The sequence below is a fragment of the Tenrec ecaudatus genome, chromosome 2, assembly GCF_050624435.1.
Source record: "Tenrec ecaudatus isolate mTenEca1 chromosome 2, mTenEca1.hap1, whole genome shotgun sequence".
NCBI classification, from domain to species: Eukaryota; Metazoa; Chordata; class Mammalia; order Afrosoricida; family Tenrecidae; genus Tenrec; species Tenrec ecaudatus.
In genome coordinates, this window is record NC_134531.1 from 158,735,393 (window position 1) to 158,879,571 (window position 144,179).

The 144,179-nt window shown below is 46.8% G+C and overlaps 2 protein-coding genes and 2 pseudogenes across 3 annotated transcripts; 2 read left to right on the top strand and 2 right to left on the bottom strand.

Annotated features, from left to right (window-relative positions):
* Positions 1–326: 326 nt before the first annotated feature.
* PDE6A (phosphodiesterase 6A) lies at positions 327–89,650 on the bottom strand. 2 transcript variants are annotated; one of them, XM_075543156.1, is made up of 22 exons: positions 89,177–89,650; positions 79,164–79,316; positions 78,077–78,166; positions 77,107–77,247; positions 66,756–66,830; positions 50,251–50,315; positions 45,368–45,434; positions 42,199–42,246; positions 34,544–34,693; positions 33,968–34,111; positions 31,641–31,706; positions 31,322–31,468; positions 28,029–28,136; positions 25,776–25,885; positions 23,995–24,082; positions 23,756–23,856; positions 22,985–23,092; positions 7,168–7,231; positions 6,850–6,924; positions 4,697–4,780; positions 1,260–1,407; positions 327–589 (listed from the first exon to the last, which is right to left on the bottom strand). In XM_075543156.1, exons 1-22 carry the CDS (start codon positions 89,648–89,650, stop codon positions 510–512), a joined length of 2,586 nt encoding a protein of 861 aa, XP_075399271.1. In that variant the 3' UTR covers positions 327–509. The 2 variants fall into 2 exon arrangements, with proteins under 2 accessions (XP_075399271.1, XP_075399272.1); XM_075543157.1 differs by lacking the exons at positions 78,077–78,166; positions 79,164–79,316.
* On the bottom strand, positions 64,287–64,770 carry LOC142441061 (troponin T, slow skeletal muscle pseudogene; annotated as a pseudogene).
* On the top strand, positions 67,144–71,081 carry LOC142438877 (large ribosomal subunit protein uL18-like; annotated as a pseudogene).
* Positions 89,651–101,595: 11,945 nt separating the features above from the next.
* Positions 101,596–139,128, top strand: SLC26A2 (solute carrier family 26 member 2). Its single transcript, XM_075541800.1, has 4 exons — positions 101,596–101,832; positions 111,263–111,482; positions 129,718–130,438; positions 132,139–139,128. Exons 2-4 carry the CDS (start codon positions 111,478–111,480, stop codon positions 133,654–133,656), a joined length of 2,244 nt encoding a protein of 747 aa, XP_075397915.1. The 5' UTR covers positions 101,596–101,832; positions 111,263–111,477; the 3' UTR covers positions 133,657–139,128.
* The last annotated feature ends 5,051 nt before the right edge of the window (positions 139,129–144,179 follow it).

Genomic DNA, 144,179 nt, shown 5'->3' on the forward strand with positions numbered 1-144,179 from the left:
AGGACCTGATGCAAAGGGCTTAAGTGGAGAGCAAATGCTTTGAGAATGATTAGGGCAAAGAATGTACAGATGTGCTTTACACAATTGATGTATGTATGGATTGTGATAAGAGTTGTATGAGTCCCTAATAAAACAATAAAAAAAAGAAACAGGAAAATCGTTAGCAAATGGTGCCTTGCTGCATCTGGGTGATGGGTTTGTAGAGGACTCCTACAATTCTCTACTTTGGGGAGTAATTGAAAAATGTTATAATAAACCGTTACATGGAAGTATAAGAACAAAAGCAATTCTACACAAGTAGGTGAATCTAGCACTCGTGAGCTGTTTAATGACTGTTTATGAACCCTTGTTCCCGCTCCACAAGAGTTCTCAAGGCTACAAAGTGTTTGAAAATGACCAAATGAGATGAAAGCTCAATTCTCTCCTGTTCAAATTCTTGGGTACTTTTACTTTCTCAAGGACGTGTGTGGTTTTCCTCCGGCTGGGGTAATCTCTTTCCAGGAAGGTGACTACTGGATGCAGCAGGACTTGGACGCTGGCGCACCCCCCTCGGGGCCCGGGCCTCCCCCAGCCTGGCTTCCTGTGGCCGCTGCAGTCAGACAGGAAAGAGAGCAGGTGAGAGGCCAGGCTTCCTCTCAGACCCGGTTTGCACGAAGGTACACCCTGGAGGGCTTTGGCAAGTGAGACTGCTTCTCGGCTTTGAGGGAAGGACCAGCATTTAGGGAGGATAAATGTGACACCAGCGTTTGGGCTGTTTCCTGTCTCGCTCATCTAGGGAGCCTGGAGTCTGATGCATGGAGACAGCCCCATCCCATCCAGAGGGCGGTTGGCATGTGGGACTGGTGAGGCCCAGCCTTGGTCTTTGATGAATGATCTCCATCTTTAAACACGGACAGGAGGCTGGGATAGGACTTCCAAACTCCTTCCAACCAAGAATTCTTCTGGTGTCCCCCCCCACTTTGCCCCTGACCTTTGTCCACAGCCGTTCTTCGAATCTGAGCCTGTCCTGTTCTGGGGGAGGCAGTCTGGGAATCCCTGCTGGGAGGCCCCGGGTACCTCTCTCAGCCCAGTCATGGAAGCCAGGTTCTGAACCCGTTGGCCATGACTCTGCTCTGCTCTGAGCTCATCTGGGATGATAGCAGGCCCCTGGAAAGCCATGATGGGGCTGCGAGTGTGAGGGAGGTCCTGAGGCCATGCTTTAGCCCCTCCTTGCCCTGTCTCCCCGTCCCCAGCCCCCCACCTTCCCCTTTTCCATGAACCTTGCTTGGCGGCCTGCTGTCTCTGCTTCTCCTCCTCCAGCACCTTCATCTTGGCATCGTACTCATCAGCAAGGGCCTTCCACTCTTGGCGGTTGTGAGTGATCCCGTCCAGCATGGGGGTGATCTCCTCATGGAAACGGGAGAATTCCTAGAAGAGAGAGGGAGTCTGTGTGCTGAGAGGCCAGCCGGCCCCTGGGGCTGTGCTGACGCAGGGGTGCAATAGCGGAGTTGGGGCTGCCCAGCGCCAGCGTGCGCAGCCTGGGAGGGAGCAAATGTCCCGCCGCTGCCCTGTGCAAGCTGACCCTGTAGGGTCTCCAGTCAATAGGGTTACATGTCGCTCCTGCTTCAAACCCTCTGCCCTTCAGATGAAAGTCGAGCCCTCCACAGCCTCACAGTCGGGCCGCTCGGAAGCCATTCCCCCTGGTGGACTCCTTCACGCCCCTCTTCTCCCTTTAGGCCTCCGCTCAAACATCATGTCTTCAAGAAAGTGTTTCTGACCTGGTTAGAAGTTTGGACAGTTTGGAGGATGAGGACAAACAGATAGTGGCCCGGCCTACACACTGTCTGGGGCAGCAGACGACTGGGTAAACATTTGCTGAGTGGAAGGAGATGTTGTGAAGATGATTCTTAAGGGCTCTTCCAACCCAAAGAGGCTCTGGTGGAACATCGTGGTTCAGCATTCTGCTGTCAACCTCCAGGTTGGGGGCTCAAACCCAGCAGGGGAAACCTGTCGATCTGCTTCTACAAAGGTGGCGGCCGAGGCAAAGCTGTTGGGCAGTTCCACTATACAGCGACATAGGTTTTCACCTGGGGGTCCCAGCAACAACTCCCAGCTCAGTGCGACCTAGCATCTAAGTAAGAGTGGATGAAGCCCTTTGTCTCCCTCAGTCCTCAATGACGACTGTAAGATGGGGAAGCAAGATCGATCGCTAGTGCACCCCTCGGGGAGCAAATGCAGACTCAGACGATGGAGGCACTTGGCCTGAGGGCAGAACGGGACATCTGGGGCCTGTCCCCAGTGGCGACACTACAGGGGTGACATCCAGGGCAACAACTCCCAGTGTCGCCTCTACCCCCACCCACCCGAGCCCCCTGCTGCAGCAGTCCTGATAGAATCCTTCGTCATGTTTATTATCCACTGATATGGAACACTATGTGGTAAATACAGGTTTAAATTGCTTAAACGTAAGACAGGACGTTCCCGGATTATGATTTACAGACAATTCCTATCAGCTCTTGAGTGCAGGGCTTTGAACCCATTCTGTCATGACTGAGGAAGTGAGACAGAAACAGACCTGGATTGTCCCAGTCTGGGTGACTTGTCACTGGAGCGAAGCCCGGAGAGCTTGTAAGTCAAAGCCCTTCAGGGGGAGGCCCCGCAGGGCCCCGGGGAGGTCTTGCAGGAGAGGGAGGCTCCTGAAGAGACTGAATGATTGGCAGGGTTGGGAGGGTTTTGGGGGGGTATTTTCTGTTTTATTGAATGGGAAACACCCCTTCACAGCTGCAAGGTCTGTCCCATCATTGAATGGGGTGATGCAGTTTTAGCCTGCCTCAATACTGTGCATAGTTGTCCTCTCTTTAAAAGCTCAATTGGACAAACCCCCATCTTCTGACACTGAAGTCAGAATCAGTAAGAACCATTGGTTCCTGTTCTAACGTACCTTCCATTTTTGTTCAGTTAGGCAATATTATTTGTGTTCTCCATTAAATGTGTGTTTTTTGTTTTGTTTTTAATCATTTTATTGGGAGCTCATACAACTCTTATCACAATCCATCCATCCATGTGTCAAGCACATTTGCACATTTGTTGCCATCATCATTCTCAAAGCATGTGCTTTCCACTTGAACCCTTGTTATCAGATCCTCATTATTTCCCTCTCCCTCCCCCTACCTTCAGAGTTTAAAGACTAAGTTAGGAAATCTTGTTCATAACCCAGGACTGCCTGTACTTCTAAGATGCTATGAATACTAATACTCATTTTATAGGGATCAAAATTGTTGTGCAAGGCCGTCTACATCAAATGCCAGTGTCATTAGCTACATTCTTAGCAACTAAGTGGAATCTTTTTTTTTCTGACTTTCCTTTTCATTTGATTACTTTATTCTCAAAACCTTCTTGATTCAGGTCCTCAAATACTACCTAAAACAATAGTGTCGCGAAGCACCAGAAATCTTGACAAAACCAGCGACTACACAAACACCAGCAGCGATGAAAACCACACATGCAGATGAAGCCACGTGAGTCCCGCGTCATTGTAACTGGGTCACGCGAGGGTCGATGCTAAGTGTCAACTTGGCGAAGCCGTGATTGTCCTCCACTGGGTGGTCTGATGTAATGTCCTCTGCTTTGTGTGTTGTAAATGCCAACTCTGCTGATCTGGCAGGATTAGTGTGGAGTGTATCTGAGTCACACCCTAGCTCTGATGGAAGGGGAGGGGCCTTGGCGAAGTGGTCTTTTCTCAATACTTACAAGAGGGCTTTCAAAGCTTCCTGGGAAATTCCATTATCCTTTAATTACATTTTTTTCTCTAACGTTCTCGTTCTCGCGGGGCTCTCCCTGACGCTGGACCCTGTATCTGGCTTGCCATCGCCCGGCCTCTGGTTCTGGAGGCTTGGACTGGCAGCCCGTAGACTGGCCGGGTGTAGCTGGGATTTGCTAGTTTCTGCGGCCCCACAGGCAGAACCAGGACATTCAGAGTTCTCTGGCAAGCTGCTAGCCTGGTTTGGCTTCTGCCTTGAAATCAAGACAACTGTGACTGGGCTGTGGGTTGACGCTCATCAAGTGCTCAGGCCTCTCTGTCGCTTAGTACTGTTGTTGATGGTGGTGTGTCCATCCGTCAGCTCCTCTGCCTCTGCCCAGTTAGCCAGCATTAAATCACAGAGGCACGTTCCCTAGTGCTCTGGAACACCCCATTTCTCTTTCTGAGCGGAAGAGTGGCTCTCCCCCACCCACATAGAGGACACTGGCGTTCAGGAGTCCTGTCCCGGCTGAGTCTGGTCACCCTAGCCCAGTCATTTCTCATCCCGGACATCTGTGTCCGCATGGGTCGCAGGGCCAAAATAAGAATTTTAAATGGGGGCTGGGAGGGGGGCACAGATGAGCAAGAGTTCTCAGAAGAACCCTATGATGATTTGACGATGATTTGCTTTGGTGTATGTGTTTCCACCAGCCGGGGAAGTTGGAGAGCGCGTGTCTGCAAAGTTCCTTCTGCCCATCTTAGCCACTCGGCTGTGCCAAGCTCCAAGATCTGGGCTGGAGATAGAGTCACGCGAGACCCCTGGGAGCTGTCATGGGGCTCAAATGCCATCAGAGATGAGAAGTGCTCGGAAAAGCGTCACCGACTGCTCACTTGCCAGGTCTCATCACAGCTCACGCTGTTTGGGAAGGCCGGGCTGACCAGTGCCTCATTGTTGGGTCGGAGGGGAGGAGGGCTTACCTTGTAGACAAAGGTGCAAACAAAGTCAATGAAGCCGACCTGCAGCTTGGGGAGCTCGTCAGCCTTGTTTCTGTCCATCATGGGCTGTCGTGGGGGAGAAAGGGTTAAACGTACCGGGCACCTCCTGACATGATGCCATAGGAGGACCCCGATCTTCCTAGGAAGATTTCTTGCTAAAAAAGCAAGCCAACCCTACGCTCATCAGAGCTGCAGAACTGGCTGGCAGTTTGTAGGAGCTCCGGGGGCTAGAGGAACACGCAGAGCACACCGCAGAGGGACACGTAGAATGCCACCACAGGGGCAGTCCGCCAAACCCAGCATGTGGGAAGTCGACGTAAGTCACAACTAGGTGACATACGAGTCCTCCCCTGCCCCAAAGAAAACACAGGGGAGAGAATTGTTACCAATTGGAGGAGACTTCCGGAGCACAAGGAGGCATGGGGCCGCTACTGCAGGGTTGGTGGTTCAAACCCACAACCTGCTTCCCAGGAAGAAAGATGAGGCTTTCTGCTCCCATAAAGATAGATGCACAGCCTTAGAAACCTGAGCGGGCAGCTCCATTCTGCCTGCAGGGTCGCTGTGAGCCCGAACTGATAAGCAATGGGTTTGCTTTGGGCCACATAGCAACTCAACAACAGGTATTTGTGGTCCTTGATTGGGCTGGATCCTGATTTGAATGAACCAGCTCAATGATTTCTCTTACTCAATGAGGGGAAATGACCAGACACAGGGTATTACTAACTGATAATAGTTTGTATGATTACGATTCATTTTGTGAGTGTGATGGTGGGATTGTGGCTGTCCACGCGTGAGCTAGTGTGGTTTATACTCCATCCCGTAGAGATAAGCACTAAATTATTTAGGAGAGAAATGGCCTTTATAGGACCCTATTTACAGCGTGTGTTTACAAGGCTGCCGTCAAAAGCGGAGGACAGAGATGCCCTGGGGAGAACATGGAAATCACGAATAACAAACAGCTGCTCATACTTGAATCTGGCTGCCGAGTGGGTGGAGTTCATGATATGTTTCCTTTTTTTTTAAAGTTTTAAAAAGATAGAAAGCCAGGCAAGTACTTACTGTTCATGGTCCTGGCACTGACCTGCTCCTCCTCCTCCCAGTGTCCATCAACCCCACCGTAGCTTTGTGTGTGGCTGCCGCTGAATCCTTAGCACACTTTGACATGTGACCCTGCCCCTACGTTTACAGTGCTGCCCCCGCAACACCGCTTCCTTTGCCCCCTCTCCCACTTCCCCGTCACCTGTCACCCGGGGAAGGTGGCTGACTAGCCCGGTCCAGTGAACATTCACTGGGAGCAGGGGGGCAGCTTCACAAGGAGGGGAGGGGGCTCCAGGGCAGCCGGAAGGAAAAGGCTGGCTGTGCTCCAGTGCCTGCTTCGTGTGCTCGGGAAAAGAAGACACCATGGAGCAAAGAGCAGAACATCGCAGCCGAGGGCTTTCAGCTTGAGAAATGCCAGTAAGGACCCAAGGAAACCTGATCACCTGCGGGGCGGGGGGTGCTGACCATGACACTGAACACACACACAGTTGCCAGGAGAGCAAGCGCATTAGTCTCCGAAGGACAGCCAGGCTGCTCCGCAGAAGCAAGGATGGCTGATTTCACCCCACTGGTTTGGACGTGTTCTGGGGAAAGACCAGTCCCTGGGGAAGGATGCTGTGCTGGGTGAAGCAGAGGGGCATCCAAAAGACCCAAAGAGACCTTTGACCAGGGGGACGGCCACATGGCTGCCACTGGGCTCACACACAGCAATGGCCGTGAGGATGGCAGGGCTGGGCGTGTCACTCAATGGCACTTAATCCCGGTCACCTCCGCTTGCAGTGAGCTGGGGACATATGCATTAGGGCAGGTCCTCAAACGTTCGAAAGGCTTATTCAAACACACGTGGCGGAGCTCCCCGACTTTCTAAAGACTGGACCCAAGGGGCCTGTGACTTTGCATCTCTCAGCAAGTTCCCAAGGGATAAGGTTAATGGGGGTCCCAAGGCCATATTTTGAGAACCACTGTGTGTGGGAAGGATCACCTCTATGGTAAGTACGGTCGCACTTCTCTCCATTGGGGGGTTGTGCCTCGCCATCAGGCCCAGGCCACACTCTGTGTCAGGTGGGGGTCACGCATGCCTCCCCTGTCGTACTCACAATGGGGTTCTGCTGCAGAACTGTGCGCTCCAAGTCACCTTGCTCCCAGAATTCAGCAGCAACCAACAGAGCTACCTGCAACCGACAGAATCCCACAGTCTAAGCTCCAGCCCCCAGCCTGCTGGGCTCCTTCCGACCCCAGCAAAAAGAGAAACCACCCTCGCCTGGTCACCTCACCATGAGTGAGATCCGAAAATGAGCCCCCTGGCTTTGCAGAGGAAGATGGAGAATGGTAGATGGGCTTTGGTCTGGGCGGAAATGGTCCAAGTCTCATTTCTTGATGTCATCGGCATCAGGGTCCCTCCTCCCAGTCCTTACCTTGCTCTGCACCTCCCAGGGCTTGGTGATGGCTGAGAGATCACAGGCGGTCATCATCATGGCCCTGGGTGCAGAAGACACCTTCCATCGGTCTAGAGCCACTTAAGGTTGCATGCAGCGGTTAAGTCATCCCCACCCCTGCCTAGTCAATGACCTCTTTCCATGTGGAAGAGAGGAGTCACTTTCCCATTCCACCTGAGAGCTGGACTTTGAAGCCAGACAGATGTTTAAAAATGGCTTCCAGATTTAAACTTTCTGACTTACTAGAGTTAAGGTTTGTTTCCTGGACAGTGTACATCTATCTGTCTGCTGCGGAGGCTTGCACGATGCTATGAGCTTCCAGATTAAGACAGACTAGGAAAAGAGGTCCAGTTGATGTTCTTGCAGAAATCAGTCTGCACAGGAATAGGGGGCTTTGTTGTCCCTGTGTCCCTGTGCACAGGGCCGTCGCCATTACTCAGGAGCCGACTTGGGGGCATCTAACAATGACAGCAACAAGGGTACTTTCTTCATGGACTGGGGGTGGGCATTAAACAAGATTGGCTGTATAAAAATCTTGGTATCTCGCCTGCCCATCGTATGCGCATAATAAATATTGGCAAGTATCGTGACCATGTGTTGGGTGTTAACTCTGCCCCAGGCATCTGATAAATTTAGAGACACTGTAGGAACACCAAGTTCATTTCCATCTCCTCCCACCCTCTGAGTCCCCTCTGCCCTTCATAGTGAAGAACAATGCTTCTCAACTTTTGCTTACTAGCATTTGCCTCTAAGAAGTTTTTTGGTTAGGGCATTTCCGCCCTAGCCCCTCCCTCTGAAATTTTACTTCCACGGATATACTGTATGTCTCCCCGTGTGGCCACTTTTGAAGGGCCGCAGACACGGTAACAGCTCAAAACTGCCACCTTTTGGTGCTTCAATGCTATTGAGAAATCATGGGGGGAGGGCAGATAGGCAGGGGAGGGCAGGAGTTCGGCCTTGGCCTTGTTTCAGGACTTAGCAGAAGGGAGTGGGAGAGGGCAGAAAGGATCAGAGCCTTTCTCAGAGGGCTGTCACATTGCTAAGAAGATAAGATAGGAATTAGTACACGGGTGGAACCCATATTAAACAGAAAGGGAGGAGCCAGGGGCAGGTCATGGGTAGAACTTGAGAAGGCTTTTCAGACACTGGGCGTAACAGCAGGCCTGGGGTCGGGAATCCAGGGCCAGGTGGGCTGAGTGTTAATTCCAAGCTGGGAAGTAGAGATGGCCTCCAACAAGCAGGGAACCGTCCTGAAGTTAGAGCCCGGCCATGACCTTGCCGAGCTCAGCCACAGGACAGGGGGTTGGCAGCAGTGTGGGATAGAGCCTGAGTGAGCGGGGAGGGGACACTGTTCTCCAGGCTTGTCCTGCAGCAGTCCTGTGAGCTGGGAGAGGTGGGTGAGCCTAGAAGAACTGGGCAGATTCAATGCCAGGTTCGCTCTTTCTGGAGTCACAGAAGCTGGTCTGGGAAGAAGCCAAATCTTTCATCAAGCCAACCCTTAAAAGTCATGTACTTTAAGTCACGAAGCTGTCACTGGTGTCTCTGTCTGACAGAGGACTTTGAAACACGTGGCCCATGGGTTACCGCCAATGAAGAAGTATGAGAGATATTTCAAGCTCACTGCCAGAGGCATTAAGTACATAAACGCAAACTCTGCAAACAAAAGTCCTCCCTTCCATGGCACCTGCCAGAGCTCACTGTTTGCACCACAGGGTTGGCTCCCGGGAGATCCTGGATGTGAGATGCACTCCCAGCCCAGCCTCGGCACAAAACACGGGGATGTTTTATAGACATGCCTGGGATGGGAAGGGACAGGAAAGGAGAGCCCTGGGTGTCAGAAAAGCAAAGTCCCCAAACCTTGTGCCTTTAATATCTAAATGCCCGTCCACGTCAGTACCTTTCCCTTTCTGTGCAGTGGCCCCCAGGGTCATGCTGGGTGCTGGAGATCTAGAGAGGTCCTCAGGAAGCACATAGTTATTCAAGGAACCTAGTAAAAGCAACCAACCAAGAAGTCCTCATACGGCGCTAAATGAGATGACAGAAAAATGATCCAAGGTGGAACCAATATATATGTCGAGAGGAACCAGCTATCATGGGACGCATCAGAGAGGGGACAGTGCAACAGGGCCTTGAGGGATGCATAGGAGGTCTCCAAGAAGAACAGGAAAGAGTAGAGTGAGGAGAGTACACGGGGAAGTACACCCAATTGCCACAGGGCAAGGGGCTGTCCAGGAAGTGAATGGCAGAAATGACCCTCCATTCTTGTACAGAATTACAGGTGTGCACGTGTGCACGTGCGCTGTGCCAGATGTTGTGCAGGAGCTGCATTCACATGGTCCTTGCTCTCCGAGAGCTTGCAGACAGACACACGCAGGCATCACAGTGTCAGCACAGTGTCAGCACATCACAGTGTCAGCACACGCAGGCATCACAGTGAGAACATGCCCATGAGTGGAGGTCTTTGGGAAGGGTAGCCACTAGCTGGCAAAGAAGGGGGTGGAGGCACACAGTGTGAAGGCCTCAGGGAAGAAAGCCGGGCACATACCATGTGCAGGTGGTGGTCAGGGGCTCGGTGAGCGCCTGCGGGAAAGGGGCGACCAGGCCAACTATGCATAGTGTGTGTGTGTGTGTGTGTGTGTGTGTGTGTGTGTGAAAGAGAGAGAGAGAGAGAGAGAGAGAATTTGTTATCAGGACAATGGCTTATCAGGCTGTGAAAGCTGGCAAGTCCAAGTCCAGGCAGGCTCTAAGTTACAGCAACCCAATCCTGACAGGACGTATAAGACCCAGACCCTTCAGGAATGAAGGTCTGGGTCACCCCACCAAAAAAAACCACAGCCAGCTGAGGTGCTTGCTGAAGGAAAAGGTAATACAGAATGGGTGGTAGAAGAAGGTAGTTCTACCTATCAGTTACGACCACATGATCAATTGCAAAAGCGAGGTCTGTGATTATCAGTTTATTTTCTTTATATGTGCTTATTGAACATCTTTCCTTTGTTCAGGTATGGTATATCAGATACAATTGGACTCAGTGTGTTTTCATTTATTTGTATGATAGATGTTTGATGTTGAGTATAAGTGTGATTTCACTAATATCCAGAGATTATATATGACTAAAGAATTGTGTACAGGTGACAAGTTGGTAAGGGGTGGATTATGATTGATAGGTTTATTGTGCCAACCTGGCCAATAAACACATGCGTGGTTAATAAAATTGCAGTTTATTTGAAGGGCAAAGAGATAAATGGCTCAGTGAGCCTTGCTTTTCTGTCTCTTGCTTTCTGATGATCAGACTAGTGTGCGGCTGCCTTAGCTAGTTCTCTGCCTCAACTTGTGAGCTACGCTACTTGTGGGACACCCAACCCGTGGACTGTGTTGCTGTAGTTTGAGGTTCCTTCAAGACCTGCTTCGCCATGCTACTGGAGTCTACATCGCTTGAGCTGGGGACTGTCGGACCCTGTCATCTGGCTGACTGTTGGTGACCCACCCTGCTGTTTGCTGCCTGTGGCCGGACTGCCTGTATTACTCTACAGAAGACTCAGCTGTCTGCTTCCTTGACTTGCACCCAGCAGCCCACATGAGTTGAAGAACTGCCAGTGTATTAGCTGTCGCATGGAAATTGTTTAACTGAGCCATTTGTACTGCTCTGCGGACTATGTCTTATGTTGTATCTATCTATCTATGTATCTATCTATCTAATCATAAGTGTCCTGGTTTTGTTTATCTAGAGAACCATGTCTAACACTCCCTACTTTAATGTACCCCCTTATTCTGTTTAAACAACTGCCTCTTAGTCTACGTACAGGTTCTGCATGCACATAATTCAATGGTCTGGAATTTCCACTCTGCAATATTATCCACGATTTGGTACGCTCCACCCAGCTAAACGCCAGCAACGCACAGACAAATATCTTTCTGTTATTCTGTACTTTCAGGCAAAAGCCGTCTGAGAGCAATGGCATCCTTCCTTTCACGTTCTCTGACGAATCCAGCTTCATCCTCTGGCAAGTTCCTGTGGAGGCCCTGCTGCAGCCATTGGACAATTATCTTCAGTACCATTTCACGTGTACTGTTTTTATTATAACCTCCACATGCTGTCAGATCACCCTTCTTTAGAATGGGCGTAAATAGCTTGGTTGAACTATTAAAGAATATTTCCTTGCTTTGCGCTCTTTTAAAGAATTTTCTATGTGGGACCAAACTGACAACAGCAGCTGGCAATCTTAGATCGGCAGTGACTTCGTGTGACTGGGGTGGGGGGGCACGCAATTTGGGCAAGGAGACTGGGAATGGCTGCATCCCTCGGAGGTGGAGTCCATGCCACTGGCGTGTATTCGTAGAAACTGCGGAGTCGGTGTCTGTGCTAATCTGTGCATTCTTAAGCACAGCAACCAAACCAAAGCAACGCTTTAAAAGTAAAAAGAGGAGGGGGTGGAGCTTGATGGGAGAGCTATAGAAAATTCCACAAGAGACTTTTTCATCAGTCAGCGCTGAGCCCTTGCTGGCTATGCAGAAGGCACACGACTTGCTGCTTGAAGCTTTGCCCTGTGAATGTGTAGAACTGAGCTCAGCTTAGGAGCTGGGTCAGATGAAGTTCTGACTTCAGGGGTAAAGAGGAGTTGCACGTCGGCAATAGCAGTTATTCCTACACACCATGTTCCCCTCAGGTTATCGGAATGATCACACACCTTCATCATCATCCAGGTGAGTAGAACTAGGCTGACTCATCTCCAAGGCAAATATCTCTCCCTCAGCTCCACGGTGAAGCTCAGGGTCACTTCCTCTAGACCAGTGGTTCTCCACCTTCCTAATGCTGTGACCCTTTCATACAGTTCCTCATGTGGTGGTGACCCCCAACCATAAAATTACTTCAGAACTGCAATTTTGCTAGTGCTAAGAATCGGGCAACCCCTGTGAATGGGTCGCTCAGCACCCAAAGGGGTCATGACCCCGAGGTTGAGAACCCCCTGCTAGACCCTTGGTGAGCCCTGGAAGCATTCAGGCCATCCCACAGTGCAGTACTTTCATGAAACTCACTCAGACCTCCATGGCGTTACACCTGCCCTGGGCTGGTGGCGGTGGTGTGTGTGTGTGTGTGTGTGTGTGTGTGTGTGTGTGTGTGTGTGTGTGTGTTGCTTTGTCTCTCTGGGTCTCACTCTGCTCATTTGTAAAACACTACAACAGGGCTTGGCAGTCTGTTTCAGTAAAGGGCCCAATAGTAGATCGTTTATGTTTTATGGACCGCCCGGTCTCTATCAAAACCAGCCAACTCTGCGGATGTGCTGGGAAAGCCCCCAGAGACGATGCATAAGGAGGCCTGTGTTCCCTTCGGCCGGGGACCCAGGGCCCGTGTTGTTTGTGGAGGCCCAGGAAAATGCCTCCACTTAAAATTTTTATCTCAGAAAATTAAAAAAGTATATCATCGTGAATTCTGCCCACGCAGTCATAAAAATATAATTCTTTATATGTGTCCGAAGGAAGGAGCCCGGAACATGAGCGTGTCTGCAGACCTTAGCTGTCTCATAAAGGCATACAGCTTGAACCGCGGACCATGAAACTTGCATGCCATATCGTCTCCACGTCATAAAACAGTATTCTGTCTCTTGTTCCCAACCAGTTAGAAATGCAGTAACTATGTCTAGCTCGTGGGTAGTGAGCACAACCCCAGAGTCCCTGTTGCTAGGTGCCTTCCAGTAACCTCTGACTCAGATGAGCCTGTGCCCAACAGAGTGACGTACTGCCGCCCCGCACCCGCCTCACCATTGCTGTTAATGTTGCAACCTGTCGCTGCCGTCACGGTGCCAAGCCATCTCCTTCAGGGTCTTCCTCGAGCACGGTGGCCTTTCCCAGTCACTTCTCTCTCCTGATCACACGTCCAAAGAGCTAAGACAAAGCCTCACCATCCTTCAGGGTGTAATTGTTTATCCTTCGGGCCACCATGACAGTTTCAGTCCTCTTTCCCACACCGTGATCCAAATGGATCTGCTCTTCTACAGGCTTCCTTAGGCCTTGCCCAACTTTGCGCCGCAGATGGCGGTGATTGAAAACAACGTGATTTGGGCCAGGCGCACTTTAGCCCTCAAAGTGGCATCTTTTGATTTTCACCCTTCAGTGAGGCTTTGCCAGTGGGATGCAGCCTTCCATTTATTGGCTGCCGCTTCCCGGGCGACGGGTGGTTGCCATCAGAGTTGCAGTGAGGTGCCCTGGCGTTGGCCCCGACCTCAAGCAACCCTGGCTACAGCAGAACAGAGCGCCCCCGGCCTGCGCCCGCCTCACCCCTACTGTCTGAGCCCGGGGCTGCAGCCACCGTGTAAGTCTCCCTCGCAGAGGGCCTCCCGCCTTGTCAGGGCCCCTCTACTTTGCCAAGCGTGATAACCTTTTTCTGGGACTGGTCTCTCCTGATCACATGTCCAAGCACATGAGACACATCGTGCCATCCTTGCTTCTGAGGAGCATTCTGGCTGTCCCTCTTCCAAGACAGGTGGGTTTGTTGCTTTGGCAGTCTGTGGTACTTTCCACGGCCTTCGCCAGCACCCTCATCCAAATGAATGCCTCAGTTCTTCTTTGGTTTGCCTTCGTCGGTGTTCAACTTTCACGATATTTGAAGGAATTGAAAACACCCTGGCTTGGACCAGGCACAGCTTAGTCCTCAGAGTGACAGCCCTGTTTTCAGCACTTGAAAGAGGTCGTGCGCAGCAGATTCACCAAATGCAAGGTACCATCGGCTCTCTCGACTGCTGCTTCCATGAGCATTCATCGTGGATCCAAGCAAGATGAAATTCTCGACTTTGGTCTTTTCTTCCTTTATCATGATCTCGTCTATTTGTCCGGTCGTGAGGAGTTGGATTTTCGTTACACTGAGTTGCTGGCCACACTGCGAAGGCTGCAGTCTTTGATCTTTATCACCGACTACAGTAAGTCCTCCAAGCAAGGTGGTGCCATCTGCTTATCACAGACTGTTAACGCCCCTTAGTCCAATCCTGATGCCAACCTCTCCAGCTTCTCCCGTTTCGTGCAGACTGAATAGATATGGCTCTGAGAATTTCCATGCCCTTCGAGGCATGATTCGGCTGGACTGTCAGGAGGACAATGGACAGTTAAGGGAAAACATAAAGGATTTGCTGAGGAGTGGCAAGTCACTCTCTGTCTGGAGTTACTTTAACCTCTTGGTCCAAGAGAAACAAGAAAGGGTGATGTAGGAGTTTAGTGACTGTCCATTGGCTTTGGCTGTACTGCGGGGTTAGAGGTGGACCTCAGACCAGGGGAAGCTCACAGACATAAAAACAAGAGCATGAAGGCACCTAAATGGAAGCAACTAGCGCCACCCGCAGGGGCAACAGCGCGCGGCACTGTGCACAGCCCAGTGCGGCCTTCAGAACGGCCCATCACGGGGTTCACAGAGAGGCAGGCAGGCAAGTGCCACCTGGCTGGCTCCACCTCGTGGCAACCTTATGAACGACGGGTGAATGAAAGGATGCTCAGTTTTGTATCCTCCTTACAATCGACCGTTGCTGAGGCCGCTGAGCCAAAGTCTCTCTCCAAAGGTTCCCTTCGCCCTCACTGACCTGCCACTCCATCAAGTGCGATGTCTTCCCAGGGTTCATTGCCCTGCTGACATCCTTAAACCAATCCTTAAGGACGACATTCTTACACCACTGAGTCGGACAATAAATACTCTGTCGTGATCCATGGATTTCCATTAGCTCATTTTATTTTTTGGAATTCGATGAGCAAGCCTTTCTTCCTACCCTGTCTTGGTCGGAAAGCTCTGCTGAAGCCTCTTCTCCACAGCGATCCTGCGGATATTTGAGAGAGCAGTGGCTTAGCTTCTTGGACCGCAAGTGGTCCTCACGGGGCAGACAAGGACACTGGGGTCCAGAGGCAAAGTAACCTGCCCTAAATCACACCGCCAGTGAGCAAGAGAGTCAGGACTTGAGCCCAGGCGGTGTGGCACCGGAGCACAGTCATGCTACAGCTAATCAGACGTGAAGCCGCTCTGGTCACCTCATTCATGGCTCCAAGGTCCCTTCACAGCGGTGGCTCTCAGCTCAGGGTATTTTTCCCTAGGGGTGACTGGAGGCATTTTGTTGTCATGACTGGGAGAGGGATTGCACCTGGCCCTCAGTGGGGAGATGGCTCAAAATGTCAATAGCACTTAGGCTGCAAAACCCTGACTGCTACTCTCAAACATTTTTTATGGAATTCTTTCAAAATTGCTTACCTGCTCTTGCCGTTTGAGTTGGCATCTTAAATATTTCATCATAAGCTTAAATTTTTGCAAAGGATCTAATTTCTAGCATATTTTAAATGCCAAGCTTTGATAATAATATCATTACATCCTTTTCAAATAAAAAAAATCTAAAGAGCATAACAACTATTTTAACACGAACACACTCTTCTGTGTGTGTATGATATAAAAAGTAAAAAGGGTCACAGATTTTATTAAAAGTATGTAAATGTAGAAGTCTGTAAATGCATTGTCTGATATGTTTAGACAGCACAGAGTACCAATTTTATTGATAGATATTGAAGTATTCCAACTCAAGTTCACAAATCACACTTTGCCACAGCCTTGGTTAAACCTGAACTAGTTGCAAATTCAGTTGTGCTAGAGTGCTGATCTGAGGAGCCCTGGTGACATAGCTGCGAGTTGGGCTGCGATCACAAGATAGCAGATCAAAAGCAGCAGCCTCTCTGCAGAATAAAGATGGGACAGTTTCCATAAAGAGTGACAGTCAGAACCCCACAGGGGTCGTCCTACCCTCTCCTATAGCATTGAGATGAGACGCCATCAACTCCATTGGCAGGGAGTTTGGGGTTGTGTTTTGAGAATCCCGATCTAAGCATGGTTGTTGTTAGGTGCCATTGAGTCGACTCCGACCTATAGTGACCTTATGCACAACCGAAAGAAACACTGCACGTTCCTAGGACATCTTCACAATGGTTCCCAAGCCCGAGCCTGTGTTTGCAGCCCCTGGGTCAAGCCATCTCTCTGACGGCCTTCCTCTTTGTCTCCACTCCTCCACTTTACCAAAAACGATGGCCTTCTCCGGGGGCTGAGCCCTCCTGACAATGTATCCAAAGTATGTAAGATGAAGTCTTGCCATCCTTGCTTCTAAGAGCACTCTTGCCTTACTTCTTCCGACAGAGATCGGTTTGTCTTTCAGCCGTCCATGGTACTGTGAATATTCCTCTCTAGCCCCACAGTTCAAATGCACCGATTTCCAATATCCTGCAATCCCCGTTCTTTGCAATGCTAGTTTGTTATGATCCACTCGGTCGAATGCCTCAGCATAGTCAGTAAGACACAGTAAACATTATTCTGGTGTTCCCTGCTTTGAGTCAAGATCCATCTGACACCAGCAATGATACCCCTGTTCCATGTCCTCTTCTGAATCCGGCCTGAACTTCTGGCAGTTCCCTGTCAGTGTGCTGTGGCAATTTCCCTTGTGTGTTGTATCAGTGATACGGTCCTATAGCTTGAGCACTCGGTTGGGTCACCTTTCTTTGGCCTGGGCCAAAATATGGATCCCTACAGTGGCCAGGCAGCTTGCCTTCCATAGATGAGTGAGTGGGTGAGTGAGTGAGTGAGTGAATGAGTGGATTAGTGAGTGAGAGAGTGCAAGTGAATGCGTGGGTTAGTGAGTGAGTGAGTGGGTTAGTGAGGGAGTGAGTGAGTGAATGAGTGGGTTAGTGAGTGAGAGAGTGAGAGTGAATGCGTGGGTTAGTGAGTGAGTGAGTGGGTTAGTGAGGGAGTGAGGGAGTGGGTTACTGGGTGAGTGAGTGAGTGAGTGAGTGAGTGCCTCCAGGGCTTCTTCAGCTTTCTGGCACATTTCAGTGGGTAGCCGTCAATTCCCGGAGGCTTATTGATGACTAATGCTGGCATGGTGAGAGGTGGCATATTTGCTCCCGATAGTCACGTGCTTGGTAAGCCCTTGACTCATTTCCCCATGGCGATACGGCGATACTCACCGGAACCCTGGTGGCGTAGTAGTGACATGTTGCGCTGCTAACCTCAAGATCAGGAGCCCCTTTGTCCTCTTTAGTAGGTTTCTGCTCCCTGAAGGAGGTACAGTCTTGAGAACCCAGGGTGGGGGCAGTTCTAACGTGTCCGATAGGTTTGTGTCCAGTGGGTTTGTTTTTGCTGTTTTATATGCTCTTAGACAGAGGCCAAACTCATCTTTCAGAGTGTGGTACTTTACATCCTTCCCTTTCTCAGTGGAGCCCCTGGATCATGTGTCAGACTACTCACTAAAATGTTGGTGGTTCAAGCCCACCCAGAGGCACCTGGAGGAAAGGCTTCAATCCATTCCAGAGACTCAGCCACTGAAAACCCTGTGGAGGGCAGCTCAGCTCTGACATGCCTGGGGTCGCCGTAAATTTGTATTTCCACACAACTTCCGCCATAGAATTTTATTCTAATGTATGCCCTAATATAATATATAAAAGAACACCTAAAATAAACCAAAAATCAAACTCACTGCCATCAAGTTTAGTCCATTTTTAAAATTCTTCCAAGTTAGCAATATTTTGGTCATTATTCTGAATGACTTATCAGCTAACGATTCAAATAGATTCTCCTTCCATGTTGTTGAAAGCAAATATTGTACTCATTTACTTTCTCAGTGTTGAGGAAGAATGCTACAATTTGACTTTTGACTAAGATTTCTCACGAGACTTTTAATTATGCCTGCTACACTTCTTATGGACCACATCTGGATTAACTCAATATGCTCAGAACAGGGTAGGGAAATTAAAACACTATAAAGGTTAATATTGGTTCCAGGGTTACAATTTTGATGAAAGGCTTTGTTTTTGTTAATCTAGTGGCACATTTTAACTATGTTTTCATCAAAGACTTGAAGCTTTGGCTTAAACGCACTTGCTTTCTGGAAACATTTGCATGTAACATAATTGGAAGTGTCAGTCTGTCACTGTCACTGAAAACAGCTAAATCCGACTTCACTGTTGTCACAAAGAATCTGACTTTATTTCTCAAGTCACCTAACGAGTGTGTGGCTGTCATAGGGATGGCAGCCGCCCGATCGCTCACATCTCATTCTAAGAGAGGCAGAGCTAGACGGGCAGGTCGGGAAGTGGATGGATGGGTGGATTAGACAGAGAGATTCAAAGATATACAGGTAGAAGCATGGACGAAACTGGGTCTGCCACCTTCATTGTCTGAAATGTGGCCCTCAGAAGTCGTACTTGCTCTGAAGAAAGCAAGGTTATATAATAAAAACTGCCTTGGCTCCTTTTGCCTCTGTTTCCAATGCCTTGTTTTACATATGTATGCATGATGTATATGCAAACATGCGTGAGTATATGTTATGTAGGCTAGCGTAGGGCTGAAGAATATCCATTAACGCAAGCCCAGATAGCCAAGCCACGGAAACAAAGGAGTGGCGCACTGCACATGCTCAGAGGTTCAGGTTTCCCGCTGGTAGGCGTGGGTGGGCGCTGAACCTGGATTGGCCCACCTAGGCCAGGTGAATTCAATTCAGCCAATGGGGTTGATCAGGGGTCGTCCACCACGCCTCCCCGTGGAATCCTTGAAAAGGCAGGAGCCCAGAGTCGAGCAACGACCTTTTTTTTGCATGACGCTGGGCAGCTTCCGCCAGGCTGCATGGTCGGGAGGAGTCCTATGGGTGCCGTGTCAACCTGAAACTTCTTCTAACGCTCATAAAACTCACTTGGATCACAAACCCAGGTTCGGCATGAATTCTTTCTCGCGCGGAGCCAAGGACCGAGGTACAGATCCAGCTCCAGAGAGATCTAACATATATAGACATCAACAATAACAGTATAATTCTTATATGGGACAATGAGCATTAAATAAGGGAAATGAAGAATCGATCCATTTGAATCACGATGCTGGTGAAGTATTCGAACTATCACGGACTGCCAAGGCAGAAATAGGTCTGCCTTCAAAATGTATAGCCTGACTCTTAAGAAGCAAAGTTGGCAAGACTCATCTCACATGCTTTGCACATGTTAACAGGAGAGACCAGTCTCTATGTAAGGAAAATCCTAATAGGGAATTTTAACCTTCGGAAAAGAAGCCCAATGCACGGCTTCCCCCCATGGACTTCCTCATTCCCAGAATGCACCCATCCCATGACCCCCTTCCTCTTTTACTTTTACCTTGTCGGCACTAGAAATCCCTGCCTATTCCGCTCTGTGACCTTGTCCCCTTCTGCGAAATTGCTCGTGAAGCTAAAAGTAAATTGCTTTCTTTTTAAAGGAAATATGATAGTACATTGAATGAAGGGACAATAGATTTTTTGGGGGGGACAATAGTTTTTTTTTAACTCATTGATGGGTATTTAAACTGTTTTCGATCGTGTGTGTGTGTGTGTGTGTGTGTGTGTGTGATTTCAAATAATGCTGTGATCTACTTGGCAAACATATAGGAAAATGCCTAGGAAATAAATCGGGCGTGAGATTGCTAGGTCAAAGGCATTTACCATTCTGATCAGCATTGCCAAATTGCCCGCCATAAGAGCAGTGTGTGCAAAACTCACTTAGCAAATTCTCTGTGAGAAGTGGTATTTTGACATTATAGCTTCAGGCAAAGTCACATTCACCAACTTACTCGACATAATATTTTCAAAGGGCACTCATGCTTATATAAACCCCAAAGAGTTTACTTTCTTGATGCCATGGGAGAAGTTGAGATAGCATTTGTGAAGACTCTTGTTTTTAAATAAACAGAATCTCCCTATTTTGAAGCAGTTTCACTTTAGTTTGCACTAAAGTGGTGTTACTCTGCTACTTCTTTAAGTGAACTTTTAAGGAAGACAATACAAACCCCAATAAAGTTGTGAATTGTTAAAGAAAATTATGCAAAAAAGAAAAAATACGTTGCACAATAAACCTCCAGCATATAGTGTGCAGTGCACAAATTACATCAAAAGGTTACTTATTACTTACATATACTTGCTTTATTAGTCAATGTATTTTACTGTTGGTGAAACAGTTTTTGGTTATCAGGAGTCCCCATGGAATTTTTCCTAATGTATCAAAATTAATGAGAAAAGTTTTTTGAAAAGTGCAAGATTTATACTCACACTCTCACAATGTTATCAGGAGAGACCAGCCCCTGGAGAAGGACTTCATGCTTAGTACAGTAGAGGGGCAGTGAACAAGGAAATAGCCTATTTCCCCTCACTCTGCCCAATACTCTGGGATCATTCTTTATAATTCTCTCATGTTTATCCCCTGCCCCCCTCCCCGCTCATCCCTTTTTTTTCTTGTAAAATTCTTGCTAGAGCTGGAATTTATTCGAGTGTAAAGAGTGAGAGGGATCTGATTTTATGGCCACCCCCTTTTCCAAAGCCATGATATCTTTCTCCCCTGGGGTAAGGTCTCCATCTAGTACATGATGGTCCAGCTGTGTGTCCTGCCGGCCTGACTGCCTACGTATGCCCAGGACCCAGCTGCCTATTTTTTTCTCTCCTGTTTCAGGATTTGGGGAGTATTCATTTTTTAAAATCACTTTATGGGGACACTTGCAGCACTTATAACTAGCGGTTCTCAACCTGTGGGTCAAGACCCCATTTGGTGATCGAACGACCCTTTCACAGGGGTCGCCTGATTCATCACAGTAGCAAAATGGCAGTGATGAAGTAGCAAGGAAAATAATTTTATGGTTGAGGGGGGGGTCACCACAATATGAACTGTATTAAGGGTCGCAGCATTAGGAAGGTTGAGAACCACTGCTTATAACAAACCATACATCAATTATATCAAGCATATTTGTACATATGTTGCCATCATCATTTTCTAAACATTTACTTTCTTTTTGAGCCCTTGGTATCAGCTCCTCTCTTTTCCTTGCTTCCCCAACCCTCCCACCCTTATGCACCCTTGATAAATGATAAATGATAATTATTATCAGATCTCACACTGACCGCTGTCTCCCTTTAACCATGTCTCTGTTGTCCATCCTCCTGGAGGGGAGGGGGTAGAGTATTCTTACAGACTTATTTCTCATGAGCATTTTGTAATGGGCCTCCTAATTCCCAAGAGAGTAGATCTTTTTCTTGGAATCATCTTCAATAAATAATCATTTAGGGAGACAATATGATTTCCCAACATTAAGTCCTCTTATCCAAGAATAGGAGCCTGGTGCTCTGTGGGTTAAGGGGTTGGGCTGCGGACTGCAAGGCTGGAAGTTCAAACCCACAGGAAAAGGGAGGCCGTCTGCTCCCGTAAAGAGTGACAGTATATAGGAAGTCGTGTACAGGGTTGCTATGAACTGGAATCAATTCCATGCAGTGGCGCTTGGATCCGAGAACACTTCTGATTATTCAAAGCTTGTGCCTCTCCCTTGTTCAGTGGGAGGCGACCGCACATCTCTGCAGGACCAGGGACCTCTGTGGGGTCCTAGTTGCGTACTTGCGGGGCTGTTTGCCCCGCTTCCCCTGGTCTTTCTCAAGCCCATCCGGGCAGCCACTCCTTTTTTATTGCAACTGGGTCTCAGTCCGGCTTTCAGTGTTTGAAAATGCTTCCAAGCTCTGCATACGGCTCTCCGAGGCTCCTTCCTCCCAAGCGGGGAGTCGAGCCCTTCTTTGCGTTCTGTTCTCGATCTGGAAGCTCCGCTGAAACCTGCTCACCCTGGGTGACCCTGCCGGCATTGGAAATACCACTGACACAGCTCCCTGCGTCACAGCCACACACGAGCAGCACAATGGGCAGCCAAGTGGTGGACACTGACAAAGGAAGGCCGACGTTGGCTTTTAGCCATTGAACGTACCATGGACGGCTAATAGGACAAACCAACTTGTGTTGGAAGAAGAAAGGCCCAAGTGCTCCTTAGAGGCAAGGATGGTGAGACTGTGTCTTAGCTACATTGGACATACTGTCAGGAGAGACCAGTCCCTGCAGAAGGACATCGTGTTTGGTAAAGAGGAAGGTCCCCAGAGGAGAGGGATTGACACACTGGCTGCATCAGTGGGCTCCGGCATAGGGACCACTGTGAGGACGGCCCAGCATGGGGCAGTGTTTGGTTTGTTGTGCATGGGGTCACTGTGGGTCGATGTGGACTGGACGGCACCTAACAACAACAACAACCACAATGTACTCAGGTCGCACCTGCACAGAGCATCGGAGGGCAAAGGAGAGAGGCATTCCTTGGGAACTGGTGACGTCTTGTCTCCCTCTAGGTCCTGCTGCCATCACCCTCAATGCCCCAGACTTATCACACAGGAGCCTGGGTAGCCATTGGGATTTCACCCCATCATCCATTGGCGTGAGTTGTGGAGGCACATTAGGAAAGGTGAAGGAATATGCTCACCAGAGAATGTAGCATTTGAGTCTCCTCACCAGCCCCCACGCTGGCAGAAAGAACTGCATTTGACATAAACTATGTAGGTAACTAATTTGTGAATGGCATGGCCGCACTGTGGGGCGCTGGCAAATGTGTGGGACAATTGAAGAATCAAACCTGTGAGAGTATACTTTGAGTGATGTACTTATCATGAAAATCACAATTGATAGGATGTTTCAGTAAAAAAAAACTGAGTTATATAACTGTCATGAAAATTCTGGTTTATGACAAAACTATTTCAAACATTATTCTTTTTATACAGATAAATAAAACAATGCTATATATCTTTATTTTTTCATGCTAACATAAAGATTAAACATATGTCACAATTTCTACAATTCTGTTCTGACTTAACTTCATTTTTCATTGATCAAAGACCTAGAGACTGGAACGTGTCCCAGGCTCAGTTGATGTAGCATCTTATCTTATCACCCGGGCTTAAAGGCCTTGGGTTCAACCTCGACTCACATGACAATTTCCTTCCGTGTCTGTTCCAGCATCATGTACTGAGTCCACTCCTGCTCCGTCTCGTAGGTCTTGGATTGGTCCACGATCTTCTGGAACATGGTCCTCTTCCTACAGCACACAGCAGGGGTCAGAGGGTGCCCGTCTTGGAATAAGGCAGCCTCTGAGCCTTCTACTGTGGGCCATTTCAGATGGAGGCCAAAATGACCAGTGGCAAGAGAATTTACAAAGCCTGGTTAACAAAGTCAAGGCTGTGTTCCAACTCTGCCAGTGGCGGGCTGTCGGACTTTGGTAACTCTATGGACTTCCATTTCCCTATCTGTAAAATGCCGGCAGCAAGATCTGCATCACAGGGCTCTGGGGAGAGGTAACATGTACATCACACACATGTAAAAAAGAGTCTACGCTGGTGCGGGCCACCGAACCTTCCTGGTTCACGGAGACCCTACCTGACAGAGTAGGACTGTCCCAGAGGGCTTCCTAGGCCGTGAATGTTACCGGAAAGAGCTCTGGGGTGGCCATGGGTAAGCGTTGGGCTGCTAACGGCAAGGTCAGCAGTTCAAACGCACAGTCATGCTATGGGGAAAGAGAAGGCTTTCCATTCCCACAGACATTTACAGCCTTGGAGATACTGATAGGCTGGCTAGGGGTCAGAACCGATGCCCCGGCAGTGTTCTGGGATCCCTACTGGGGCAGAGCGCAGGCCCTTTCCCCCAGGAGAAACGCGTTCACTGCTATTTGATGGTGACTACCGACAGGAGAGGAAATACCCACTTGAAATAGAGGGCGAGGTCCGTGGCTATGATGGCGATGTCCATCATATGGATGGCATGCTCATGCTGCCTGCGGTTGAGGTTTTGGAAGATGTTCAGGTTCTAAAGAGAGACCCAGAGGAGAGGTGTGCCAAGGGATCCTGCCAATAAAGCTGCCCACCTCCTGAGAGTCACCCCAGAGGGCAGCACCGGCTCCCGGGGGGACCCACCCCGCGGTCAGCGCAGCCAGCCCCATCCTACCTCGTCTCGCAGTAAGGTCTTGCCAAACTCCAAGTGGTGCCTTTCCAAAATGGAGGAGCCGTGGAGCTTGGCCAGTGGGTTCTGGGATCTGCAAGGGAAGGGAAAGAGACCGGCATGGGACGGTCAAGGTGGGATGAGAGGCCTCACCCTGTCCTGCACCGCCCAGCTTGATAGGCAGAGACACTGCCAGGCCAGTCCTGGAGTGGAAACATGGGGACTGGACATCAGCATGGCCTACTTTTCTTCTTTAGCTCTCTTCCCAAGCCACTCTGAGCCTGTTACGGGTCAGGCTCCCTGTGGAGCAGCTGTTGAAGTGTGGACTCTCACCTCAAGAAAAAGGCGCACACACACACACACACACACACACACACACACACACACCCCTACACAGTGCCACATGCACTTGAGAGGTTAAGGGATTCCCTGAAGTCGCCAGCCCTCCCCCCCACCCACACACAGACCTTGTCACTGGGGGCACGTATGAAAGGTCCCCGTATGAAGGCCAATCCTTCCTGAGTCCCACACACGGCATGCTTATTCATGTAGTTATTCAGTAAAGATCAGTTGAGTGCCTACTATATGCCAAGCAGTAGGCTTCCCATTTGGACTCCCACCAGGTGAAATTCAAACACGGTGGTTCATTGTGCCTCAGAGGACCATGGGAGATTAGCGAGGACTCAGAGAAGCATGCGTCCCAGTGCTGGTTAACCATTTACAGGCTGCGACTCCTGCACAGAGCCTCAGTCTCCTCATCCGTCATGTGTGGACAGCATGAGTACCTGCTCTTCCCAGGCCACAGAGTGGTCATGTGGGTTCAACAAGACCATGGTTCGAGGGCTGGGCCTCGGAGGCCAACAGGAGGGCAATTCTGAGAGGACAGGGGCTGTGAGCTGCTCACCGCAACGCCGCCTTTGCTTGGCATAGGATTGGCATAGGATATATATTAGGGGTCACACAAATACACGCTATCTGAATGAACTTTGATCAATTACTAATATCTTGGCCAAGTAGTCAAGCAAGTAGGGCAAGAAGGAGGAAAGACTGAAGTTATATTAGTTAATTGGTGCTCCTATACCAAGTACAAACGCATAATGACGTAAACCAACATCAATTTATCATGCTAAAGCTCTGGAGCTCAGAAGTCTAACCCGGACGCATTCCTTCTGGAGGTTCTAGGGGAAATCCACTCTCTACCCTTGTCCAGCTCCTAGCGGTTGCCCAGAGGACGTCGTGCTTGGTAAAGGTGGAGGGGCAGTGAAACAGGTAAAGACTCAATGAGATGGATTGGCACGGTGGCTGCACCAGTGGGCGCAACATAGGAGCGAAGGTGGGGACGGTGGCGGAGCGGGCAGTGCTTAGGGCTGCTGAGAGATGGAAACTACTTGATGGCCTCTCACAACAGCAGAGGTGGCCTGCATCCCCTGGCTACTCAGAGCACCCTCAAAGGCAGCAGCACAGCATCTTCCTCCTCGCTGACCGGCCACTCTCCTCGTAGAAGGACCCTGTGACTACGCTCAGGCCACCCAGCCAACCCAGGCTCACGAATGCACTCCTGGCTGCTCACAGCCCTCCGAGTGTCAAGCACGTCCTCCAGCAGTCAGGCGGGGGCATCTCGGAGACGCGGGGTTCTCTTTCCCAGGAGCTGGCCTGGAGCCCGAGCGCAGGAGGGAGTGGGAGGCTGTGGACAGTTCCACTCTCCCTGGGCCAGCAGGGTCTGACCGGAGGCCTTTCGGAGCTGGGTGGTGAGTCCCTGGGTGGGGCGGGGGTAAGGGCTGGCTCACTTCATCTGGTAGAGGTTGTTGGTGCCTCTGTGATCGATGTCATGGCAGAAGGCAGCGGTGACCATGGCCAAGGCCTCCAGGTCTGTGAAGTATCGCTTCAGCTTTCCTGTCTAGAAAGAGGAGCAGAGGGGCACGCCCCTCCTTTTTGTGAGTGGAGGCTGGAAGCAGGGCCAAGAGGACAGGGGAAGGGGGAGGGCCCGGAGCTTAGAAACCTGGATCTGATCTTGGATCTACTCCTGGATCCAGAGTGTCTAGAGCAGAGGGCTTCTTGACCTTCCGAATGTTGCGACCCTTTAATACAGTTCCTCATGTGGTGACCTCCCAACCATAAATTTAGTTTCATTGCTACTTCATAACTGTCATTTTGCTACTGTTATAAATTGGGGGACCCCTGTGAAAGGGTTGTTCGACTCCCAAAGGGGCACGACCCACAGGTTGAGAACCTCTGGTCTAAAGGTTCACCCGAGGCTGAGAGGGTTGCCAGGATGTAGGACATTCAGGGCTAACCCTGGGGCGGCCCCCCACTGAACGTATACCGCGATCGCCCTCCTCCCGAGAGACCTTCGCCCACCCCAACCCGCTGTGGGTGGCAGTATCCCAGTCTCCACACTGCGGGAGCAGATTTCTCCGAACCTTGCCCGCTGTCAGGATCAGAGAGGTCTGTAAGCGTGGCAAGGCTGGGAAAGCAAACTTACCAACCTGGTTAACCGGTTTAAGCTCAGCCAGAGGAAACATTGACTAGGACTTCTTCAAATTACTTAACTCTTCTCTTCCCTCGTGGTTGGAGGCAAGGGGCAAGGAGAGGCTAACCTTCATAAATCAGAGGAATCCCAACAGGCCCTTGTTCTGTGCTGGCCAGGCCAAAATTCCTGACTCAGAGCCTGAATCCTACTTTGACCTGCTCATTCCAGCCTGGAAGGGGAAGGAATAGCCAGGAGGATCCTGAACAAGGGCAGGGATTTGTGTCATCGTCTGGAGGGTGAAATACCTCTAAGTCAGTGGTTCTCAACCTGTGGGTCACGACCCTTTGGGGGTTGAACGACCCTTTCACAGGGGTTGCCCGATTCATGACAGTAGCAAAATGACAGTTATGAAGTAGCAACGAAAATAACTTTATGGTTGGGGGTCACCACAACATGAGGAGCTATATTAAAGTGTCACGGCATGAGGAAGGTTGAGAACCACTGCTCTAAGCGAACAATAAAGGCTCCCAGTTCCTCTGAGCCAAAAATACTGGCACCGATACCATATTTTAAGGCAAAAATGCCCACATTATAAGATTTTTGCAAACCACCCCACCCCTGCCTCTATGAGTTTCCTGTGCATGCGAGGCATGTTGTATGTGTGTGAGAGCTATTTACTGGACATTCTACTAAAAAAATGATACATCAAGTTATGTCCCTCCCAAGGCAAGCATTGTGCACTGTTTGTAATGCACACTAATATTTCAGAAACACCCTTCCTTTCCCACAATAGAGAGCAGGATACATTTAAATAAAGTATGGTAATCTTTAAATAACAGGATACCACGCACCATTAAAACCTATCATGGGCCAATGTGGTTGACAGGTTTTCCAATGAAAAATGGCATATTGTAGTTCTGTTCCACTGGTTAGATGATTCTAGTATCATTCTCTTGGTTAGAATCAAAAGGAGCTGTGAGGTATGTTTGTGTGCCTCCATGTTTGTATGTCTCCATGCTCCCGGGGAAAAATGGAAGGCGCTATCCCAGGGGACCGGGTGGGCGATACTCCGCAGGCGTCGCTGGTCTTTGCAGTCTCTGACTGCCAGAAGAACACATCAATCTGCAACGCTAGAAGGGCAGTCAGAATGCCCCTGGGAGGTGAGGCTGGTGAGTCTCATGTGCCCGGGCATGTCGTCAGGAGGGCTGCCCCTGGCAAAGGATGCCATGCTGGGTAAAGTCGAGGGGCAGTGCAAACGTGGAAGCCCCTCGATGTGATGGACTGGCCCGGGGGCTGCAGCAATGGGCCCAGCACTAGGGCAGTGGTGAGGTTGGCCCACGAACGGGCACTTCCTTCTGTTGCACACCGGGTCCCTATGCGCCAGAACCGACCCACCAGCCCCCAACAGAAACAACTAACTCTTTGGGGTGTCATTGGAAGAAGCAAACAACCAAAAGGGGACCCCTGCTGCCTGCCTCTGCCCCGTGGTGCCTGCCCTTGCAGGGTCCCCTGGCTCGGTGGGAGCCCCAGACCCTGCACCCTGCCGCGTGCCCCGAGGCCCCTGCAGTACCACCAGCAAGGAGAACATGGTCTGGCCCACGTTGAAGCCGTGCCGCCAGTTGTGGTAGGTGATCCTGCGGTAGCCCTTGCTCAGCGAGTACATGAACCGCACCAGGGCCTGCGAACACAACACATGGGCATGAGACCCGGAGGGAGCGCAGCCACACCCTCCGGAGGGGGCAGGGAGTGGGAGCGTCGGTGGGGGGGGAGGGGCCGGGGTCGGAATGGGGCCAGCGGTACAGGAATGGATGCAATAATGCTATGCGAGCTCTTGGACCACGCTGAGTGACGCACCGGTGACGCACTCCGCTGATAACGGAAAGGTGCGTCGTTTGGACCTACTTGGCCACTCTGGGGGAGAGACACCTGGCTAGATGGCCAGGAAAAAAAAATCCCAGAAAGAAACCAAACTCACTGCCATAGAGTTGGTTCCGACTCATAGCGACCCTACCGAACAGGGTAGAACTGCCCCTGTGAGTTTCGGAGACTGTAATTCTTTCTGGAGTAGAAAGCCTCATCTGTCTCCCAAGGAGCAGCTGCTGGTTTCAAACTGCTGACCTTGTGGTTAGCCCAACAATGTAACCCCAGACGCCAACCTTATGGCTATGGGTCCCAACACCTAACCTACAAACAGCTCCTCTGTTTGCCTCTAGGTCACTTGTTACACTGTGTCTGTCAGGGCCTTCTGAGCTCAGTCCCTCAGCACCCAAGACAAGATGCCCATTGCTCTGAGCACTGGCCCTGAGATACCCTGTTCACAGAAATGATTCATGTAATCAACATGACTGATGGTTTCATTCCACAAAGCTGAGGATATATATATGTTTTAACCCACTTCTCCACTCACTTATGACTATATAAGTATATACATTTTAAAGATTACAACCTAGAAAACCCTATGGGTCGGTTCTACCCTGTCCCATGGAGCCACGGTGAGTTGAAACTCGACTGAAGAGCACACCTAACAAGGGCAGCATGTACTGTGCCAACAGGCATGGCTATGAAACAAGGTGGATGGGGTTACTCCACCTATGCCATCGCTGAGCCTTATCAGCCACTTCCAGACCACGTCCCCAGAACTGGTGTCCTGGAGAAGCAACCAGTCCTTCAAGCAGGGCAGGTGGGGACCAAAGTCTTCCTTGATTCAGAGGTTCCCAAACTTAAGTGTGCATCCGAATCACCTGCAGGGCTAGTGGAGCTGGGTGTGCAGGTGAGGGGAGAGAAAGAGGATTTGCATTGCTAATCAGGCCTCAGGTGGTGCTGAGGCAGCTGTCTTGGGCAATGCTAAGAGGGCCACTGTTTTAACCAGACAAGTCTGGTCAATCCTGCATACCCCACCCCCACCCCCAGATTCACAGAACCACCTTAGTAAGGAATGCTTACAGGGAGTATGTAGTTTAAATTGGGTGAACCCATTTCTTCCCCTTTGTATTAACTGCATTAAAAACAAAACCCACCTCCTGCCATCCGGTCGATTGGGACTCATGGTCACCCTGAACCGCGTTTCTGAGCCTGTAAATCTTTACAGACACAGAGAGCCTCCTCTTTCTCCCTTGGAGCAGCTAGTAGGTTGGAACCACCAGCCTTGCAGTCAAGCAGGCCAGCACCTAGCCCACTGCTCCTCTGGCCTAAGCCTCTATTCTAAGATCAATATTATTGGGGTTAAAGGAAGTATTAAGATTAAAAGGATAGTTGGTTTTGGTAAGAAGAAAAATGTATAAGAAAAAGTAAATATTCATATTATTTTTAATCATTTTCTTATGGGCTCATACATACATCAATGTATGTACATTTGTACATTCATTGGCCTCATCACTCTCAAAACATTTGCTCTCCACCTAAACCCCTGGCATCAACTCCTCATCATATTACTTTTTATATGATAAGTTGAAGGGAATATAATAAGGGAAGATGTGTAAATTAGGCATAGATAGAAAAATCAATTAAATAAAGCCAGGGTTGCTATTAAAAATGGTATAATACTTAGGATCAATAATAGGGTAGTGATACCAGGGAGTAGGGGAGAGTAGGGGGAGAAAGGGGGATCTGATCACAATGATCAAATATGACCCACCCCCATATCCCCCAAGGGGACGAACAACAGAGACAGCAGTCAGTGTAAGACATGAAAAATAATAATTTATAAAATATCAAGGGTTCATGAGGGAGAGTAGGTAGGGGAGGGAAGTGAAAAAATGAGCAGATACCAAGGGCTCATGTAGAAAGAAAATGTTTTGAAAATATTGATGGCAACATATGTACAAATGTGCTTAACACAATGGATGGATGTATAGATTGTGATAAAAGCTGTATGAGCCCCGAATAAAATGATTGAATAAAAAAAGAACTCTGAGGTCAATGAATGTACAAATGTGCTTTACACAATTGATGTATGTATGGATTGTGATAAGAGTTGTATGAGCCCCTAATAAAATGATAAAAAAAAAGAAAGGAAGAAAATGTTTTGGAAATGACGATGGCAACATATGTACAAATGTGCTTGATACAATTGATGTATGGATTTTTAGTTGTAAGAGTCCCCAATAAAAAATGATCTATTAAAATTTTTTAAATAATTTTTAAAAAGAAAGAATGGCATAATAATGCTGGCATTTTCATTTATCTCTTGAATAAGTCATTTGAGTAGAAAACCTGAGAGGTAGTAAGTCTCCTAGTTCTAAGTATAATTATTATTAGTGGTCTTTTGCTCATGTTACGGATAGGGAAGAGGTTGTGGTAGATATATTATTAATAAGAAGAAAAATCAGATAATGTATGTATAATATAAAACAGTAAGTTTGGGCATATAAGGGATTCATTATCAATAACAATTGCTTCTACTCATCCCATATGAGCAATGGTGCATAAGCTGAGATTTTTTATAGTTCAGTTTGATTTAGGCCTCCCAAACCCCCAATTACGATGGATAAGATTGCTGAAATTATCATAATATCATGATTGAGGGGAAATTTTGATCTAAAGTTGAGAGGAGGGCTCATTTTTGTCAAGTTAGTAGAATTAAACCCGATGTTAAACGAGTCCCTTGTGAGACTCTAGGTCGCTTGCTTCCACTGCATCCGTTCATTCAGGACCTTCAGAGCTCAGCCCCTCAGCACCGTGACAGGACACCCATTGTCCCAAGACCGCCCCGTCCACAGAAATGATTCACATAATCAATAGGACAGACGCTTTCGACCCTCGACGCTGAGGACATGTCCTTTTGAAGGTAACTCAGGGATCCTGCTTTTTAAAAATCCAGAACGACAGAGGAAAGTAAACACTGTTTATTTCTTTGGCGCTCACCTCCTGCGGAATGTGGAACTTATCCACGACTTTCAGCTCATAGTACATCTGGATCCCACACTTCACCAGCTCCAGCTCCGAGAGGGGCAAGTCGCTGAAGTGGAACCTGTTGATTTCGTATTTCTCTGCATCTGGCAGCTCTCCTTGCTGTGAAGGGACAGTCGGGACAGTGGATGTGCAGTGTCCCGAGGTCTCTCGCCTGCCCACCCCGCCCTGGCCCTGCACCGGGTCTGCTGAGAGGGCCTGGGCAGAGGGAGACAGACCTGGTGGACAGAGGGTCAGGCACACCCTGTGGCTGTTACATGGAGGGTCCGCTCACCAGGATCTCAGACAGCTCCTCTTCCTCACAGTCCCACGGCTCCTTCCCGTACACCTCTCTGGTTTTCTGCCAGGGTGCAAAATAGCAGAGAGAGAGAAGAAGAAACGACCTCTATGTATCTGTGACTGCGTCGAAGGCCCAGCCGTGTCTCCACTTCTCCACTCCCATTTCCTTCCTGCCTCGGAGGTGCTCGCACCAGAAAGGGCACCTCCGACAGGCTGCCATTCAGCACTCCTTGACAGGGAACTCAAGATCCTGGGCGTGGAGCACGGGGCTTGAGACTCGCCTCCAAATGCAAGCTCCTCACTTACTGGTATTTTTAGCTAAAGCCTCTGAGCCTCAATTTCTTCCTCTGTGGGCAGCGGTCATAAAAGTACTTTAACTGGTGGATTAAAAGCAGATTGTGCAAGGTAATTTATTAAAGATGTTGCCAACTAGATTAAATGACGTGTCTGAGCCAGTCAGCACGGTGCTTAGCACATAGCGAGCGAAGATGAAATTGCCCTGCTGTGGGCAGTTTTATGGTTACGATCACTGCGTGGGAGTCAGCAGGCACAGGCACGGCCCTAGCGCTTGCTCGCACTTCCTCTGTTACCTGGGCACGCTCCTTCTCTTCCGGATCCAATGTTCCCTTCTGGGAGGGTGGAATCTAGGTCCAGTGACCTGTTTCTGATTTCTTATCTCGGAACAAGGTAGAAATCCTTCCCCTGCCCACTGGGCTGTGTAAGCATCTGACAAGATCAGAAGTGTGAAATCGCCTTGTAAACTGCAAAGGCGCTGACCCTATATGAGGGCCCCTACTAAGATCTAACTCCTTCTCCACTTCACAGACCCTGAAAGTCCTCTCCGGTCTGATTGGATCTTTAAGGAAGCTGCCTCACTCACAGGAGGGAGAACCTGAGAAAGTGACTATTGCCCATTGGTCTGTCACATAAAACTTCCTCTTACAATAAGGACTGTGGGCAGACTGACTCCACTCCCAGCACCAAGTCAGACCTGAGCAGAGTAAGAAATGGAATTCCCAGAGCTGTCAGGCCAATGTCTGGCCCTGCGACTGGAGTGACCTTTCAAGGGACAACTGCTCCCCAAGCCATGCAGAGTAGCCATTATGTACCACTGTCTAGCACTCATCCATCTGTCCACCCATGCATCCATCCATGCATCCACCCACCCATGCACGCATCTACCCATGCGTCCATCTGTCCACCCATGCATCCATGCATCCATGCATGCACCCATCCATCCATGCATCCATGCATGCAAGCATCCATCCACCCACCCATGCACGCATCTACCCATGCATCCATCTGTCCACCCACCCATCCATGCATCCATGCATCTACCCATCTATCCATGCCTCTATCCATCTGTGTTAGTCCAGGTAGACTTGAGAAACAAATCCATAGAAACTCATGTGTATAAGAGAGAATTTTATATAAAAGATAATTTGTACATTAAGAAAGTATATCAACCTAGTCCAGTCCAAGCCCATAAGTCTAATATTAACCCATATGTCTGATACCAATCTATAAAGTCTGCTTTAGACTCACAAAACACATGCAATTACACAGAATGCAGGATGATCACAGGCTAGTGGGTAGAAAGACTTTGGATCCAGCGGCATTGTAAGAATCTTAGCTCTGGCAGGGGTCTCTTCGTGGCAGTTTAGGGCGCTATCATAGTTCCATGGGTCTTGTCAGCTGCAATGTGTCCCAGGGAGTGAGACTTGTCAGTAGAGCGTCTCCAAGGGTCAAGAAAGATATAATGTGTCTTCTGCCTCCAAGGAAGGAATATCGGAGTTCCCAGAATTCTCAGGAGAAGGCCATACCCCCACAGAGGCCTCATTGGTTATATCTTAATTTGCAGACCAGACTCCACCCCTCCACTCATAATCCTCTCAATTGACACCAGATTATGTAACTACCACACCATCCATGCATCCACCCATCCATCCAGCTACCCATACATCCACCCAACCACCCATGCACCCATGCACCCATCCATCCATCCATCCATCCATCCATCCATCCATCTCTGCATGCATGCATGCACCCATCCATCCACCCATCCACCCATGCACCCATCCATCCATCCATCCATCCATCCATCCATCTCTGCATGCATGCATTCACCCATGTATCCACCCATCCACCCCTCCATCTCGCTTGGATTGAGGATCTTCAGCATCCCTGTGCTGGGCAGGAGCAACATAACAGTGAGAAAATCCCATCCCTGCCCTCATGGAGCTTCAAATCTCGACTTCATTTATCCACACTTCCAAGGCACAGTCTTTACCAGAGTAAAAACCGAAAGAGAAAAGTCCTCACCAGGATTTTCTGGATTTCTTCATTGTCACACTTCACATGATATTTCACCATGTCCTGGAAAATGTCCTTCCTGTTCTCAAGTTTGCTCATGGACTCATAGGTGTCAGGATTGAGGACAGACCAGCCCAAGAACTGAGCCAACGACTGAAAGTAAAGAGAGGAAGTAAGACGTGAACGCAGACGAGTCAGCGCTGGTCCCGGCTCCGTAAGAAAGGGCCACGTTCTCTACGCCTGTTTTCTCATACATCAAAGGGGCTTAATAAGCCACGTGCTGATCGCCTTGCAGAGTTAAAATAATGGATGTAAACACACTTTAAAAAAATCATAAACTAGCACCCACACACACAGAGTGTCCTTATGAGTAATAACGTCACAAAAGGGGAAGGTAGAATTCCCTGGAGGCACCCAGCAGTGCAGAACTGAGAGGGCAAACATGGACTATGAGGCTGAGGAAGGGTAGCTCAGTCAGGTGAGCGTCCACCACCCATCCATGCACTCGGTCAACAGCACAGCAGGACCCCCCACGAAGCTCTTGCCTCTGGATGCAATAGCCCACCCCTCCCTCGTGCACCAAACCTCCATGAGGGTCTCATCCATTTCATCAAAGGGCTTCCCATCCTTGCGATTGTAAAATGTGGCCACGCCGACAATTTCTTCCTTCTTATTCACAATCGGCATAGAAAGGACGTTCTTTATCCTCCACCCCGACTCGTCCAGCGGCTCTTTCTACAAGAGAAGAGACAGGTGAGACTTCTCGGGTTCCAGGCTGCAGAGGCAGCTGTGTTGAGTGCCACACTGTTGTGATCCTGGCAGCAGCCTGCTGGTTGAGAGGAAGTGGCGAGGGGAGAGAGCATGTCGGATTTTGCATGGTTTTGATCACTAACCTACTGTCATGAGAGCGGAGTTCCCAGAATATAGCCTATCTGTTGTCTAAACAGTGTACGGGGCACAATGGGAGTGAGGTGGGTTATGGTGAGGAGCCCACACAGGGAGAGAGTGTTTCCCTTTCAGATAGAAGCACTAACCTCAGGGAACTGGCTTCTTAAAGGGTGATGTTGGTGTCTTAGACTTTTCAGTCAATCAACTAGCTACTAACCTGCACCTTTTGCTTCCTGGGCTGACTTCCTGTGTTACTTTCAGCATGTCACTTCCTCTCCTTGGGCCTCGATTTTATAATCTAGCGACAGAAATGGAAAGGAGCGCTGGTGGCCCGGCGGTTAAGCACTGAAATGCCCTCGGTTTAACCCCACCAGCTGCTCCACTGGAGAAAGCAGTCTCAGTCAGCATCTGGGTAGATGAAAAGCCTGGGAGCCCTGACCGGGTAGTTCTCCTGTCCTGTGAGCACAGGTCTCCGGGGACAGATCAGGAAGCCCACGGAAACGTTCTTGGTCGATTACCAGAAGCCCTGGTTGAGCCGTCCCCATCTCTTTGAGGTTCACGGCCTTCCTTTATAAAGTGGGGACAACTGGACTCGAACATTTCTAGGCTTTTCCACATTGCTTTACCAAACATCTACATTGTGTCAGAAGTAGAACTAGAAGCTGGGAAATCAAGGCAAATAAGGTACGGAATGCCTTTGGGGTGCTCCTACTCTTGGGGTAGGGGCCCTGGGGAGAGGGTGAAGAAGCCATTCCACTGTCATGTGGGGAGTTCTAGAGGAGACTTCTCTTTTGAAAAAAAATCATTTTATTGGGGGCTCGTACAACTCTCATCACAATCCATACATACATCCATTGTATCAAGCACATTTGTACTTTTGTTGCCAACATCATTCTCAAAACATTTTCTTTCTACTTGAACCCTTGGTATGAGCTCCTCATTTTTTCCTCTCCCTTCCCCACCTTCCCTCCCTCACAAACCCTTGATAATTTATAAATTATTATTATTTTGTTATGTCTTACACTGTTCAATGTCTCCCTTCAACCACTTTTCTGTTGTCTGTCTCCCAGGGAGGGGATTACATGTAGATCATTGTGATAGATTCCTCCTTTCTCCACCACCTTCCCCTCCTGGTATGACTACTCTCATTATTGGTCCTGAGGGGTTTATCTTAGGTCTTGGATTCCCTGTGTTTCCAGCTCTTATCTGTACTCATGTGCATACTCTGGTCTAGCCTGATTTGTAAGGTAGAATTGGGATCATGATAGTGGTGTGGGGGAGGAAGCATTAGGAAACTAGAGGAAAGTTGTATGTTTCATCGGTGCTATACTGCACCCTGACTGACTCATGTCTTCCTTGTGGTCCTTCTGAAAGGGGATGTCCAGTTGCCTACAGATGAGCTTTGGGTCTTCACTCCACACTCCCCCTCATTCACAATGATAGGATTTTTGGTTTTTTGGATGTCTGCTACCTGATCCTATTGACCCTCATAATCACAGTCTGGTGTGCTTCTCCCATGTGGGCTTTGTTGCTTCCCAGATATATGGCTGCTTATTTATCTTCAAGCCTTTAAGATCCCAGATGCTATATATTTTGATAGCCAGGCACCATTAGCTTTCTGCACTACATTTGCTTATGCACCCACTTTGTCTTTTGCGATTGTGTCGGGAAGCTGAGCATCATGGAATGCCAGTTTAATAGAAAAAAATGTTCTCGTATTGAGGGAGTACTTGAGTGGAGGCCCAATGTCCATCTGCTGCCTTAAAACTAGCCCTATAAATACATTCATATAGATCTGTTTTCCCATCGTCATATATAAATATAGTTACATATGTACACGCCTGTATTTAGACCTCTATAAATGCCCTTTGCCTCCTAGTTCTTCCCTCTGTTTCCTTTTACTTAAGGAGACTTCTCTTTATGGTGCAGTGGGACTAGAGGAAGGACGCTGGAATAAGTGAGTCCTCCAGTCCTAGCGTTCTAGAGGCAAATTCCTTTGCATAACCTGGCGTGTTTGACTTAGGTCAGCAGCTCTAGAATCTTCTGCCACTCTTGCCTCCATCTTTCACTCAGATGTGTTGTCTCAGTCTAGTTCCTTTCAATAAGCCATCTCTTTCCTGCAGTCTTCTCCCTCTCTTGGCCGCTCAAACATCTTTTCCCCAGAGACACATTCCTTGATTCCTCTCATATCCAGTCAGGACTTCCCCCCACCCCACCCCCCCACCCCTAGGGAGCTCCTCTGCTGGCCCTCTGCTCCTTTCCTGTTAAATGCTCTCTCTTGTGGGCCTCTCCCCTATGAACATGAATGAACTGTGGTCTACCTTGGGAGCCTCCAAATCTAGCACCGTGCTTGGTCCCGAGGAAGCTTCTCTCAGTGTATAAAGGTGGGAACATCCGGCCCAAGGGCCATGTTGCTATTGTTAGTTTCTGTTGAGTTGGTTCCAACTCATAATGACTGCACAACCGAACAAAACAGCGCCAAGTCCTGCACCGTCCGTCCTCACAATTGTCCTTGTGTTTGAGCCCGTTGTTGCAGCCCGTGTCCGTCCATCTCGACAGTGCCTTTCTCTTTTTCCCTGCCTCTCCACTTTACCAAACATGACTGGTACTATTCTATGCTGACAAGATGTCCAAAGTATGTGAGACAGTCTCACCATCCTTGCCTCTAAGGAGCGCTCTGGCTGGACTTTGTCCACGGCAGATTTGTTTGTTCTTTGGGCAGTCCTTGGTACTCTTAATATTCTCACCAACAAAATACAAATGCACTGATTTTTCTTCAGTCTTTCTTATTCAATGTCCAACCTGCACATGCATATGAGGTGATTGAAAATACCATGACTTCGCTCAGGTGCACCTTAGTCCTCAGAGTAACATCCTTGCTTATCAACACTTGAAAGAGGTCTAGTGCAGCAGATTGACCCAATGCAATGCGGTCTGACCTCTCTACTGCTGCTTCCATGAGCATTGCATATGGACCTGAGGAAAATAAAATCCTTGACAAATTCCATCTTTTCTTCATTTATCATGATGTTACCTATTGGCCCTGATAGGAACCTTGTTAGTGCAGTGGTTACGTGTTGGGCTGCTAACTGCAAGGTCAGCAGCTCAAAACCCCCAGCTCCCCCGCAGGAGAAAGAAGAGGCTTTCTACTCTTGTGAAGAGTTACAGTCTTAGTAACAGAACGAATGGCTCCTTGAAGGTATGACAAAGGAGGTTGAGGCAGGGACTGGGGAGCTCATAACGAGGAGCACAAGAATGAAGAAAACATTCTAAACTGATTGTGGTGACGCTTGTACAATTCTTCCTGATGTGACTGAACTACTGAATTGCATAATAATGAGAATTGAGGCAGACGAGCAAAAGAAATTCCATTTTTTGGTTTGTTTGTCTTTGTTGCCGCCGGTATTTTTGTTTGTTTGTTTGTTTTATTTTCTTAATAATTTTATTAGGGGCTCATACAACTCTTATCACAATCCATACATATATCGATTGTGTAAAGCACATTTGTACATTCATTGCCCTCATAATTCTCAAAACATTTGCTCTCCACTTAAGCCCCTGGCATCAGCTCCTTATTTTCCCCCTCCCTCCCTACTCCCCCTCTCTCATGAACCCTTGATAATTTATAAATTATTATTTTGTCATATCTTGCCCTCTCCGACATCTCCCTTCACCCACTTTTCTGTTTTCCGTCCCCCAGGGAAGAGGTCACATATAGATCCTTGTAATCGGTTCCCTGTTTTCCATCCCACCCTCCCTCTACCCTTCCAGTATCACCACTCACACCACTGGTCCTGAAGGGATCATCCACCCTGGATTCCCTGTATTTCCAGTTCCTATCTGTACCAGTGTACATCCTCTGGTCTAGCCAGACTTGCAAGGTAGAATTGGGATCGTGATTGTGGGGTCGGGGGTGGGGGAGGAAGCATTTAGTAACTCAAGGAAAGTTGTATTTTTCATCGTTGCTGCATCAAACCCTGACTGGCTTATCTCCTCCTTGAGACCCTTCTGTAAGGGGATGTCCAGTGGCCTACAGATGGGCTTTGGGTCTCCACTCCGCATTCCTTCCCTCATTCACTATGGTAAGATTTTTGTTCTTATGATGCCTGATACCTGATCTCTTCAACACCTGATACCTGATCTCTTCAACACCTCGTGATCACACAAGCTGGTGTGCTTCTTCCATGTGGGCTTTGTTGCTTCTGAGCTAGATGGCCACTTGTTTACTTTCAACCCTTTAAGACCCCAGACACTATATCTTTTGATAGCTGGGCACCATCAGCTTTCTTCACCACATTTGCTTATGCACCCATTTTTCTTGAGCGATTGTATCATGGAGGTGAGCACACAATGATATGATTTTTTGTTCTTTGATGCCTAATAACTGAACTGATCCCTTCAGCACCTTGTGATCACGTAGGCTGGTATGCTTCTCCCATGTGGGCTTTGTTGCTTCTGAGCTCGATGGCCGCTTGTTTACCTTTAAGCCTCTAAGACCCCAGATGCTATATCTTTTGATAGTCGGGCACCATCAGCTTTCTTCACCACATTTGCTTATTTACCCCCTTTGTCTTCAACAGTTGTGTCGGGAAGGTGAGCATAATAGAATACCAATTTAATAGAAGAAAGTATTCTTACATTGAGGGAGTACTTGAGTGGAGGCCCAATGTCCTTCTGCTACCTTAATACTAAACCTATAAATATATGCACATAGATCTATTTCCCCGTCCTCATATATAAATGTTTTTGCATTTGTACATGCCTTTATCTAGACGTTTATAAATGCCCTTTGCCTCCCAGCTCTTTCCTCTATTTCCTTTGACTTCCCTCCTGTCCCACTATCATGCTCAGTCCATACCTGGGTTTCAGCAATTCCTCTTGGTTACATTACCCTTGATCATGCCCTACCAGGCCTCCCACACCCTCCTCACCACCAATTTGGATCACTTGTTGTTCCCTTGTCCCTGGGTTTGTTAACACCACTTCCTTTCCTCCCACCTCCCCCTCTCCCATGTCCCCCCAGGAACTGTCGTTCTCATTGTTTTCTCCTCCAGACTGTACATCTAGCCTATCTTATTTAGACAGACCTGCGGATAGAAACATGCACAAAAACAAGACAGAGCAAAACCAAGCAACAATATACAACAAAACAACAACAAACCACTGACAAAAAAAACCCACACACACAAGAAAGAAAAACTTGTAGTTAGTTCAAGGATTATTTGTTGGCCTTTAGGAGTGTTTTCCAGTTCAGTCTGTTGGGGCACCACGCCCTGGCCCCAAAGTCCACCTTCAGCATTCTCTGGGAACCTCACTGCTCCATTCCCTTGCTGTTCTGTTGCACCCCCTTAGTGTTTTGCCTCGGTGTGGCGGGATCCGATCAGGTGCAATTCCCACACTGTGTCTCCGGTGTGGTCCCCTTTAGGGCTATGGTCAGTGAGGGGCGCCATGTCTCATAGTGGGGGTGGCCATGTGGTCCTCTCTGTGGACTGGCTGCTCTATTTGGGGTCATTGTCCTCAAGACCTGGTGGGCCAGGATGTGCTCCACTCTCTCCTCCTCCCCCTTCATCTGCTCCCATGTGCTCCGATCAGATATGTCCCCCTCCCGGAGCTGCAGATTCAATGCTGTCCTTTGAAATAAATTCTTCTGGGGGGGGAAACTCCATTTTTGTAAGCTGCTAAGTAACTTGCCTGTTCTCTCCCATCTCAGAAAGTTGACTGCTAGCTGACCTGCCCGTTCTCGGGAAAGTCTCGGCTGGTGAGTAATTTTGGAATGGACTCCCATGTTCCCAGGTTCCGGACACTACAATTAGTTGTGACTATTCTTCAACGTATCGTTTGTTCTGATCAATATTGTTCCCTTGGATGTTGTGATCTGCATGGTGTAGTTAATCTTGTCATGATCACCAGGATGTTACAGTATAATTTTGTAATTGTAATCAGGATGTTATAATTTTGTGATTGTAATCAGGATGTTATAATCACTTTTGGTATTGTTTCTTTTATGAAAAGAAATGTACCTTGTAATGCATGCTTACTCTTCTTGAAGTTACAATTAATCCATTAATTTTACTTTCTGTTCTGTTCATGCTTGCTTGAACCCTAGACAGGTGATAAATGAGTTTTTTGTCCTTAAAGATGAACTGAAATGTGAACTTGGGACTGCAATCAAAGAATTGCTTTTAGATTCTAGCAGTCTGATTATAACCGAATAAAGACTCATCTAAATTATCAAGACATTATAGTGGCTGTCATTTATTCAAACCCGCAACAAATTATATGTCAATACAACATTTTAAAAAACAGTTGAAACCTACAGGCAATTCTAGCCTGTCCCGCAGAGTCGCTATGAGTTGGAGTGAGCTGGATGACAGTGAGTTTGAGGGCTTTTTGAAGTCATGTAAAACTGCAAGTCCTCCAGATCAGCCAAGCACATGTCTCACTAGGGCAAAGCCTTTCCAGCCGTTATTCTCAACCCTCACGGCCATCCAGGCAAGGCTGACTCATAGCGGCCTCTGGGTGTCCCCTGTGTTGACAGGGTCGAAAGTCCAGTCTTTCTCCTGCAGGGCTGCTGGTGACTTCAAACTTCGGACCACGTGTCACCCCCACACCACCAGAGCTCCTGACCACGTGTCACCCCCACACCACCAGAGGTTCTGGTAGCCATGACCTTGGGGGAGTTCATTAAACACTTGACCAGTGTGCTCCACGGATGGTGTTATAAATATCCAAATGATACTTGGCAGTAACAGGGTTCCCCACATCTGAGTAAAAATGAAATCTAATGGAATTTTAAGCAATGTCTCATGAAAATTCTAAAGAGCTAGAAATCATATCTCCTCTAGGAGAATCAGGAAAGATTTCGTGGAGGTGGTGGCAGGTGAGCTTATCATTAGGTGAGCTTGTCATTAAGGGGCTGAGAAGACCCTGGCGGGAGGTGATGCCTGGGGAGAGGACAGCTCGCACACTGAGACTGAGAAAGGGGGCGGGAAGTCAAAGCTGGATAAACCAGTTGCCATTAAATCCACTCCCCCGCCCTGCCCCCCCTCCCCCGTTGCCCTGTGTGTTTAGAGTAAGGTTGTGATGGTTGGTTTGTCAGAGCTTTCTTGCAAGGTTTCTCTGGTGAACCTGAACCTCCAACCTTTGAGTTAGCCGCCGGCTCAGTAATAATGTGTTCCAATCAGGGACCCCGAGACCATGGAGCCTTGTGTCCTACTTTAACCGGCACGTTGCTCCTGTTTTCACTTGGGCTGACTATTTTTCTGTAAGTGGTCAGGTTCTAATGTCCTCTAATAGCTATTGTGGGTGAAAAGTAGTCATGTCACCAGGCGAACAATTAGAAAGGGACTTACCTGGAAGGCAAAGAAGTCCTCAGCAGGCGCGTTCATGATGTTGCAGATCTGAAAGGCAAGAAGGGAGAAGGATGCTGGGATTTGCCCCCAGAGCTCACCCCGGGAGGCAGCTCGAGGCAGCTCGGCTGTTCTCTGAGGCGCAGTGTCCCTGCCAGGGGCAATCTCATTGCTTTCATCAGATATATTGTTCACAGAGGCCATCAGGCAGATAAAGAACACTTTAAGAACATTACTTCTGGCCATTTGCTTCCTTTGCAAGTGTTCCCTATCTCTGAGAAAGTTAAGGTTATGTTTGGTCATGATTATTAGCTGTACAGCTAATCCCATTTTGTTGCGTTGTCTCTAGCTTGTCATTTGGGTTGTGTCTAATTAACAGTATAGATATGATTATGTAGATATTATGTTGTAGATATTAATAATGCTACCTTATTAATATATAATTCTATTCTAAACGTTTTGAATCGGTTACATGTGGGATTTGCTTGTTTTAGCAAGATGGGGTTACTTCCTTGGCGCATAAACCCTGAGGAGAATAAGAAGTTCAAGGCTTGTAGTTCTGGTTATGAATCATCTGATTCCCTTTTGTAAAACTGGACCATGGAAGGTACTAATCTGATGCTGCCATAGGGCCGCGGGGTCCGGCGGTGGGGGCTGCGCACGGCGCAAGGGCATCCAGCTGAGGAGCAGCCGAAACCCAGCCCGCACTCTGTGGGGCCCTGCTGTTGACCTTTCGCCACTCCTCCATCCAGCAAGGGCACCCTTCTTTACTACGCACACTGCCTTCATTCAGGCTCACAGAGGCCCTGACTGCCCTGTGGTCTCTGGTCTCAGAGGATGAGTTGTCCTCCTCCTGGTGGAGGAGTGCCCAGCAGCCCCGACACACCCCGTCGCCTGGCCTTGCTTCCAACAAGCTTCAGGGTTGCCAGCTCAGACATCTCCTTTCACCTCTCCGAGGGCCCTTTCCCTTCCGTCTCTCCCATCCTTAAAAAGGAAACTTCCCTTGTCCCCGCGTGGTCCCCATAGTAACCACCCCAGCTTCCTCCTCTCCTCTGTGCTCTGTCCCTGCTCCTGACTCATCCACCCAACATCAGACAACACCATGGTGTTTGCTTTCATCCCACCACCTAATTGGCTCTTGGGAGGGCCACCATCAGCCTCCTGGTGGCTAAACCCAGTGAGGGCCGGGAGGGCAGTCTGTACCTTATCAATCAATCAATCAATCAATCGATCATGCTGTTGCATTTGGTTCTCTCCCTTTGGGCAGAAACTTTCTACTTCCTTGGTTTCCATGGCACTGCCTTCTCCTGGTGTTCCACATGCCTCCAACACTCCTGATTCTCCACCACACATGCCCCTCCTCCTCACGAGCTTGACATGCGAGCATCCTCCAGTGCATATTCTACCGACACTCCATTTCTCACGCCGCCCCCCTGTGATTTCACACACACTCACGATCCGTTGGCCCTCATATTGTCCTAAGCTCCGTCTCCCATCACCTCTCTCCCCACAGCACTAACTGCCAGACATGTGCTCTTGTAAAAGCTTCCAAACTCATCTGGCCTGGAACTGACCTTGTCATCTTACGTCCGAACCTGATGCCACACGATCCCTCCAGCCTGAGATTAGGCTGGCCTCTTCCTCCCGCTCATCTCTGCTTACCATCAATCACAACGTCCTTTCAGTGGTTCTCAAACCTGAGCCCTGGTCCTCCTCTCTAAACACATTTGTTAAAGGTGTCATGAGCACTAATCGAGTGAATGTACTTGGTGCCTCCCCCCTCCTGCACTAGAGCTTGCCCATCTGTGTAAGCACTCAGTGGCAATCACAGTAGTGGGTTGTGTGTGTGTGTGTGTGTATAATTTGCTGCTTTGGCTTTGTTGAGATGCACATCAACCTGAAAACCTGGTAGCAGTGAGTTTGTTTGGGGAGAGTAGATATATGGCACATCAGGGAACTCTGGTGGCACAGTGGTTATGAGTTGGATCGCTAAGTACGTGGTCAGCAGTTCAAAGCCACCAGCTGATCCACAGAAGAAAGATGGAGCTTTCTACTCCCATAAAGAGTTTTAGTCTTGGAAATGCAGAGGGGCAGCTCACCCTGACTGAGAGGATCAGTGTAGGTCAGAATTGACTCGATGGCCGTGGTTTTGGTGGTGGAGGTGTGTCTGTATTTTAAAAATATGGCCTATTGAGAGAAAGATGGGGCTTTCTACTCCTGTAAAGAGTTAGTCTCGGAAACCCACGGGGCAGAGCCACCACAGGGTCACTGTGACTCAGCATTGGCTCGATGGCAGTGAGTTGCTTGTATGGCATGTAGGACTCCTAGTCAATACAGTCAGTCAGGTGAACATTGCACTGCGAGCCCAAGGTCAGCAATTCAAACCATGAATTAGTCCTTGGGGGAAGACAAGGCTATCTCCTCCTGTACAGATTCACAGCTTCAGAAACACAGTAAGGACACTACAAATCCATCAGTGGAAATGGGTGTGGTTTTAGGGGAGGGGCCACATGTCCTATGAAGGCCCTGGGTAAGACTCAGGTGCTAAACAAAAGGTTGGTGGGTTGTTGTTGTTGTTATTGTTTTTAGCATTAAAAGAATCATTTTATTGGGGGCTTGTAAAACTCTCATCACAATCCATACATACATCTGTGTGTCAAGCACATTTGTACATTTGTTGCCATCATCATTCTCAAAACATTTGCTTTCTACTTGAGCCCTTGGTATCAGCTCCTCATTTTTTCCCCTCTCCCTGCTTTCCCCTCCCCCAGGAACCCTTGATAATTCATAAATTATTATTATTTTGTCATATCTTACACCGCCAATGTCTCCCCTCACCCACTTTTCCATTGTCCATCCCCCAGGGAGAAGATTATATGTAGATCCTTGTTCCCCCTTTCCACCCCACCCTCCCTCCACCCTTCCTGTATCGTCACTCTCACCACTGGTCCTGAGGGGTTCATCTGTCCTGGATTCCCTGTGTTTCTGGTTCTTATCTGTACCAGTGTACATGCTCTGGTCTAGCCAGATTTGTAAGGTAGGATTGGGATCATGATAGTGGGGGTGTGTGTGGGAAGAAGCATTTAAGAACTAGAGGAAAGTTGTATGTTCCATCGTTGCTACACTGCAGCCTGACTGGCTCATCCCCTCCCCGCGACCCTGTATGACTTACCAAGCCATTTTGGGCAACGTAGGTGGGGAGACCGCTCACTAAAGCCCAATGATCAGGGGGTGGATTCCTGTAAAAGTCACAGACACATGGTGATATTATTGTTGTAAAAACACCACAGATAGCACTTTTTACATATGTAATTTAGTGATATCAGTGGTTATAATCGTACACCCAACACCAGTAAACCCTGCCACATTTTCCATCACACATGATGTCTTTTGTTGCAAGTACCGTTGGATTAGAACTCGAGTCTGGGTCAGGAGACAAGGAGGGACAGGAAAGAAGGACCCACGGAAATGGTAACCACACAGGGAGGAGGGCGGATAGACCGTGGGGTGGAAATCATTGTCACAAAATAAAACGTATATGAATTGCTGAGGGGAAGGTCACTTTGCTCTGTCCACTTTCCATCCAAAGCACAATGTAAAAATGACAACAAGCACCAACTTGAGTCTGGCTCGTTGCCTTCTCCCTGCTCTGGAGATGCCCACCCCCAACTCACACTCACTACGTTGGACTGAGTTCCAAGTCTTGGCCACAATTGGAGCGTCCTGATTGGGACACTGACGGAAGAACGATGGACGCCTTCTCCTGCTGCCCCTGAACAGGACTATCAAGGGGGCAGTACTCACTCAGCAAGCCATTACTGGCTGCCGAGCAAAAGCTCATGCCACCCCTTCTCCCGTGAAGTACACAGGTTAGGCCTAGGTAGGGAGTCAGGAGGCTCATTTCTAGTGCCCTGCTCTCCTGCACTAAAGATACACTGTACACGTATGCGCCTCACAACAATGTAACTACTTCTCTATTATTGCCTTTAACTTGTTTATTGTTCCTTTTCCAGGAACATCCCCAAGTTCCCGGATATCCCTGTTTTTAACTGTCATGAGTTGCTGAATGTGATCCAAGCTCAGCATTACTTCCTTCAAGAATTAACTCATCTTTCTGGGTTTACGACGCTGAACAAGCCTCCCTGTGTTCATCCAAAACCTCTGGATGCATGTTTTCACCCAAGAAGTCACGGATTTCAACAAGAGACCCATTCTCCTGAACAATGACATTGAAGGGAAGTGAGCATCTGCAGACCCCATGTTTTATGGGGAACCCAGTGTAATGCCCTGGGTCATGCTCCGTTGGTCCTACTGCACACCGCAAACATGGGGACAATGGCGAGGTTGACACAGGACCAGGCAGCTCATCATGCTCTTGTACACAGTGTCGAAGTGAGCCAGAACTGACTGCCTGGACTGCCCCTCACAACATTGTGAGCAGCACGCACCGGAGTCACGTGCTGAGAAAAAGAAATCGCGATCGATGCATCTGTGATGCAATGCGTTTGCACCACAAACACACTTTGACCTTTCTCATTCCAACAGAACTCTTAAAATGCAGATGTAGATTTGTAAATTCTGTTTCAGAAAGGTAAAACAAAGGAGGGGAACTCTCTTAGAATCATTGAAATATAACAGATTTCTTCCTCATGCAGTGGAGCAATTTCAACCACGTGTCGGGAATGTGTAGCTGGCTCATATTTAAGCTAGCTATTCCTACACCAGCCTCAAACCACTGCAGCTGGGTTGATTCTGACTGACAGAGAACGCACAGGACAGAGTGGGGAGGCTGCTGGGTCTTCAGAGGCGGCAGGTCTGTAGGGAGCAGACGGCCACGGCTACAGGCCTTTCCGCTCACAGGCCACCCACCACTTCACCCTCGGAGCCACCAGGGTTCCTCCAGGTCTGATCTCTTTGGATTTATCTATCACCTTCATGGACCTCTGAAAGGACAAACCGACCTGTCTTGGAAGAAGTGTGGCCAGAGTGCTCCTAATTAGAAACAAGGAGGGCAAGCCTTTGTCTTACATACTTTGGACGTGCTGTCGGGAGAGACCGATTCCTGGAGAAGGACATCATGTCCTTGGTAAAGTGGAGGGGAAGCAACAAAGGGGAGGGCCCTCGACAAGATGGATGGACACAGCGGCTGCAACAATGGGCTCAGACATAGGAAGGCCGTGTCTCATTCTGTTGTGCATAGTGTCGCTGTGGATCGGCGTTGACCCGACGGCACCCAACAATAAGAATTTCACTTTAATGTGTGTTTTCTATTTTCCCACTTGCTCTATGTTCTTTGCCCCCCCCCCCACTTTGGTTTGACTAGCAAGCACCCTGGTGGCCTAGTGAGTTGGGCTGGGAACCACAAGGCCATCAGTTGGAAACCATCAGCTGCTGCATGGAAGGAAAGATGAGGCTTTTGACTCCTATAAGGAATGATAGTCTCAGAAACCCACAGAGGCCATTCTACCCTGTTCTATTAGGATGGCGACTCCATGGCGGTGAGAGTTGAATTTGCTTTGACTAGAAATCTGATAGCCTAGTGCGTTACTTGTCGGACTGCTACCCGCAAGGCAAGCAGTTCAAACCCACCAGCTGCTTTACTGGAGAAAACGGAGGCTGTCTGCTCCCATTCAGATTTACAGCCTTGGAAACCCCCGGGAGCAGTTCTACTCTGTGCTGTCCGGTTGCTCCCAGCTGGGATTGACTTGATGGCAGTGGGTGTGGTTAGGCCTCTCTTTTGGGCAAAGAGCAGGATTGCACTCCGTGTCCACTTGACGTTAAGGATGACTGTACCTGGCGTCACCTGGAGAGGGCCATTGTACGAGTCACTCTGTATCCTCCATGTCCTCGCATCTCTTTGTCAAGGTTAGTCGACCTTGCCGTGTTCGAAATGGTGACTGTTCTCTCAGCCTTGGCTCTCACCTTTCTATCAGTAATCAACACATTGTAACTACCCCGTTGGATGGTTGAAATAAATCTTTGCTAGGTATACCACAAAGGTCAACGTACTCGTTCCACAACATTGCCTATCCTATCCTGACTAATTCAAGTATTCATGCCCGAAGCAGGACATTTCCATGCACACACACACAAACTAAGAGGTGGCATTGTTGCTAAATGAAATAAAAATGGATTTGAGTGGTTGACATCAGCAGTCGGGGGTTTGCCTCTAGTGAAATGGAAGCCTAGCTTCTCTGTAAATCAGGCCTCCTTCCCTGGCCAGTGGGCGCCCTGGTGGCATCGTGGTTACACGATGGGCTGGACTCTGAAGGGTCTGCAGTTCGAAACTGCCAGGTGCTCCACGGGAGAAAGACGGAGCTTTCTACTTTGACAAAGCAGTTCTACCCTGTGCGACAGGGTGGCGGCATTGACTGGATGGTAGTGAGTTTGGTTTTTTGGTTCACTGGCCAGTCCGATTCTAACCTCACTCCCAATCTTGCTGACCAATGAACACCAACTGCAATAGGAAATTGTAGAAGCCAGTCAGAAATAAGCTTCGCTTCTGCCTCTGTCTGGCTAAGCCAATCCCTGCGGATACTGCGGGGAGTGCTGCTCCACATGGGTGTCATGATGCTACCCGATGGCCCATCTTCTTCTCCAATAAACCTCCCCACACAGATTTAGTCTCATAGACGTTAGGATTGGTTCTTGGGCTAGTTTGGGGGTTGTGTGGGGAGCAGCAAGGTGCATGTTATCAGAAGTGTGATGCTTGGGGAGCAGGGGTGGAACTTGAGACACAGGTGAGATGTAGCAAACTTGCAGCTCTAGACATGAATCTAGAAAACAGAATGTCTGCATCAGACAAGGTTAAACAAGATAGAGGAGGAGGAGGAGAGGAGGAGGGGGAGGGGGAGAGGAGGAGGGGGAGGGGGAGAGGAGGAGGGGGAGGAGGAGAGAAGGAGGAGAGGAGGGGGAGGGGAGAGGAGAAGGAGGGGGGAGGGGGAGGGGAGGGGAGAGGAATAGAAGGGGGAGGGGAGGGGGAGGGGGAGAGGAGGAGGAGGGGGAGGAGGAGGGGGAGAGGAGGAGGAGGGGGAGGGGGAGAGGAGGAGGAGGGGAGGAGGAGGGGGAGGAGGAGGGGGAGGAAGGGGAGGAGGAGGGGGAGGAGGAGGAGAAAGAGGTGAGTTTAGAAAACAGCCCATCCTCAAGCAAGCAGGAATGAAAGGAAATAGAGAACCCAGAAATCCAGGAACATGGGGGACTTCTTATCCCTAACCAGTCAAAGATAAGCCTGAGCGGTGGGTGGTTTATCTGGGTGACAGCGGGTCATGGCAATCCAGCTTGGTGATCAGGAGTACGTATGTCAACTTGACCCGTCACTCCCACTGCCTAAGGATGAAGGCAGCACACAGTCAGTCACATTTGATCTGCTCAGTTGGACAGAATGGATCAGGGCAGAGACCAAGGTCTGCCACCAGGGTTGGAAATGCTGACAGTGTCTCAGGACCAGAGCTGCGGGTGTGGATCTTGGCACACAGAAAATTCAGCAGTTGAGAAGCCGATGCAAAGTTTGAGAAATGTTCTCCTGACAAACGGAACAGCCTAGACTAAAAAGGTTTGTCACCTTGAGCCTCGCCTGCCTGTAGACAGATTCAGGATTCTTTGTTTTCCTCCTCCTTGGTGACACCCGAAGAGGCCTCAGCTTATAAGCCGGCCGGGCCGGGGGGCTGCGATGCTCTCTTGGCCAGTTTCCTGTCTTTCTGTCAAGCCCCTGCAGGGGCTGCAGCTGCACAGCAAGTTGAAAGCACCGATAGGACCCTATAGTTCCGCTGACAGCACGGACCCCTATAGACTCTCATTCTGCAGCCGGGAAAGAGGTGCATGACTGACACAAATCAGCCGGGGTGGGGGTGGTTGCCATCCAGCTGGTTCCAACACATGCCAATGCTGTGTGTTACACAGTAGAACTGGGCGCCTCAGGTTTCCACAGCTGTGACCTTTGGGAAGCAGAGTGCCAGGCCTTGCTTCTGAGGTACCTCTGGGTGGGTTTAAAGGGTCCACCTTTGGGTTAGTAGACAAGCACTTTAAAGTTTCTACGTGCTTTGAAATGACACTTACGGAATGACTTTGATGTCTTCTTTGCCGTGTAGAATGTAGTCAATGACCTTGTAAAAGTTGATTTCCTAGACGAGAGAGAGAGAGAGAGAGAGTAAGAGCCAGAGGCAGACACTTAGCAGGAGAGAGTCCATGAACCAGGCCTAGCCTGGAACATCTGCTGAGGTTTTCAGAGAGCACCAAGCCTGACTGAGCTCTCTCTCAGCTTTGCTGAGTCTCAAGGCTCAGTTTCCCCTCACTGGGGTGCTCTCACAGTGGCTGGGACTGGAAAGACGGGTGGTCTTCCAAGGGCCAGTGGAGTTGGGGTGCAGGAGAAAGAGACAGAGACTTAAAGACTGGGGAGATAGTGAGGAGTAAAGGCGGTTCCCTTCCATTTAAATGGTCCTGGTCAGCCCTGTCGCCCACCAGCTAGGGCTCCTGTCCATGGTTTGAACCCTCACCGCTCAGTCTCCTTAGCCAGCCTCTACACTACCTCCCTACACCCCTGAGTGTCTCAGTCTCTCTCTCTCTCTCTCTCTCTCTCTCTCTCTCTCTCTCTCTCTCTCTCTCTCTCTCTCTCACACACACACACACACACACACACACACACACACACACACACACACGCCGCCGCCGATTCCAGCTCATGGAGACTCCATGCATGGAAGAGTACAACTGTTCTCGGTGGGTTTGCCAATAGCTTGTATCTCCTGGAAGCAGATAGCCAGCCCTTCCTTCTAAAATCTCTCTTGTGTAGGTTTGAACTGCCAACCTTTCTCAGTTAGAAGTTGAGCACTTAACCATTTGAGTCACCCAGGGCCTCCCTTCTCTTCAAGTCGCCCCTTTCATCATTTTACTCCCGAGCATTCGTTTGGACAATGGCAGGGGAGCTCCTTTGCCCCAGTTCTCCAGGGAAATCCCCAAGACCTCACTAGATCCTCTGAACAGCCAAATGCAATGGGCTGGTTAGCAACCTTTTTAAAACGGGGACTAGGACAGAGAGAAAGGACGGACTCGTGACAGCAAGACAGTAATCCAGGGTCAGGGCCCAGGTCCTTGACTCCCATCCCAGGCCCTTCTGCTGTCACCTGGGCTGACAGCTTAAAACTCTGTTCACTGTCAGTGCCATCGGCCTAATGCAGGCCTGCTGAAGTCTGGGCCTCAGGTTGGCACCACTTTGCAAACTATTTGTTACGGGTGCATCAAGGTAACAGGCAAAAACACAAATTCACAAACAGAAATTAAGAGTCAGGGTTTAGATACACTTACAACAATTACAGTGACTTTGAACTGAATAATAATTTTCTGAAATGAGACTTGGCTTTTCTAGTTTATGTATATAGTGGTAAACACATAGGTAGCAAAACATGTCCTTTCTACAATCTTAAGATGCACAGCCAGCGACATCAATTATGTTCATTATGTTGTTGGAACTCAGGGAGACTCCATATGTGCCGAGTTGTAAGACATACATACCTAAAAATATTTTTTTATTTTTTAATTTTATTTTTAATCATCTAAGTAATCATGGATTTGTTCTCATCTTTAAAACCCCAAAGGGGTAGCAGTGTATTTTAAATCAAGTCCGTGTATATATTATTAAGCCACTAGCAATCTATTTTCTAGTAATAGTTTGAAAAGTAGTAATAGAATAAATTACAATGTTTAAGAATCTGTCCCTTTACTACAGAGGCTGTGAGGCGCGTGGCCCTGGGGTTTAAAGCTGATGCTGGGACCCCCCACCCCAAGAACCTGACTCAGAACTTGCACAAAGAGGAAGTCCCTGATTCCACCAAGCCTGTCTGAGAGCCCTTTGGTTGACAGAGGGTGGTGGCTGTCAAACTCATGAGAAGCGGCTCCGCTCCCCACAGCCCAGCACTGGCAGCTGCAGCAGCCCGACCCCTCCACGCTGGCTCCCCAGTAGGCAGAGGCAGGAGCTGTCCCCATGGCGTAGGCTGCCCAGGGAGTAGTGAGCTACCCAGAGTAGGAAGTATCCTTGCGGAAGACCAGCTGAATCCTGCAGCAGGATGAGATGGAGCTGACACTTGACGTAGTGGGTACAAAGGCTGTGTTCCAGCCTCAGTTCCACTACTTGTCCTCTCTGGGATTGAGTGTGTTTGTTGTTGTTTGAGTAGCAGAACCACATTCTTTAAGACCCCAGTCACTATCTCTTTTGATAGCCGGGCACCATCAGCTTTCTTCACCACATTTACTTGTTCACCCACTTTGGCTCCAGCCGTTGTGTCGGGAGAGTGAGCATCATAGAGTTCCAATTTAATAAAAGAAGGTATTCATGCATTGAGGGAGTGTTTGAGTAGAGGCCCAAGGTCCTTCCGCCACCTTAATACTTAACCTATAAATATAGACACATAGATCTATTTCCCCATCCTCCTATATGTATTTGCATGTACATGTCTTTGTCTAGACCTCCATGAATGCCCTTTGACTCCTAGCTCTTTCCTCCATCTCCCTTGACTTTCCTCCTGCCCTACTACCATGCTTCATCGCCCCCTGGGCTAGAGTATACCTCTTCTCTAAGCAACCTTACCCTTGATCATTTCCCAGCAGGCCTGCCACTCCCCCTTCTCTACCATTTGGGGTCCCATGTTTTTCCCTTGTCCCTGGGTTTGTTAACACCACTCCCTTACCCCCCCTACCCCCCCACCCCAAGTTCCCCCGGAACTGTCGGTCCCGTTGTTTGTCCTCCAGATAGTTCCTCCAGAACCACATTCTATCAAGCAGATGAAATGTTCCTGATGTTAGGTGCTCCCTAGCTGTGTAGATTCACGGCGACCCTGCAGCCAACAGAATGAAGCACTGCCCAGCCCGGTGCCGGCCGTTTCTGTGTCCGAGCCATCTGGCTGCAGCCAACAGAATGAAGCACTGCCCAGCCCGGTGCCGGCCACGGCCGTTTCTGTGTCCGAGCCATCTGGCTGCAGCCAACAGAATGAAGCACTGCCCAGCCCGGTGCCGGCCACGGCCGTTTCTGTGTCCGAGCCATCTGGCTGCAGCCACGAGGAGCTTCCTCTTTTTCCACGAGCTTCCACTCGACCGTCATGATGTCCTCTCCCACGCACCAGCCTTCCGGACCCACGTCTACGGCGCACGAGACAGAACCTCTCCATCTGACGAGCCCAGAGAAGCGTTTGTTTGATGGCATATTCACGATTCCGAGTCAGCGCTGGAATGCAAACGCATCAGTTCCTCTGCAGGCCTCCTTCGCCAGTGCCAGCTCTCACATGCATGTGAGGCCGCTGAAAGGCTGTGGCTTGGGGCAGGTGGACGCTGGTCCTTTAAAGCAACATCTTTGCCTTGAAACACTTTTAAAACTCACTTTCAAAAGCAACTCACTTGCAGGGAGTCAGTTCTGACCCCTGGCAGCCTTTTAGGACAGACAGAACTGCTCCTTTTGGGTTTCCAAGGAAGACTTAACAGCTTTCTGAGAGCAGACAGCCTCGCCTTTCCCCAGAGGAGCGAGCGGCGGGTTCGAAGTGAGACCCATCGCAGCACGCCTTGAAGAGGGGTCGGCGTGCAGCAGATTGCCCCAACGCAGCAGGTCCTGCACCACCTGCACCGCGGCTTCCACGCGCAGAGTGCAGAGCCGAGAAAAAGAGACTCACCAACAATGTTGGCCTTTTCTTCGTGCATCACGGCGTCATTGCTCATTGATGTGGTTGTGAGGGGTGTTGCTTTCTGTAGGCTGCGGTGTAATCCGTACTGAAGGCTTCAGTCCTTGACCTTCACCAAGGCGTTCCAGAATACCAGAAATACGAGAACCGTGTAAGGAGCCGCCCTGAGCAGGGAGCAACACCAACTGATCAGGAGCCACTGGGGAAACTTGCACGTGGAGGGGCAGGCCTGAGACTCTGGCAGCGGGCAGGGCCGGGGTTGGTCGGCCTTACTTTTGGTTATTCCAACGTACATGGCCTTCGAGGGAGGAATCTTTACTTCCTGCCGGCGGCTCCAAGGCTACTCTGCCTGACCAAACAGAGGCAAATGCACGCGGATTCAAATGGACCACCTGTCCTGCACCGACACCCCCCATCCCCCGCCCGTGACCATCAATTAATGACGACTGTCTGCTTCAGATCTGCTCCAGAGACACGCCCTTGGGAGTTCATTCTAAGATTGGTCCTACTTTGGAGGCGAGAACCCCTGGAAAATAAGCAACCCCCCGCAAAAGGTCATGTTTCTTAGGTTTGGCTGCAGAATGAGTTGACTGCTGGGGTAAAGTGACCAGAGAACGAGTCTGGTGATTTCCAGGCAAGTTTGCCATCAGATTTGTTTTGTATTCAGCCCAGTGAGAGGGACAGGCGTGTGGAGAAACGTACATGACTCTTTAGACGTACTCACACACACAAAAAAAACTGTTTATGTCCCATGGTGTTGAATATGTTTGGGCTTAAAAGTGGTTCTACTTTTTCCGTGTCCCCTTGTTCTAGCGCCTGCTTTGTGTACGCTTCTGTTTTGTGTCCAGTTGAAGGCCAAGGCTGACGTTTTTCAGAGCACAGCCTAAGAGCCTCGGTTCTTTTTCTCTTTCAAGAAAAACTGCTCCTCGCAGTTTTTAATTGTGTTCATTGTTACCGTAAGAAGCTTTGATATAAAATTGAATGGAGAAAAGATGAATTGTTTGTTTCGGTTTTGTTTAACAAAACCTTAAGAAAAGAAAAGAAACTCACTCAGATTTAGTTGGGAGACAATTGGGTGCACGTTTGTTAAATTATCTGGAGTACTTCATTCTAACTGAGCTTTTTTTATTCATAGCAACCTTGAAAGCAAATTATTTCCAAGTAACTGAGTAGCTATGTTACAGAATGTGTTTCATCTAAATAAAGGGGTGATTTTTACAGTAAGACAAGTAGTTCCAGAACTGGAAGGAAAATCAAAAACCCAAGATAAGAAAAAGGAAGAACATTACATGGATTTAGAAGATTGAAGGTGGTCACAGTGATTCACCAATGTCAGAGGAAAGCTGACTAAAAGGTTGAATGCATGCCACCAAGAGTAGAATAAGATGTGTGTGTTGGGGTCAAAGAGTCAGTGTGTTCATTTTTAAAAGATATGGGACAATAAAGATGCAAAGACAAAGGATACTGAAACATTTTTTAAAGGTTGTTATTTGATATGATCAAAGTTCTTGTTTGTTTTCAACTAAAAGTTTAATAGATTGGTTCATTTTTTCAAATCTTTAAAATGTTCATGTAAAATAACATATAAAACAAGGATGGAGTTGCTCACTGTTTGATTACTGGGATATTGATGTCTCTTCATTCTCTATTTAGCTCAGTTCTTGTGCCCCAGAGGGAGAAAGACAAGTCTTTCTACTCCCTCCCACAGAGTTACAGTCTTGGAAAACCACAGGGACAGTTCAACCTTGTCCTATAGGGTCATCATGAGTCAAAAATGACGTCATGAGTGGGTTTGGAGTTTTTGAGTTTTTTATATCCCATCTACTGGCTAGTAAAAAAGGAGTAATACGAGATTGGTCCTTTGAAGCATCCAATACAGGAGTGATGGACTGTGATCATGAAGGAAGACTGTGAATTGGATGCTGCTAGCTACCCAAAGGGAACACGCAACAGTAATCAAGGTGGACGGAGTCTTCTCCTGTTTGGGTCCCAAGTGTTGACGGGTGTAGAGGTCAGATACAGGCTAGCCTAGATGGCACCACCCAAAAAGCCCTGGTGGCGAGAAGCACCCTGTGAGCTATTCCGGGTGCTGGGATACCCCCTAGATCCTTGGGCCCGTGGCATCCCTCACTAAGGAAACAGCCAATCCACAAAGCGCACAGTCACCCGTGCAAGAAAGCCATATACTCAAAGGTCCAGGGCCCATCCCTGAGGCTTCCTCGCACTTCCCCAGGCGGTCCTTCCCAGCAAACTTCAATGGCTATGCAGTCTCTAGACTGACCGTCTGGAGAGGCACAGCAGCCAGTGGGTGGATTAAGGGCTGCCCAGATGGTCCTGCTTCATGAATTCAGCCCTATGGTCTTGTGCACGGAGAGCTGGGCAGTATACCAAGGACTGCCCTGATGGTCAGCAGGAGGGATAAAACAGGACTGGCTTGTGGGGAGTGGGTTTACAAAAAGACATCTAGGCTTGGGACAAAGGGCATAGGCGTTACTGTGTTTCCTCTACTGGCCCACAGCCCATTCACTCCACTGAGAAATGTCCAGTTGGGCATTTCTCGTCTTGGTATATTTCTTGCAGCAAATCTGCAATGAGCAGCAGGCCCCTGCCGAGCAGTTGGTGGAGTAGCTCCATCGAGGGGCATAAAGAGCAGCGGACCAATTCGGACCCTGCCTGCCACCACATGGTCCTGGTACTGCCCCTCCATAAGTTTCCCCATGAATCAAGGCCATGTCCGTCAGAGTCACTGCCGGTCGTTGTCAGGCTCTGGGCGCCTAGTCATTAGGAAAGACTGTCCCTGCTGAGTGTCTCCTTGCAACTTGCGAGTCATCGATTATGCAGACATGGGCTGTGTGCATCATAACAAATTGCGTAACCTATCAAGCAGAGCTGCCCCGATGCAAACAGCAGTCTTCTCACTCCCTTCCTCTGCTTTCTCCTCCTCTGTTTGCCTCTGGCCAAGGCAGCATGTGGAACTCAAGGGCTCTAAGGGAGGGTGGTCAGAAAGGAAAGGCGCCAGCCCCGATGATCCTAAAGTTCCTCCCCGTGACAATTCCAGTTCAGTTCTTAGCACTAGCTCTCAAACCCGGAATGCACACACCCTTTGGCCACTTAGTTCTACATAGATGGACTCCTAGATGTAAGGAAACACAGTTTGCCCCCCCCCCCCACACACACACACTTTGGCCAATTTATTCTTCATAGACTCTCGAATGTGGGTAAAAGGCCCGATTTCTAGACCCTTTTTAAAAGTCTGGAGAGAGTTTAACATCCGTCATTAGGAAAGGGTTAAACAAATCGAGTGTCTACATGAAGTGGTGACTTTGCATGGCTCTGCAGTGAGACTGCCCTGAATGGCCCGGCTGAGAAAGCTGTCAGGGGAAGGCAAGGCACAAAAAAGAGTCACCGTGTTTGTCAAGGGTGGCGGCGATGGAGTATGTGTACGCATTCCCACACACGCACGGACACCGTTGTGTGGAATTTTATTTTGGAAGATCAAGAGGATGAATCTGTCATGTGTAAACCTGTTCCATTTACTGCAAGGCAATCAGGGCAAGGCATGCAAGTCGGACCTCAGCACGCTCGTCCAGCACTGAAGAGTCCAAGGAACAATTACAATGTTAGGGCAGAGGCTGGAGTCCAAATCTCTAGATCTCAGGCTCTGCCCTTTGGTGAAAGTTCTCGGGAGGAAGCCTTCTTCAGAGCTCGGGTCTGAAGTAGGCAGCATTGGACAGAATCTCAGTTCTTCCCCGCCACCCCCCCCATTCTCCCTGTGAGTGAGCAAAAACACCAAGTGGATACGTGAACTTCTCACTTTGGCTCCACGTGGCATCAAAGACCAGTATTGTTAGGGCTGTCCTTCAGAGCCAGAGACCTGCTGAATGATGCAACTTTTCAAGGGCAGAGATAAGAAAGGTTTAGATATTGTTACATTTCTCCCCACCCCCTCCTCATGTCACCACATACCAGGTCAAAGTGAACTTAGAAGTTGTTTCCAGGCTTTATAAACCTCACATCCTTCTAGGTCTATGTTGAAATTTTTTTGAATAGCTTCCTAGTGACTTAGCGTTTCCTGGCTTATAGTGAATATTAGAGAGCTTCATCCACAAGGTAGCTAGATTTCTAGTGATCAGTTCTTATGATGAGTGCTTATGCATCCATTGGTTGGGAGCATCAGGACGACTTATATCTGATGGAATCTGAGATCACTATAGAAACATACAGAGCACGTGCACATATATATCCAAGTACATGCACACATGCTTACACATAGGTATTTGGGTGTACATAAACGTTCCTGGAGAGATGGATGGCTCACCGTAGCTGCCTGACCGGGGCTGGCCGGGAATGAGAAGGACAGAGAGAGAAAAGGCTTGCTCCATGTGACATACCTTTTTAGACAGTGCCAGCTGCTTCTCTCTGTGCTCACCTGGCACTCTGTAGATCACTTTGAGTAAATTTGGTGCAAACCCTTTTTAAATCATGGGGTCGTATTGCATAATCAGTTCTAGAAAGCAGGATGGCCACCTTATTTGATGGGCCTTTGGCAGAGCTAAATTTCTGCCCCGCAAGGGCAGGAGGCAGAAAGCTAGGGAACTTCTCAGCCTTTGCCTTAGGACCTTTGGGCTTGGGCCTGCATGGCCTCTACTCTCCTCGGCCTGCTCCCTGCTCCCAGGGCCCTTACCAGGCTGCCCTGTCCAGGGTTCTCTGCAAGACTCTTTTTACAACAAGGTTCGAAATGGACAGTTTTGGAAACTCACTTCCACGGAAAGCAACAATGAGACTAGTGTGCTTTAGGGAAACGGGGCTGTTTCCACACACTGACACTCAGCCAAGTTGCCTTCAAGGCCATATTTGTGGTAGAATTCACCCATGTCCGAAAAGTAAAAAGAGCCATCAGTGTGAGCGCTGTTCTTCCCTCGACCTCAGGGACTGCGGCCGTTAGCGTGAGGATCCCTGGAATAGCCCCAAACACAGCTGTGGTAAAACCAATGTACTTGGAAATATTCTCCTTTAAATGAAGTGCCAGTCTTTTCCTCAAGATGCTAATGAATAGGTGTAACTTTATCATAATTCATACAGACACACAGCCTTTTATTTTTTTAAAGAAGGTAAAGTGAGGTGTGGTGAATACTGCAGGGCCTTTGGATCCCAAATTTGGGGAGATTAATTCATTAGAATCTAGGTAAAAGTTGTATTTCTAATGAGAATGTGGAAGATGACGTGTGAATGTGTAAAGCAAGGTTCTCCAGGGAAGCAACACCAATGTTGCATATATGCTTTTGTTTAAAGAGAGAAATGTGTGTGTGTGTGTGTGTGTATAGCTATATAGATATATACACTTTTGTCTAAAGAGAGAAATGTATAGCAAGAAAATGGTTTATATCATTGTAGAAGCAGGTAAGTCCAGTCTGGGTCCAGTCGATGGTTCAGATACTAAGCTGGTGGTTTCACATGACTCATGTAGTTAAGGGGACTGACAAACCAGGAAGCAGGAAGGCCACCAGCTGCTGGGAACTGCAGAGTCAAATGAATTCAAAGTCCGCAAGTCAGATGGTATATCAGCTGGCAGGCCACTGAAAGGCCCCCAGGACCAGCAGGCAATCTGCAGGCCAGTGGCTCAAGCCCAAAGAACTAGAGGTCAACAAACCAGACACAAGATCCAGACAAAACTCTCCACAACACCGAGTAGACCACGCCCAAGGAAACACAGAGCTGCGACCTTAGTAAGAGGTGGCACTCCACCCTAAAGTCCCCACATCTTCTCAGCCGCTCACATCATGAAAGTGATTAAATCCCATCATGAAAGTGATTACATCAAGTTACATCACATTGTGGGGGAGGTCTCAACTGCCCAGTTATTGAGAAATCTTGCCCAGTCAAGCTGACACACACACTAACTCTCATATTGAGGATTTGGTAGAAGGCAAAGGGGAAAGTTAAAGAGTATAATTATCATGATAGTTGTGAAAGAAAAGAAGGCCTTAGGCTTCTAATTTATGTAAACAACTTAACCTCTCTGAACCCAAATGGTCTCATCTGTAGATGAGAGATAATGATGATTGTTGACTCGGTGTCTCCAGGCGAGTGAGAAGACCGTCCCGCTAAGGCAGTGGTTCTCAACCTGTGGGTTGCAACCCCTTTGGGGGTCGAACGACCCTTTCACAAGGGTTGCCAGATTCATAACAGTAGCAAAATTGCAGTTATGAAGTAGCAACGGGAATAATGTTATGGTTGGGGGTCACACAACATGAGGAACTGTATGAAAGGGGGGCGGCATGAGGAAGGTTGAGAACCACTGCCCTAAGGTTTTCCAGACTGCCGTCTTTCTGGGAGCACTTTGCCAGCCTTTCTCCTGCAGGGCCCCTGGGGGTGCATTGGGGGTGAGGTTCAAGCCACCAGTCAGGGAGTCAGCAGAGGGGCATTTCACCATGGCACAATCAGGGATCCTAACGTGAGGACCCCCCCTTCCATAAGCTTGTTGAAGAATTAAAGACCACCATCGATCGAGGCAGATGGCCTGCAGATGTTGCAGCTGTTCAATTATGCCTCGTAGAGACCCTGTGTGCAACAGAATGAAATCTCACCCCGCCCTGCACTGTCCTCGCAGTTGATCTTAAGTTTGACCCCCTTGATCTAGCCACTGTTTAATCCCTCTTGCTGAAGGTCTTCGTTTTCGCCGCCCCACTACTTTTCCAAGCAGGATGTCCTTCTCCACGGACAACATGCCCAAAGTAAGTGAGTTAAAGTCTCCTCATCCTGGCCTCTAAGCAGCATTCTGGCTGGACTCTTCCCAACACAGCTGTGTTGGTTCTTTTGGCAGTCCATGTGCTTCCTGTATTCTTCACCAGCACCACAATTCAAATGCATCAACTTTCTATTTTCTTGTTTAAAAATCATTTTATTGGGGGCTCGTACAATTCTTATCACTATCCATACATACATCCATTGTGTCATTCTCAAAATATTTGCCTTCTACTTGAGTCCTTAATTTTGACTGCTCATTTTCCCCCTCCCTCCCCACTACTCCCTACCTCATGAACCCTTCATCATTCATAAATTATTATTATTTTGTCATATGTTACACTGTCCGACGTCTCCCCCACCTTCTTCTCTGCTGTCCATCCCCCAGGGAGGAGGCAATACGTAGATTCTTGTCATCAGTTCCCCTTTTCTATCCTACACTCCCTCCATCCTCCAGGCATCACCACTCTCACCACTGGTCCTGAAGGAGTCATCTGTCCTGGATTCCCTGTGTTTCCAGTTGCTCTTTGTACCAGTGTACATCCTCTGGTCTAGCCAGATTTGTAAGGTAGAATTGGGATCATGATAGTGGGGGGGGAGGGAGTATTTAAAAACTAGAGGAAAGTTATATGTTTCATCGTTGCTACCCTTCACTCTGACTGTTTCATCTCCTCCGCACAACCCTTCATTAAGGGAGTGTCCGGTTGGTTACCAATGGGCTTTGAGTCTCCACTCTGCACTCACCCTCATTTACAATGATATGGTTTTTTTGTTCCTTGATGCTTGATACCTGATCCCTTTGATAGCTCGTAGTCACAAAGGCTGGTGCATTTCTTTTATGTAGGCTTGTTGCTTCTGAACTAGATGGCCACTTGTTTATCTTTGAGCCTCCAAGACCCCAGACGCTATATCTTTTGATATTCGGGCTCCATCAGTTTTCTTCACCACATTTGCTTAAACACACGTTTGTCTTCATTGATTGTATCAGGAAGGTAGGAACCCACTGATGTGATTTTTAGTTCTTTGATGTCTGATAACTGGTCCCTTCTACACCTCGTGGTCAGACAGGCTGGTGTGCTTCTTCCATGTGGGCTTTGATGCTTCTCAGCTAGATGGCTGCTTGTTTATCTTCAAGCCTTTAAGACCCCAGACGCTATCTTTTGATAGCTGGGCACCATTAGCTTTCTTCACCACATTTGCTCAAATTTCTATTTTCAAAGGCATCACATTTCTATTCTTTTTCTGTCTTCTCCATTCAATGTCCAACTTTCACATGCATGTGGAGCAAATATAAAGACCACGGCTTGGGTCAAGCTCACCTAAGTCCTTAGAGTGACCTCCCTACTGTTCAACACTTGAAAGAAGTCTTGTGCAGCAGATTTACCCAATGCAATGTGTCACTTGATCTTTTGGCTGCTGCTTCCATGAATATTGATTGTGGATTCAAGCAAGACAAAATCCTTGACAACTTCAATAGTTTCTCTGTTTATCATGTTGCTACCCGCTGGTCCAGTTGTGAGGACCTTGCTCTTCTTTACATTGAGCTGTCATCCACACTGAAGGCTGTAATCCTTCATCTTCATCAGCAAGTGCATCAAGCCCTCTCACTTTAAGCAAGCAGGTTATGTCATCTGAATATCGCAGGTGGTTAATACACCTTCCTCCAATCCTGATGCCACATTCTTCTTCATATAACCCATCTTCTCTGATTATTTGCTCAGCACACAGATTGAATCAGTATGATGAGAGGATACAACCCTGTCACTCACCTTTCCCGATTTTTAACCACGTAGCATGTCCTTGTACCGTTCACACAACTGCCTCTTGATCCATGTACAGGTTCCGAATGAGCACAACTAGGTGTCCTGGAATCCCATTCATCTCAAGGCTATTCATAGTTTGTTATGATCCACACCGTCCAATGTTTTTTTATAGTCAATAAAACACAAGCAAACATCTTTCTGATATTCTCTGCTTCCAACCAAGATCCATCTGACATCAGCAATGATATCTCTTGTTTCATGTGCTCTTCTGAATCTGGCCTGAACTTCTGGCAGCTCTCTGTCAATATGCTGCTACACTGATATTGGAAGATATTCAGCAACATTTTGCTTGCATGTGATACCAATGATATTGTTCTATAATTGAGCCTTCGGTTGGGTCACATTTCTTTGGAATAGGTACAAATATGGATCTCTTCCAGTCAGTTGGTCAAGTAACTACCCTACGAATTTCCTGGCATAGATGAGTAAGTGCTTCATCAGCTTGTTGGAACATTCCACCTGGTATTCTATCAATTCCTGGAGCCTTGTTTTTGGCTAATGCTTTCAAAGAGCAGCTTAAACTTCTTCCTTCAGTCCCACTGGCCCTTGCTCATAGGCTGCCTCTTGAAATGGAAAAGCTTGACTAGTTCTTTCTCGGTGCAGTGACTCTGTGTATTCTTTCCATTTTTTAATGCTTCCTGATCATTCAATATTTTGCCATAGAGTCTGTGAATATTGCAACTCAATATCGCAACTTGATTTTTTCTTCAGTTCTTACAGTTTTAGATATGCTGAGCTTGTTTTTTGTTGTTGTTTTCTAACCTGAGGTTTTTGCACATTTCATTATAATATTGTGCTCTGTCTTCTCAAGTTTCCCTTTTGAAATCTTCTATGTAGTTGTTTGACTTCACCATTTCTTCCATTTGTCTTAGTTACTCTACGATTAAGAGCAAGTTTCAGGGTCTCTTCTGACATTCAACTGATTTTTTCTCATTTTCCTGCATTTTTAATGACCTTTTCCTTTCTTTGGGTGTGATGCTCTTGATGCCCTCCCACAGCCCTTCAGGTCTTCTGTCAGTAGTGTTCAATGAAGCAAATCTGCTCTGGAGATGTTCTCAAAATTCGTGTGGGGTCCACTCACGGTTGTATTTTGGCTCTTGTGGTCTTGTTAGAATTTTCTTCAGTTTCAACCTGAACTTAAATATGAGTAATTGATAGGCTGTTCCACACCCAGTCCCTGGCCTCTTTTTAGCTGCTGATATTGGGCTCTCCAGGGTCTCTTTCCACAGATGTAGTCCGTTTAATTTCTGTGGTTTCCATCTGGAGACGTCCACAAGTACAGTAGTCACCTTTTGGGATGTTAAACAAAGAAGAAATCCTTGGTCTTGCAAAATTCTATCATGCAACCTCCAGCAGCAGGTAAAGAGATTCAATCCAGCTAGCTCTTCTTATATGAGAGTAAGTTTGTAAAAAGTATTGGTACCAGGCTTTCAGCACGTGGGCGCACACACACGCAGTGTGTTGCAAACCAAATGGGTCACAACATGCCTAGCTAGCTCTTCTTATATGAGAGTAAGTTTGTAAAAAGTATTGGTACCAGGCTTTCAGCACGTGGGCGCACACACACGCAGTGTGTTGCAAACCAAATGGGTCACAACATGCCTCTGTGGTCAGGGAGTGGCTGCAGACAAGTGTTTCATAATTCTCTTGTTTTATTCCACTCAGGGAGCCTGCAAAGACACAAAGGACCAATCCAAGCACTGGTTTCCAGGGAGATTAGCCAGGCTAGTGAGATGCACACAGTGAAATCTGCTCAGAAGGGTAAGATGATTTCTTTGGAGTAAGGGTAATCTTGATAGGGCACAGCATGATCATTGGGGGCTTTTTTTTTTTTTAAGGACTCCGAGGTGCCTGCAAAGGGCACGTTTATTTTGAGCTACAGAGAGGACAGTCGTTCAGCTGGCTCCTGGACGTTGGTTGAGGGGGGTGGGTGTGGGCGTCCAAGCTGTCCTCATTTCCAGCGGCCTCCCACGCGGCCCTTCCCTGTCCCCTTCTGGAACTTCTGGGCGTGGCTAATGCGGTTGTACAGCACGTTGATCTCATATTTCTGCTGCTTCATCTTCTCCATCAGGTCGAACTTCTCAGACTCCAGCTGGTGGATCCAGTTGGAGAGCTCATGGGCCTTGTCCCGGAGCTGGTCTTCGCCCATGTAGTCGATGTCCAGAGGCTTCTTCTGCTCTGACAGGATCCGCTGCTTCGTCTCCCGCCCTGTCTGGCGCTTACCCCGCTTTTGTTCCGCCTTGACCAGGTAACCCCCAAAGTGGGCCCCCATATTGGACAGAACCTTCTTCTTTTTAGCATCATCCTCAGCTCGCTTCTTGGCTTCTTCTTCCTCCTTGCACATCTTCTCCTCCTGTGCTTGTTTCTTTTCTATCCCTCCAGCTTCAAATGACCAATGGTGAACTTTATGGTGTGACCTTGTCTCTGGGTCTCTGGGTCCCTTCCATAAGCTATGAGTGAGTGACTGTGTCACAGGGTCACAGAGGGTGATGGGTGATGGAAGGGGCCATTGGGGGCTTTTTTATGACGAAATTTGAAGAATAGGTCAGGAAATTTACACCAATAAATGATTTCCCTCTTCCTCATTCTCCCCCTCCTCTTCCTTCTCCTCCTCCTCCTCCTCCTTCTCATTCTCCCCCTCCTCCTCCTCCCCTCCTGTGTGGCTTTGTCTCTGTCTGCCTTTGTCATGCTGTTCAATTTCTCTTGATTCCTATCTCTCACTGCTTCCCATTCTCTTTGCAAACCATCTCAGGATTTTCTTTCCTTCTTCCCATGTTTTCCCTTTATTTTAGACTTACATGGCAAGAGTCCCTGAGTGCCTCAGAGCATTGTTGGAGGTTTGAAGAGACCTAGCGCTACATCAGAAAAAAGGTCTGTCAGTCTGCTTTCAGAAGGTCACAATATTGAAAACCCACTGGAGCAATTCTACTCGGCAAGACCCGGAGCCACCAGACATCTGTATCCTGCATGCCAGTCACTCAGCCAACAAGTTTTACAGGAACGCCCTTGGGGAGCGATGAAGAGCAAAACAAAGTCTTTGTCCTCCAGAGACGTTTCTCTAGGTCCATAAACACTAAACTATAGCCTTCCAACAACAAAAAAAGAAATGATTTCCCATCGTGGTGTTGGAGAAGCAGCCGCTCAGTTTTCAAGGCTAGCAAAGCCGTCTTATTGGGTTTCATTGGCAAACCTCACGCCAAGCGACTCATAACTCATAAAAGAAGTCAAAGGAACACGATTGGAGTGCCGGGAGGGGGCCAGCGCCGCTGCTTTGACTTGGTGCGAATGAAAAGGGCCAAGAGTTCTTCCAGGAGGTTAGAGGGCGGGAACACTGCTTTTGGAAGGGCGGCACCGGACCAACTGGAGCAAGCTGGCTCCAAAACCACAGTGCCTTCTTCTCAGAGGAGACGCCAAGAAGCTCACACTCTAGGCCGGGCTACAGTGACCCTAACGCTGAATCGGAATTGTGGCGGCTGCCGGCCCACGCGCGGTTCCATGTGCGGGTGTTAGCGCTGAGCAGCGCACCACGTCCTCTGCCACCCGCTCCTCCGCCCGTTTCATGGTAGACCACACCATCGCCTGCTTTGCAGGGTTTGAACAACAAGGCATACAATTTAACGCCTGAGAATGATAACACCAGCAAATTACGTGTTGCAACACTGTGTGCACACCAACCACTGTCTGACGGTAAGTGCCGTTTCTCAAACACAAACAGGTCACCTTAAATTAGAGACTGCCTGCATTCGTCATAGATTCAAATCAGGTCACAAAAGTAAAAGCAAAACAATAATTTTAAAGTCGGTGCAGCCAACCAAGTCTGCTGTATCGAGGGGCTGCTGCCCCACCCCCACCATGCCCACTGCCACCCCCTACCCCCACTGCCACCCCCACCCCCTTACCCCCACTACCATCCCTACCCCCCCACCCTCACTACCACCACCACCACCACCACCACCACCACCACCACCACCACCACCTCCACCACCACCATGCTTGCACTGGCGAGAGCACACTGTGCCTACGATTCTTTCCAGCGCCGACTGTGAGATCGCAAGGTCTCCTGGGTGAATTCTTGGGCTTGCCCTCCCTGGGGCTCTTTTCTTGTATGCGGGAGGAGCATCATAATTCCTGCCTGGTGGACCCACACCAGGTGCCTCCAGCGACACCTCAAAACCCTGCCAACGACAGGACGTACCTCAGCAGAGACGCCCGGCCAGAGAAGGTAAGCACTTTCATAATTACAAAAAAGAAAAGCCCATCGGCAGGGTCTACGGCTCCACCAGTTTGTATTTCAATGAGCATCCACGCACACTGAAAAGGCGGAGAGACCTACCCTTCCATCCGGGGTCTTGGGTCCAGAGTAGGGTGGCACTTCACCCATCAGGACGGGCCACACGTCGAAAAATTCCTAGGAGGGCGAAAAGCAATCATTACATGTTTTGAAAATAACTCAAGAAAAAGAGACTAGGCAGTTGCCAATACACGGAGTCTAACAGAGCACGAGCTCCCTGTAACCTAAGGTTGGAAGGACTGCAGAACTCAGGGACATTCGAGCGTGTTAGTCAGTCCTGCCTTGAAACCAAGGCTGGGCAATACCTGTGCCTGTGTAACCAAGGGCCAAGCACACGGGTGCTGAATGAGGGCGCGCCCTAGTGCTGTGGGCGCAAGGGTAGAGGGGTCTCTACACCTGGGAAACAGACCTCAGGGTGGAGTACGTACGCATGGGGTCAAGAATGAACCGGAAATGGTGAGAATTTGCAAACAACCCCCGCGTCCAACAAGAGGGAACTTATTAAACCAGTGTCGGCACATCTATTAATCATGATGTCCCGGATGTGCACGTGCTGGTTGAAAAGGTGTTCACGATTTGTTCATGAGTGGATCGGCGAGATGGCAAAAGCATAGAAGGCCAGTGTTTAAATGGAAAATGCACCAAAAAGAAGTCACAACAAAACATTAACAACTGCTTTGCTCCTGATGCTTGGAATGAGACTGTATTTCGTGATGTTTCCATAATAGATGTTTTCATTTCTGTTTTTGTTATCAGGGAAAACAGCAAGCTTTTCCTGAATAAGAAAGGAAACAAAAATACTGCCCAGTTTGGGCAGAGGCTCCATATCTCTGGGGAGCACTGGGGAGGAGTGGAGAAGTGGAGCACAGGGCACTCAGAGGGTCCGGAAACTCTTCTGCCTAAAATCGTAGGGTGAACACGTGACAAAACCCCTAGGACAGTACCCCCCAAAGGGTGAACCCGAAGGCAGAGCATAGACTTTACGGAATCAAAATGTATCAATTGTGGTTCACGGGCTGCAACAAACACAGTGATGCCTCCGATGTTGAGGGGCTCTAAGTTCTAACTTGCCACCACTTGGAACAGAAAGTTGCAAAATAAATCTGCTCAGTGTTTGTAACTTTGTTCGGTCGTCAACTGAAAATCCGGTGCACGATGCAGAGTGAGCCACGCACCGCACCTCTGCCCGGACACAAAGGCTGACGCTGCAGGTTTAGCGCCGCGTTCTCAGACCACCTGTAGTGTTGTGAGCGCGTTGAAACGATCATCATCGTGCTGGTGTCAGTGCGTGCTTTGTGTACATGGAACATCGTAATCATGGTGCCAAAGCTAACGAGGCCGGCAGTAAAGCCAAGAAGGAAATCGTGGGAACCACAACAGAGTTAAAGAAAGGACTCATTGCAAAATTCGAATCAGGTCACTGCTTGTCTGATTTGGCAGCTGAATACAACATGGCTTAAGTCGACATTAGCAACATTTGGTGGGGACGGGGGTGTGATTAAATGGGCTAATGTAGTGAAAATTAATTTATAAGTGTAATTGTGGGGCCCCAGAGCCAATTATTTGGTTTTCCATGATTTCTTATGAGAAAATGCGTTCAGATCTCAAACGTTCGGTGTTCCAACAGGAATTTGGAATTAACTGACTTTGGCAACAAGAAGCCATGTTTGGGGGAAGGGAGTGTATGGGAACGATCTGTATTTTCTGCACAATTTTTCTGTAAGCTCAAACAGCAACGAGGTGCACAGTCACGTGCTTGGGAGTAAGCGCAGATGGAGACAACACAAGAGACCCTTCTCTATAGCTGCGCCGATGATTTCCCTGCCGTGTCTTTGCTGCAAAACTTGTGTTGGGCAGAGCCTGGGCCTGGCAGAGGACTCAGTCCCTGGATGCCACCTGGGGGTGTTAATATTGAAGGCCAGTGATCAGCAGAGCCGGGTTGCTGTGGGTGATACCCAAGCTCCTCCTTGCGCCTGCTTCCCTCTTATTTACCTGCTTCCCTCTTAAGTAAGCAGCTCGCTTACTTGGATGTTACCAGAAGACCAGCAGGAGAGATTCACACGAAATCCAGACTGTGCTCCTCACGGCTGATTGAGATCAGTAAGAGAATCAGGTGGGGTGAAGGGGCTCCCTGGGGGCCTGCCTGGCTGCACCGCGTGCTAAGCCAAGATGAACAGGCATGCTTCCTGCCGGGAGGATCTGACTGTCTCACGAAGGAGACAATCACGGACTCAAGGAGCCAGAGACAGGCAAGGAAAGTTCCAAACAGGGAGGGGCTGTAGCTTCTGCCGCCAAGCACACAGCGAACGTGAAGCCTGTCCTAGGAAAAGCAGGGGATGAGGCAGGGTTGGGCAGAGAGGGGACCTACTTGGGGCAGTCGTTCCTTCCTTCCTTCACAATGTCATTGAGACGTAATCCACCTACCACCAAACTCCCCCACTGACAGTGTAGGAGTCGATGCCTCTGAATGCCATTACCTCAGGGAAGCACTTAGGTAAGCAGCCTCGTCCAAGTCCAATTACAAGTTGTTTAATCTTCTGGGGATGACTAAATCAGCATTTGCTTGCTTAAATTCGGCTTTCCCTTGGGCAAGAGAAGTGCGCAGGAGGAGAGAGTTGAATTCTACAGCATAAGCCGCCTGCGCTGGTGGCCAAAGAGGGGTAACGTGAAATGAAGTCTTTTGAGATCAGCCACCCAGAAATTCTCATGATTAAAAAGCAATCATTCATTTCGATGAATGCATTCACGTGCTACTTCCTGAAGGAGTAGCAAGTGGCTTATTACTGCGCCAAACAATATGTGACTAAATTGCTAAGATTCAAGAGATTTCAAAAACCATACGAATGGTTGCATTAGAATCAGAGGCTCCTTAAAAATTAGCCTATGTCCAAATGGCACCAGTCATTTAATGAACGACTTTGAAGGCCCAAAATCAGAATGAGAGACTTATATGCATTCAGAAATCTGACATATGTTAAAATGGGATATCAAAGTTAGCGCATTTCAAATCAGTGGAGACGTGTTTGACCGGTGTTTAAATGGAGAACTGTGGGGGCTGGGAGGGGGGATACATTTCCCTCCTGCCTCAGACAGTATACTGACTCAGAAAAAGGTGGAAGGGATGTACAGCCACTGTATGAAGACAATTGGTTGGCATTCAACCATTTCAAGAGGGAGCCTGTGATCCTAATTGATTATCCTAATTGATGATCCTAATTGATGGTCCTAATTGATGATCCTAATTGACGGTCCTAATTGATGATCCTAATTGATGGTACTGAAAGAAGAAGTCCAAGCTGCACTGAAGGCGCTAGTGAAAAACAAGGTTCTGCTTCCTTGCCGCCCCTCCCCACCCTCACCCCCACCCCCCAGGAGAACCACCAGCCCTGCAGGTCTGTGGCGAGCCATGACCATGACTGCTACTCTCTGTTCCACAGGATGGGGTTTGTTAATGTTTTTCCAGAACACAGCCTACTTCAAGTGAAATTTAGAAGATGACGAGAGAGCAAAACTGATTATTATGCTCAGAAATTATATTCTATTTTTATAATATGCTTGTAAATAAGCATATTATTATATGCTTGGTAATCCAAGATAAAAAAATAAGTACAACACACCCAAATACAGCATGACAGTTCATGTAACCCACAGTGATATCATCTGCCAGATTGCTCATGCCCAAATAGAAAGGGATATGATTGTCCTTGTGGCTTATGCTCACGAACTTCCCAAGTATGCTGTGACAGTGGGCCTGACCAATGATACTGCAGCGTTACCACCCTGGCCTGCTGCTGGCCCGCAGGCTTCTGAATAGGTTTGGCATGGACAAGAGCTCTGAAGGGCAAGTGGCGGTAACCGGACATGAATACAACATGGAAAGCATTGCTGGTTAACCTGGTGCCTTCACCTGCTATCTGGATGCCGGCCTTGCCAGGACTCCCACTGGAAATAAGGTGTTTGGGGCTCTGGAGGGGCCTGTGGATGGAGGCTTGCCTATCCCTCATAGAACCAAGCCGTTCCAGGTGATGATTCAGAAAGCGAGGAATTCGATGCAGTAGTACATTGGAAAGACATCCTGGGTCAGAACCTTACAGTCTACAGTCATTACCAAATGGAAGAGGATGAAGGTGCTCACAAAAACAATTTTCTCAATTCATAAAAAAGAGCGTAACTCCTGACATGATGGGGGAGATGTATAAGAAAGCACAAGCTACTATACAAGAGAATCCAGTTTATGAGAAGCCTAAGAAAGATTTCAAAAAGAAGAGGTGGAATCACCTCAAAATGTCTCTTTCCTAGAAGAAAGATCAGGTAGCTCAGAAGAAGGCAAGCTTCCTCAAAGTTCGGGAATGGGCTGTGGAGAGGTAAACCAAACCATAATTTCCATGGAGAGTTCACACAGAAGGACAATAAACTAAGCAAAAAGAAAGCAATAAACTAAGCAAAGAAGGACAATAAACTAAGCAAAAAGGAAAAGAGAAACAAGGCTCCTAACTAGACAAAGTATCGATTAAAATGCTTCAACAAGCAGGTGAAGTACTGGAAGCACTCACTCATCTCTGCCAAAAAATTTGGAAGACCAACAAACCTGGTCAACCAACGTTGCCCCATTCTGAAGAAAGGCAACACAACAGAATGTAGAAATGATCAAACAGTATCACTAATATCACATGCAAATAAAGCTTTGTTGGACATTATTCAAAAGTGGTTTCAGCAGTATATTAACCCGGGGGGCTGTCAGAAAAGGAAGGCAGATTCAGAAGGGGATGTGGCACAGGGATATCACTGCTGATGTCAGATGGACCTTGGCTAAAAGCAGACACTGCCAGAAAGATGTTTGCTGGTGTTTGGTTGACTATGCGAAGACATCGAGTGTGTGGCTCATAACAAGTGTTGTTGTTGTTGTTGTTAGGTGCTATCAAGGGCTCCCCCTCGCAGTAGCCCTGCGTGCAATAGAACAAAGCATGGCCCAGTCCTGCGCCAAGCTCACCCTGTTCTTACGTTGGAGCCCATCGGTGCAGCCACTGTGTCAGTCTACCTGGTTGAGGTGCTCCCTCTTTCGTGCTGCCCCTCCACTTGACCACGCTTGATGTCCTTTCTCGAGGGACTAGTTCATCCTGAAAACACGCCCGGAGTATGTGAGGTGAAGCTCATCATCCTTGCCGCTAAGGAGCATGCTGGCTGTACTTTTTCCAAGACAGAGTTGTTGGTTCTTTGCAGTCCATGGCACTTTCAAAAGTCTTTGCCAGCATCACAATTCACATGCATCAATGCTTCTCCTGGCTTCCTTATTCGATGTAAAATTTTCATATGCGTTGAAAATATCATGGCTTGAGTCAGGTGGATCTTAATCCTCAGAGTAACCTCCTTGCTTTTCAACACTTTAAAGAAGCCTTGAGCTGCAGATTTACCCAATGCAATGTGTCTTTTGATCTCTTGACTGCTGCTGCCATGAGCCTTGATTGTGGATCCAAGCAAGAAAAACTCCTGGACAATTTCAATCTTTTCTCCATTTATCATATTATTTATTTATCCAGTTGTTACCTACTGATCGAGTTGTGAGGATTTTGGTCTTCTTCACATTGAGTGGTAATCCACACTGAAGGCTGCAATCTTTGATCTTCATCAGCAGGTGCTTCAAGTCCTCCTCATTTCAGCAAGCAGAGTTGTGTCACTGGCATTTCTCAGGTGGTTCGTAAGCCTTCCTCCAATCCGGATGCCACATTCTTCTTCATATAGCCCATCTTCTCTGATGATTTTCTCAGCATGCAGATTAAATAATATCGTAAAAGAATTCAACCCTGATACACGTCTTTCCTGATTTTAAGCCACGTAGTGTTCCCTTTTTCTGTTTGTGCAACTACATTTTAATGGGTGTCCAGGTTCTGCATGAGCATTACTAGGTATTCTGGAATCCCTGTTCTTCTCAAGTCTATCCATAGTTTGTTATGATCCGCATAGTCTAATGTCTTGACATAGTCAATAAAACACAAATAATCATCTTTCTGGTATTTTCTACTTTCCGCCAAGATCCATCTGCTGTCACCAATGATATCCCTTGTTCCATGTCCTCTTGTGGGTGCTGGCAGAACCTCTGGCAGCTTCCTGTCAGTATACTGCTGCAAGCATTGTTGGATGATCTTCAGAAACTTTTGCCTGCATGTGATACCAATGATAACGTCCTCTACTCGGTTGCGTCACCTTTCTTTGGGATGGGTATAATAAATATGGATCTCGTCCAATCAGTTAGCCAAGTAGCTATCTTCCAAATTTCTCATGATAGGCGAGTAAGTGCTTCCGGTGCGTCATCAGGTTTTGGGGACATTTCAATTCATTCCTGGAGCCTCATTTTTGACTAATACTTTCAGTGCAGCTTGAATTTCTTCCTTGAGTACCATTGGTTCTGGCTCATATAATACCTCCTGAAATGACGGAATGTTGACTAATTCCTTTTGGTACAATGACTGCATATTCTCTCCAAATAATACTACCCAAACTATGGATAACGTTAAAAAATGGAAACTCCAAAACACCTGTCACGCGGAACCTTTACATAGACCGAGAGGCAGTAGTTTGAATAGTGCAAACACTGCATGGTTTAAACTCAGAAAAGGTGTGAATCAGGGTCATATTCTCTTACTCTACTTATTCAATCTTTATGCTGAGCAAACATAAAAGCAGCTGGGCTATATAAAGAAGAATGTGGTATCAGGGTTGCAAGAAGCCTCATTGGCAGTCTGTAGTATGCAGATGACACAAATTTGTTGCTTAGAGTGGGAAGGGCATGAAGCCCTTGCTGATGAAAATTAAAAATTGCAGCCTCCAGTATGGATTACAACTCAATGTAAAAAAAACAACAAAAGTCACAACTGGACCAGTAGGTAACATTTACGATAAATGAAGAAAAGATGGAAGTTGTCAAGGATTTTGTCTTGCTTGGATCCAATATTACTAAATGCGCTCTATAAATTCAGTCCAATTCTGATCTTAATCCCAGAACAATTCTTAAAAGAAATGGAGAAACTAATCATCAACTTCATATGGAAAGGAAAGAAACCCAAGATAAACAAAACCCTACTGAAAAACAAAAACAAAGTAGGAGGCTCCCAATTCCCTGATTTCAAAACCTACAAAACACTATGACAAGAAACCAAAATAGATAATCAGATATGGAAGAGTATACCATGCTCGTGGATAGGAAGACTTAGTATGTGAAAATGTCAATAGTATCTTTAGAGTTCCATGGATATGATGCAAACCTGATCCAGATTCCAACATTATTCTTTAAAGAGATGGGAAAACGAATCACCAATTTTATATGGAAAGGAAGGATATCCCAGATAAGCAAATCATTGCTAAAGAAGAACAAATCAGGAGGTTTCTTATTTCCTGATCTTAGTACCTACCACACAGCCATGATAGTCAAAGCAGCCTGGTACTGGCACACCAATAGATATACACATCATGGAATATAATTGAGAACCGAAGTAAATCCAGACAGTTGATCTTTGGCAAAGGGCCAGAACACTTGAAATAGGGAGGAGATAGTCTCTTTAACAAATGGTGCCGGCAAAACTGGATATCCATTTGCAGAAAAATGAAGTAACCAGACCAATATCTCATACCACATATAAAAATAAACTCAAGATGGATCAAAGATCTAAATATAAAACTTAGAATGATAAAGATCATTAATAAAGAAATAATGGTAAACTAAGGGGTCCTAAATATACTACAAAACATACGTGATAAATATACTACCAAACATAATGAAAACTCACAACCAGCAGAAGACAAAATAGATGACTCATGACAAACAAACCAACGAACACATGGAATGCCAGCAAGCTAATTCCTACTCAAAGCAACCCTACAGAGAGAACTTCCCCGGTGGGTTTCCAAGACTGTAAGTCTTTTCAGGAGTAGAAGCTCCGTCTTTCTCCAGCTGAGTAACTGGCAGTTTCAAACTTCTGACCTTGAGGTTAGCAGCCCAACTCAGAAACAATAAACTTAGACACTTATGTGCACCAAAAGACTTCAAAAAAAAAAGTGTGAAAACAGAACCCACAATCTGGAAGAGAGATGTTTGGCAATCACTCTTAGAACACAGGACCAATCTCCGAAAACTTAGCACCTCCATGAGAAAAAGACAATAGCCCATTCTAAGAATGGGCAGAAAGCATCACCAGGCACTTCATCAAAGAAGACTTTCATGCAGCCACCAAATGTGAAGAGGTGCTTACAGGCACTAGCCATTCAAGAGGTGCATCTCAAAACAACAACCAGGTAGCATCTGTCTCCAGCGTTAAAGCCAAGGTCAAACACAGAAAACCACAAATTCGGGCAAAGGTGTAGAGAGACTGGAACACTCACACACTGCAGGGGGTTTGTAAAATAGTGTAGCAGGATGGTGCCTCCTAAAAGAGCTGAGCCTGGAAATGCCATCTGACATAACCACAGGGTCCCAGTTCACTGTCCCTCAGACCGTTGGAGGGCCATACTATAGTTTAAAAAAAACTATGAACAGGATGTGCTCAAGTCCCCTGCACCCCACGCCAGGACCCTCTGCTGAGAAGACTCCTTGGACATCTCCCAAGTCCCCCCCCCCCACAGCCCTTCACAAAAGCCACCCCTCTTGAGTGGCGCCCCCATCCCATGTACCCCCACCTGCGTTCCGTTTGACCAGCACAGAGATATTAAATGTCCTCTAGTCACCGGGGGGGGGGGGGGGGGAAATCTCTGAACAAATTCCTATGCACACTGGACGAGTTGGCTGCTAAGCAGGACAGGCAGTGGCGGCAAAAACACCTGGCAGGATGGATAAATGTCCTCGGCGGGGCATGGGGCCCGCGGGCCGTAGTTTGAGGACGCCTGCCCTAGAGCAGTAAGAGCCATGACATAGATCGCTCTATGCACACTGTGTTCACTGCTCCACTGAAGCCTGGACACCATAGGTGACCTTGCTGGTGTTTGAAATACTAGTGACATGATTTCCAGCGTCACAACCACCTGCCGGCCACCACAGTATGACAAACTTACCGACCAGTAGCCCACAAGACCTCTTTACGGGTTCAGTGTGACTGACCCAAGCCATGCCATTTGTAGTTGCCTCATGAGCACGTGAGAGCTGGACAATGCGTAAGAGAGAGGACAGGAGAACTGGGCGTTTGATGATGGTGTTGGTAAGGGGTATTGAAAGTCAAGGGGCCTCCAGGCAAACAAACAACACTGTCTTGGGAGAAATACAGCCAGAATACTTCTTAGAAGTGTGAAAGAGGAGAGTTTGTCTCACATACTGGGGATATGTTATCGGGAGAGACTAGCCCCTGGAAAGGACATCATGCTTGGTAAAGTGGAATCCAGTCGTGGCAAAAAGGAAGACCGTCAGTGAGACAGACGGACATCTCGGCCTCAACAGTGGGCTCAAACGTAATATTGATTGTGAGGATGGTGCCGGCCTGGGCAATACATCCTGTGCTGGACACAGGGTCGCTGTGTTGGAACTGACTCAATGGCATGCAATAACAGCAACAACAACCACTGTGTATACATCACAGCCAAAACGACGATTAAAAAGACCAAAAATACGACAGCGAAAGATGGAAACAGCCAAAATGTGGATCAATGGATTAAAAAAACATGGGTACGTTCACCCAATGGAATACTATGCAGTCTATGAAACACCTCACCAAATGGATGAACCTGGAGAGCACTGTGCTGAGAAAGACTGGGAGATTACAAAAGGACAAAGAACACAGGAAACCACTCTTAGACAGAGTGCATAGCGGGTTTCCTCACTAAAAGAAATATGTGCCTAGACACGCGGTTATCAGGTCTGGCAGGGAAAGGGAGAGAGGGGAAAAAGAAAACAAAGATTGTCGTTGTTGCTAGGCATTATCTGTTGCTGGCGTATGGCGCAGTTCTGCGCTGCTATCCAGGGTCTCCGGCGACTATGGTTCAAAGCCAGCAGCACACAACAGCAGGGACACACAGGCCTTCCCTCATTTAGCCCTCGGTTGTGTTCCCCTTTAAAGAATGTTGCTCTTCCCTAGAGAGCCAAAGCCCCAGTGCCTCGGTCACAGAGTCTGTTCTGACTCACAACAACTCTCTACCTGCTGGTACATCTTGACTAGAGCAGACAACCTCATTTATCTCCTGCGGAGTGGCCGGTGGATTTGAACTTCTAATCTTGTGGACCGCAGTCCAATGCTTATCTGACAAGGCCACCAAGGCGTCTTTCCCGTTCCAGGAAGACCGATACTGTATAAACATTTCCAAACAGCCAGCCAAACTCTCCCAGCCTCTTCTGTGCAAGGAAATGGGTGGCAGGAGCCTGGGCCCCACTCAGAGTACACACACGTCTTCCTTGGAAATGCTCGTTGTGTTTTCTCACCTTCTGCTTGGTCATGTCTAGGAGACCCACGGAGTATCTGTCACAGTTGAGGAAAGCGCGGACTGTGTACAGGGCTTTGTGAAATTGTCGCTCGATGTCTGTAAGCTCTTCAAAAACCTTGCTCCCGGACCACAGCAATATCTGAAGAAATTTTAAAAAGGAAACGAAAAAGTTGTTGAAACACACCAAGCCAGTTAGCTAGAGATTACTAACAATAATGTCATAATGTTCTCTAGCGTTTATCTCATTTAATTCTCACAGTAACCCAGGGAGATAGGATAATGGTTCCTTTTTTAATATATATACACAAGTATTTCTTTTTCTTAATTAAATTCATTTATTGGGGGTTCTTACAGCTCTTGTCACAATCCATACACTCACCAATTGTGTCCAGCACATTTGTACATATGTTGAATGATTCCCATCTTATAGACAGAGTAACGGAGGTTCTGAGAGGCAAAGTGATTTCCTTATATCGGGTTCAATTCTTTTCTTTCCTTTTTTATATTGTGGATCACTTATAAAATAATAATATCAATGTAAACTACATGCCAATAAAACTGTTGGGAGAAAATTCTGAATACATTTATTATAATTACTGAATAATAATAATATCAGATATTGATCACAAATGCCTCCATACAGTATCTCACTTAGTCTTGACTATAATTTTTGAGGATGGCACCATAATCACAATTCATTTTCAAATGGAAAGACTGAACACTTGAAACCTGAAGGGGGCGAAGTGACCTGGCCAGAGCTGAAAAATGGATGAGCAAGGATGCAAACCGAAGACTTTCTGACTTGGAAATGTTTGTGCACTTGCTCCCTCTGGGATACAGCTTTGTAAACATCCACGACTTCCTAGCACTAGGGATGCTGGGTAGCAGTTGTCTCGTAGTTTCCTGTCTCTCCAGCTCTGACCACGTCAGTGCTTCAGTAAAAAGACAGGTCTCGTCCATTCCCTTACCTGGCCACGGCGAGTCTCACAGTTGTGCAGATAACTCAAGTGGAACACCTTCATGATCAAGTTTGCAAAATTGAGATACTTCAAGAGAATCTGAAAATCAAGTAGCATGAGAGGAAGTAGATGAGAAGAAATTCTTCTAGCTCCTTCTACCCGCAGGTGCTGTCTAAATGTTTTAAAAGCTTCATCCGTAGCAATTCGGACAGAGGTGTCACAGACTGCGGAAGCGCACAATGTTGAATTCTAAGGATGTGAAACTTACAAAATATAGAATGTTGCTGTTGGTAAAATCAAAACCAAACTCATTGCCCTCCAGTGGACGACTCGGAGCCGCTCTGCAGCACAGGCTAGAAAGGCCCTGTGAATTTCCAAGACTATGACTCATTATGGAGTACGCCTTTTGGCTTGTGGCCCAATGCATAACTGCTACGCCATCCGGGCCCCTGATGATGCTGACAGGGATGTATTCATTTTAAAAATAGCTGCAATGGACTGTTTGCAGGTCCTGTGGTGAGTGGTAGAAGCCCCGGTGGCACAGGGGGAAAGCATTCAGCTGCTAACTAAAAGCTCAGCAGTTTGGACCCACCAGTCATCTCAGGAGAAAGATGGGCCTGTCCGCCTCCGGGAAAGAGTTACAGGCTCGGAGCCCCCGGGAGCTGGTCAGCCCGCTCCAGCCGACAGGGCCGCTGGCAGTGGCAGTGAGCGCTTGGTGAGTGGTGCGTAATTTACAGGCGTGCTAGTGGCGCAGTGAGTCCAGCAGGGGTTGGTCGAAGTGATTTTTGCACACCATTTCTCTGAGTGTCTCAAGTGCCCTGTGAAGTGGGTGCAATGATCACCCCAACGTTTCACTAAGGAAACCGCTGGAGAGAAGTTGAGAACTTGACTAACTGAGCAGCGAGCTATTGGCGGTGCTGGAACCGATCACCCTGCCCTTAGTGCATTTAGCTATTATTCTGCTCTGCCTCCTTTGGAGAGCCCATCCTGCCTTTCAAATGGAGACACGGCGTCCAGTCCAAATAACAAGGTCTGGGAGCCTTCAGGAGCTATGGGGCCAGCATGCGTTCCCCAGTGGTTTCCACGGCGTCCTTACCTCTTCGTCTCTCTGGGTGAAGTGGGGCCCATCCACTTTGTTCACAGCCATGAGGATGGCCACCACGTCCTTCCCGTTCATGATGGGGGAGGCCAAGATGTGCTTCGTCTGGTACTCCATGATGGTGTCCACGAAGTCACAGAAATGCTGGTCCTGCGGGAAGGCAGAGATAAGCACGGGCAAGCTGATGAGGGACAAAAACAATGAAAGGTCCCAGAGCCCTGAGACCCATCCACAGAGGTGGGGGCAGAAAGGAAGGTGGGGAGGAAGGCTCTCAATTCTCTAGGGCAGTGGTTCTCACCCTTTTAATGCCGCGACCTTTAATACAGCTCCTGGAGGGGGGTGGCCTCCAACCATAACATTATTTTTATTGCTACTTCATAACTGTCATTTTGCTACTGTTATGAATCATATATGCAGGATGTGTTGTCATTATTACAAATTGAACATAATTGAAGCACAGTGATTAATCACAAAACAATATGTAATTATATATTGTGAAATATTTGTCATTAAAAATAAATGAAGTTTTGTCTCGAAGCATGGTGTATCAGCATCCAGATTAAGTTCCCATGATGATTTTACAGTACATGATTTTACATTTACCCAGTAATTATAATTCATGACGGTCGTTTTACCTCTAATACTGCTGCTTTTAACACAGTGGCTGCTTTCAACACAACAGCTGCTTTCTACAAAGTAGTTGTTCTCTACACAGTAGCTGCTCTCTACACGTGTGACTGGTCTGCATAAGTAGAGAGCACATTATGGCACCAACCCTGTCTGTATGGGGTGTATGTGATGGGGTTGACGCAATGATGTCATCACGCCCGGTACTCATATGTGGGCGTATCTGCATGTGGGTGGAGCCGTCTGGAGACAGATAGAGGAGCAGTGTCTCAGTTCCTAAGACCATCGGAAATATGTGTTTTCCGAGATGGTCTTAGGCTACCCCTGTGAAAGGGTCGTTCAACCCCAAGCCCACAGGTTGAGAACCGCTGATCTAGGTGATGACGAAGCGAAAACATTTTCATCTGCTCTCCTTCAGCAGGCCACTTCGAAGATGCCTTCTCAAAGGGCTCATCCCCCCATAAACATTCCTGCATCGCGGAGGAGGGAGGGCGGCCAGAGATGATTCCTGCGCTGGGAGACCCACGAATCCAGTAGAAGTTGTGAGGCAGACCAAAAACCATTTGTGGACGCGGGCTGAGGGTGGGATTGTGGGTTGAGTAAGACTGACTTTGCCTGGAGAAGAAGCTACCGAAGAAAAAGAAGTCTTTCCTGACCTGGAGACAATGAAGCCCAAACTAGAAATCTGAGCGAGCTAAGGAGGAATCTTCACAATCTGGACCTACACCATTTCATTTTATTCCCCCCTCTGTCTAACACATGAGATAGATACCTCTTTACAGGAGAAACCCAAATCCAAGGAGCTTCACGTTCCTGTCTAAGACAGGAATTCCTGTCTAAGACAGGCCGCTTTGCTGCCTCTCAAGGAAGACTGGAGAAGGCTAGACCTGGGTCCAGACTGCTACACAAAGAGATTTGATCCTTAGTGTTTCATACAATCTAATTACAGCACCAGGGGCCCTGGTGGCACAGTGCTTATGTGTTGGGCTGCAATCCTCAAGGTCAGCAGTTCAAAACCACCAGCTGCTTCTCGGGAGAAAGATGAGGCTGCCTACTCCTGGAAAGAGCTGTAGTCTCAGAAGCTCACAGGGGCTGTTCTACTCTGTCCTATAGGGTCGCTATGAGTTGGCACTGACTCCGTGGCAGTGAGTTTTGTTAGTGAGTTACAGTACCCCGCAGTGGATGAAGAAACATGCCCTGTGCTAAGTGCTGAGGATCCTGGGGTGACAAAGACCCAGGCCTGCTCCCAGATGGATCAGTCATTGTAGTGCATGCAGTCAGCACGTGGCACTAGGCTGCAGGAGAGCACACACCTCCACTCCAACTCGCAAAGCAGGCTGGGGGCCAGGCCGGCTGCCACACAGTTCCTATGGCTAGAATGAAGAAACAGAGCTGAAGTGTCTTCATTTCAGAAGAACCCACCTCTCTGTAGCACTCTGTGAGGTTTCTCAATGGTCAACATTGCTTGGGACACGAGCCAGTCCAGACATGCGCAGTTCCCACTGTTGTGAGTCTGGAAATTTATTCCACAGAGCTGGCTCGCAGGCCCTTTCTAGAAGTGAGTCAGCAGGAATCCAGGGTGGGATACTCTACTGGTCTTCTGTTGCCCTGAGATTGGATAAACAGGCCCCAGCTCGCTGTCAGAGGCTTTAAAGCGGGTGAAGGGTAAAGGAATTAGGAGATGCCTGCAGTGCTTGAATTAGCGATCGAGGATTAAGCTAAATCACTAAGGAGGCATTAGCCAGAGGGGTTTCTATGTCATTCTCAAGGATGTGTACTGAGGAGTCCCGGGTGGGGCACTCTCAGATCCATTTCATAAAAGCAGATCAGTTGCGCAACATTCACCTTCATCAAGAGCAAACAGGCCTCACCCTAGGCTGCTCCTAACAGTCACAAGGAGCCTCTTTCTCACCCAGCCTTGGAACATGCCCTCTCCTGCCCTCCAGCTACCAGCGGAATGGGACAGCATCGTCCCGCCTCAGTTTTCAGCACGACTGGTAAACACATGCAAACCCCACGCCACAGAACCTCGGATTCTTAGAGGCAGAAGGGGTTTGGGACGCCACTGAGCTCAACTGGTTTATTTTGAAGCCTGGGGACCTGAGCTGCAGCTAGAGGACGTCCAACATCATTCATTCACTCAGTCAGCATCCCCAGGGTGTCTTCTGCAGTCTGGGAACCTCTCTAGACCCTGGACTCCGCAGGGAACAGAGAGGTGACCAGCTTTGCCCTGCTAAAGCCACATTCTAATGGACAGACAACCAACACCAAAAACCAAATGCTGCTGCCCTCGCTGACGCACAGTGACCGCAGCGGACAGGGGAGAACTGTCCCTGGGGGTTTCTGAGTAGAAAGTCCTGTCTTCACCCTGGGAGCAGCTGGTGGTTTCAAGCTGTGGACCTTGTGGCTACCAGTCCAGGGAGCAAGCATCATGTCACCAGAGCTCCTCAAATCACAGAGCTTACATCTCTCAGTGTGCAGTGCTTTGACGGCAACCATACAGTGATGCTATCAGAAGGGATGCAGGGAAGGTGGGCAAGGCCCTTTTAGAATGGTACTGTGGTCAGGGAGCTTCCCTGCAGAGGGCCTCTGAGCTGATTGCTGAAGCATGAGGAGGAGCCAGGAGTGGCCGGAGACCCCACTGGGTGAGGAATACACCCCACTGGGGCCAAAGACTAGGAGATGGGAATGGGCTTCTCAGCTGTGAGGAACAGGAAGACCAGAGTCTCCTTCCTTCAGCGGAAGGAGAGTGGGTGAGCGGGAGTGCGGAGCACAAGCCAGACAAGAGGCAGGAACCAGAGCAAGCAGGGTCTTGGAGGCGATGGGGAATTGAGATTTTATTCCAACTTCAATGCCCCACAACTTCCCATGCCTGGATTTCCCAATTCTCCTTTCAAGCATCCACTGTACCAAGTTCCATTGTAACCCCATTATAAAATGTACTCATTATTGAATATTTATGATATACTAGACCTAGTGCTGGACACTTACCTATATCATCTCCTTAACTCTCATATATGCCTTGCCACCTGGAACTGTCAACTTCCTGGTTCATAGATAGCTCACTGCTGGCACAGTCACTCTATTTTTTCATTCACTCATCGATTGATTGGCTGAGTCATTCATTCATTCATTCATTCATTCATATTTCTTCAATACGGACTCTGCCACGCACTGGAATTGCTGAGACCAATCAGATGAGCTTGCCTCCACTGGGCTCCCAGCATAACAGAGGCACCGTGTAAGGCACAGATCCACATTTCAAACAATCACGTGAGGACTCAGGGTACTCTGGGGTCCCAAGGCAGGAGGGACTAGGAAATAGCTCAAGGACCACCAATACATTGTGAGTAGTTGAACAAAACCTGCATGGGTCTCAGTTTCCCCTTGAGTAATCTCTGTGTTGGACCATGTCCGCCTTGAGATATTTTTTGGCCTAGCATGCTGGGTCCCAGGCCTCATAGAAAAGAGCGAAACACGGAGGCAGCGCCTCTGGCAATGACGGTCTGCTCAGGTTCAGTCTTCAGAAACAGGACCCGCTGAGGAAGGTCCCTCATTGATGCCCTCCCTCAGGAAACTAATGACAGGAGGACACTCTGTCCTCGGCCCTGTGGCACTCTGCTGCTAGGAGAAAGGGTGTGGAAGGAATGCACCAGCAAGTAGCTATCAACCGGAAAGAAGGGGTGCCAGGGTTAGGACATAAAAAACATGGGATGTTCAGTGAGCTTTGAGTTTCAGGTAAACAAAGGAACCATTTCTAAATATTAAGTCTGTCCCCAATATGGCAAGGGACACACTGCTATGGTACGGAAGCATCACACTTTGCTTATCCGCAAGTCAACTTAACTGGGTGTTCTGGATTTCACCTGGCCACCCTACTGGCAGGTTTCCCAAAGAGGTCCCAATGTTGAGTAAGCATTTCCTAGGAGTTGGGCCCTGGAAAGCCTCTCTGTTCATGGTTTCACATTCTTAAATGCACCGATGGTAGCCTTTCTCGGATTTCTTTTTTAATTAAAATAATCATTTTATTGGGGGCTCGTACAATTCTTATTACTATTCATACATACATCCATTGTGTTAAGAACATATGTACATTTGTTGCCATCATCATTCTCAAAACATCTGCCTTCCACTTGAGCCCTTAATATCAGCTGCTCATTTTCCCCCTGACTACCCCCCACCTCATAAACCCTTCATCATTCATAAATTATTATTATTTTGTCATATGTTACACTGTCCGACGTCTCCCCCTGCCCTCTTCTCTGCTGTCCATCCCCCAGGGAGGAGGCTATACGTAGATTCTTGCAATCATTTCCCCCTTTCTATCCCACATTCCCTCTACCTTCCAGGCATTGCCACTCTCACCACTGGTCCTGGAGGAGTCATCTGTCCTGGATTCCCTGTGTTTCCAGTTGCTATCTGTACCTATGTACATCCTCTAGTCTAGCCAGATTTGTAAGGTAGAATTGGGATCATGATAGTGGGGGGGGGGAAGTATTTAAGAACTAGAGGAAAGTTATATGTTTCATCGTTGCTACCCTGCACCCTGACTGGCTCATCTCCTCCCCACAACCCTTCAGTAAGGGGGTATCCAGTTGGCTGCTGATGGGCTTTGAGTCTCCAGTCTGCACTCACCCATTACCAATGGGCTTTGAGTCTCCTCAGATTTATTTTTGAAAGTGCCGGAGGCTGTGAACATGGTATGCATACCAGTCAGGGCCAGGCTGCATACCTTCCTCCTGCAGTAACCATCCCCGGTCGCAGATGGGTGCACAAGTGCATCCTGCCCAGCATCCTGAGTGAACAAAGTTTCTCCCAAGGAATCAGGAGAGAAGCAGACACATGCCGTTGCCAAGGACACGAGGCTGGCTGCCCCGATGGACTCAGGCCCGAGAGCCCCAGGCTGCACTTGCAAAATGAACATTGAGGGGTGGTTGGACCGGAAACAGCAGACCGGCCCCGGGCTCGAGGACTCAGAAAACTCTCAGGCCTAGATCTGTGGCAATCAGATGTTCTCCCTGACTTCTCATTGCCTTACCACCAGGGTCCCCAAGGCCTCCGCCCTTCCTTCTGTTGTGTGTTTCCCCGTGAAGAACAGAATCAACAGAGAGAGCTGCAGGAAGACAAGCTGGCCCTGCTCCGAGTCCCACACCGCTCTGGTACAGCGTCCGTCACAGAGAACACGGAATGGCAGTGATCACCACAGGGAATAGGAGCAGCCACCAGCAGTCATCAGGCAATGTCAGGAACGGTGCTCCAGGAGAAACCACTCTCTCGCTTAATCCTTACAACAAGACTGGGAGTTGGATGTGGTCACCCCGTTTCACAAACGACGAAGGAATCCCCGGCCCGCTGACTAGCCTGACAAGGCTGTATTCTTAAAAAGGACCAGCGTCATGCGAGCCAAGCTGCGCACCCAGACCTGTCTCCCAAAGGCGTGCTTCTGCAACGCCTCATCTGATGCTGCGGGACCCCCGTGCCAGTGGCGCTGCTGGGTCCAACCCACGACTGGCTCCGTGACAGAAAAGACCTGAGAACTGCCTCCCATAAAGATTTCAGCCTGGGCGAGCCTATGGGGCTGCCCTGCGCGGTCCCTGGGAGGCAGAATCCACCGGGCAGCACGCAGCAGCGATCCAGGCAAGGCGTTGTGGTGGTGACGTAGGCAAGCCCTGGGCTGCTAACAGAAACGTGAGCAGGTTGAACTCCCAGCGGCTCTGTGAGATAAAGACCCGGTGACCTCTTCCAGGAAGATGACGGCCTGCAAAGCCCCACAGGGCTGATCTCCTCTGTCCCGTGGAGTCACTGTGTGTCAGCACGACTCCATGGTATCTGCTGTAAGGACAACAACAACTGTTCCAGGCCTTCGTGTTTTTCTACTTAAGGAGGAAGTGCAGAACCATGGAAGGATTACGGCCAAAGTGCCAGGACTCTTATCGGTCTTCCCCTTCCTATCTGTGTGACCCGGGCCACGCCCTTCCTGGGTTTCATTTTCATTATCTGTAAAACAGGAATAATGGCAGCGACTGTGTCCTAAGGGAAGCGAGGAGACCGCCCTTGCCGTCTGCAGTTAAAATCTAGCGGGAGTGGACTGGGGAAGAATCCTAATCCGTGAGGATGAGTCCGCAGCAAAGTCTTGGGAAGAAGGATGAACGGAGAGCGTGACTCCAGGAAAGACAGCCCAGTGTGTCTCAAACAGCATCTCTTCCCCCTGGGGCTGAGTCTGCTGCTTCTATTGCCTGGGAGCCTGGGACAAAAAGACCACCCACTGGAATGCCTGAGTCAGGGCGCCCATATGTGATGGGCAGACGCAGCCCCAACTCTCTGGAGACCTCGGGCAAGTTCCTTCATCTCTTCCTGCTTCCGGTCTCCTCATCCAGAAAGTGAGGCAGTTCATCAGAAAGCTCTCAGAAGCCTCCTCCCTGCTGTTTCCGCGAACCTACATCTGCAGGAAGGGGCAGAGGCAGCTCAGTGGTAGGATGTGCCCTTCCATATGCCAGCTGGAGGTTCAGTTCGTAACCAGTGCATCTCAAACACAGGCACCACCCGGAGCTCAGCAGGCACTGCATGTTGCTATGATGCTGCGCACATTTCAGCAGAGCTCCCAAACTAAGTCCAGGAAGAAAGGCCTGATAATCCATTTCTGGAAATCCATCGATGAGAAACGCTATGACCCACAATGATCTACCTCATTGCGCATAGGGTCGCTGAGAGTCAGGGGCTGGCTCAAAGACGGGGAGCAACAGTATGAAATAAGCAACAACCACTGCCCTAGGGGAAAAGAAACCTTAGTACTACCAAGTTGAGTCAAGATGCCTGGTGACCCTCCTTTAAGACAGAGTAGAACTACCCTTTGGGGTTCCAAGACCGTCACTTTTTATAGGTGTAGGCAGCCTCATCTTTCTCCCATACAGTGACTGGTGGTTTCGAACGGCTGACCATATGAGTAACCACTGTGCCACCAGAGCTCCTGGTGATATAATGGGTTATAAGTTAGGCTGTTAGTTGCAGGTCAGCAGTTCAAACCCACCAGCTGATCCATAGGAGAAAGATATGGCTTTCTTCTCCCACAAAGGTTTACAACCTCAGAAACTGACTCATAGTGACCCACTCTGTCCTGTGGGTCACTATGAGTCATCATCAACTCAGTGACAGGGAGAACTCAGTGACAGTGACTCATAGGAACCCTGTAGGACAGAGTAGAATTGTCCCTTTGCGTTTCCAAGGCTGTAATCTCTGCAGGAGTTGATAGTCTTATCTTACTCCTGCCGAGCATCTGGTAGGTTCCAACTACGGACCTTGTGGTTAGCAGCCCAAAGCATAGCCTAGTACTCCACAAGGGCTCCTTTCAAATACATAAGGTGGACAGAAAATCACAAACTATCTTGGCTGACCCCTGGAAATATCTGACCCAGCCTCCTTGTATGTCCATATGTGAAGGAGTCTGGGAGCCTGGGGCTCCCAAGGAAGGATACCTTCACGTTCGCAGGTCGGAGATGTGTTCCAGTGACATTCTCCTAAGTAAAAGTTATTCCCCAGGATGTCCCACCCCTCCCGTGATAATGCCAATTTTCAGGTACTACTTGCAAGCCCGTGGTTGCTGCAATATGGTGACAGTTAACGGCTTGAAGGCTGTTTGCCTGATGGTATCGGCCATCAAAAGCAGTCAGACCATCTAACCCTAAGTATGCCCCACTCCCTTCTAATAGCGATCCCAGATGGTTCTCTTGTAGAAGATCTCAGAGACACCTAAGGTCGCGCCAACTCAGGGATGACCAAAGTTAGGCTGCCATCTTGACTCTAGAGCCTACCCATCTTGTTATGTATTTGCCTTCCTGTCGGGTGTATGCCTCTGGTGCCTCCCCTTCCTACTGGGTGCATACCCCTAGCGCATCCCTCTCTGTTACATGTGACATGCATGCCTCTATTACAACTCTTCCTGTTATGTATGTAAACACATATTGTGGCCTCATTATGGGTCCAGTCTCATGTCCCTTTAATGTACCCGTCAATCACACAACTAGCCCCGTAGGATCCATCTGGATGAGGGGCTGGGTCTCACAGGTTTTTTTGGTGGGGGGAAACTGCATTTCTAAAGTCCAGTGAGGGGAAGTAGAGTGGCTAAAGTAACCAAAGAGAAAGCAGACCAGGAGGTGCCAAGGGAGGTGCCCTGCTGCCAATGGGAAGGCAGGCAGTGTGAACTCGGTCACTCCGCAGGAGAAACTGACAGTCTGCCTCCTCAGGACTACAGCCCTGGAAACCCTGTGTGGTGTCTGTCCTGTGGGGCTCCCCTGGGTTGAAACAGACTCAACAGCAATGAGTTACCAAAGAGATCCTTGTCAGGGCTGCCACCAACCTCCCACAGGGCTCTGAGCCGAGTGGTCAGGTGTCACGAATGAGAGCGGCAGCCATCCAATGCCTTCTGTTGAGAGGCATGAGGACAACCACGTCCTCTCTGAGGCACCTTCCAAAAATGCAGGACCGGAATCCAATCCCCTGCAAGCAAACACCAGTGGGTGCCCTCTGCAAGAGCAGGGGTGCAAGCAGCTAAGTGCTAGGCTACTCACCAGAAGGTTGATGATTTGAGTGCACCCAGAGCACCTTGGGAGAAAGATCCGGCAATCTATTTCTGAGAAATCAGCATTGAACACCCTCTGGAGGATCGTTCTACTCTGAGACATTGGGTTACCATGAGCCAGAATCAGTTCAATAGCTGCCAACACCCCCGCCACTGCTGCCATCCTGTAAAAAGGCCAGTTTCATGAAAAACAGAGACCGACTGTGGAACTGTTCTGGATGCGAAGACACTGAAGACATGGACCCGCGTGGGCGTGTTTGAGACGATTGGCCAAAACCAGATCTGAACTGTTTATTAGCTAGCAGGACTGCATCAGTGCCGTAGCATCCTGCCTGGAAAGGCAGAGGCTCAATGGACAAAAGGAAGACCCTCACGGAGATGGATTGGCACAATGGCAGCAACAGTGAACCTAAACGCCGGGATGCTTGTGAGGATGACCCGGGATGCTTGTGAGGATGACCCGGGATGCTTGTGAGGATGACCCGGGATGCTTGTGAGGATGACCCAGGAAGGTGGAGTGTTTCGTTCTGTTGTAGACGGAGTTCCTTTGAGTCAAAGCCAACTACACGCTGCCTAACAGCCACCACCGCCGTGTGCCGATGCCACAGTTCCCACATTGGCCCAAGGAGTCACGGCTCCTTGATGACAGCGAACAACAACGAGGGCAGGGAAGACTACGTAGAGCTTTAAAATGATAAATAAATAAAAGCACCCCATCATCATGAGCCCAGTCTTGGGGACCGCAGCTCCCCACCCTCATTGACCCCCCAGCACCACATAGACCTTCCTCTACAGATAAAGAAAATACCTCTGCAGTGTTGGGGACGTTGACGATCTTTTTGGACTGAGCCACGTGGCCCACCACACCCATGTCCAGAGGGAAGACAATCTCCGAGTCGGGTACCACCAGGCACTCCTCCAGGACTGCATCCTTGTGGACGTTGAAGAGTCTGGTGGCCAACTCCGGGATGCCGTTGCGAGTTCTGTACATGAACAGGCTCATGCGGTCTGCCTGTAGGAGGAAGCATAGCTTCTTCATGACATTGAAGACCGATTTCTCGGTCTGCAAATTCTCCTGGAAATCCCGCAGGAGGTCAAAGATGATCTCACTCTCTTCCACGCTGCTCAGGGAGTGATAAGTGCTGAAGTCCACAGCTGCCTCCTTGGCCCCAAGGAGGTCTGCAATGACCTTGCCCCGATAATGGAGGTTGTAATATTGTTTGGCAAAGCCAACATTGGAGTCCAGGAACTTCTCTACTTCTTCCTCTGTCACTTGCCCCATGACTGGGAATTCAACCGGCCACTTGCGTGGAGGGGCTGAGACGGGCCGTTCTGCGGTCTGTAGCCAGCCAAGTCAGAGCGCAGAGCACACCACTCCAGTCTGGACTTCGCAAGGTCTTTGTGAATCTCATGGAGATGGCCATAAAGAGAGGGAGTCAGCTTGGGGGATTAAATAATTAATATTGCCCAAGAACAAGGATTATGAGGATCAGTGTGCTCCAGATACTGCTGGGCCCCATCTGGGATCTGGGGAGAGTTCTCTTTTTTCACCTTGGTCTACCAGCAGTGGAGACGTAGGTGGGCTATCCCACCAAAACAGGCGAGGCATCCAAAAGTCTAACATTTAATATTCAGGAGATTTGTTTGTCTCCTCCTGGGAGTCAGAGATGTAAAAACTCCACGCCTGCATTCCTCCATGGTGGATGGCTGCAGCTGGGATGTGACTGTCTCTCTCTCTGCCATGTGGGGTCAGTTTGCACATTTATCAGATGACCTTCAAGCCTGCCCTAGGGAGCAAGATTTCCCAATCGCTGCTTTAATGTCTTTCCCAGCTTTAGAGTTCAACGATGCTCTAATTTTAGAATTCTAAGGACTCTCATAAGATAGCTCTTTTATAGTTTTTCTTTTATGAAAAAAGCAATATGTATCTACTGTTAGAAATATACACTAAAACAACATTTACAACCACCCCATGACCCTACGCCTCAGTTACCTAGCCACAAGTGGATTGCTCACCAAACACACCTAGTCTTTCACAGGTCGGCAGGTTAGAAGTCTGTGCTGGCCCCGGTGGAAAGTCCTTGTTATTTACAACACCTCCTTTCAGTTAGAGATTTCTCATGTGTCTTGGCATCAGTATCTCCTCTCTCTCTCTCTCTCTCTTTCTTTGCAATTTGAGTGAAAATTTATGGAACAAATTAGTTTCCCTTGGAACAACGTATACATTTGTGTGTGTGTGTGTGTGTGTGTGTGTGTGTGTGAGAGAGAGAGAGAGAGAGAGAGAGAGAGAGAGAGAGAGAGAGAGAGAGAGAGAGAGAACATATTAGTTGTAATTTTCTCAATGCAACAAATACTCCTGCTACTTCTTCCTTGGGGTTTCTGTTTCCTTTCGTCTTTTCCCCTGTCTCTTCCTGCCTTCTGAGTTTCACTTTGGGGAAATTTCTTCTTTCTTTTTTGGGCGGGGGAAGGCAAATGCTCCTCTTTTGGTCCCACATGGTTGGTTGTTCTGAGGATTACATTTCTCACTGGAATTATTGTTCACTTTATAAGCCTGTCTATTGTTTAGCTGAAAGTTAACCCGTAGGGTAGGGTTCAGGTTCAGGTTTGAAAGGTTTTTAAGGCTCATAGTCTTGGGGTTTGGTATCAATCTTCTTCTGGGTCTAGGAGATTCTCAGCACTGGGACCCTGGATCCAAAGGCTTCACTCCATTACTGTCTCTTTTTTCTTGGTGATAGTAAGTTTCACCTTCTCTGCTAGATTCCCTCTCCTTAGATCTCTCATAAGATCAGAGGTGACACCGTTCACACCCCATGGCGAGTCCTCTGACACTGGATTAGGAGTAGGACCTGAATGTGGCATCTCAATTAATCCCCTTACAACCAAATGGTCACTGGGGAATGATTACACCATTACATAACTGCTAAACAACTGGGAATCATGGCCCAGCCAAGATCACACATATTCTGGGGACACAATTGAATCCACGACACCCTAATACGAAGAGGTGACCACTAGTTAACATTTCCGTATCTATCCTTCTACAGATGCTTAAACCTGCTTCCTTGGAACCCTTCATCTTTCTCTCGGTTCTCTCAGGAGTGCTTCCTGGCTCCAGTCTAGGCTTTGGAGGATTAGTTGATCACAAGGCACATAATAGTATAGCTGATATTCACACCAGGGAATCTTGAAATACCACAATTGTCCTTAAAGCACCTCGCCAGCACAGTTGGAGGAGGTAACTTTAGTTTCCATGAATATGCCTGGTCGAATCTCTACAGGGTGAACATGGTGGAACGGATGATTACAGACTGTTGCTAGCACCTTGAACCCTGTCAAAGAACTTTGCTGGACAGTAGAATCCTACGTCTTTCCTGGAGCACTGCACCCAGTCAGCACTGCGGCAGTGTATGCCGCAGGTCTGACTTTCTCAAAACGACCCCACCACACTAGAGGTGAACCTAGCTCCCGCTTGTCCAAATGCTCTTCCCCAGTTCTCGGCATGCGGGTCCTTCACAGCCTCAGACTTCAGCTGACACCCGCCGCCCCGGGCGTCTTTTCCCACTAACCACCAATACCTCTCTTCCACCCCAGTTCCTGCCCATCGTGCCATCCTATCACTACAGACTTTCATTTATTTGGGTTTTGGTTTCCTTGTCCATTGTCTGCATAGGTAGGTGATAATTTTGTAGTATTTTAAGTAATGCTGTCATGAACATCTATAGATATCTTAGTGGAAATGCCTAGACACGAAATCCCAGAATTTGGCCCAAGTACTTCTTCTTCATTTCCCACAATTGTGCAGACACCAAGCTCTGGTGGCTTCTACTCTCTCTGGTTTCTGCGTCTTTGTTCTTGCCCTTTCCCCCTCCCGGCCTCTCCCATTCAGTCCCAGTGCCATTGCCTGTTTAGATTTCTTCTTTGCTGCCCCCACCAGAATCGTTTCCTAGTTGAAGGCACCAAATGACTGATTTCCCTCCATCGTGGCGGGAGTACGTACATGCCATGTCACTGTCAGGTGAGCGTTAGACTGCTAGCCAAAAGATCAGCGGTCCAAAGACACCAGGCACTCCAAGGGAGAAAGTTGAGACTATCTGATCCCATAAAGAGATGCAGCCTTGGAAATCGTATGTATCAGTGGTTCTCAACCTTCCTCATGCCACCACCCTTCCATATAGTTCCTCATGGTGTGGTGACTCCCGACCATAAAATTATGTTCATTGCTACTTCGTAACCGTAATTTTGCTAGTTATGAATCGTAATGTAAATATCTGATCTGCAGGGTATATTTTCATTGTTACAAATTGAACATAATTAAAGCATAGTGCTTAATCACAAAAACAATATGTAATTATATATTGTGGAATATTTATTTCTAATTACAAATAAATGAATTTTGTCTTGAAGCATGGTGTAGCACGGGTAACAGTCTTAATATAATAACAGTAAGCTACATTGCTACATTTTGTGACAGTATGCATAAAAAGCCAACACCAGAACATCAGAAATATGTTTTCTGATGGTCTTAGGTGACCCCCGTTAAAGGGTCATTCAACCCCCAAAGAGGTCGTGACCCACAGGTTGAGAACCGCTGCTCTATAGAGTTGCGATGATGTTGATCATGTTCATTGTTTTTTTTTATTTTATTTATTTTATTTTTTTTTCATGTTCATTGTTTTTTATTATCATTTCTCAAACGCAAGCTCTTTGAGGTTAGTAAGAAAATACTATTAATTTTTTTGATGGCCCATAAAGAGCCCACTTGGATGCTTGTCCTTCAGAATGCCAACCATTCTGTTAAGAATATAAGGATCTGTCTTGTAGGAAAATCCATGTTTACCCCCTTTTTCAATGTCAGAATTTTTTATCTGTCAGACTATGGAAGGTAAGCTGTTGAAAAACCTCGTTCTTAATTGTTAGAGAGGAGTAGTCGAGCTACTGTTTGTAGTGGATCATCTCCTAGCATGCCTCTTTTGCTTCAGATGTTAGTAGATGAATCCAGGAAATACAAGTTTAAAAGACAAGAAGCTTCTTAACTTTGGGGACGATGGGAGAAGGGATGGGCTTCTGGCAGGCTTGAGGAGATGGTTTCTGACTCATAATGGACCATAGGACAGAGTAGAATTGCCCTTTCCAGCTTCTGAGACTTTAAATCTTCGCAGGAGTAGACAGCCTCATCTTTCTTGCAAGGAGCAGCTGGTGGATTCAAACTGCCGATTTTGTGGTTAGCAACTGAAGAACCCACAATGAGGCTGCTTTCGCAAACTAGTTGACATTGAATTGATTCCAACTTCTAGAGGCCCATAGGACAGGGTGGAATTGCCCTGTGGGTTTCTGAGACTGTGACTCCTTCACAGAAGTAGAGAGCCTCGCCTTGCACAAGCCCTAAGGAGGCTGTTGCTACATTCCCAGAGGAATGAGGAACGGACTCAGGATGGAGGTGGAGAGAACAGAGAAGTGTGCGTGGGTAGAGAAATGAGTGCAGAGGATATGCCTGCTGACTGGGAGGGTGACCTGGGAAACAAGAAAGCTTGTGTGTTTGGGTCATTTGTGTGTCATGGGGCATGTAAGAAAGCCAGCACAGAATGGCTGCTTCAGGACACGCCATTGACCTTAAATGCTTATTGCATTCCTTGTGGTATGCCTTCCCCTCCTGGCCCCCAAACCCCAAGCCTCTGAAACCAGAGAAAGAAAGAGTTTCCCAGGCTCCCTCACTTGTACTTGGGACTCTCCTAACAGCTTTGCTGGTCTCCACCCTCCTGTCATATTTACCTTGGCTCAGTCTTTATTGCATTTGTTTTTGCCCTTGACCTAGAGTTGATATCAATTCCTACTATCCGGTTACCTGTTGATTTAGTGACTTTTTTAGTTATTTGGGTTTCTGGTTGCTTGGCTCATCTATGAAGGACTTTGTTTTACTCTGTGGGTCTTGAACTTGGGGGCCATGGGTGAGCCATGGAAACGTGTGTCCTTACGTGCAATTTGACCTTAGGTGCATTTTTCTGAAGCTCAGGTACTAAAAAGGATCTGTAACTCAAAAAAAAAAAAGTTAGGAATCTTTGAGTAATACTGAAAATTCAGGTGACGTCAAGTCCTAAACAGAAGAAAGGCATGAGACAGGAAGGTGCACCAGGGCTTTGGACCCAGATGTGACTCGCTGCAGAAATGGTGCAGGGGACACATCGGACTGCCTCTGGCTACACTGAGGAGCAGGGGACTTCACCTGCACACCAGCCCAAGGCCAAGTGCACACAGCTGAGGTCAGACATGCTTCCAGGCTCCTTCTTTCTTTACCCTTTTCTGATGCCAACCATTCCTTCCTAGACACTCGACTTTTCTCTCAGGTTTCATAAACCATTTCAGTGGTCTTGTGGACAACATGCACAATCATGGGAGCTTATTGGGGAAGCTCACAGGTTACCACAAACCAGGACCAGAAAATATTAAGGATACAGTCATTGGTCCACAGGAATACGTCTCTTTGGCCAGCACCCAGCCAAGTTTCTCTCACTAACTTTCAGCCTTTAAACAACACGGACACTTAGCCTCTGCCTCCATGGGCCAAGAAGCCTGCCTACTGCATCAATTCGCTGTGTCACAGGCTCAGGGGGGTAGCCTCTCTGCTCTGTCTCGATGTGATTCCGCAGCTCTGTCCCATGGTCTCGGTGCTGTAGCCTCTGGTCTTGGCTTCTGCCACTTTAGGCAGGGATGTCGAGCATGCTCCCCTGGGATCTCTTTTTCCTTGATGGTCCCGGATTCTGTCTCTGGCTGCTTCTGAGATGGCTCTCTCATACACAGAGAAGTAGCAACTAAAACGGACCAATCTCCTCGGTTAGTCTTTCAAACATCCTATTTGCACGGTCCCATCCAATCATTTAATAAGAATTACAAAGCCATAGATAGATGAGCCATATTAAGAAATTTAAAAATTTTTTAAAGAAATTTTATTTCACCATATTTATAAACTCTCACTTTGCAATTGGGCAAGTTTCTTAGCCTCTCTGACTGGTTTCTTCATCAGCCCTGAGGATTAGAGGTAGTATGATAGCTAAAATTTCATGTCAACATATCTGGTCCAGGATTCTCAGTGATTTGGCAGTTAAGACCTAGTCATTCCCCCTAATGAGATCTAACACAATATAATCATGCCCATTATGAGATCTGCTATGAGTAGACAAACAATTGAAAAGCAGTTACCTTATGTATGTATGTTTCCCATATAAGTGGACACCATGGGAAGACTTGCTTGCTTTTGCTGGTTTACATTTTGCAGCAGGCTCATTAATGTCTGCTTCTTTGGGCTTGAGCCAAGAGCCTGCCATACTGCCTGGGAGCCATCAGCAGCCTGCCATCTGCCCTGCCAACCTTGGAGCCATTCACCTTCACAACCACACACCTGGCATTTTCCTTCTGAACGGTTCATTGGCCCTTCAGCTGCTCATGCAGGAGAAGCCTCCACCCTGACTTCTGACCCAGATTTGGAACTTGCCAGCATCTACAACTGTTTGAACCATTATCTTAATATAAAACTCTATCTATCTATCATCTATCTATCTATCTACTGATTTTGCTTCTCTAGAGAACCCAGCCTAAGACATATAGTTTTTGTAGCAAACCTGGTTGGTTGGTGGCCAGCTCTCAGTCAATGTAGCTCAGAATGATAGTAATCTAAGCTAGGTAAGTGGCAGTGATGTTTCATGGAAAGCAGAAGTAATGCAGCTATACCTACTTTTCTATTTTTGCAGCCCAAACTGTTTATTTTTCTCTTCATAAAAGGTTTCTTTGTGTTGTAGAAAACTGAAAGCATTAAAGTAACAAAAAGAATACATGAAATATAATTCAGAGAAAAATTTGGTAGAAATTCTATTTTTCAATCATATTAATATGTTTTTAAATGAAACAAAATTTAAACAAAAATGTATTATATTTAACAATTTGTGTGGACAACTTTCTGTATCATTAAATGCTTTTTTACCACCTGATTTTTTTTTAATGGACTTGATTGACTTCCCTGGTGACTGCACCAGAATTTATTTAACCTACTTCCAACTATAGGAGCTCGGGTGGCATAGTAGTTACTCTTTGTGCTGTTAACTGCCAGGTAAGTAGTTTGAAACCACCAGCTGCTCTGCAAGAGAAAGATGAGGCTTTTCACTCTTGTCAAGATTTACAGTCTCAGAAACCCAGCGGGGCAGTTCTACTCTTTTACAGGATCTTGTGAGTCAGAATCAACTCAATGGCAGTGAGTCAGGTTTTAGAGGTTACTTTCAATTATTGGTTATTTAGGTTGTTTCTTGTCTTTTCCTTTTTGTTATTCTTGATGAACATGTTTGTAGTTCTATCTTTTCTCGCTGGCCTGGTTATTTTCTTATCTTGATCAAGAGAGAACAAAGCCATTACTAATCAATCCTTCAGGCTCTTGCCTTGGCTATCACAAAAGAATGAGAGCTGGAGCCAAGAAGCGGTGGTAGAGCAGTGGTGTTCATGCAAAGATTACGTTCCCTTGGGGTGAGCTTCTCCCCCAGCACCTCTCAGTTTTCTCTGTAAGAACCAACCCGGGAGGCTGGAGCTGTGGCCACCATGAAACCTCAGGCACAGATCACTCTCCGTTCCCAAATATTTTTAGCGAGAATGATTTGTACTCCTTACCGGGTTAGAGGAGTCATGTTTCCTTTTTTATTCCAAATCAAATATGTGTGCTCCAAACCTCCATCCCACACTCCTACAGACATTCAATCCAGGTAATTATCCACACCTCAGCCTGACCCCGCTATCATGTGAAGGCCTAGTTCGGGACTAGGAAACAACCTCTGTCCCTGGAGTCACACTGCTACTACCAATATGCCCCTCATCCAAGCTGGTCCCCAAAGGTCAGATGTTCCTCTGAGACCTCTTTCCTCCAGGCTCCAGCCTCCCGGAGCACCTTGTCAGGGTAGGAACACAGGTTCTTGCTACGCAAACCAGTTACCATCAAGTTGATTCTGACTCACAGTGGCCTCATGTGTCTGAAAAGAGAATTGTGTTTGAAAGGATTTTCAAGAACGGATTTCTTTGGAAGTAAACTGCCAGGCATCTGGGGGTAGATTCCAACCTTCTGGTAAGCAGAAGAGGACAACAACCATTGACACCAAGGATCCTTCAAAGACCAGTGAGCTTCTCTTTCTTGGAGGGGGCATGAGAAAATCTTGTCCTCATGGACTCCTTGGTCCCCATCTGTTATGAATAATTCAGTAGAGTTGCCTCTAAAGATAAAGGAGGAGCCTTCTCGTACTGAGCCTGAGAGTGACTGCTATCTACCTGCCGCACAGTCATCATGAGGAATCAACCACATGCTAGGAACGAGGTGGAAGAGGAGGGAGGAAGTATACTTATCGGTGATCAAAGAACTCTGTAATATCACATACATAGAAGCAGGTAAATGTCAATCACTGCTCACAGACAGTGGAGTGCTATGCAGCCGCTGTGGCCATCTTTGGCCGCAGCATGATCTCTCCTCCTCTGGGTCCTAATGACAGTGTGACTGTGGCACAATTCCCCTTGAGACATGGGGTGGATGTCCCCTCGCTCTGAAACCAGGCAGGCGTGTATGAGGTCTCAGCACACAGAGTGCAATGGCCGCGAGTCGGGGTGGCCTTGGAGGCACGGTCAGAAAAGGCTGTATGCATCCGACCTGCTGGTGAGAAGCCTGGGTCTTGGAGGCATTTGCAGACTGGCTGACCCGAGGCCGCCATAGTGGGAGGGAGGCCAAACTGGCCCACTCAGAGAGCCACGAGGAGAGGCCCTGAGAAGGGTGGAAAAAGAGACGACCAACAGCTTTCAGCTGCCCCATGGTGTCCTCACTGGATCTGCTATCTGAGCGTGGCTGTCTGAGAGACCTAACCAGATCCCAAACCCATAGAGACACGGTTATTGCTGTTCCAGGTTACTAAGTTTTGGAGTGATTTGTTATGCAGCCATATGAATAGGCTTCAGAAGGTTTGTGGACAAATTCTGTTATCTTTTAATTCCACTTTTTCCACGAACTTTTGGAAGGTCCCTCATAAATAGCCAGAACTTCAGCTCTTTACACACAGATATGAAGTGTCTTTGAGGTATATATATTTTTTAAATTCAGAACTGTATCTAATAAGATCCTTTTGTAAAATGTGTGTTTGTATATTCATAGAACAAGTGATTTGCCAAGCCTAGATATGTTAGAATCTCCTTGGCAGGACTTTGAAAAGAGATCAATACCTGTACCTACCTTACACAACTTAAATCCAAGTGTCTGTGGCAGGGCCCAAACACTGGTGTCTTTTAAAAGTTCCCCATAAGATTCTAAGGTGCAGCCAGAATTGAAAACATCTGGCATTGAATAACGGAGCCCTGGTGGTGCTGTGGGTTAGGCCTTGGGCTACTAGCTACAAGGTCAGTAGTTCAAATCCTCTAGTCTTTCTATGGGAGAAAAATGAAATTGCTCCAGTATGGATTTACAGTCTCAGAAACCCTATGTAAGGGCATCATGGTGTACAAAGTGGCCTGCTAACCTCAGGTCAACAGTTTGAACCCACTAGCTGTTTCGTGAGGGGGAAAGATGAGACTTACTGCTTCCATAAAAATTTACAGCGTTGAAAACTCCAAGTGGCAGTTCTATTCTATAGGGTCACTATGAGTCAGGATCAACTTGATGGCAGTGCATGAGTGATGACAGAATCCACCAGTGGTGATGGGTTTAGGTTGTGTTATAGAAGAAACCTAGAAAGCAACATGGAAAACCGATACGATGTTTGTCCCTAGGAAGGGTCAAGGGTTAAGAGTAAATAGGATGGGAAAGAGACTTATTTTTCACTCTGAACTCTTTGATTTTTTGGAATTATTTACTTGCTAGGTAGTGGTTCACATTGATATCATCTGTCTGCTCATGATCTTGTAACTACCACCGCATGATTGATCAGAGCTAGGCAAAGAATGTGGCCCACCAGAGGAATTGGATAATTCGCTAATAATACAAAGACGGTGTCAGGGCATCATTGGGAGGGGAGGGCCGTACAAATGTATGAATTGGTCAGGTGTGCCATCCTTCTAGGCTTACTGTAAGCCATCCCACAGGCGGGAATGGAGGACCCCATTATCACAAGAAGGAAAAGCCAAAAGCAGAGCACATCTGTGGACAGAGGATCCCTGCAAGGCAAGAGCACATGACAACGGAGACAGAGAAGGTTGGCAAGAAGCAGGGCAGACAAAAAGCAGCCCCAAAGGCAGCGGGGGGGCCCCACGACCCTGGTGGGTGGGTCCCTAGCCCTGAGAGCTAATGAGCTGAATGCATTCAGGCAGGACCCTGGCTGACAGAGGAGGGGCACTCGTGTCAGGGAAAGCTTTGATAGCTCCTGGTTTGAAATCCCCTCTGCGGCTTGGCAGCTGCACAAACTTGGTAAGTAACTTAATATGAGGAACCTCAGTTTCCTCCTGTGTAATATAGAATAAAACAGATGGAATAAGGGAAAGAAAATGACAGCCATTATTAAATTCAACATGTGTTGTCTATTATTAATCTATCGATTCGTTGTATTGCAGTGGCTTGCATGTTTCTATGATGCTAGAAGGTATGCCACCTGGTATATCCAACATAAGCAGGGCACCCCTGATGGACAGGTTTGCAAACGAAGACAGAGTAGGAAGAAAGGCATGATGATCTACTTTTGAAAATTAGCCAGCCAGTGAAAACCACATGGATCATAGCAAAACCCTGTCGCACTTGCTTGCTTTGGGCATGTCATCAAAAGGGATCAAGCACAGGAGAAGAGGGGAGAGTCAAGGACGTGCGAGTCTCTTGGTGGACTGGCTGGCACAACAACCCACTGTCACCGAGTCCCTCTCAACTCCTAGTGACCCTACCAAACAGAGCAGACCTGCCCTGGTGGGTTTCCGAGACTACTGACAGCAGCAAAGCCTCACCTCTCTCCAGATCGACTACTGACTGGTGGTTTCAAACGGTTGTGGTTGCTCTTGCAGTTAGCTGCCCCACCAGGCTTAGTAGATAGCAGTTTTGTCCTCAGTCACAAAGGGGCTGTATCAGAAGTGTAAATTAGGATGCCGAGATCCCTGTTTCGGCTGTGACATTTGGCAGTTCTGACCCTGATGGACACTAGCAGCTTGGAGGTCAGCTGTAAGTTGCAAGTGAGTTTCTTAAATGGCTGTGGAGAAAGTTCATCCTCTTCCACCCTTACCGAGTGGTCCCTGGGCAGAAAATAGCACAAGGAGAGGGACTAAGAAATGAATGCATACTCAATATCAGACAGTGTCCAGTTCAGATGATTAAATCCAAACGCCAGAAAATGTGAGTGGAGCAGTTAACTTTAGACAGTGGGTCAGGGACAGCCCCGCACCAGAGGGTGTTCAGGTTGAGGCTTGAGTGGCTAGAAGAGACCAGGTAGCTTCCTTGGGACTCTGGCCCCCAATGAGGACAAGGTTGGCTGGTGAGGAGGCTGGTACCGGTGGAGAGCAAGCAGTGAGGAAGGGAGGGATGGGAACTGAGGAGGACGATGCGGCCAGGGCTCAGAGCTGTAGGACCGCGAGGGTAGGAGGAAAGGTTTCATTTGATCAGTAGATGTTCGAGAAATTCACCGAGGGTTTTGAATAAGGCGTGGCATGCTATTTTATAAGTACATTGAAAAGAGAATCTTAATCTATCAGGATCTTTGTTAGAGGCCGAGGGATACTCCGGAACAGGAGCCTCTCACGTTCTAGCTGACCTTTACCCGCTCAAAGTTTCAATTTCCCCGTCGATAGAAAGGGGAGCCCCGGTGGCGCTGTCGCCCAGTCTTGGGGGCTGCCGAATGCACCGCGGGGGGCTCGAGCGGACCCCTCTATAGGACACCCTTAGCGCAGCGCCACCCGGCCCTTTCGAGGGGACTCCCGCGGTGGGTGGGTTTCTGAAAGCTGGGGTGGAAGGGAGCGGGGTGGGCAGAATAGCGACGAAGCCCTTCCGCAAACGGGCTGGCGAGCGCTGCCGCACGTCTACGGCTGGCTGCTCGGTCTCGGGGACGGAGCCACGGACCCCGAGCCGTCGGTCTATCCGCGGAGGGCTCACCCCGCGGCGGGCGGGACGTGGCCGTTCCAAGCCTCCGGGTGGCCCGGCCCCTTCCCAGGGCAGCCAATCGCACGGGAGAAATCGTCAGGGGGCGGCACCCTCGCCGGCCCCGCTCATTGGCTGGCTGTCGCGTCGCGTCGCTGGCCGGGGGCACCACGGGACTGCCAAGGCCGCGGGCGTTCGCTCCTGGTCGGCCCCCCGCAGCCCGCGGCCCGAGCCTCCGCGCCAGCCCGCTCCCGCCTCCTCGGGGGGCCGGGCGATGGGCGGGGAAGGGGCCGGGACGTTAAAGGGAAGCTGGCCGGGCGGCCTCAGCCCGCGCCGCGTTGTCCTCTCAGCCCGGCCACGGCGCAGGACGCCAGCGGGGCCTCGTCGCGCGGGGCGGCCCAGACAGGAGCCAGGTGAGACGAGGGCATGAGGGGAGCGTCCCGGGCAGCGGGGGCTCGCGCCGTCTGCGGGCGCCCAGACGGGAGAAGCAGCCCAACAGGCGCGAGGGGTGGGCGTGCGCCGCGTTCCCCCTTGGGGTGGGCAGGGCTGCGGACAGGACGCGGTCCGAGCCGCCGCCCCCTTGGCCCGGGCATTCCCGACCCTGCGCCCGGGGCCGAGCGCTGCCCACTCCGCACCCCATGGGGCAAGCGCGGGCGGGAGTTCAGGTTACACCGCCTCCACCCCAGCTCTCTGGGCGTGGGAGCGCGGGAGACTCCAGCCACACAGTCCTTAAGGGGCAGTTGGGGAAACAGGCCTGGAGCGGAGAGGGGGCTTGGGGTATTCTGGCGGAGGTGGAAGCATTTGGAAAAGGGTAACCACGATGGTTGGGCAACTTGGAGGATGTGATCGAGGTCTCTGAGTTCTTCACGTAGGAATTGTTGAATGGCTGAGTGTTTTGTAAAGTGTGCATTCACTTAAATTTATAAAATCACACACCTGGGTAAGTACAAAAATCTGAACCTGTGCTTTTTCCAGACTCATGGGGTTCAAGTTGGAGTCCTTAAATTGGAGAGATGGGGGTAGAGGACCGTGGTCCCAAGCAAAATTATACGGCAAGTTATTTGCCGCCGGGACTTGTTTCCAGTTGTCACACCGGACGGCTAGGCTGGTTCTGGTTCTTCCACAGTGAGGACCACAGTGAGTTAGAAAGCAGCCAGGACTTCCACCCCTGTTTTCTGACACCCATTTTCCAACTTAACCCCCCACTCCCCTCGTTGTCTTCACAGTTCTTCATGTAAAGTCAGGAACTAATATGATAGCCAGTGTTGACTTAAGAAAAAATTCGTGTTTGACAGTGGAATCAGTAAGAAATGGAAAGTCATTATGTAGTCATGTTGCGTTTAATGTCCAGTGATAAGTGTTGGCCATTACAGATTTGGACATTGTGTGAACACGGTATCATACAAGGAACCTATGGGCTCCAAACAAGTTCTGTTCCTCAGTCGGCCTTACCATCTAATTTGTATGCAAGTTTTAACAGATAGGAACATTTAACAGATAGGAGCTAACTAATGTCAGTTAGTGTAATGTTCGTCCGCTTACTCGCTGCCATCGAGTTGATTCCGATGCATAGCGACGCCCCACCCCCGTGGGTTTCCGAGACGGTAACTGTTTATGAAAATAGAAAGCCCTTTCTTTTTTCAAATAGCTGGTGGTTTCGAACTGGCGACCATGAAGATTGCAGCCCAACCCGTAACCACTACACCACCAGGGGTCCTTAATGGTTTTTTGTATCCAGTATTCAGTGTACTTTTTGTTGCATAAAAGGCATTACAGAAACATTTCGACACTAAAACATCTTTAACATATTAATACAGTGATAGTAATAGTAATGTTTTGATGGGATTGCATACCCATTGGTTGATAGGAACCGTTGTATGTACTTCAAATGTTTAATATTATAGGTTCCATGGAAGTTGGGCCCCTGGATATAGGGACCACAATGTGGTGGGCATTGCAGAAGGGATGGAGAAGGTCACGTGAGGATATTTTAATATCCTGCTTTCCAGGGGAAGCTTTGGAGATGACAGTCTTTTAGGGCTTTGAAGAGATCCATATTGGATTTACTACTGGGCCTTACACTTTTTAAAGGCAAGAGCAAACTCCAAGGCAGGTGTTTTTCAACTCTAATGGCTTGACAATAGCCGAGTTTTGGTGTTTGAGGGTGGAGGACGTGAGGAAGGAAACTCACTTTTCCTAATTACACAGCTGTTAAGCTATCATTCACCCATTTCGTTTCACAAGAATTTGTTCAGCATTTACTAGGTGCCATACATGGTTCGAAACAGAGCCGATCACTGCCCTCTCAAGAAAGACAGACAATGGGATGAGGGGGAAGGGCCATGGAGTCACGGCAAACAAAGTCAAGGAGATGGCCATGCAAGGCAGGGATGGGCCCAAGAGGGAAAGGTAGTAGCTGCAGTGGTCCTGTTTTATATATTGGGCCCGGAAAGGAAGGATTGGTAACATAGCATGGGAGAAAACCTAGAAGTTGGAGGCAATTTATGAAACTATCTGGGGAAGGTGTTCTAGTTAGAAGGGCCAACAAAAGCAGAGAGGAAGCAGGTTCCTTCTTTGCTTGTTTGACTCTTGACTGGGGGTTGATTATTCTAATTAAATTCTAGATACACGGGCAAAATTTTTTTTCAATCTTTTCTCTATTATGTTGGGTTTTCATTAGTAGTGAGGAATTTTTTTCTTGGCTGTAATTTTATTTATTTAAAGATCATTTTATTGGGGACTCTTGCAGCTCTTAGAACAATCCATACATCAATTATATCAAGCATATTTGTACATATATCATTATTTTCTAAATGTTTACAGTCTATTTGAGCCCTTGGTATCAGCTCCTCTTTTTGTTTTTTAAAACATTTTATAGGGGGTTCGTACAACTCCTATCACAATCCATTGTGTTAAGCACATTTGTTGCCATCATCATTCTCCTAACATTTGCTTTCTATTTGAGCCCTTAATATCAACTCCCTCCCCACCTCCCTGCCCGTGAATCCTTGATAACTTCGACATCTTCTTTCACCTACTTTTGTGTTGTCCATCCCTCAGGGAGGAGGTTATATGTAGATCCTTGTGATCGGTTCCCCCTTTCTACCTCACCTTCCCCTTATCCACCTGGTATCGCTGTTCTCATTATAGGTCCTGAGGGGTTTATCTGTCCTGGATTCCCTGTGTTTTAAGTTCTTACCTGTACCAGTGTACATCCTCCGGTCTAGCTGGATTTTTAAGGTAGAATTGGGATCATAATAGTGAGGGGGAGGAAGCATTAAATAACTAGAGGAAAGTTATATGTTTCATCATTGCTATACTGTACCTTGACTGGTTCATATCCTCCCCACGACCTTATGTAAGGGGATGTCCAGTTCCTACAGATGGGCTTTGGGTCTTTATTCCACACTCCCCTTTGTTCACAATGATAAGATTTTTTGTTCTTTGATGCCTGATACCTGATCCTTTCTACACCTCATGATCACACAGCCTGGTGTGCTTCTTCCTTTCAACTCCTCTTTTTACCCTTCCACCCTCATGACCCCTTGATAAATGATAAATTATTATTATTTTTATATCTTACACTGACCACTGTTTCCCTTCCCCCATGGTTTCTATGCCATTCTCTCCCCAACTTCCTTCTACCCTCCTGGTGGTATCTCTACGCCCACTTCTGTTCCGGAGGGGTTTATCTGACCTGGATTCCATGGGTCCTGAGCTCTTCTCTGTACCTGTGCACGTGCTCCGGCCTAGACTGCAGTGAAAGGCAGGACTGGGGTCATGATAGTGGGGGGGTGAGGCGGAATCCTCAAGGAACCAGAGGAACATTGTGTTTCATCAGTGCACCTTGGTTGACTCATCCCTTCCGTGCCACCCTTCTGTGAGGAACTTTTGCATTGTCGACAGGTGGGTTTGGGGTCTCTGCTCCAATACCCCCCACCCCCACCCATGTTCTCAAAAATATGTTTTTGTTGTTGTTGTTTTGGGTCTTCTGATGCCTATTACCTGATTTGTTGGCACCTCATGATCACACAGGCTGGTGTGCTTCTTCCATGTGGGCTTGTTGCTTCTCTGCTAGATGGCCACTTGTTTACCTTCAAGCCTTTAAGACCCCAGATACTGTATCTTTGGATAGCTGGGCACCATCAGCTTTCTTCACCACATTTGCTGTGGACTCATTTTGTCTTCAGTTATCATGCTGGAAGAGTGAGCATCACAGAATGCGAGGTTTAGAACAAAGTGTTCTTACACTGAGGGAGGGCTTGAGCAGAGACCAAAGTCCATCCACTTCCTCAATGTATTGCCATATAAATATATGTACCTATGCCAATACCTCTATTTATATGAATTAATAGATCTACATAAGTACACACCCATGTTTATACCTCTATCCATAGCTTTGATTCCAGATCTTTCCTGTTTCCTTTTACCTTTCTCCTTTCCCACCATCACACTTGCCCTTCTGCCGCGTAGTAATTCCTCTCATCTGAGATTGCTGTTGCTCCATCACCCACAGGATCTCTATGCCTTCCTCATTGTTGATTTTAATTCCCTAATTGTTCCCCTGTCTGTGGCATTGGTTGCTCCCCGCTCCTTTCCCCTTCCTCCTCTCCCTAAGTCCCTCCGTAACCTTCAGTCCTGTTGCTTTCTCCTTGGGCTTGCTTCCCATGCCTATCAATTTTCTGGTGTAGCAACAGGAATGCCAAGTGGGTAATTCTACCTGGACCCCATCTTGACTCCCTCACCAGGATTTTGTCACATGGGCGAATTTTTATCAGTAAAATTTGATTTATATTAATAAACCAAAACCCAAACTCCCTGCCTTTAATTTGGTTCTGACTGATTTCGACTCTACACAACAGCATAGTAACCCTGTGGGTTTCTGAGACCGTGACTCTATAGGAGTAGAAAGCCTGATTTTAATCCTGTGGAGCAACTGGTGGTTTCAGACTACTAATCTTGTGGTTAGCAGCCCAATGCCCAGCCCTCCACACCACCAGGGCTCCCCCTTTACATTAGGTGGTAGTGGGGCAGGGGGGCGGGGCGGGGAGGGGATATAATGTTACCAATGCATGTATGTGTATATATGAAAAATAATTTCGCACTTAATCTTTAACCAAAACCTATTTCAAGTGGTGGAAACAACCCAAGTTTCTAGAAGCCAATGAATGGATGAACAAAATAGGGTATATGCATATCATGGAATCGTAGTCAACCATGAAAAAGGAATGAAGATATTAAACATGCCATAGCATAAATGAGCCTTGAAAACTAACTGTATGAAACAGATGAGACCCTTCTATGAAATAACCTACTGTTGACAAAAGGGGCTGCAGGATCGACAGTGCACAGTTACTATAGATACTCAAATATCAGCCGAGGCACCTAATTTTATCACAAAAACTGCATTAAAATGTGCTGAAACACTTATACACGAGTATATACGATATTTATTTGTTTTAGTTTTAACTTTTTAATTAATTTATTTTAAAAAATAATTTTATTGGGGACTCGTACAACTCTTATCACAATCCATCCATCCATCCATCCATGTGTCAAGCACATTTGTACATCTGTTGCCATCATCATTCTCAAAACATTTGCTTTCTACTTGAGCCCTTGGTATCAGCTCTCATTTTTCCCTTCCCTCCCCCATGAGCCCTTGATAATTTATAAATTATTATTTTTTTCATTTTCTATTGGCTTTTATTTTAAAGATACTATTACATGAAAACAAAACCAAATTTAGGTATCAACTAGCCTTTGGATTAACTGGCCTCTCAAGCACCTCTGAGGGGCCTTTAAAAAGTTAATGGAATGGAAAGATGGTGGAATTCTGTCATAAGTTTGGGAAGTCCCCTAAATTCTTGGTGCTCCCTGACTCCACTCCAGCTCCGATTCTGCTATCAGCACACCCTCCAGCTGGGACCCACTACTCGGCGTGCACCCACCCCTTCCTCAGAAGGTAACTACCACCTATGGGAGTCGCACCTTCAATCCCATAGTCTTCAGGGCCTTGTTCCCATTTCGCAGCCTCGGTTAAGTGTGGGAGCATTCGAGGTTCCTAAGAGCAGAGAGGTACACTCCGACTCATCACCCGGGGTTTATCGCAAAGGTTTTTCTCTCCGGAGCTGCAAGAAGTCTGAGTGGCTTACTAGGTAAAGGATCTTTGTCCCCTTGGCCTTGACACTGGCCACCTCACTACGGCCGCCCTTGTACACACTGCCCCTTCGTTGGGTCCGGCACTTCTCGGGGAGAAGAGAGAAAGCGGAGAGCAGGCGCACCTGGGACGTATGTGAGGCGTGGGAGAAGGGGCTCGGACCACCCCACACAGGAAGCGCGCTCATGTCCTTTTCGAGTGGGTGGGCGCCGGGGGAAGCCACACTGCACTTACCTAGCGTTTCCAAGCCTCCCACGTCGCGAATCCTCCAGACTGCTCCCGCCCAGCCCTTGCTTCAAATTCTTATAATTTTGTCATATCTTACACTATCCGACGTCTCCCTTCACCCACTTCTCCACTGTCTGACCCCCTGTCTCCCTCACCTTCCCTCTACCCTCCCGGTATCTCCACTCTCACCAATGGTCCTGAGGGCTCATCTGCCCTGGATTCCTTGTATTTGCAGTTCCTATCCATGCCAGTGTACGTCTTCAGGTCCAGCTGGATTTGTAAGGTAGAATTGGGATCATGATAATGGGGGTGAGGAAGCATTCAAGAACTAGAGGGAAATTGTATATTTCATCATTGCTATACTGCACCCTGACTGGCTCATCTCCTTCCCACAGCCCTTCTGCAAGGGAATGTCCAATTTCCCACAGATGGGCCCTGGGTCCCCACTCCACACTCATTCACAATGCTATGATTTTTTTTTTTTTTTTTTGGTCTTTGATGCCCCATACCTGATCCATTAGATGCCTTGTGATCTCACAGGCTGGTGTGCTTCTTTTTTTATATATATATTTTTTAAATTTATTTTTTTTAATTTTAACAATTTATTGGGGCTGATACAATTTTTTTCACAGTTCATACATATACATACATCAATTGTATAAAGCACATCTGTACAGTCTTTGCCCTAATCATTTTTTTCTCTTTTCTTCTTTTACATTTTATTAGGGACTCAAACAACTCTTACCACAATCCATACATATACATACATCAATTGTATAAAGCACATCCATACATTCCCTGCCCCAATCATTCTCAAGGCATTTGCTCTCCACTTAAGCCCCTTGCATCAGGTCCTCTTTTTTTCCCCCCCTCCCTCCCCACTCCCCCCTCCCTCATATGCCCTTGGTAATTTATACCTCGTTATTTTGTCATATCTTGCCCTATCCGGAGTCTCCCTTCCCCCCTTCTCTGCTGTCCCTCTCCCAGGGAAGAGGTCACATGTGGATCCTTGTAATCAGTTCCCCCTTTCCAACCCACTCACCCTCCACTCTCCCAGCATCGTCCCTCACACCCTTGGTCCTGAAGGTATCATCCACCCTGGATTCCCTGTACCTCCAACCCTCATATGTACCAGTGTACAGCCTCTGTCCTATCCAGCCCTGCAAGGTAGAATTCGGATCATGGTAGTTGGGGGGAGGAAGCATCCAGGATCTGGGGGAAAGCTGTGTTCTTCATCGATACTACCTCACACCCTAATTAACCCATCTCCTCTCCTAAACCCCTCTATGAGGGGATCTCCATTGGCCGACACTTGGGCCTTGAGTCTCCACTCTGCACTTCCCCCTTCATTTAATGTGATATATATATACATATATACACATACATATATAAATATACACATACATACACACACTTATATCTTTTTTTTTTTTTTGCATGATGCCTTATACCTGGTCCCTTGGGCACCTCGTGATCGCACTGGCCGGTGTGCTTCTTCCATGTGGGCTTTTTTGCTTCTGAGCTAGATGGCCGCTTGTTCATGGTGTGCTTCTTCCATGTGGGATTTGTTGTTTCTCAGTTAGATGGCCCTTTTGTTTATCTTCTAACCTATAGGACCCCAGATTCTATATGTTTTGACAGCTGGACACCATCAGCTTTCTTCACCACTTTTGCTTATGTATCCGCTTTGTCCTCAGTGATCGAGCCGGGACAGGCTGGTGTGCTTCTTTTTTGTGGGTTTTGTTGTTTCTCAGCTGGATGGCTGCTTGTTTATCTTCAGGCCTTTAAGACTTCAGATATGATATCTTTTGCTTGTGCACCTATTGTCTTCAGCGATTGGGCCAGGAAAGTGAGCATCTCAGACTGCCAAATTGTTAGAACAAAGTGTTCTTGTGTTGAGGGAGTACTTGAGCAGGGGCCCACTGTCCATCTGTTTCCTTAGTACTAAACCTATAAATATATGTACATAGACCTATTTTCCCCTCATATATAAATCTATTTATATCTGGATATGCCTGTATTTAAATCTCTATGACTACACTTTGCCTCCTAGTTATTTCCTCTATTTCTTTGTACTTTCCTCTTGTTCCTCTATCATGTTCAGCCTTCATTTGGGTTTTAGGAATTCCTCTTGGTTACATTGCCTTTGATCCAACCCTGTCAGACCTCTTACATCCTCCTTGCTACTGATTTTAGATCACTTATTGTTCCCTTGACCCTGGGTTTGTTAACACCCCCTTCCTGCCCCCCCCTTCTCCCATGTCCCCCCTGGAACTGTCATCCCATTGTTCTTTCTTCTGGCTTGTTTATCCCACCTATCCCTTCCAGGTAGACATGCTATGTACCATCACAAGACTGAGTACAACAAAGCAACATTAGAAAGTAAAACAATAGCTACAACAACAACACACAAAAAACATATAAATAGCTCAGGGTCTATTTGTTGTCCTTCTTGAGTGCTTTCCAGTTGAGTCTGATGGGGTGCCATGCCCTTGCCCCACATCTATCCCTGGGGACGTCATTGCTCTGCCCCCCCCCCCACCTGCTCTGCTGCATGCCCCCAGGGGCTGGCTTCAGCATGGTGCGCTCATGGCAGGCACAATTCCCACTGTGTGTCTCTAGTGTTGTCCCCAATGGTGCTATGGGTCAATGAGGAACGCTGTGTCCCTGGTAGGCCCGGCCCTGTGGTCATCTCTGTGCATTGCTGCTTTGAGCAGGAACATTGTCCTCAGGGCTTAGTGAGCCAGGATGTGCTTCACTCTTTTTTTTGTTTCCCTTCCCCCCTCCTTGGCTTCTGTGTCCTTTGATCAGATTAGTCCCTGTCCTTGAGCTGTAGCTTCAGTGCTGTCCTCTGAAGTGAATTCTTCTGGGAGGGGGGGGAGGGTGGTGCTGTCCACTTAATTGGTAAAGGAGTAGGCCCCTCAGACCTCTGTTGGTTCCTAGCTTCATGTCAGTGTGTTGCCTTCTTGTCTTGGAGCTCTGGGTTGAAGTCTGGTCCCTCTTTCCCTGTGGAGACACAATCAACACCCTCCCCTGTGTGGATTAGTGCCCTGTTCCCTGGCTACCCATATCTTCCCCTCCCTTCCTTTTTAATGGGTTACCATATGTATCCCATGTGGTATATATGGTATTTCTACCTGGCCGCAGAATTTTTGCTTGTGGCGATGAAATGTTGGAAATCCATAATGGGTGGTGGTGGTTGCACAACGCTGTGAATCTAAGTAATGCCACTGAATTATACATCTAAAATTTTTATATATTTACCAGAGTTTTTTTAAAAAGAGCCATGAAATAGTAGATTAATTGTAATATCTTGAACTGTCAATTGGCTTTTTCAGACAAGACACTGAGCCATTTGTCAGCATTTACCGCATGGTTTAAGCTTTAAAAGGAGGGCAGCTCTTTTTGGTTCTCTTGCCGTTTTCATCCTCTTACTCCCTCTCTCTTTCCTGCAGCCCAGAAGGGAAGCACACAGAGCGCCAGTGTGCGTGTCAATGCCCCAATTGACTGAGAAGTTACAGCAAAGCCTGGGGACTTGGAAAGAAGAAGGGAAATACTGGGACATTTTCCTACACTCCCCATCCCACACCTGATCCAGCCTGATTCAAGTGAGATTTTTCCTGATAAAAACAGAGACCTACATTACACAAAAACCAACTTTTTGCTGTGAATGAGGTGAGAGTTTACATTTCGGATTATTTTATATTCAGCAGCTTAAACAACCTCCCTAGAGTTTGTCCCTTTCCCCTTCTTCCTCTTGAAAGAGATTATCACTCAACTTGACACCAGTCCACTCTCCAGCCCCTCTCTTCCCCTCTCACCCTGCTCACTAGCAAAGGCGATTTTCTTTCCCCCACCACCCAAGGCAATTTTCTATTGGAAAAGAAACTTTAATTTGATTATTTTTCTTTTAAAACAGCAAAAGAAACCTGATTTTAGGTTGATGTCACTCACATACATATTAGAATAATGCCAAGACTTCAAATTTTAGGCAAACTACTAAGCCCTTTTATGGGTTGACTAGTTTTCCTGTAATTATTTGATGATACATGCTCTTAGAGAGAGACTCATGTAGGCAGCCTATTAAAGGATAAAAAGAAGTCAGGATACCTGGATCCTAGGTCCAGCTTTATCTTGCATTAGCTAATGATTTCACTGTTCTGGAACCCGATTCCTTGAACTGAACTGTGGATTTCATGATCTCTAGGCTCTGGATGATATAAAGGTTAAAATAATTGGCTGCTAACTGAGAGATTGAGGTTTAAGTTTACCCCACGGTGCCTAGAAAGAAAACCCTGGCAATCTGCGCCCTAAAACCAGCTACTGAAAACCCTCTGTGGCACTGCTGTTTCACACAGAGGTGCTTGCTGTGCGGCGGGATCAACAACCATTAGACTGCACTGTCGGAAGCCCTCATTTGCTCTAAAGCAGGGGTCCTCAAACGGGGGCCAAGTTCACTGTCCCTCAGACCCATTGGAGGGACCAACTGTGGTTTTTTAAAAAAACTATGAACACTGCATATATCTTATTTTGAAGTAAACAAATGGGGCAAAAACACCCAGCGGGCCGCTTTTGACCTGTAGGTCATAGTATGAAGACCCTGCTCTAAAACCTTATATGCTTGGGAAACTGCCAATCAGTTACTCGATCATTAAAAATGAACTTCCTCCTTTTGAAATATATGCAAGGGGCTGGAGACAGCGAATTGTGCCTACCTAGCCTTTAGAACTCTTGAGCATCAGACTTGCGTGCATGTGGTTTCCAATGGTGTTAAGTATTAAAGGCAGAGTACTCACATAGCACACACAGTATTCACAACAGGATGCCAAGCTCAACTTTTTAATGGCCTATATTTCTTAGGAAAATGCATAACCAAATTAATAGTGACTGTTGAAGCTCTCATGTTTTATATTTAAAAAATGACTTGGGATACCTATACCAATTCTGCCTCATTAACATAACAAACACAACCTGTTTCCAAATATGACCCGTGATGGTTAGATTTTATGTCAACTGAACATATCTGGGTGAAGATAGGGGTGGAGCCCAACCCGTCAACCAAGTCGCAGTCTGATGACACCCCCTTGGGGGTGTGGCCTTTGTATAAGAACTGAACCAAGCTCTCTCTTGCGCCTTTGCCTGCAACTGGATTTTGATCCTTCACCTGGTTAGTCCATCTGTTGTGTTGCCTGCTGATCCCAGGAGTCGGTAGGCTGCCGACCCTGGATTCATTTGGCTGACCTTGGATTCATTCAGCTCTGCATCCACCAGCTTCTAGAGTTCCTTCTTTACTTTCCTGCTTTGTGTTTATCAGCTCCTGAAGCTGTAGGGGTTAGGAGCAGCCTCCAGTTTACATCTGACCCATGAACTTGAACCAGACCGCACTTTACAACTTGGCTGGCTTTGTTTTGCTAGAGAACCCAGCCTGACACATCTGGTACCGGGAGTGGTTCTAGGAAAACAAAATCATGAAAGTGTGTTTTCTAAATTGGTTCTCAAGTCTCATTAGGCCTAAAACACAAAACAAACAAAACTCACTGCCATTGACTGGAAAACTCTGTCTGTTGTGTGAAGTCTGTCTGTTGTCTGTTGTGTGAAGTCTGTCTGGTGCTGAGGGCATTGTTAATCCATGGCGTGAAGTGATAAAGGTGGCGTGAAGTGATAAAGCTGATATCCCAAATGGCACCACCAATAGATGAAGTACTGGTGATAAGTGAGGTGAGGCTGGGGTGATCACATGTTTGATATCTTTCTACAGTTCTGTCCTGATAAGTATAGGGAGGCTGTTAGTTAGTACTCAGAAAAATGAGAACTTAGCTTTGGAAGCCCGTCTCCAGTGCTGCCTGGGCCATGAAAGAAATCCTTACCTCTTCTTGTAACAGAAGTGATCATGTTGAAAACCAAATCCAGAGTCTTACAATAGGAGGAGCTGAATTCCAATGCCAGCAAATTCTCAACCTCACAAGGTGTCTGATATTAAAATGAGGCACTGAGTGGAAGGAAATGGGATTCTGAAACTTCATATGAGAACATATGGGCTGCTAATACAGAAGATGAAGACATTGAGCCCCAGGGTTCAATTGAGCCACGATAGCCCCCAGAAACAACCCTTCCATCTGAAGAGGTTAATCCGGTCTCTGTAAAATGTATACATGGGTCAAGGGGCAGTTGTGCAGACACAGTGTGGAAATGCTGCATGGTTTACAATCAGAGGTCTACGTCAGTGCCATAGCCTCTCACCATACTTGTTCAGTCTGTGTGCTGAGCACACCATCAGTGAAATTGGCTTATAGGAAGAAGAATGTGGCATTAAGATTGGAGGGAGGATTAAAAACCTCCCTGTGGTAGGCAGACGACATAACCTTGCTTGTTGACAGTGAGGAGGACTTGAAGCCCTTGCTGATGAAGATCAAGGATTGTAGCCTTCAGTGTGGATTACAACTCACTGTAAAGGACAAAATTCACACAACTGGGCCAATAGGTAACATGATACATGGAGGAAAAAGTTCAAGTTGGCAAGGATTTTTGTCTTGCTTTGATCCAGAATCAATGGTCTTGGAAGTAGCACTTGGGCTATGAAAGGACAAGTTGCAGTATGTAACTGCTGCAAAAGACCTCTTTATAGAGTATTGAAAAGCAAGGATGTTACTTTGAGGACTGAGGTGTGTCTGACCCAAGCCATGGTCTTTTTCCATTGCCTCATATGCATGTGAAAGTTGGACATTAAATTAGGAAGACTGAAGAATTGATGCATTTGAATTATGGTGCTGGAGAAGAATTAAAAGTACCCTGGGTTGCTAAAAGGACAAAGTGATCTATGGAGCTCTTTAGAGGCAAGCATGGCAAGACTGCATCTTATGTACTTTGGGCACATTATCAGATGTCAGTATGCCCTGAGGCAGGACATCATGCTGGGTAAAGGGGAGGGGCAGCAGAAAAGAGGAAGATCCTCAGTGAAATGGATTGACGCGGTAGCTGCAGCAGTGGGTTCAAGCCTAGCAACAGTTGCGAGGATGGTGAAGGACCATGCAGTGCTTCATCTTGTGCCTAGAGTTGCTATGGATCAGAAGCTACCCATTGGCACTTAAAAACTGTCAGACCATTATCCCCCCACTCACACTTGAGGAGATTAGCCAACTATGCATGCTGATAAGGCACTCTGGGTTGTACCTGGAGCGTTGCCTGAGGCACATGCGGTGCAAGATATTCTTGCAAGGTGCTCCTAAGAAACACCTTCCCCATCCATTATTGCCTCTGTACCTATAACTAGACTTAAGTTCACAGCAAGTCCACAAAGGTGAAATCCAGATGGTGGCTCAGGAAGCGGCGTGTTATGCTCCTAAAGCACTGCTGGTGTGTTCTAATGTGCACAGACAGAAACCTGGGAACCTTGGTAAGGGTGTGGGATAATGGTGCAAGTAACGTAAGCTTGGATCAGGCTGAGTTTATTGATAAGGGCTCACTAAGCAGAGAGTGTTCATGCAGTGTTTCAGCTCAAGAGGTTAGGAAAGGATCTAATAGTTTCTTTGGGTAGTGCACTGAGGCCGACTGTGAGGTGGCCTACACGAAGTCAAATGGAAATACCAGACCTACCTTGGTGTACCATAGAAGAAGGCATCCAAAGGCATAGGGAAACTGGCATGTTAAAGTGGACTTATCAGGAAAAACCCCATAGACTCACAAAGAGAGTGCCCCGAGGACACACCTTTTACCAAAACAGTAAGAAACAAATTTGTGAAGGGAGCCCCCAGCATCTCTGAAGACTCCCGTGATTGTTCTTTTATGTCAGCCAGACTCGACAGTGGGAACTGCCTTCGTTGGATTAAGACATTTGCCTGAAATGGGGCTGATGGCCCGGTGTGAGTCGGGCCAAGTGGTAGCACTCAATTGACCAAGGTAATGTGGGTGTGGTTACTGTAATGGGCAACCAGTCACAGTAATAAGAATAGCTTGACTAGTATAAATTTGTGGTGATGGCTACGTCGGCAGGGTATCCCTAAGAGTGAAGCCTACAAAATAGTCACTTGATCTGCACAAATAGAAAAATTCTAGATCAAGTGAATTCTAATCTAACTTGAATTACTACCTTTCAATCAATTCCAAGACTTGAGCCAGTTTACAGACCCATAACCCCTTGAGTGAAGGAGAGGCCAGGTCCCTTTAAAGAAGGACCTCATAACACTACCAGAGGTTTACACTGGTAGACTTTATCACAGCCTTGTATAAGAATGACTGTTTCTTGGGAAAAATGAAATGATCAGACTTTTGAGGAATTACGGAATAGTAGCTCTGAAATGACACTAATGCCAGGTGACCCAAAAAATTCTGAAAGCCCATCAGTCAGAGGGGAAACATATAGAGGTCAAGTTATTAATGGAACTTAGCTCAAATGGGAAATTAATCCAACACAAATTCAGTGAGTCCCTTCCTTGAATTTCCCTTATCGTAATTTCCCCAGTTCCAGAATGTAACATTGAACCAAACACTCAGGAACTGGAAGACCTGAAATGTGGAATAAAGGCTGTTATGGTAGGAAAAGTAAGTGAAGCTATTAGAATTGCCTCTTCCCAGGAAAATAGTAAACCAAAAGTAAATTCACATTCCTGCAGGGATTAGTGGCTTCATCAAGGCCTTGGAGACTGCAGAGGTGATGATTCCCATGGCATTCTCATTTAATTTGCCTATTTGACTTAACCAAAAATACATGGAATTTGGTGAATGACAGTAGATTATCGTCAATTTAATCAGGTGGTGACTCCAATTGCATTTGCTGTTCCAGATGTGGTTTCATTACTTTAGTAAATTAATACTTCTCCTAATACCTGGTATGCAGCTATTGATCTGTCCAATACCTTATTTTCAGTTCTGTTTTCAACAGACCACCAGAAGCAGTTTGTATACAGCTGGCAAGGGCAACAATATACTTTCCAACACTCCTTCAGGGTTATGCCAACTCTCCAGAATGGTGCTATAATTTAGTCTGCAGGTACCTTGATCACCTTTCCCTTCCACAAAATGCCATAGTAGCCCATTACATTGGTACCATTAGGCTGATTGGACCTAATAAGGTAGGAATATCAGTGACTTTAGATTTATTGCTGAAACATCTGCATGCTAGAGGGTGGGGAATTCATCCAACAAAATTCAGGAAACTTCCCCTTCAGTGAAAGTTCCAGGGGTCCAGTGGTATAGGTTGTATTGAGATATTTGTACAGAATTGAAAGATAAGTTCTTGTACCTGCCCCCTCCCCCAAACTAAAAGAGTGGCACAATGCCTGGTGGATCTCTGGGTTTTGAAGGCAACGTATCTTTCATTTGAGTGTGCTACTCCAGCCTATGTATCAAGTGTCTTTAAAAGCTACCAGCTTTGAGTGGGGCCCAGAACAAGAGAAGCTCCTCAACAGGTTCAGGCTGCTGTGCAAGTGCTTTGCCACTCAGGCCATATGATCCAGCTGATTCGATGGTGGTTGAGATGTCAGTGGCAGATAACATGCCGTTTGAAATCTTTGGCAGGTCTTTATTGGTGAATCTCTGCACAGACCTTTATGAGTTTGGAGCAGATATCTGCCATTTTCTTTGGATGACTGCTCCCTTTTAGAAAAGCAACTTTCCCTGCTACTGGGCCTACGTGGAAACTGAGCACCTCCCCGTGGGCCACCAAGTCACCATGCTGCCTGAGCTGCCCATCACAACCTGGGCATTGTCTGACTCACAGACTCATGAACGTTGGATGTGTGCAGCAGCATCCATCATTAAATGGAATGGTATATATGAGATCGGGTAGAGCAGGACATGAAGATATAAGTGAACTACCTGAAGAAGTGACTCATACCTATCATCTCTACGCCTGTCACAGACCATCTTTCTCCCAGTCGGCACTTAAGGCTTCCTAGGGAGTTGCTTAGTATCGGTTGACCGAGAAAGAGAAAACTCGTGCTTGGTTTACGGATAGCTCTGCACGATATACAAGTACCACTCGAAAGTGGCCCGCAGCAGCACTACAGCCCCTTGCTGGGACCTCCCTGAAGAACAGTGCGGAAAGGAAATCCTCAGAATAGACAGAACTTCAAGCACTGTACCTGGTCGTTCAGTTTACTTGGAAAGAAAAATGACCAACTGAGAATCTGTGTACTGATTTATGACCTGTGGCCAATGGTTTGGGTAGTCAGGAACTTGGAAAGAGCATGATTGGAAATTGGTAACAAAGGGGTGTGGGGAAGAGGTATGTGGATAGAGCTCTCTGAATGGGCCAAGAAAAGTGAAGCTATTTTTGGCTTGTGTGAATGCTTATCAAAGGGTTACCTCTGCAGAGAAAGACTTTTAACAAGCAAATGGAGAGGATGACACGTTCTGTGGAGATTGGTTGTCCTCTTTTCCCAGCCACTCCTGTCCTCGCCCAATTGGCATATGAACAAACTGGTCATAGTGGCAGGGATGGAGGTTATTCATGGGTTGAGCGACGTGGACTTCCACTCACCAAGGCTGACTTGGCTACTGCCACTGCTGAGTGCCCCATCTGCCTGCCGCAGAGACCAACACTGAGTTCAAGACATAAGACTTTTCACTCCTTGGAGAGGGGAGCACTTTGATTTTACAGGAAAAGACACTTGCTCTAGATAGGGGTTTGCTTTCCCCGCACATTGCGCTTCTGCTGCAACTCTTTCTTGGACTTAAAACATGCCCCATCCACTGGCATGATCTCCTGCACAGATCAAGGGATTCATTTCTCAGCAAACGAAGTGCAGTAATGGGCCCTCCTGGTCTTACATGTTCCCCACCATCTTGAAGCAGCTGGCTTGATAGAATGATGGAATAGCTTTCTAAAGACAGTTACAGCACCAGCAGAGTGGCAACACCTTGCATGGTTGGGACGTTTTCCAGGAGGCTGTATGTGCTCTAAATCAGCATCATGTTGCTGTTTCTCCAGTTGTCAGGATTCACAGATCCAGGAACCAAGGGGTGGAATGGGAGCAGCATCACTCGCTACAACTCCTAATGATCTGTTCACCACATTTTTGCTTCCTGTCCCTGCAACTCTGTGCCAAAGGCAGGAAGACTTCCACCAGGAGAGACCATACTGACAGTACTGATTCCATTGAACTAGAAGTTAGAAATGCCTCCTGGTCATTTTGGACACTTCATGCCTCTAGGTTAGCAGGCATATAAGAGTATTACTCTTGAGTGGTGTGATTGATCCTGATTACCAAGGGGAAATTGATAGCATTGCATAAATAAGTAAAGAAAAATGTCTAGAATCCAGGAGAATCCTTAGGTCATCTCTGAGTACAACAATGTCCTTTGATTAAGGTCCATGGTAAGCAACGGCATCCCTATTCTGGCATGACGACTGTTAGCCCAGACTCTTCAAGAATGAATATTTGGGTCAGCCCAGCAGGCAAAGAGCCAGACCGCTGAGGTATTTGCTAAAATCAAAAGAACTACGGACTGGATAAAGGAAGAAGATAGTTCTAAATGACCAGTACAGCCATGTGACCAGCTGCAGAAACGAGGACTGTAATTGTCAGGAATAATTCTTATTTGAATGTAGCCATAAAATATTTTTGTTTTGTTCATATAGAAAGTATAAGATAAGAATGAGGTTTGTGCATTTTGGGTTGTACTCATGTCAGTTATATCACATTAGACGCAAGTATAATTATTATTATTTTGGGGGAAGACATAATTCAAGCCATAATAACTGAAACTGACTCAGCTATTCTCTCCCAAACTTAACTGTGTGTTTGAAGATTTATGAAACATGAGAGGAAGTAAAAAATATTGCTATGAAATCATACAAGCATTTATTAAACAAAAATATGAAAACGTGAAGCTATTGTTTCTCGATATAATCCTCCTTCTAGGCAGTGTTTCCATCTCTTTAACCATTCCCCAAAGATGTCAGCATTCATCATCAGTTTACACCGTTTTGGCATCCTCTTGTTTTTTCTTTTAAATTCTAGATCATGGAGGAGTCTGAAGGGGCAAGGGTAGGGCTATTGGGTGGGTGGGTACAGATTTCCCACTGAAGTTCTGCTAGGACAGACCTTACTACGCTAAAGAATGAGCAGGTAGATTGCTATCATGGGGGAAAATCCCTTACCGCAGCTGTCTTTCTGTTGATGGAGAACTTCATTTTTGCTCCATGTTCTTTTTCTGAGGAGCTTAGATTTGTATAATCTAAATTCTCTAAGTTATGTCTTCCGGAGTTGTTGCGCCTCAGGGTCACCTTCCTGGCCTTCCTCTTACCGGTGCTAGTTTCCGTTTTCTTAAAACCCTTCCTTAATAAGTTCCCATAGCAGCCCTGTGTCCTCTGATAGAATATATCGAGATCACCCCCTTGAACATCCCAGAACCCGTAGCCATAACCTTCTGAGCTTACCTTTCTGCTTTGAATTTAACTGCCCCAACCACTCCACTCGAAGTACTCTGGATTGTAGTGGTAAATCCAAGACTCGTCTCTGTTTACAATTCATAAAGTCATATTTGATAGCTTCAATCTGGCTTAAAAAACTGATGGAAAGACCTGACTTTTTGAGATAGCTGGTATTTGCACATGTTTTTTAGTATCCTTTTTTTAAGTCATTCAAATGAAACTCGGACAAGTGTGTACCTGAAACATCCTCTAATCGCAGGGGTGTGTTTTGCCGTGTCCGTTTGGGTAAGCCGTGTGTGTGTGAGCTGGAGCCCTACTTGCACTTAGCCTCGTGCATTTCTAAGGCTGCCTATCCAGAATTTGAAGAGTCAATGAAGGTTTCCTTGGGGATTGAAATAGAAACTGTAATTGAAAACAAAATTGTTGTGCAATAGGGCAAGCTCAAATGTGTCTTTTTCCTCAGACAAAAGTCAGATTTTCTGTTACAGCTTTATTGTGGTACAATTGCCATAGAAGGAGCTATTTATTTAAAGTATGTTGTTATTGGATACGGTCTAGGTGATTTCTACTCACAGTGACCCCACATGACAAAATAAAACGGTCCTAGAGGCTGCAGGAGCCCCAGTGGCACAGTGGTTAAAGCGCTCATCTGCCGGCTGAAAGGTCAGCGATTTGAACCCCCCCCCAGCTGCCTCTTGGGAGAAAGAATGGCAATCTGCTTCTGTAAAGGTTTATGGCCTTCGCTCCTTCTGGGCTCAGTGCAGCCATGGCTGCAGCTAGTTGCTTCAAAGCACTGGCTGCTGACAAACTGGTGTGTCTGGTCCTCATCCATTGACCAGTCCTGACACCCACTGATCATTTCCTTAAGAAATAGACTCAATTGTGCTCTCACAGGAGATGGGGTGGGGGGAGATCTGCATTCATTAAGATTGATGACAAAATTTTTTTTTAAATAATAAAACAAAGATTGATGGCAAGGTCTGAACGGATAGAACCCTTGCTGCTAGTTTTAGGCACATCAGCCTTGAAGCCACATGTACGTACTGATAGAGCTACATATGGATTGCAAGCCAGTTTGCTGCTCCTTGGCCTGGATGATACAACTAAAATTTGGGTTTTTTTGGTAATAGTTTTATTGGCACATAATCTACATAATATATAATTAAATAGTTCAATCATATCAAGAAGTGTTGTACAATCATTACCAGAAATAATTTTAAGCATTTTCTTCTTTTTTGTGTTAGCTCCCTATTTCCCTTCAACTTCCCCTGTCATACTCCCAACCTCCCAAGAAAACATTAATCCAGTAAATGTCTCTATAGATTAACCTATCCCGGATTTAATATACAGAAGAGCATACAACACCCCCCTCTCCCTCAAAAACCCCTAACTTCTTGATAAAGCACCCTCATGAAGAGATCATTGAAGTTAAGGTTGTTATAGCAAAGTGTGGCAAAGAAACTAGATGGTGCCCGGCTATCAGAAAGGATAGCATTGGAGACCCAATGCCCATCTGTAGACAATTGGGCATCCCCTCACAGAGGGGTCACAGGGAAGAGATGAGCCAGTCAGGGTGCAGTAGAGCACCGATGAAACACGCAACTTTCCTCTAGCCCTGTGGTGCTTCCTTCACCCCACTATCATGACCTCAGTTCTACCTTACAAATCAGATTCGACCAGAGCATGCACACTGCTACAGATAAGAGCCCACAACACAGGGCATCCAGGATAGATAAACCCCTCAGAGCCAATAAGGAGAGGAGAGATACCAGGAGGATTAGGGGAGGGTGGGGGGAAGGGGAATCGATCATAGCATCAACTAGAACCGCCTCCCAGGGAGGACGAATAATGGAAAAGTGGGTGAGGGATGAGGGAGAACGATGTTAAGATATGGAAAAAATAATCTATAACTTATCAAGGGTTCATGAGGGTAGGCGGGCAGGGGAGGGAGGGGGAAGAAATGAGGAGCTGCTATCAGGGACTCAAGTGGGAAGAGAATGCTTTGAAAATGATGATGGAGGCATATGTGCAAAGGTGTTTGACATATTGGAGGAATGTATGGATTGTGATAAGAAATGTAAGAGCCCCCAATAAAAGTATTTTTTTTTAAAAAAGGTATTTGTCAACATTAAAAAAGAAAGAAAGAAAGAAAGAATAGCATCTGGGGTCTTAAAGGCTTGCTTTCAAACAAGCAGCCATCTGAGCGAGGTGGCAACTAAATCCACCTGGAAGAATCACAGCAACCTCTGTGATCCAAGAATTGGAAATAATATCATTCAAATCCAAAAAGACAATGGTATCGGAGCTTAGATTGTGAACCCCGCATTTGCAGAAGGCTGTGGCTAACAGTGGCAACCCACAATCTCTTTGCAGGGTCCAGATGTAGATTAAGCTTCCAGTGACCCCCTCTGACCGTAGTCAAGGGGTGTGAGTGCCCTTGTCAGACAGCAGTGTAAAGATGATTGTGGTAGGTGGATTTAGGTCAAAATGTAATGTTTGATTTCCCTCTGACTCATGTACAAAGTGGAGGGGAAATGCACGTGGATTAAGCCTTCAGGGACCACAGAGCAGGAGTGTGAGTGCCCTTGCTGTCATGCAGAATACGTTGCAAAGTGGATGATGGCAGATGTAGCTAGGTTAAAATGTAACATCCCTTGATCTCCCTTTTGACCCATTTTAAAGTTGTTCAAATACTTAACATTTTATACTTTTCTATATGCTTTCTTTTTGATTGAAATAAAATCCTGTTTTATTGAGCTTCATATTGTATGGCTTGTATCCCAACTTATGTCAAACCTATGTCTGGCTGCAATTTCTCAATATTCTTGGAGTAACTGGTAAATATTAAAATTTAAAATACTAACAGACTTTGAAAAATTAGGTTTTTTTGTTAAAATGATATAGTTTAAAAATATGTTCTAGAGTAGTTATTGCAAAATGAAGATAAATCCTACCTTTTCAGTATTGAGTTCTTTGTTCAGCAAATATTTTTGTTCTGCAATGGGAGTACATAAAGAGATACAAAGAGGAGCCAGAAAGGAGCTTGCTTTTAAGGAGTATAATTTGGAATGGACAGACATCTTACCTACAGTTAGTTTAAAGGTAATTTGCTAATATAGTTTCAAAAAATGTACAGAATTGTACCTTGACCCAGTTTTCCCCAATGATAATATCTTACATAACTCTGGTGTAATGCCACAACCAGAAAATTCACATCGGTATAATTCACATATCTTATTTAGAGTTAAACAGTTTACATGTACTCATTTCTAAATGTGTGTGTGCATGTTGTTGGTTGTTAGGTGCTGTCAAATTAGTTCCTGCTCAACGGAACTCCCTCTGCACAAGAATACTTTGTTCTAACAACCCGGCATTCTGTGACGCTCACTTTCCTGACACGATTGCTGAAGTTAAAACAGGTGCATAAGCAAATGTGGTGAAAAAAGCTGATAGTGCCTGGCTATGAAAAGATCTAGTGTCTGGGGTATTAAAGGCTTGAAATTAAACAAGTGGCCATCTAGCAGAGAGACAACAAGCCCACATGAAAGAAGCACAACAGCCCATGTGATCATTAGGTGTTGATGGGATCAGGTATCAGGCATCAGAAGATCCAAAACAAACAAACCCAAAGCCCATCTGTAAACAGTTGGGCATTACCTCACAGAAGGGTTACAAGGAAGGAACACATAAGCCAGGATACAGCATAGCACCAACGAAACATTTAACAATCCTCTAATTCTTAAATGCTCCCTACCCTCCACACTATCATGACCCTAGTTCTATCTTACAAATCCGGCTAGACCAGAGCATGTACACTGGTACAGATAAGAGCTCTGGACACACAGAATCCAGGACAGATAAACCCCTCAAGAATAGTAATGGGAGTAGCGTTACCATGAGGGTAGGGGGCAGGTGGGGGGAGCAGTGGGGAGCAATGGGGAACTGACTACAATGATCATTGTATAACACCCCCTTCTGCCCAGGGGAGCAAACAACAGAAACATGGGCAAAAGGAGACAGCGGACGGTGTAAGATAGGAAAATAACACTAATTTATCAGGGGTCCATGAGGGTGGGGGAGAGAGTGAAAAAAGAGGAGCTGATACGAAGGGCTGAAGCAGAAAGAAAATATTTTGAAAATGATGGCAGCGTATGTACAAATATGTTTGATACAATTGATGTATTGTTATAAGAGCTAAAAGAGCCCCCAATAAAATGATTTATTAATAAAAACAATAACAGCCCCCCCCCAAATTAGTTCCTTCTTATAGCTCATAATCATTGCTATGTTGGAGCCCGTTGTTGCAGCCACTGTGTCACTGCATCTCATGTGGGGTCTTCTTTTGTGCTGAGCCTCTACTTCCCAAGCGTGGCACCTTCTCCAGAGACGGTCCCTCCTGAGAGCATGTCCAAAGTAATGTTTGAGGTCTTACTGTCCTTGATCCTACAACATTGTTCTTTCAGGAATATATATCAATGGAATCATATTAACCTGTAGAGATTAACTTTATTTCACTCAGCACAATTCCCTTCAGATTTCCAAATGGTTGCTATTTATTGTTTATTGCTGTGTAATAGTCTGTGGTATGGTTGTTCTTTAGTTTCAACCATAGCTTTATGTTGGTTGGGGTTTTAAAATAGCTTTGAAAAAATATGTAAGTAATCTTGAAGAACTTTAGGGATGGATAAGGAAACTATATATAACTTTCATATTCCAAATGATGGCTGGATCACTTCTACTTCCTCTTCCAGGACTGTTTGTAAGTGAAAACCTACGTTTCCTAGAGATGGGAAAACATCATGGCCATGAGTGTAGACAAAAAAGGGCTGGGATGAGATTGTAGATGATACTGTTGGACCATTTTGGGTAGCAGATTGGCAAGACGGGGGTATGTAGACTTGCTGAATCCTAAGGTGCTTTGAACAGTGGTTATAGAAAAGCTAAGTAGATAGGTGGCAAGAATAGTGCTGTTCTCAAAAAAAGACTATTCCAGGAGTCATAGTAGCTGGCTCAGTTACTTATAAGCTAACCAAGTCACTAAATTTAGACAAGTCCTTTTACTTTTTTCATTGTGATAAAAATATATACATAAGAAAATTCAACAATTTTTACATGTACAATTCTGTGATATTGATTACATTCTTCAAGTCGTGCAGTCACTCTCCCTCATGACCTTTCCCCAAATTATTTCACCACCAGGAAGATAAAGTCAGTTCATGCTAATTAAAATTCTCCCCTCTCCTCCCACCTTCGATCATTTTTTATTTCTGTGCATTTGCTTATTTTACATATATGTGTCCTTTTGGGACTAACTTCTTTCACACAGTTCAGTGTTCTTGGGTTCACCTATGAAAAGCCCTAGTTACGCCTCACCACAGTAATACGATGGCTCAGTGCTCAGGTGCTACCCACAAGGCTCTGCTGGAGCAAAGACCTATCTCAGCCTAGAAAACCCGATGAGGTTGTTCTCCAGACCACACAGCAACAGTATCCCATTGTGTGTGTGGGGGGGGGGGGGGTAAACAAAATGTGGTATGTACTAGGGGGTACCCCCCAAAGCTATGTATTAAAATCTTTTTACAAAACCTTATCACCTTCAAAATACTCTCCATGACACTGAATACATTTGTCAAATCTGTGATTCCACTCTTGGAACATTCAAACACATCTGTTTGCATGGCTGACAGCATCTCCCTCGTTTGTTTCTTCACCTCTTCTATGCCATCAAATCCCTGTCCTTTCATGTCCCTCTGCATTTTAGGAAACAAAAACAAGTCGAATGGAGTGAGGTCAGGTGAGTAAAGTGAATGCCGTAAGAGAGGCGTGCTGGGTTTTGTTTGTTATTTTTGCCCAAAACTGGTGCAATGACATGGCTGTGTGCGCAGATATTGTTGTGGGAGCAAAACCAGTGCCCTGTCTGCCACAAATCAGACCTTTTTTTGTCATACACTGTTACGCTATCTTTTCAGAACCTCTAAATAGAAAGCTTGATTAACTGTCTGATCTGGTGGAACGCACTATAGGTTGGCATTTTTGTCCATTCGGAAAGTTGACAGACATCCAGAACAAGGTTTGTCATCAATCGACATTTCACCTGTTTTGAAACAAGAAAACCACTCTTAGTACTTGAGTTTTTCACATAGCACTGTCTGTATAAGCTGTGTTCAATATCACAACAGTTTCTGTGGCATTTTTCCTGAGCAGGAAACAAAATTTCACAGCTGCACGCTGCTCTTTTAAATCATCTATCACAATAAACAAGGTTCGAGTGTAACTGCTTTTACAAAAAAAAAATCACTGTGACCCGAGAGAATCTTCCTAGGTGACACCACTGGGCGCACTAACTCTGAGCAAGTTGCTCAATGCTCACCTAGCAGAAAAAATGCATACTATGAAAGCTTTGCTCCACTGAGCGCAATTCTGGTTTTTTTTTTGGTACCCCCTGGGGGGGTGTGTGTGTGTGTGTATGCACCACATTTTGTGTAGTCATAAAATATAATTGATTCTCTATTTTGCTTTAGCATATACAAAAAAGTAAAATGTATGACAACAGCACAAAGAATGTTTGTTTCTACATTGGGCTGCTGTGACTCGTGCACTGGCATACCTGTGTCTGTGCTGCTACCTTCGGGTCTTTTGGTCACATACCTAAAGGTGGAACAAGTCTTTTCATCTATAATTTCTTTTAAGTTGTGCTTCGGGTAAAAGTTTTCCATTCAGGCATTCATATACATTTGTTTCATGACATTAGTTCCAATCTCTCTCATGTAACGGCACCCTTCCCACTTCATAGGGTTCCCCATTTCCATTTGCCCCTTTCTGACCGCTGAACTGTTTTTATGCAAGTGCTGCCTTTTTGTCTTGTATGGTTGATTGCTGTAAGGAGAATGTTCCTTATAAGTGTTGTTGTTCAGTTCATAGTCCTGGCTGTAAAATGGTCCTCAGGGATGGGTTCAGTTCCAGGTTTGAAGAGTGTCCTAAGGGCCAGTGTTTCAGATTTCCTATCTCTATAAGACTGGAAAACCAGTCTTGATTTTGTTTTATATGTTTCTCCTATCCGGTCTAAGAATTTTTGTGATCCCATGTAGAGTGTTTGATAGTGATAGCCGGTCGCAATCTAGCGGTGCTCGTCCCAGGGTCGTGGAGGCTGTGCTTTGCATGGTTCACTAGTCCTTTGCACTAATTGTCTCCTTCAGTTTGGTGTTTGGTGTTAATTTTGGAAAATTCTCAGCCATCAGGTCTTCAAATATCTCTTCTGCCTATTTCTCTCTTTTTTATTTTGGGATTCTTAAAATGCATATGGTAGATTCTTTGATGTGTTCCCTAGCTCTTGGGTGTCTCATTACATTGCCGTTGCTGCATTCTATTTCTACCTTTCTCTGTGTGTTTCAGTTTAGATCATTTCTACTGACCGTGTTCTAGTTCATTGATTCTTTCTCTGGCTCTGTCAAGTTTACAGAGTTTGTCAGATGCATGCTTCATCTCGTAGTGTTTTTCTCTTTTAGTATTTCTGTTGGATTATTTCTTCTAAGTCCCATCTCTGCAGTACGTTCTAGTACCCATTTTTATTTTTTCACTTCCCAGATAATTAGCCATATTGAGCAAGATTTGAATTAGATTATTTTTTCTTCTGACTGGTATATCTTCAATGTGGAAAAGTTTATTTTGACCCAGTAAGCACCAAGACTTGCTCCAAACTAGAAGGATCTACGAAGTGCATCAGAGCGGAAAGTAGGGCGAGAGCTACAGAACAGGACTGTTGAGGAACATACCCGTCTGATTGGCAGCTCAGGGCCAGCGGTCCTCTGAATTTTTATTCTTTCTTCCTTATACACATCACCAAACCATTAAAGTAACCATTATTTTATTGTTGTTCAGTGGGTAACCTGCAGCGGTCCTTACAGCCTCCGTGAAATAATGTGGATTATGTTTATCTACCTTGTGTTCTTGAATGATTCATGAGTCTTGGATTGTGGCATCTTGGAATTGTTAAGCCTATAGAACCTCATAAATGCCTGCGTGTGTCCAATCTGAAGCAGAAGACTTACTGAATCCATGTCATATATGTATTTTTATTAATTTATTTGGTTATCATCCAGTTTGTAAGCCTGCCATCTCAGAGTTATTAGATTATGCGCAGTGAGAATCAGAGTGATGAGTAAGATGCCCTTTCCTGGAGAAACTTGGGAGATTACTGCTGAGCCTAATACCAGAGAGTGGTTCTCATTGCCCTCGAGGCCACTCGGACTCCCGGAGACCCTGTAGGGCAGAGTCGAGCTACCTCTGTGGGCTTCCAAGACTGTAACTCTACGGGAGTAGAAAGCCTCACTTCTCTGCTGGGAGCGGGAGGTTAGTGCTGTGCATAATGCTATGGAACGCAGGTGTGGTGGCTCCTTCCTGCTGGGGAAAGTCAGCTCGTGGTTTGTGGCAAAGTGGTAGCATTTAACCTGGGTTTTACAGAATGACTCCAGTCTTGACAGACAGAGGGGTGGGTGGGCATTCTAAGCTACATAAATAACTTACACAACCACACTTATTTGCGGTATATTTGGTAAAGCATTTACAATCAATCCCTTGGAAATCTTAGTACCTCCTCTTATACACTTCTACTACAAAACTTCCTTTTGGTTGCTCCTTTCCTCTTTTTGGCTATTTTTACCTTCTTTGTTTTTCCGTAGTTCTGGTGATGCTGTCAGGTAAGTGCTGGACTAATAACTGCAAGGTCAGGGGTTTGAACCCACCAGCCATTCCATGGGAGAAAGATGAGGCTGTCTGCTTCCATAAAGATTTATAGCCACAGATACCTATATCGAGATACAATATATACCAGATACAATATATACCAATTATATATATATTGCTCTGAGTTGGAATCGACTTAATGGCAGAGGGTTTGGGGTTTTCTGCAGTTTTTAGTGGTAGGACCTGCTGCACTAGATCAGGACCCAGAGATCCTTCACCTGGATAAGCCTCCAAGTGGAAATGCAGGGTCATAGTTTTCTATTCAGCCTGTGCTTAAGAGTACGTGCTAGGAATAGCCCAGCAAATTTGTTCCTAGGGCAAAGGATTCCATACTAGATTACAACGGAACAGACCAAGACTGCCAGAACTTAGATTAGACACTTGCTTCCATCAGCCCGCCTCATGTTCCAGAGATTTGTTACCTCTCAACACCATCTTATTAACTTCTCCTTCCCTTTTCTTACAAAGCAGGAGAATGCTGTTGAAAATCCCATTGCATTCTGCCCTAGTTTGTCATGTGGCCAACACCATTTCTCACTCCTCTGTCCTCACTTCTTTCTATGTATTCTCAAAGCTAGACTGTTCTTTAAAGAAGTATTAAAAGAAAGAGGAAAACAAAGGCCCGTCTTCTTGCTTTATGGACTGGCAGCTGGGGTATGAAGATTTGAGACTTAACTATGCTCACCCCCAAACTGAGCTCCTTTGTTAACTTACATGGTGGTAAATAGGACTGTAGAATGCGTGGGCACTAAGAGTGACTTTATCAACTAATAGGATTTGTTTTCTCTGGGGTAGGAAGCCGAAGCACCTGTCGCCAGAAATGTCCTCGGAGAGTAAAGAACAACATGGCCTTTCACCTGGGGACTCATCAGAAGAAAATGAGCAATACAGTCCTCAGACCAGCATCTGCCTGGAGCCTGAAAAAGAGCCAAGTACTGACTTCAAGCCACTTAGGGCTATGGATCAATGCAGACCTCTTTCTAGGGTCCGTGTGGAGCCTCAGAAGAAACCAAATTCTGACTTCAAGCAGTTTATCATCAAAAAGCTGCAGAAGACATGCCAGTGCAGCCCATCCAAAGCAAAAAACATGATTTTTGGTTTCCTTCCTGTTTTGCACTGGCTTCCAAAATATGATCTGAAGAAAAACATTTTAGGAGATATAATGTCTGGCTTGATTGTAGGCATCTTATTAGTGCCTCAGTCTATTGCATATTCCCTCTTGGCTGGCCAGGAGCCTATCTCTGGTCTGTATACATCCTTTTTTGCCAGCATCATTTATTTCCTATTAGGTACCTCTCGGCACATTTCTGTGGGCATTTTTGGAATATTGTGCCTTATGATTGGTGAGGTAGTTGACCGCGAACTACACAAAGCTGGCTATGACACTGCCCATGTTACTTCCTCTCTAGCAAACGGGAGCACACCATCAAGCCACATGTTCCCTGAGCCGTGTGATAGAAATTGCTATGCGATTCTAGTGGGCAGCACTGTAACCTTTATGGCTGGGGTTTATCAGGTAAGAAACAAGGGAACAGGTGGTTGTTTCTGGTGAAAGCAATCACTGCGCAGGAAATCGCAGAGCTAAAAAAGAATCTTAGCGATCATAATAGTTAATTTTTTATTGACTGCTCGCGTATGTGAGACGGGGACCCAGAACTCAAACTCTGGTCTGACTGACTCCATAAGTAAAATAAGACTCTGTTTTCTCAATCCTAGGCTACTGCCTAACCAATGAATTTCAGTAAGCCAGATCTGTTAAGTAGTTGTAGAAATTTAGATTAGAGTGGAAACCCCAACCACCTAGTACAACTCTTTAATTTTACACATAAAAAAACTGAGTTTGTGTGAGATTGTGTGGTTGCTTATTATCAGAGTCAGACGGGGGTAACTGAATGGACAGCTGGCGGAGGGGCTTGGGAATGCAGGACTTTGAACTAAGCATCCTCTCCCCACTGCTTTAGAATTGTTGTTTGATAAGTGATCATGGTTCTTTTCATTGCTGGGGAGGGAAAATAGTCCAAGAGAAGGGATCAGAGATGTAATTCTTCTCAGATCTCTCACTGGATCACCCTGCTGCCATCATCATGATGCCTCGCGCGTTGCCTCCGGAGCCGCGGCCAGCCTCCGAGCTCTTCTGTCGTCGGCATCTGGAACCAATGAGGGCAGTGCAGGAGTAAGCTAGCCCTGTTTGGTGCTTGGATGAGAGAGGGAGAGGGAGAGAGGTGCGCACGCGTTGCGGGCCTGAGTTGACTTGCATTTTCATTAGGGCGCCTCACCAAGAATGGGGAGAGGAGCAGCAGGATTCTGAGGGATGACTGGGAAGAGAAGAAAGTTAAATATTCAGGATATAAAATTATCAATATTGGAAAGCATGTTGGACCTAAATACTGGAAGAGAATAGTTGCTTAAAATGAAGTTAGAGTGCTGTATTTTTACAATGTGGTTTTCTTTGGAGGCAAATCTAATTTTTGTTTTACCAGTTAAATGATCCGAAATGTATGCTTATTAATAGGAAGAATTTGAGTTTCTAGATGTTTTCTCATAGATCCTTGGGAATTGCTTCCCTTTTAGGGGTCCTTTTAGCCCTGGCCTAGGGGTGACAGTGTGGTTACAACGGGCCTAGGAACAATTGTGGGGATGACGGCGGCCCATGCAGTGTGTTCTGCTGTGTGTAAGGTCACTATGGGTTGGAACCAGCTCGATGGCACCTAACAACCACCACCACAACAGAAGTGTGAAGGCACTGTCTCCAGGGAACCATGCTGAGCCTGAACCTGGGCTTGCTGGGCAGGAAACTATTGAGAGAGGAAGGCCCAGAGCAGAGTACTGCGCCTCTTCCCAACTCCGGGGCCACTCCGTGCCGAGGAGCTGTATTCCCACGGGCGCCTGTGCGTGCCTGTGCACTGTGAGCTCCGTGAGCTATGGAAAGAGAGAGAGAGAGAGGCGGAGCCTTTTCAAAGAAACACCGTGCTAGAAAGTAGGAAGCTTAGGTTTGCGTCTCCGCTGGGCCAGTGAAGAACAGTGGCAACTCTGGGCAAATTGTGTAAGCCTCTGAGCCTCACTTTCCTCTCCTTATAAAACGAGAGGACTGATTGTCTTTTTCTGACTTAAACATTCCGTTGGTGCTATGATAGTGTCTCTGCGCAAAGAATGTCAGGTGAATTCTTGGTGTGGAACCTTATTTTTATTTTAACACTTGCATGTCCTTTCTTCTAGGTAGTGATGGGCTTCTTTCAAGTGGGCTTTGTTTCTGTGTACCTCTCAGATGCCTTGCTGAGTGGATTTGTCACTGGTGCCTCCTTCACCATTCTTACATCTCAGGCCAAGTACCTCCTGGGGCTCAGCCTTCCTCGGAGTAGTGGTGTGGGCTCACTTATCACCACCTGGGTGCATATCTTCAGCAACATCCATAAGACCAATATCTGTGATCTCATTACCAGCCTCGTGTGCCTTTTGGTTCTCTTGCCAACCAAAGAACTCAACGAGCGGTTCAAGTCCAAGCTGAAGGTGCCAATTCCTGCCGAACTCTTTGTGGTTATAGCAGCCACATTAGCCTCTCACTTCGGGAAGCTGCATGAAACGTACAACTCCAGTATCGCTGGCTGTATCCCCACTGGATTCAAACCACCCAAAGCACCAGACTGGAGCTTAATCCCTAATGTGGCTGTGGATGCAATCGCGATTTCTATCATTGGTTTTGCTATCACAGTATCGCTTTCTGAGATGTTTGCCAAGAAACATGGCTACACAGTGAGAGCGAATCAGGAAATGTATGCCATTGGCTTCTGCAATATCATCCCTTCCTTTTTCCACTGCTTCACCACGAGCGCAGCTCTCGCCAAGACGTTAGTTAAAGAGTCCACAGGCTGCCAAACCCAGCTCTCAAGTGTGGTGACCGCCCTGGTTCTTTTGTTGGTCCTCCTGGTCATAGCCCCTTTGTTCTATTCCCTTCAAAAGAGTGTCCTTGGCGTGATCACGATTGTAAATCTCCGCGGAGCCCTGCTTAAATTTAAGGACCTGCCCCAGATGTGGCGACTTAGCAAAATGGACACGCTCATCTGGTTTGTGACTATGCTGGCCTCTGCACTGATAAGTACGGAAATGGGCCTGCTTATTGGTGTCTGTTTCTCCATGTTTTGTGTCATTCTCCGCACTCAGAAGCCAAAGAGTTCATTGCTTGGCCTGGTAGAAGACTCTGAAGTCTTTGAATCCACATCTGCTTACCAAAACCTTCAGACTATGCCAGGAATCAAAATTTTTCGCTTTGTAGCCCCTCTCTATTACATAAACAAAGAATGCTTTAAATCTGCTTTATACAAAAAAACTCTCAACCCAGTCTTAGTCAAGGCAGCTCAGAAGAAAGCAGCCAAGAGAAGGATCAAAGAGGAAACAGTGACTCTGAGTAGAATCCGGGATGACGTTTCCACCCATCTTTCCCGTGACCCCCTGGAACTCCACACGATCGTGATTGACTGCAGTGCGATACAGTTTCTCGATACAGCAGGGATCCACACAATGAAAGAGGTTCGCAGAGATTATGAAGCCGTCGGTATACAGGTTCTGCTGGCTCAATGCAATCCTTCTGTCAGGGACTCCCTGACCAGGGGAGAGTACTACAAAAAGGAAGAAGAAACCCTTCTCTTCTGCAGTGTGTACGACGCAATGGTTTTTGCCATGGAATCTCAAAATCAGAAAGGAACGGGTGTTCCCAATGGTCTTGAGTCTTTCCAGTGATCGATTGAGAAAGTAGATGCTCTAGGTCTTGCCAATGGGTTAAAATAGCCACTTCCACGGTGGAAAATGTTGCACACTTAAAAATTGAAAGCCCTTAGCTAGACATCAGTCTTTATTTGAAGCTACTGGGCTTTAGATCTATAAAGATACAGCAGAGTGTATAGTTAGAATCAAAGAGAAAACATTTTGGTTTCAAGCTTTACTGAAAAGATGAAATATTTTTCTTGTCAGGTGCTGTTGTGTCAGCTTCAACTTGGCAACCACATGTAAAACAGAAAGGCGCTGCCCAGTTCTGCACCGTCCCCACCATTGTTCTGTGCTTGAGCCCACTGTGGCAGCCACGGTGTCTACCTCTGTCATTGTGGGGCTGCCGGATTTCGGGCTGACCCGACCCTGGTGGCAGAGTGGTTATGGTTTGGGCTGCTAACCACAGGGTAAGCAGTTTGAAACCACCAGCTGCTCCCTGGGAGGAAGAGGGAAGGGCTTTCTACTTCCATAAACAGTTCCAGTCTTAGAAATCCACAGAGGCAGTAAAATGAAATTAGCGTTTTCTCTGTTTATCATGACATCTAGTTGAAAAAATTCTAGCCTCTGTTCGCTATATTAAAGGACTCTATGGGAAAAATACTGAATGATGCAGGAATTATCAAAAGATGATAGCAGGAATAGAGCTGCTACCCAAAAGAGATGTCAGTGTTTGATCATTTCGGTTGAACATAAAGCCATATGATGCAGAAATAAGGTAATCTCAGTATACACTGCCTATTGAATTAAACTGCCAACTCGCTCCAATTAAACGATCCTGTTATAGAGGATATGCATTGAATTCTCCCTTCTCTTAGAGGTCAAGGAGTGAACTTGAGGTTTACATTAGACGTGCCAGAGCCCCTAAGAGCTCCGTGGAGAGGTGGCTGCAGGAGGTAGGGGCGGAACTGGGCAACTTGTTCTCTCCCGTGCTTGTTTTCCCCGTTGTAGCTCCCACATAGCAGGAGACCCCTGGCTCCTGGGAGGATCTCATCCTTGCTGTCTTCAGAGCAAAGTGCGGTGGCACAGTCACATCAGGAATGCTGGTGCTGGGCAAGGCAATGCCATTTGGGCAGCCAGTGTGCCATTGGGCACCACACCCCTTGTGATACAGGGCAGGACACTGGCTCAGCAGTTCTCTCCATCATTTGAAGTGAGCTCAAGGAAAACTGTCAAGGACGGGTAGCAAGGAGGAGTGATGCACCGTTTCCTTTCAGAGTTGGCTTGCTAAGTAACCCGTCCACCCCCAAGGCATTTCAGCAAGCATCCGCTGCAGATCGAGTCATTCTCAAATAAAAGCTGTTATTCATCTTCAGTCTGCAAGAAAAAGTCATTTTGACCAATGGAAAGGGATGCATAATGTCGCAGGTATCTCTAAAAGGACATTTATGATTAGTTTGTGGCTTTTGTAGTGAAAGCAAGGCTAATTTTTACTGCCATGCCCCTTCTTGGTGTATAATATATATGCTGTATAATAAATGACCGTGGCACCTTTTAATTCTTTAAGTCACTTAAAGCCATCATGGAAGAGAAGATAGAAGCACCACACATTTCTATAACCCAAGGTGTATGAACTCCATGGGTGTGTTATCATAGCTGACAGTTATGAATTAAGGAATAATTTGCTTTGAAACAAGTGCTTGACATTGAAAGCTTATAGTTAAAATTTCACTATCTGAACCTTGACAGGTGAGGAAAGTCGTCCAAAGTCAGGAAGAAGGACTGATTTTTGTGAGGCGGAGACATTTAGCCATGTTAAGCAATAATCTCAAAAGGGCAAAATCATTTTTAAACTGCTCTACATTTTAATTATTTAAAATATTTATGAGGCAAACCTGATATGTAGTGAATCTGTGAGAGTGGGACACAGGAGAGAACCAAAAAGGGTGTAAAAAGTGGAATGAGAAGATAATGGAATTTCCCATGGCCTTTGTGAAGCTGCCTTGCACACCTACCTTTAGTTCTCTTGCGTGTTCTATAAATTGTTGCTTTGCTGTTGGCAAAACATGGTCCACCCATCTCTACCTGGAATAAAAACTGCACCTCTGCCCCTTTCACAGCAAGGCAGGTTCACACCAGGAATCCTGGGTTTCTGTATTTGAAGTAATTGGAGGAGTGTTCTTCCCTCCTGTAGACCTTAGTCTAGAAATACGGAAATGTTAACTGCTGCTGTTTGCACATATGCCTTTTTGGTTTGTTTTTACCTGGTATTTTCTCTTTCTACCTAGCCTTTGACAGGTAACATCACACTATCTTTTTGGTTTGTTTTTATCTGGTGTTTTCTCTTTGTACCTAGCCTTTTGACAGGTAACATCACACTATCTTGTTTGGGCTTTTGTTTTTAATTTCCCTTGTCCCTCCCTAAGCCAGGTTTGCATTGAGACTATTAGCGATGACTGATGTCCTGTGATGAAAGTCATGATTATAGATTTAAGATAACTCTAATGTAGCAAACACCAGCACAGAACAAAAACAATAAAAACCTCCAGCCCAAAGAATTTGGTAAATCCATTAGAAGGAAGGAGTAATAGGACGACCTTTACTTGATATTTCTGCACTTACAAGGATGTAAACAATTGTGGAGCTTTCTGCAGTTAGAATTCTTGAACTGTGTTCTAGTTTGAATCTCCCCCACCAAGACAAACGAGAGACTCTGCTTTTAGTAATTCATTAATAGCCATCTGTAAAACCATGTATGATCACACTATAATTTACATTCCACCCATGCTTGAGTAAGGCCTGCCGATATTTGCATGCTGTTGAAATTTTTTGGTTGCTGGCATTTAGAAGATTCAATTGTGAGGCCAAAGCCTAATTCACCAACTAAAACAAATATTTTCATTTGCTTTCTTGCCCAAGGGCTTGGACTTCAGTTCATTAAGTGATGTTTGTGCACTAAACTAATATAAAAATGTTAGTTACCAACTCTGAACTTTAGGTCCCAATGAAGCATTGTCTCATTCCTTATTAGCAAGTACATGAATGCAAAATATGCTAAAATGGCTATCATTTAATTGAAATGAAGTCCATATACTTTAATGGCTCAAACTTTAATTTTTTTAATCTGTTACAATCAAAGGGTTAGTATGTACCAAATGCACTAAAGCTAGTATTTTAAAGAAGAGCAAAGGGAGCAGGCCATTGGAAAGGTTGCATTTGGCTAGTTGCAGAGGAGAGAGACCCAGTTATATGGAATCCAGTCTCTAGTTAGGACCCAACAGTAGAGCGATCAGGATGAGAAACCATCCCTAGGTTGACGACAAGGTCAGGACCCGGTTCTACTTCAGGAAGGAGGTCACAGATTGACCAAAGCTGAAAAAGCATATGGTAGCAGGGCTGTGGCAAAAGCCCCCACTGACCCACCCAGAAGCACTGTGTGTTTCCGAAACTCAGTGACCAGTACCGCCTGTGCCTTGATGATGAGCTGACACATCTAGCTAATTGTTTTTTAAGTATGAGCAAAGGAAGTATTTACATAAACCAAGCTTCTGAATGATAGTACACACTGAAGTCACAGTTTGCTGATAATTTGCCATTGGTTTTAAAATGGCCACTTTAAAAATACATAATGATGTTACGGGAGTTGTCGGCAGAGAGATTGTCTTAATGATTTGTCATTTACAAAGTGTTTCTCTTCAGGTTTAGCTCTGGTCTTAATATAAAAGTGAGAAAAGAGTTGCAATGCATTTCTTGGGAATTTGAAGTCTCAAATTCTGATCCTTATTAATATTCATAGTATTGTTTCCTCCTATTGTGAGATGTGTTACCACGGGTGATCAGTGTAGACATGATCTCAAGTACTTCCAGGGAACCTATCCAGAAGACTGGGGCCTGAGCAGGTGCAGGACTTGGGCACTAAGCCAGTAGGTGAGCTCTGTGGTTACCTCACAGGGGCAGCATCCCCTCACTGCTCTCCAGTGGATTCTGACTCAGTACAGTAGGAAGTGCGTTACCAGAAGAGCGGAGCTGAGCCAGCAAGGAGGCAGAGATGCCACTGTCTATTCAGAGAAACATTCCAAACTGAAAGGGGAAATCGGATGGACAGGATTCAGACAGCTTACTTTTCCGTTTGTTTTTAAGGAAACGTGCTACATGTATTCACACAGCCCGTCTCAAGACATGAAATGTCAACTGGCTGCTTACGTTGTCTGTTCTTTAGATTTTGTTGTTGTTGTCGAGCACTTTCTAATAATCTCTTACTTGAAACTAGGCTTAACAAAACTAACCAAAAAGAGGATGAGAGTGGATCTAGAAGACTTGGGCTTTGAACTAATTTTTTCTTTAGACAATCGGGAATGGAATCATTAATTTTAGTTCTAATTATAAGAAAATTTTAATAGAATAGGGCAGAATAACACACCAGCTAATTTGTTATCATAGTCTATCAAAATACTATGGAAGTTAGAGAGAAATTTTTAGTGTTTGAAAAAAAAATTAAGTTTTAGGAATGGGCATGTGACTGGAATGGGCAAATTTAGTTCTATAAGATAATTTTTTATCCTGATCAGGACTGTTTAAAAAAAGTGTTTTACAACTGAAATTAGAGTGTAAATACAGTTTTAGAAAGAAGCATTATACTGCATAGTGGGTCCTTTATTTTTCGTTACTGGTGTAACAAAAGAAACAATGAATCCTGAGACTAGAGCTAGACCCCAAACGCCTTCACTGAAGAACTCCTGTACACTAGAACCTTGCGTGACATTTCCCCAAAGCCCCGGCCTTTCTGTCCGGCCTGCCTCTCACCGCAGCAGGGTTTCTGAGACGGTCGAGCTTTGCAGAAGCAGATTGGAACCACTGACCTTGCCGGTCAGCAGCCCTATACTTGCCCAACAGCAGTGAAAAAGCCAAATACAAAGGGCAAAATATCAAATGGAAGGTTTATTTAGAAAGTAAAACAGCGTAATTTAAAAAAAGAAAAGCTTTAAAATGGGGAGGTTCCCCGACTCTACCCCCATGCCTAAAATAACACGAGAACTTGGAATCTAGTGGCTCTTGCTTTTTCGGTCTGAATCGGTTGTGGAGTTACGGTTGGAGGCCTGCTTTGCCATGGTTTTCACCTCAGACATGAATGTTTGTGAACAGATGGACCTCCAAGTTACCTTTTAAAAAATCAAGACATTATTGGGGGGGCAGGTGGATGAACCTAAACTCTTAACCTGGCCTGTATTGTATTATTATTCATTTAAGACTGGTGACTTTTAGGAACATGTTTTATAGTGCATAGATTTTTAAAAATTAAAGCCAAGTGCCTGGATGCAATTCCATATAAATCATGATTAACCCTCTTATAGGATGAAGATGAGGTATTGGTAGAGTTCAGCCCTGCAGGTACAGGGGTGGCAAATCCTTTTCTCCTGGAAGTATATGCTCCTGTTTGTTATATAATATCCTATATGTATATTGGGATCTAGTGGTGTCATTTCTTTTGTCTGCTAATAAATAGTTACTATATTCTTAATTTTTAGTTTTCTGTGTCTTCATTATTTGAGTCTTTCTCTTTGGAAATTGATTTCGTCTTTAATGGTTCCCAATGATAACAAAAGGATCTCTTAGCATAGAAACGCATCAAACATCAGTCCAGTTACTTCCCTTAGACGTGTGTCAGCTGCGAGTTCCACCAGTGAAGGGGGGAGGAGGGTTACACTGCTTAAGGGCCTACATATTAACAGCAACCAAACCTGATCTCCAGCCTGACCTTTCAGGGATACCAACTAGCATATCTTTCTCTATATAAATCTCATGGCTGGGCTGCTCTGCCTGGATGCCCAGAGGTACCTCACATGCAACATACCTCAGAACAAACTCATCTTAATCCTGGTGGGAGTCGAGGAGCCACTCAAACCAGGGACCTGGGAATTTCTAGAATCTTAACTCTCAAACCTGGTGTTTCTTAAATGCAACATCTCTGTGCCCTCATGATAATTTTGCTTTCAGATTGTGCAACAACCTAAATATCTGCTTCTCCAGGATCCAGCCTCCACATTCATTATCGATCTTCTTGATTGACACTGGCTACTACTCTGCCAGTGGTCTCGTGTTTTCAAGATATGTTCAAAATGATTGGACAAGACTTAACTCCCCTTGCTTACTTAAATCTTCATTTTTTGACTACACAGCCGTTTTGTGACACACCAATTTCTGACCTTATTCACAATGGAGTTAGCGTTTATGTGGCCAATATCTGTGTAGAACAAACATTTGCCATCTCAGCCTTCTTGTGTTCTTCGTGTTAGGCAACCTCCCAGTCTTCATATCTGCTATCCTTCCTCCCACCTCAACTCCTTCCCAGATACTTTCCAGATGTTAACTGGCCCTTATCCTTGGCAACAGTTCCTGCTGAATTCTCTTAGGAGACCTTGTGGACTCTACCGCTATGAGGCGGGGCCCCAAAAACCCCAGAATTAATTTTTTCAAAGCTATGTATTTAATTTTTTTATGAAACAATCTTATCACCTTCAAAGTACTCTCTATTATACTCAATGCATTGGTCAAATCTACGATTCCATTCTCGGAAACATTTTTCAAACTCATCTGGATGGCTGACATTACCTCTCTCGTTTTTTCTTCACCTCTTCTATGTCGTCAAATCCCTGTCCTTTCATGTCCCTCTTTATTCTCAGAAACAGAAGTCTCACAGAACGAGGTCAGGTGAGTTGGGTATGTGGGGCAAGAGAGGGATGCTGTTTTCTGCCAAAAACTGGTGCACTCATGGCTGCGCAAGCATGTGCACTGTCATGATGGCAAAGTCAGTCCCCCATCTGCCACAAATCAGGTCTTTTGTTGTCACATGCTGTTATCCAATTTCTTAAGAACCTTAACTAGAAAGGTTGATTAACCATCACACCTGGTGGGATGAACTCATATCACATCCCACATATCACATCCAGTTCTGGCTGGGGGCCGGCAGCAGGTACTCCCTCGTATAGCTCTGTAAAATGGCATTTGCCACTTTGAATTTCCCCTCATTTTAGCTCATTTAATGTACTGAACTGCTTATAGCAGGACCATGAACTTCATCTCTACAGCCACTATGGCGAGTTATGGGTACAATGTGAAGTCTAACAAATGCCTGTTGTAAGCATAGATATGGTCAGTGGATCGTTCGTTACTTAACAGGCTCATTTCCAGAGCATGTCAAAGGTCAGATACATGGCCTTTGGTTTTCAGTAGCTCTGAACGGCTCTAGAAAGAATAGATGTATAATGGGGTACATGGGTCTCAGCTATTTCTAAGCTAGTTGTGTGAACAAGTCCCACGTCTTATTTCTCTTCTCTTGTCTTCTCAATCCCTTCGGGTCAGAGGAAGTAGATTGGCCCTTATATAGCTCACTTTTGCCCTCTGGTGGGCAGAATACCACATTCCACTTAAATATGATCTCGCTCAAAAACTCAACTGCCAGTCGATTCCAGCTCTGCGACAAGATAGGACCAGGGTAGGCTGTTCCTGTGGCTGCCTCAGGTAACATGAACTGCTCTGGTTCCTGGGCTGTTGAATGGGTGGCGACCTAGGAATTTAAACTATCTTAGCCTATTTGTCTTTCTGTAATATGATTTTCCGAAAAGATTAAATGATAACAATTGAATCCGTTCTTGACAAATAAGAGTAAGTCTTATCCTACCTTCCTTTTGAAAAGGTTCTTCTTAGGAACAAGCCATAGAAAACTTGAATTATCTATTGATTAGACTCTGGAACTCTCAACTGTTTTAAGAGCGGTTCTTGGAAGAAAGGACTAATCCCTTTCAACTCCACCATCTCTTTGGCTAGGTAGATAGCTGTCTCGAGGGTTATGTTCTAACTAGGGGTTGATAGTGGACACTCACGCTGTGCCAGAACAACTGAGGAGGTGCCTAGGTCCAGTGTGCTCTGGTACCGGTTTAGTCAACTAGGGCAGAGTTAAGTCCCTGTGTGTGGTGGTGGGAGGAAGGACAACTGTTCAGTGACCAGAGAGAGTGGTAGATTAGGTGGTCTGGTGCTGAAAGCAGACTAAAAGAATGGTACCAACCTCTTTGAGTTTAAAAAAGAAAATATTAAACAAACCCTAATGTCCCATAGAATCAGATATTTAACCAATGAAACTAGACACAGAGTAGGATTTCCATTTCTTGGGATTGAATTGAATCAAGGACATTAAATTCCTTTCTTCTAAAAAAAAGGCAAATTTAAATACATCTACTAAACACCTACTATGTTCAAGGCACGTAGACAAAACCTTTCATACCTAAGTCCTGTGATATACATGGAGGCAAAACTAAACAAAATACAGGTATAACTCTCTACATTAGAGTTCTTCATTGTTCTAAAGATTATCTTCATTGGGATACTATTTGAGGCAATGATATTCATGGAATAATTCTGAATAATTTATTCATGGAATAAACCTCTTTTCAATGGAGTACAAAGCCTCAAAGCCATTTTCCTAAAACAATGCTTGAACAGCTTTAGAAATAAGGTGACTGACACATTATATACATTTATCAATCCACATGTTTACTGAGGTGTCTACTATGTGCCCAGTAGAGGCACCGTTAAGGTTACAAAGGCCAATGGCTCCCTGCTCTCATAGAACTCAGTCTATGTAGAAAGGCACAGAACAAAGCCTTTATGTGCTTAGCTGAGTCGTCGAGACGAGTAGTCAAGGGAAGAGGAAGAACGTGCGGAGTGAGTTCTGGAGTCTTCAAGAAAGACTGGAAGGAGGAGGATCCGGTTCGTTCTTGAAGAGTGCTAGAGTCTGACTTGGTAGCAGGCAGGGTGAGGCTTTCAGGCAGGGCACACCACCAGATATGGGTATGGAGTGAAAGATGACAATGGTTTATTCAGGAAGCATCCTACACACTGAACTGTTTTTGAGCAACAAAAAAAAAACCATTTTCAACAGGAAATGCAGATTTCGGCCAGCCTGGTGCCCATCACACACTGTTATCAAATTGATTCGCACTCATACGGACTCTAAGACAGAGAACTGCCTTCTGTGGGTTTCCACAGGCTGTAAGTCTGCAGCAGCAGACCCATTACAGCTTCGTCCTGTGGGTCAGCTGGTGGGTTCAAACTCATGAGTTTGGGGTTTGATACCAAGCATTGTAACCACTGTGCCACTAGGGCCCTTGCTAGGCAGAGGGTGCTGAAGCTCGGCTGAGAAAGTCAATTTTATATGATTGTAGGCATTTGAGAGCCACCACAGACACCTGGGCAAGGGAAATGGCATGTCAACAGCTAAAAATGTGCAGAATGGATTTCAGGAGAAAAGTGAGGAGAGAAATTAGAAATTGTGTCAGCAGTCCTGACATCTGGCTTCTTGGTAATAAAATTCAAGTTATTAAAGATGTTAAGAATACCTTCTTTAATGGAGAAAACGAGTTAATAAGTTGTATTAGGCATTTCTAGAGTATTATAACTTTTAAAAATCATTTTATTGGGGGCTCATACAACTCTTATCACAATCCATACACACATCAATTGTATAAAGCACATTTTACACTTGTTACGCTCATCATTCTCAAAACATTTGCTCTACACGTAAGCCCCTGGCATCGGGTCCTCATTTCCCTCCTCCCTGCTGCCCCCTCCCTCATGAAATTTATAATTATAAATTTCATGAAATTTATAATAATTTATAAATTATTATTTTGTCATCTCTTACTCTTTCCAATGTCTCCCTTCACCCACTTTTCCATTGTCCATCCCCCAGGGAGGAGGTCACATATAGATCCTTATAATCAGTGTCCCCTCCCAGTATCACTACTCTCACCACTGGTCCTGAAGGAATCATCCATCCTGGATTTCCTGTGTTTCTAGTTCCTATCTGTACCAGTGTACATCCTCTGGTCTAGCCAGATTTGTAAGGGAGAATTGGGATCATGATAGTGGATGGGGAGGAAGTTGTATGTTTTATCGTTGCTACACTGCACCCTGACTGGCTCCTCTCTTCTCCGCGACCCTTCCATAAGGGGACGTCCAGTTACCTACAGATGGGCTTTGGGTCCCCATTCCGCACTCCCCCTCATTCACAATGATATGATTTTTTGTTCTTTGATGCCTAATACCTCTTCCTTCAACACCTCGTGATCACACAGGCTGGTATGCTTCTTCCATGTGGGCTTTGCTTCTGAGCTAGATGGCCGCTTGCTTATCTTCAAGCCTTTAAGACCCCAGACGCTATATCTTTTGATAGCCTGGCACCACCAGCTTTCTTCACCACATTTGTTTATGCACACACTTTGTCCTCAGTGATTGTGTTGGGAAGGTGAGCATCATGGAATGCCAGTTTAATAGAACAAAGTATTCTTGCATTGAGGGAGTACTTGAGTGGGGTCCCAATATCCTTCTGCTACCTTAATACTAAACCTATAAATATATGCACATGAATCTATTTCCCCATCATATATATATTTATACATGTATATGTCTTTAGACGTCTATAAATGCTCTTTGCCTCCTAGCTTTTCCCTCTATTTCCTTTTATTTTCCTCTTGTCCCACTATCATGCTCAGCCTTAATTTGGG

What these genes read in the sequence shown, in the direction of transcription:
- PDE6A (XM_075543156.1), bottom strand. Translation starts at nt 89,650, where the DNA reads ATGGGGCAAGTGACAGAGGAAGAAGTAGAGAAGTTCCTGGACTCCAAT. An exon ending in ACGTTGCCCAAAATGGCTTG is followed by an intron (nt 42,247 to 45,367) that starts GTAAGTCATACA and finishes CTTGCCTTTCAG; the next exon opens with ATCTGCAACATCATGAACGC. An exon ending in TGGATGAGACCCTCATGGAG is followed by an intron (nt 34,112 to 34,543) that starts GTTTGGTGCACG and finishes CTTTACTTTCAG; the next exon opens with TCGTTGGCTCAGTTCTTGGG.
- SLC26A2 (XM_075541800.1), top strand. An exon ending in TTATGGCTGGGGTTTATCAG is followed by an intron (nt 130,439 to 132,138) that starts GTAAGAAACAAG and finishes CCTTTCTTCTAG; the next exon opens with GTAGTGATGGGCTTCTTTCA.